The 113687-nt window shown below is 41.7% G+C and overlaps 1 protein-coding gene across 3 annotated transcripts; it reads right to left on the reverse strand.

Annotated features, from left to right (window-relative positions):
* Positions 1-7085: 7085 nt before the first annotated feature.
* On the reverse strand, positions 7086-77973 carry bin2b (bridging integrator 2b). 3 transcript variants are annotated; one of them, XM_047024919.1, is made up of 13 exons: positions 77885-77973; positions 77430-77641; positions 76580-76660; positions 57919-57973; positions 54779-54873; positions 53126-53221; positions 52848-52955; positions 52657-52742; positions 52366-52441; positions 52163-52245; positions 49366-50077; positions 43281-43367; positions 41541-42881 (listed from the first exon to the last, which is right to left on the reverse strand). In XM_047024919.1, exons 2-13 carry the CDS (start codon positions 77520-77522, stop codon positions 42777-42779), a joined length of 1677 nt encoding a protein of 558 aa, XP_046880875.1. In that variant the 5' UTR covers positions 77523-77641; positions 77885-77973; the 3' UTR covers positions 41541-42776. The 3 variants fall into 3 exon arrangements, with proteins under 3 accessions (XP_046880877.1, XP_046880875.1, XP_046880876.1); XM_047024920.1 differs by lacking the exon at positions 77885-77973 and having other exon boundaries at positions 41541-42878; positions 77430-77792; XM_047024921.1 differs by lacking the exons at positions 41541-42881; positions 43281-43367; positions 77885-77973 and adding an exon at positions 7086-7156 and having other exon boundaries at positions 77430-77793.
* Positions 77974-113687: the final 35714 nt, after the last annotated feature.

Genomic DNA, 113687 nt, shown 5'->3' on the forward strand with positions numbered 1-113687 from the left:
TAATGCCTTCTGCATATGGGTTTCATAAAAAGTGTTACATTTTATAAAATAAATTGGCAGTGGCTGAACAATGTAACAGATGTTGACATAATTGCTGCATCTTGACAACTCCTGAATGGTCCTAAACACGTTTGCTACACCTGCAAAAGATTAGGGAAAATGTATGACAGTGTAACCAATGAGTTATATTTGTACAACATAAAAAATAAATATGTATACAAGTGTATATATTAATTTAGGAACCGATTCCAGAACTGATTTTATGAAACAATTTCAGAACTGATTTTATGAAATGATTTCAGAACTGATTTTATGAAATGATTTCAGAACTGATTTTATGAAATGATTTCAGAACTGATTGACAAACTATATAACATATATGATATACACAGCTATATACAAAACAACTCCACAACATACAAACCTACTCTATGTCCTCGAAAATACTTAAAAAACAACTTTACAGCGAGAACATACAAACTCTTTTAGATTATTTACAACAGGCAGGCATGATGAATGAAAACACTTGCCACACCTCCTGCAAGAAACCAGGGGCTCGACTCCCTTCCGGATGGTCCTCCTGCAGATGCAGTGCACGCTAACCTCCATAGCGTACACTGGCTTGGCCGTGGGACACCGTGTGGAGCTGGAGAATGGTGTCAGGTGCCCAGCCTGAAAGCAGGAAAAGAGGTGGTGACGCATAGCGGACTGTTCATACTCCACGCATGCTGGGTCCTCACCTCTGCAGAGAGTGAGACTGTTTGCGATTGCAAACAGCCCACAATCTGAGCTGCCTCTCTGCTGCTGGACATCAGGCCACTGCAGTCGGACCTGGGAAAGACAGAAGACCAGTTATTAGAGAAATTAACTCCTCGGTTTTGCTGTGACCAGAGGAGTCATAGACATTAACTGTACCTACCTTGCAGTTGATGTCACTTACCGTTACCCAGTGATTGGCACAAACATTTAAAATTTGAACAAACCCCTGGGTTGATGCAGGCACAGAGGAGAGGAAGGCGAGGGATGCTGTGGCGTAGAGGCCCTACATGGGGATGTTGTGCCTGTAAGAGAGCCTGAGAGTGGTCAATGGAAACATCATCCAGCCAACAACATGGCGAGAGAACTGTGGCCCTTAGTACCTCCACCCTGCTCAGTGAAGCTGGACAGGCCAACCCCCGCTGAACACCTGTGATGATGACATCACAGTCCTGGACATCCTGAGAGAAGACAAATTGATTAATAACAAGATAGGCATCAACAAATTCATGTTTGAATAATAAAATGAATAGTGATATAAAGCAACACAGCTAGTTTACCTGAAGACAGTCCTGCTCCAACTCTGAGCACAGTGGTTCAGGCCCATCCAAACACACTGTCTCAGATGGATGGGACACAGGCTCCTGGAGTCCAATGCATGTAACCTAAAAAACATAACAATGTTAGATTATAGGGACTGGCAAAAAGGAGTAGATGCTGTCTTGTGACTGTATTCAGCCACTATAATATACAATTTTTTAAATTATTGCTGAATGCTTTTTTTATGTACCTGAAGTGAGTCCCCCTCCGGCTCAGAGCTTAGCAGTTCAGGGTCATCAGAACCCACTGGCTCGGGTGGATGGGACACAGATTCCTCTGTGGGGGGGCTAGCTCGGAATCCTTATTTCAATCACATAGTAACAAAGAAAGGTAATCTATCAAATGTGGTGACATAATGATTTTTTGTTTTGAGAACTGTGCTATAAGTTACACTCACTCTTCAACAGAGGCTTCACTGAGGCATAGGGTGTCCTGGTCTTCAGTTGTTGGCCGTCCAAGGTCTCCAACTGCACCAAGTTGTTGTCTCCAACATCAGTCACCCTAAAGAAGACATGCTATAATGGCAAAACTGGCTTCAAATCAGTACCTTCTCATTCTGACTACTGTTAAGTCTATTTACCGGTACTTTGTTGGCCAGTCTGGATCCATTGTGCGTCCAGGTCTCCCACGCTTCCTCTCGTCCTTCTTCAACACCTCCATGCCTGGGAGGACTTTAAAGCGTTTGGTCCCCTTCTTGGTCCTCCTCCGGTAGGCCTCCTTTTGTTTCTCCTGGGCTTTATCCACGTTGAGTCGCACCTTGACCGTTCAAGAGAAAGGAAAGCAACTAAGTTATATTGTCTAGTGTTTTATAACTTTGTGTCAGTGATGCATTGTTATTAAGTTAACAATTACTTAGCATTTGTGAAAGCTACAGTGCACAGTTGTGTAATATGTCTTGTAACGTTAGGTCATTTCTCTCACCTTGTCGAAAACCTCCTCATCATTGTTAGCCCTGGTCTGGAGGTAGTCTTCGAAGGCGCCCTCACCAGGTCCGTCAACTTCAACCTCATGAGGAAGGTCACCTGTTATCTGAAATTACATGATAATACAGAACATGCAGCAGATAATTGCATGAAGTTAGAGTTTTTTTTTAATTCTGTTGCAAATATATTGTTTATATATAAATAATATATAAGAATAAAATATCAAAAGTTAACATACCTCGGTTGACAGCCGTGGCTCCCGACCGTACATCAGTCGGTAGGGTGAATACCTGGTGGAATCCTGAACACTGGTGTTATGTGCAAACAAGATTACCCTCAGGTTATCCTCCCACCGTTCTTGATGCCCATCCAGAGTCTTCCCGATGGCCCTCTTCAGCGTCTGGTTGGTCCTCTCATCCAGCCCGTTGGTCTGGGGATGGTAGGCGGATGTAATACGATGCTTTGCCCCCCACTTCTCGAACAAGATCTGGTTAACCTAAATAAGTACAAATGTAATCATTAGTTTGGTTTATGTGTGTAGTATATCCTCAACACTCAAATCCAATGTTTTATTTATCATCTACTTGACCTTGTTCCAGAACTCTCTGCCCTGGTCCGTCAGGATGACCTCTGGTGCGCCATGGGTGTGGAAGATGTCCATCAGGGCCTGGGATGTTGCCATGGCAGTCTTGTCCTAGCAGTACATAGAACACAAGAAAATACATGGAGCGATAATATAGTTGTTATATTAAAATATTAATTTTTTCAAGGAGAAAATTGAGATACATGTGTCTACTAAATGCACAGATGTAACTCACCTGGATGGGAATGGCCTCCACCCACTTGGTGAAGAAATCCGTCGCTGTGAGGCAGTAGCGATTCCCATTCCTGGATGCCTTGAACGGTCCGATGAGGTCTACACCTGGCATACAGTCAAATACATGTTTTGGCGTTAAGTAATCGTGGGAAACTTTCATTTAAATGTGGAATTAGTAGAACTCACCAATCATGTACCAAGGTGAAACAGGCTTGATGCTTTTCAACTCCGGTGCCTCTGTCTTCACCTTCTCAAATTTCTGACAAGGCACACAGGTGCGGACCTTGAAACAAACGATCAAGAGCAAGTTGAGACAATGTGTGCTTCTTAGCAGTGTGTCAACAACAATATTGTTACAGTTTGTAATTTATATAGGTTTTTTTCTTACCCAGTCTTCCACATCCTTGACAATGCCAATCCAGTAGAAGCGCTGGTTGATCTTCCCCAACATGCGCTTTACTCCGAAATGGCCGGCGTGAACCTCGGTCAGCACTGCCTCCCTTTCCTCGTCAGACATGATGACCCTCCTTGGTGGCTGACCATCCTTGCCCCTCAAATACATGCAACCATCTAGAATATAAAACAGTTAAAGACTGAGAAAAAAATTCTTAAAATACTTAAGGTAAAATAAAGGAAAACAAATTAGTAGTTGTTAATATTATTTATATCGTATGGTTACTTAACAAATCTCACCCTGGAGCATGAATTTATCAGACGATCTCCGGAGGGAGCGCTTGTACCCAGGAGAGGCATCCTCCTTGTACTTCCCTGCTGAGAGATAATTAAAAATGTCACTGAAGGATGACATATTTAAGTAGCTACTTACAAAATGTTAAGTATTAATTAAGTAAGTATAAATGTCTGTCTATTTCTTTTGTATCTAGATCCTATATGTATGCCTTATATTATTCTGTAAGACTAGGCCTATCTAAATGTAAATCACTTGCTAGATTTCAACTAACGCTAGTTAATTAAATTTTAATACTTGATACAATATATACAATCGGTAGGCTATTACAAAATGTTATACTGTACTGATATGTTATTCTGTAAAACTCTAGTGTAAAGCTAGCTAACTTGCTAGTTGCAAAAGTCTAAATTACTATAACTTAAACTATAAATCAATTAGAGCAAACAAAACAATACACTGTATAACTATGACTAGAACTAAATGTAAAGGAATGATTTAAGGGTTATCTGATGTAGATCGTCTCCGGGTGGATGTCTTGATGCGTCAGCAGATAAATAACAACTCGAGCCGATGACGGTCCAAAACTGTGTGAGAGCGAGCCTGAGGTAAATTGCAATTTAGAAGCGACTACCTAGCAACCAGAATAGCAACCAGGATAGTTTCCCGCTGCTGGCACGCGCAGCCATCTCAGGAATGTCAGGAATTTAAGGTCGGCATAGCGACGGACGCGTCCTTGCTTCGGAACGGCATTGTGACGTCAGGTAGGACACTATTTGGCCCTAGGACACTATTTGGCGTGACAGAACCATACAAAAACATACAGGATAAAAACTGTTAAGTCCGATACGCCCGGTACCAGGCCAAGTGTATTACAGGCATGAAAACGGGTCAGGGGTGAAAAAGGTGAGAAGGATATTACCCCTTTAAGAGGGTCCGGGTGCATGCTACCCCAAAAGGAACATTTGAATATTCCATATTTTAAAGCATCAATCTGATGCATTTTGAGATTGTTTTTGCCAACCTGGGGAGAACTGGAGGAATGTAACTTAAGCCATGAGTCAAAAATTATTATGGCCTCCTTACTAAGTATTATGGAAGCCATTTCATGCCAGCCTATCACTGGGTCTAACATTTACAGTATATGAGGCACAATGTGGTAAGGGCACCACAAATGGCTTAATGCATAACGCCCCAAAAGATGGTGGACATGCTGTAACTTAACTTGTCTACTCTTCCATCATGATTGACAGCCAATACAAGTACCAGCGTATTTTGCAGTCAAAATGCATATCTGCTACACAAATTGCGTACAGGTTGGTAGGTATGCTTATTGATAGAACGGCAGGGACGGACTGGAAGTAAAAATAGGCGCTGGACTTTGATCCAGACCGGCCCACAAGAACCGGTCCCGTATATGCCACCACACTGAGCGCCTTGCTAATACATGCAAATTCCGTCTGATGTGATGCTAGTTAGGGACTTCCATGGTTATTGCGAGCGCGCATTGCGCGCGAGCGAATTTTTTTGCCAGATTTGAGCGAAAAATCGTTTTTGGAGCTTTTGGAGCTAGCCGTTTGTCCAATTGGTAAACCGTTGTCTAGTGAAGGTAATTACGTTTACGTTTCTTAGCCTGGCTTTCCATCTTTATATTGTCTCAAATTAGCTTTTCTGTCAGTGTCACTGTTGTGTGTAAGCGGCATCAAGGGCTGCATACGTTCATTTGGAATTTTCCACTGGAGCTTTAGCTAGCTGGCTAACGTTGCGTTCTCTTCTGCTCTGTGTTAGCTAAGTCTATGTCAACAGAGCTCCTGGGTAACTAAACTTAAATATACCCGAAAATATAAAAATGATTGAAACATTCACCAAATTCAGTCAAGTAAATCGCCGAGGCCAGGAGTGCTTTCAGCTTCTGATGGTGGTCTGCACTGGTGATGCAAAACAAATTTTGATTTCAAAACGGCGATTTTCGCCGAAAGGTGAGGGATTTTCATGTCTGGTATTAGTTTGGTCTGTTTTAAAGGTTTCTTAAGGACAAGGCTTTAATGCAACATCAGTCCAGATCCAAGTCTTTCTCTTTCACTTTTGATAACAATATAACTACTTCATTTGGAGACTATTTAACTTACTAACATTGTAACTGTTACTGACAATAGATAATATGAGGTTTAACCAAAAAGACCAAGATTAGTTTTGAAGCTCTCTCTCTCTTTTAGGTTAGCCACAGCTCCCAGACCCCATAGGGTTTAAGAGGTATGACATTATTGTTAGATGAACTCATTTAAAGAGATGGTATTCTCCATTGTTAACAGTAAACGTTGCATTAATAACAAAACACAATCTTAATATGTGTTCTTACCATCCACCTGTTCAGCCTCCAGGGAACTGCATCTTGGTCTTTCCAAGATCAAAATTGAAGCAGTGGACTCATCAGTGTCATCAGTAAATGTCTCCTGACTGCTGCTCTCAAAGCTAAGGGCCCGACGCCTCTTTCTCAAAGGAGTCGCTCCCTGCTTTTTTTGGGGGGTTGTCACATTCTGGACCCTCTTCAAAAGCTGCTTTTTCACAGATTCCTGACAAAAACACAACACACATTAATAAAAATAGATGTGGAAATTAGGCCATACAAGCACTGATCTGAATTAACTGAGTATTGACATACCCACTCAGCTCCACCGGCTGGAGATTTGTCCTGCAACATTGGGTAGTACTCTATGAGACGCTTAGCCATTACAGATAGTTCACGGGTGCATGGATACTGGAAGTCATCCCTTGCAGCTCTCTTGATGGCAATCATGCTTGTTACCGTATTCCTTATTAGGCGACAACGAAGATCTTTGGAGAGTGTATAGTTTCCTTCTTGTCCAGCCCGCTGTTTCTCAAAAAATACACTTCTTGACTGCTCCAGCTCGGTGTCTGTGTATACAACATACTGTGGGCTTACAAGTTGTACGGTTCTGCTGTTACCATGTTGGTTTCTTGGGTTAGAAGAGAGGAGAGGGGTGGAGGAGGATGAGGAGGACAATGGGGTTGAGGGAACAGGGCTGGCATCACAGGTTCCAGAGGAGGTGCCTGGTCTAAGCTGACCTGACTCTTCACCCTAAAAAAGGGCAAACATGTATTTCATTATCATTTCAAGTGAAGAGCATTGAACCACAACAGGGCCAGGAAATGCTACGTTGATATCAGATTGATATCACAGTATGATTATCTAACGCTACTCCACAATGTTTAAATTGAACATTACCTCATTTTCATCATGTGAAATTCTCCAAATGTCTTTCCTTCTGAAGAACTGCTCAGGCCCCGGAAAGAGATCACGCAAGTCCTTCTTGGAGAGACTAGGAAGCATGTCTGCGCTTATACTAGCAGCTGGAAAACACATTCAACCACACTGTAAATATATAATCTGATTACATAAACATAAAACTAATTATTAAGCCGTTAAGAAGTAGCGTCGCACAAATGTGGTCGTTTGAATGCGGGTCTCACAGCACGTCGCACGTGTGCGATTTAGAACATTGCAATTGACTATTTTCCATAGACAAAAACTATATGACAAACGCTATACTATGACTTCAAAATGTACAATTAGGAGGCTAACAAGTAACACTAGCAGGTAGTAGCATTGCTACGAGTATTATGCTTGGTTGCTAGGTAACGGAAGCTAACTTAAGGTAGCTAGAGTCCGTTTTGAAACTCACGCATCTAGTAAAGGCCTACTGTCTTCCTGCCCTTTCACCTAACTAAGTTCATGAATCGTTTTTTGAAAACACCAACTATTCTGACATTAACCCCCCAAAATAGGCTATGAGAAGGCTGTTGACTGATAACCAGGCCCAAACGTAATTCCCAATTCCGCGGGTTTTCGTTGGAATTCAGCGCTTGCTAGTTAGCTACGTTTGGGCCTGCTGATAACGTCAAGTCACAAATGAAAGGGCGCCAACTACAGTAGGGAGGACAATAGAACGCGTCATTTTTGGCCTAGGCTAACCAACTGTCAAATACTGTGGAACGCCGGTAGCAAATGCATTAAATTGAATGCTAAGTTAGCCTGAATGTAGCTAAGAACGCCACTGAGAATTCTGGCACCGGAATTTTAAGGTCCACGTCCTTTTCTTAGCTCTATAACTAGCGACTACTATCGAGATATTAAAAACAAACATGCCAGTTAACATGTAGACACTTACCCCTTAATGCTATCAAATGTTGGTTGCAATACATATTGAGGAAGTGTGTGAAAATAATGTTTATAGTTTTTGCTGCTTTGGCTACCTTTCATAGAAGGTCGGCACCACCGGGAGACATATCTTACATTTACATTTACATTTAGTCATTTAGCAGTCGCTCTTATCCAGAGCGACTTACAGTAAGTACAGGGACATTCCCCCCCGAGGCAAGTAGGGTGAAGTGCCTTGCCCAAGGACACAACGTCATTTGGCATGGCGGGGAATCGATCCAGCAACCTTCTGATTACTAGCCCGACTCCCTCACCGCTCAGCCATCTGACTCCCTGACTCTTAAATGACAGAGTAGGTTGTTTTCTTCAAAATAAGGTATATTTAGTCAATTTTAAAACATATACATTTTGAGAAAAATCAAGTTGAAGACATGTTGCTGAAAATCCCATAGGAATGCATTGAAATCTGAACGTTCTATCGAGAAAAAGGTTGGTTTTTCCCTTGTAACTTTTTCCCACATGTCGGCACCACCCTGATACTTCCTGGAAAGCAAGGTTACGTAGAAAGACGTCATCAGTCAAATTTTTAAGAAAATCGAAAGACATACATTTTGTGTTTTGGCTCCCTGAATGAGAATGTGAGCAACCTGTGACGTCAGACATAGTGTGCCTCTGCAACTCCCGCGCTCAGTGCATGTCAGGCTGCTTCCAATGCTCTCACCGATTGATTGTCATTGTCTATTTACTTGCTAGCCGTTATATATATACCCGTATGTGGATGCAAGTATCAATCATGGTTACTGGTTTTAAAATATATATATATTTTAGACACTTTACATGTATCTTTTCAGTGTGCAGAACAAAAAACAAACATTGATGATATAAAACCCACTCTCTTGGTGACTTAAAAAAAAAATTGTATCGAAATGATTCATGGTAGTGATATGCAAATGTTGTTGTCACGTAGCACCAATCGGAACCAATCATTACCTTTTTTGTCTGTCAGGAAGTGCAAATCTATTTTTAAAAAAGCGCAAATATTCTTTCTTTCTTTGCAGCAATCCATTTTTGCAAGAAAAGAAATTCTATGGCAGATAAAAAGACAAGAACTACTGAAATTGCATTCACAGGTGAGGGGGAGCAACACATGGCCACTTGCAAAAGTTTAGGTATCATTTTAGATCCAAATAGTCTTAGGGTTTGTGGAAAATTACCATTAGAAACATTAACAAATGGGATCATGATTGAGATTATTACGCGTAGTAACAAATTAGCATTTAAAATGCCGGCGCACCTTGTAACGTTTAATATAGTTAAAAATAACTTTAAACTCCACGACTGTGACTTCGATGATAACATATGGAAGAGAGTACATACTGTTGTAAGTAAACTGATAAAACGATTTAATAATTTAGTCAGAGTTAGTGATAAAGACTCATGTCTAGGTGAGGTGTTTGAGCTGCCGCCTCCATATGGGCGTGAAGTAGAAACTCCATCCTGCGCGTCTCATGATGCCGGTGAGACCACTCAAAATGACATTTTAGATGTTAGAGAAGCTAATGATTTAGTGATTGGTTTACATGAACAAGTTAGCATAGTTAACAAAACTAAAATAGAGTACCAAAAAGTAGAAGTAGATATAGATAAATTAACTAAGGAACGTAAAGATATGGGGCTTAAAATATACCAGGCTGAGAAAGAAATAAAATCGCTTAGAGCTAAATTAATCAAATCGACGGAAAGACAAAGTCTGGTCAACGTACGTAACATAAATAGAAAAATTAAGAGGAAAGACGATCAAATAGATCACCTTAAAGCTCAATGTAAAGGGAATTTGCAAGTAGCGCATGAGTTCGAGCAGGTAAATGCGGAGCTCAAAACAGAGAGAGAGAGACTAGAGCAGAACATTAACAACTTGCAATTCCAAATGCAAGGTCTTAGGCTAAAAGATAAAAGCAAAAACCTCAAGAGGAAAGATGTAGCTTTACCGGACAAAATGACCGATTTAAATGACCAAATACTGTACTGGCAAGATCGAAGTGATAAAGCTGAAGATCAGACCAGAAGCGGGTTAGTCTCAACGTTAGATGGTCGTGTATATAATGATAAAACTAGACAAACCGTAATGGAGCTGACTTCGGTATTAGGGGTAAGTATGAATAAAGCACCGGAGGTAATCGATTGCGTTTTAAAAAACATGTCAGGATTAGAAACAGAGCGTTTACCTAGCGTGTCAACGTGTAAAAATGTAACACTAGAGGCCAGACATGTATCCTTGCAGCAGATTAAAAGTAGGTTGATAGAGGAAGACAACCTCACCCTTACAACAGATGGTACAAGTAAACTGGGCCACAAATTCGGAACCGCTGGGGTTTGTTTTTCTGATGGGACTAGGCTACATATACAGTGCCCTCCAAAAGTATTGGAACAGTGAGGCCAATTCCTTTATTTTTGCTGTAGACTGAAAACATTTGGGCTTGACATCAAACGATGAATGTGAAACCAGAGATCAACGTTTCAGCTTTTATTTCCAGGTATTTACATCAGGATCTGATGCACAAATTAGAAAATATCACCTTTTTGTTCAAACCCACCCATTTGTCACGTGAGCAAAAGTATTGGAACATATGACTGACAGGTGTGTTTTGTTGCCCAGGTGTGTCCTATTACATACATTATTCAATCAATAAATACCACTGAATGTCTACACTCAGGTTCAGATTGGGTAAGATAGGTTTTGTCTATGCAGACTGTATTCAGAGGTGAAAACAACATGAAAACCGGAGCGCTGTCTTTGGGTGAAAAACAAGCAATTGTGAGTCTTAGAGAAGATGGAAAATCAATCAGAGCCATTGCAGAAACATTGGCCATAGCCAGTACAACCATTTGGAATGTCCTGAAGAAGAAGAAAACTACTGGTGTACTAAGTAACAGACGTCGAACAGGTAGACCAAGGAAAACATCAGCAGTTGATGACAGAAACATTGTGAGAGCTGTAAAGAAAGACCCTAAAACAACTGTTAGTGAGATCAGCAACAACCTCCAGATGGCAGGAGTGAAGGTATCACTATCTACTGTTCGCAGAAGACTTCATGAACAAAAGTACAAGGGCTACACCAGAAGATGCAAACCACTCATTAGCAAGAAGAATAGGAAGGCCAGGCTGGAATTTGCCAAAAAGTACAGAGATGAACCTCAAAAATTCTGGGACAAAGTTTTATGGACTGATGAGACAAAGATTAACTTTTACCAAAGTGATGGAAAGGCTAAAGTTTGGAGAAAGAAAGGAACTGCTCATGATCTTAAACACACAAGCTCATCTGTGAAACACGGTGGAGGTAATGTCATGGCTTGGGCTTGCATGGCTTCTTCTAGGACGGGCTCATTAATCTTCATTGAGGATGTAACACATGATGGCAGCAGCAAAATGAACTCGGAAGTCTACAGAAACATTTTGTCTGCCAATTTAAGGAAAGATGCAACCAAACTGATTGGCAGAGCCTTCATCATGCAGCAAGATAACGACCCAAAACACACTGCCAAAACAACAAAGGAGTTCATCAGGGGCAAGAAATGGAAGGTATTAGACTGGCCAAGTCAATCTCCAGACTTAAACCCTATAGAGCATGCATTTTACCTGCTTAAGAGGAGACTGAAGGGAGGAACCCCACAAAACAAACAACAACTGAAAGAGGCTACAGTGAAAGCCTGGGAAAGCATCAAAAAGGAAGAATGCAAAAGTTTGGTGACGTCAATGGGTCACAGACTTGCTGCAGTTATTGAAAGCAAAGGATTTGCAACTAAATATTAAGTCTTATTCACTTAAATATGTTTTAAGTATATCTGTTCCAATACTTTTGCTCACATGACAAATGGGTGGATTCAAACAAAATGTGATATTTTCTTAGTTGTGCATCAGATCCTGATGTAAATACCTGGAAATAAAAGCTGAAACGTTGATCTCTGGTCTCACGTTCATTATTTGATGTCAAGCCCAAATGTTTTCAGTCTACAGCAAAAATAAAGGAATTCGCCCCACTGTTCCAATACTTTTGGAGGGCACTGTAGGTCTTAGAGAGCAAGCATCCGGCTCTGCCCAATGCACTTTCGACACAATTGTTGAAATGGTGCATGATGTAGTCAACACGGTGCATGTAGAGGACGATAGGGGTGGGCTCTCAGACAGGATCTTTACAAAAATTACTAATTTGGTAGGCGATAGAGCAAGTACTGAGAAGAACTTTAATGAAATACTCTCTCAGTACCGTATGCAAATATTGCCAGAAATAGTCGATGGTTATACTCAGTTACCTGACTCAGAAAAGTCTAAACTTGCTGTAGTCAATGAATTGTTTTGTGGGATGCATGTCATTGATGGACTGGCACATCAAACAGGTGTTACTTTAGATATGTGGGAGACACTAGTTTTTAAGGGAGATAAGGTAGGTTGCGAAAAGTTAGATTCAACCCTTAAATCAGGTGGGGAGAGCGGTACCGTGAGGCTCATCCGTTCTGTTTGTAAGACCGTGCAGGAGCGCGGCTGTGAGAAGAGTGGCAAACCCGTCCAGTTCAGAACCTTCTTGTTTAATAAGCACGGTTCTGATCATGTTCCATTGGTTCCATTCAAAGGTAACCGTATTAATGTAACGTTCCATAATGCAGCAGGAGTTTACTATCTTTACCCTGACTTGTTGGAATTTACACGGTTATCTCAAAATGAGAACAGGTTAGTTCAGGCTGTCCATGCTGACCTTAATATTAGTCAGTTTATAGCAGGTTGTAGGGCATTAGGGCTCATCTCCAAACAGGTTACAGAACCATTCTGGAGAGTTCTTTCCAAGAAAGAACATGTATTAGCAATGAATGATAGGTATAGAACGCTTGTTATAAAGCTTAGAGAGTGGCAGGCAGACAGCAGGCAGTTTATGAAGGGTGAGGTCACTCTGTTTGAGGATGTAGACATCCACAGAGGACCCATCTTAGATAAGTTATTGGAGTCAACGTCAGAAGAGTTTGATGCTATGACTCAACAAGCTCTAGAACTTGTATTTGCTAGTTTAGTGAAAGTTTGCTGTAGGTTGGTAGCGGACCACTTGGAACATGGACGGTATGATGATGTGTCTGAAGATCAGTATCATGTCCTCAGATCAGTGCCCAAAACAAATGTTTCGTGCGAAAGGGATTTTGGGATATTTGATTATTTGATTAGATCAAAGTTCAGGGCAAGTAAAATAGCATTAGAGGGTATGGTCATGTTTAAGCAGAATAGGTCCTGGGAATGGTTGTCAGGGTTAGATCCAGATAGAAGAGCTGAAGTTCTCGCCTCAGCTCGGACATCTGTGAAAGGGCAGAGGGCACTGTTCTGTGAAAGAATGCATAGAATTAGAGAGGATAGATTGCATGTGCTTAGAAACCAACAGGATAGGCAGGTAGTTAGAGAGGTTCAAGCAGTGCGCAGGAAACAACAGCTCACTCTTGAACTTGGTAAGTATAGTGGACTATGGACAAGCGAGGTAGAGGTTAATGAACAGGTAAGTAATTTAGGGAGAGATTCAATACTAGCAGTAGTTGCACAGTTAAAGTTCCGTCGTTTTGTGTTGGGGCAGAAAAATGATAGTGGGATTTTAAATATATCAAAATATGGCAAGAGGCTCCCTGTAGATCAGCTCATCAGTAATCTGAAGAGTGTTGTTGTTAATGCCATCGAGCCTGTAGACACTAGTTTAGATGAAGGGTGTGGAGCTGCACCGGCTGATCTTGTTGCTGATAGGAAGGTAGAGTTTTTGAGGGATGCTGCTGAACAGCACCTTAAGGCACAAGATCTGGGGCGGAGGAGGGGAGGGTTGAGTATAGTCAGACTTCCAAGTATTGAAATGCCACAGCAGTTACTTGGTAAGAGAGTTAAACATTTGTATGTAGAGCGTGGGTTAGATAGGTGGTTTAATGGGACAGTTATAGATTGTAAAAGAACAAAAGATGACATTTTGTTCAAAATAAAATACGATGGCTATAGAAAAATGTACTGGTTGCCCTTATGGACCGAATACCAGGAAAATAAACTAGTATTAATACCGGTTAGTGCAGAGGATCTTGTAGGGAAAAGAATAGCGCACATGTTTATTAACAGTGAGGACGGTAGTGTATGTTGGTGGCCAGGCAGAGTAGTTCGTTTTAATGGGAAAGATGGGTTCTTAATAGATTATGAAGAGGAGGAAGATGATAGAGTAGCCAGCTCAGTGGTAGAATACCCATTACTCACAGATTATTACGAGAATGAGGTTAGGATTTATAAATAGGTTTGTAGTCTTGCAATGGGTATGCAATATTCAGGCTGTATTGGGTAAGTAGTCATTTGTTTGGTTTTAGCATTGGGTTGTCTGATCAAGTGGGCCTGTGCGGCACTGACAGACTTAGCTTTGTAGTGTGTCATTTAGCTATCGGTATGTAATATTCAGGCTTTGTGGTAGCTTGAGGATATTCATGATGGACCATTTGGTGATATGAGACAGGGGGCCCCAGTAGGGGGTGACTCCCTGTTAAGCCAAATGGTCTGCCATAACATCTGATAGCTGCATTGGGTAAGTAGTAGTAGTATTTGTTTGGTTTTAGCATTGGGTTGTCTGATCAAGTGGGCCTGTGCGGCACTGACAGACTTAGTTTTGCAATATTAAAACGGACTATGTCTATAAAAGTAGATACAGGTAGGATTAAAAGTAGTACAGTTTGGTGATATGAGACAGGGGGCCCTGTAATGGGGTGACTCCCTGTTAAGCCAAACTGTCTACGTAAAAATAGATACAGGTAGGATTAAAAGTAGTACAGTTTGGTGATATGAGACAGGGGGCCCTGTAATGGGGTGACTCCCTGTTAAACCAAACTGTCTACATAAAAATAGATACAGGTAGGATTAAAAGTAGTACAGTTTGGTGATGAGACAGGGGGCCCTGTAATGGGGTGACTCCCTGTTAAGCCAAACTGTCATAGCTAATATAGAAGTAATAGATAAAAGTTGCTCCCCTGAACCTTCACCATGGATGCAGAGGTGCCCAATTGTCCTCTGAGAGCTATCAACCTGTAGGTTTCCAAACTAGATACCTACAAGATAGTAGCTCTAGAGGCCAACTGGGCATCCCTGCATTACAACAGTCACCATTCACACACACACCCCAACCCCCCACACCCCAACCCCCCCCCCCCACACACACACCCCAACCCCCCCCCCCCCCCACACACACACACACACCCCACACACCCCAACCCCCCCACACACACCCCCCCCCCAAAAAAAAAAAACGTTTACTGTTTGTTTTGTGTTGTTAAATAGTTCATCAAATATATCAAGTCCCTTAACAGTTGCATGTAATTCCCCCCACAGGTCCAAATGTCACAGGAAAATCACATCCTTGTAAAGTAAAGTGCTGCAATTCTCTTCTTTCTTGTGATTCAATTCACAAAGAATATGAGATAGTTGCTACAAGGGCCTTGAAGATAATGTATAGACACTGTATTTGATTAACAGGGATATATATGCGAGAGACTATCACTTCACTGTTTCCATTCATTTTTGAAACCATAAGTGCTGCTCAGGAGTCTTATTCAACCAAGTGAATATCTTAATTGTTTATCTCTATTTAAGGCTATTTTGCTCATGTTTGGTTGAATTGCGCATTAGGCCATTTTGTCACTGCCTTTCAAGGCTGCAATTCGCTTTTCCATCAGTAGGTGTGGCAAGGTGTAATTGTTTGTTATGATTAGCATCCAACATCTGCCTGTTATTTAATAGGGTTTCCCGCTTCTTCTTTTTCAAACAATGCAAGGCAAACATCTGCCTGTTTATTTGCCGCCTGTTTCTGTGTTGTTTTTATTCAAAATATTGCCAAACAAACTCTCATTGGTTGTTTTTTTCTAAATAAAATTATCATGAAACGCCCCTTATAGTAATTGGTTGTCCAAGATGTTAATCATTAATTTGATCCAATTGCGACAATATTTGCATACAGTAAAACCATTCACACCTCGTTTACTGGACCATTCTGACTTCGTTTTACAATGACTTCAAAACAAGTGAATGTTCCTACTTCAATGTACAGGCCGCATGTCCCTCGACCCTTCAGGGTATGCTGGCAGGATCGTGTCACCTCATTTGGCGCAGGTATGTTTTTTTTTTTACTTCTATCTCTACATTGTACATGGGTATTTTGTCTTATTGTTTTTACCAAGACAAAATACCCATGTACAATGTAGAGATATTCTATCCTTTTTTTTCTGCCTTAAACGAAATCCAGGAGTCTGCAGCACATATAACTATTCATTTTAATGTAGCCTATTCCTAAATACATTTCATGCATTGAAAATATGTTTTTAATTATTCATCACATTAAAGCATATATTATAGCAGCACAACCTGAAAACGATAGTACTGTTAAAAAATCTATTATCTTTTGTTCAAGGTCGCACTGTTGCCATCTGGGGGGACAGCATAATGCGCAATCCCGGAGGCTTTGGCGTGGGTACACCCGGGAACCACACTCCAGAGGTCAGCTCACCAACAGCTGCACCACCTCACCACCGTTAGTGGCCCGCTGCAAATATTTATAAATATCGGAACTAACAACGTAGCGCAGGGGGATTCTCCTTATGATATCCTCAGGGGAATGCGGGAACTGATGGACAAAGTTAGGGAGCGGTACCGGTATGAAGTAAGTTTTGCCGTGTGCTCCATTCTCCCCCGGCCGGTGGATGATGCTACCACCAAACACATAGTTAGGGAAACAAATCTTCTCCTGGAGCATCTGTCCTTTGAAAACGAGGGTGTCATTTACCTTAGGACAAATAGATTATTTCTGAGGCACTCGCGTCCTGTTTTGGAATTTTACAGCCCTGACCGGCTTCATTTGAGTAATGAGGGCAAGCGTAGGCTTTTTGATTATTTAAAAAACGTTTTGTTTCATTATGCTAGATAGGGTAGTTAGGGAAGGATTTAGCAGTTTTGATTATTATATTATTTTATTTATACTTTGATTTCAGAGTGACCGCAATATTTTGTTTTTTTCTTTTTCATTACATTTTCTTTTAGGCCTTAGTATAATGTCCAGTGATTATGCTCCTTGTTGTTGACCAAAGATTAATTGGCACTAAGGCTCTTGACGTTCGTGTGCATTCCATCACTAGAATATGAGAGCTTGTGCCAACATACTGTACCATTTTTACATGTAGGTAAATCAGTCCGTTTGTTGTCTCGACGTTTGTTAAGTTATCATGTTGATTGGTTGACGGTCAAAATTAATAGGCTTAGCTCTCCTCGTTCTTGTGCATCCCGTCACTTGAACAAAGGGGCTTGTGTGTATGTGCATTCTCGGTTTTAACACATTACTAATCGTTTTCTCTTTTTTCACAGGCAATGACTACATTTTGGACCATAAGTTTCATATCCCTATAAATAAAGTATATTATTTATAATACAATTTGTGTATACTTTTTGTCCATCATAAACAAACAAACGTGTTCAAATCAAGGTATTTGAAAATAATTGGCAATGTCACAACAAGCACACACAAACACCCTGTTCAACGTTAAATACACCCCCAAGTGGCCAAAAATTAACATTACTGCAAGTAACGCTAAACGTGGAAAACATTTGCATATGTGGTACTGGACACCGCATTAGCTCGCAATGTACAAATAATTTAAGTCATATTTCCCGCGCTGGCTAGAAGCAGAGCTCTGTGACGTAGAACAATGGCGTTCTTAAAGGGAGCTAGACAGCTTCTCGGTGCCACAAAACTCAAGGTTTAAAGCGGTGGAACGTTTCAAAAAATTACCTAAAATCACGCCTAAAAACTGGATTTGTGAGAAAACTAATAGAGGTAACTGAAATCTGACTTCGGATTAGTTTAAGTTACGTTAGGTTACATACGGAATTGAAAGAAAAACGGAGCAAAACTGATAGAAAATGTTTGGTCTGTCCTCCCTAACTACAGTAGCTAGCGTTAGGCCAACCTAAAACAAAGCTAAAATTAAGGTAGCTCTAACTACTTTGTTAGCGAACTGACTAACTTAAAGTTAAGGTGCAGGTGCAGCAATAAAGTACTATTAATACATTTTCAAGACATGGCTTTTCGTGTGGTTAGCTTATAGCCAAAATTAACACGATTCTAAAATTAGCATGGTATGACCGGTTAGCCAGCCTCACAATTAGCTGTTAGAGCTAGATTAGTTTGATAAAACAGGCCTAAACAAATCAATAACGTTAGATAAAATAAAAACAATTACCTTTTAATACTGAAATTGTTGTAGGATCCATACCCGGATAAGCCCTTCCATCTTCAGCCATAGTTTAAAGTGTTCAGACGATTTGCAAAGGCTCGAGAGTATAACTGCACAGCAGAGAAAAGCTAACGTACGGTGATGGCTGCAAGTGCAACTGACCACCACCCGGTCTTGACAATTTTACCGCGTTACCGTTTGGAATGTACCATGTCATAAAATGGGGGTGACTTTAATACTAGAAGCGTTGTACAAACGGAGAATGTGGTTAATTAACTGTCATTATTTACAATTTGTATAATATGTGTAAAGATTCATCACACGCCACGTTACTTCCATTGAATATTATTATAAATATAAATAAATAAAACTTAATTCACAGATGTCCCCTATGCTGCTAGATAATGGAATACAATTACATAAGAAACATCCTTTCAGTTACTTTCCGGCTGATGTTTTTCATGGATTGCAGAGGAAACGTTTCGCTCGTTCTGTAAAGTATTTTGTTTACTTCAAGATGCTTTGGCGCTGCGCTATCTGCCTCGTTTTCCTCAGTTTTTCACTAAAACTGTTATTGAGCCAGGAAGCTCATCAGGACACCTTCAAAAAGAAGTAATGGGCATATTTGACAATTTTATTGACCCTTTTGCAAGTGTTGCAACAACATTTCGACAGAACAGTGTTATTAAGAAGCAATTCAGTATTGTGGATGCTGAAGAAATTCCAATTGCTCGAACCATATGCTGGACGAAACGTGGAGGATCTAAAGACTTCTTCATCAAAGACAAAGTGTTTCATTATGTACCATTAGTCAAAAGTCTAGGACAGTTCTTATCACACCAAAGGATATGGTCTGTGATTGACAAGGGACCACAGAGGTGCAGAGAAGGTTTTTTTATAGACATTGTCGATGGCGCCCTTCTAAAATCTAAAATCAGAGAAACCAAATGCATTACAGATTGTTGTATACACGTATGAAATAGAGACCTGTAATCCACTAGGATCATTTGCATCAAAAAACAACAATTATTAATGGTGTATTACACCCTAGCAAACATAAATCCGAAATACGGGTCTAAACTTGCTGCTATTAGGGTACTTGCCCTGGCTAGGTCAGTAGACCTCCGTCAATGTGGTGTAGATGCAATATTGAATAGAATCAAAGAAGATATGGATGCATTGTACAATGGTGTTAAAATGCAAACTATTAATGGACAGAAAACGGTTTATGGTGCCATGGTCTCTATTTGTGGCGACACTCTGGCGCAGCATTAACTTGCAGGGTTCAAAGAGGGTGTGGGCTTTGCCTATAGTAAATGCAGACACTGTGAGTGTACTTTTGAGGACATGCAGTCATACTTCAACGAGGATTCATTTACCAAAAGGACCTTAAAGAAGCATATCAGACAAACTAATGAAATAGAAAATGCAAACACAGACTTGCTTCGCAACAGCCTAAGAACAACATATGGGATCAATCGCAGGAGCAAATTAGTTGATATCCCTGCCTTTGATATTATTCAACAGACTTCGCAAGATAATATGCATGTAATTCTGGAAGGAATAGCTCCTTTGGAAATAAAGCATGTTTTGAATCATCTTGTTCAGTCAGGGCAGATAGATGTAGACTCTGTGAATTCTGCTATTCTTGGTTTCCCTTATTCCCCTCTGGATGTTAGAGATCGGCCATCCCCAATATCAGTTAGTACGTTAATGTCAAATGATGGTAAATTAAAACAGTCGTCTGGTCAAATGCTTGTCCTGATAAGGATATTGCCATTTGTTTCGGAAAGCTTGAAAACCAATGCATATGTGCATCTGATCATTGTGCTAATAGAGATTGTGCAAATAGTGTTTGCACCTGTTCTTATCATTGCAACAGTTTCTCGATTGAAGTCACTAATTGAAAATCATTTGAAAAAATGGAAGGAACTTTTTCCAGAGAACAATATCACGCCTAAGCAGCATTATATGCTACATTTGCCCTCACAGATTAAGTCACTGGGTCCAATGATTAGACATATGTGTATGCGGTTTGAGTCTAAACATTGTTTCTTTAAACAATGGGCGTCTAAGCTCAATTTGAAAAATATTAGCAAGTCTTTGATTAATCAGAACCAAATGTATGAAGGCTGCCAAAATGCTGACCCTTCAATGCACCCAATCTTTTCAAATAAAAGAGAGATGGGACCTGTATCTGAGGTTAAAGATCTGCAATATTTACGTGGAAAATTAAGAGACTTTCTAGGTTATGATGAAATAAACAATGCTGTATCAGTCAAATGGCTTGTGATTTATGGCAATAAATACATAACTCAAAAGTCAATGATCCTTGCCAAAGTAGTAAATGATAATATGCCAGAATTTGGATTGGTCAAAAACATATTTCTTGTTGATTCTACACTTTATTGTTTAGAATACCAACCATTTCAAACCATACACTTTGATAGAAATATGATGGCATATCAAGTTGAGGTCCCGCATCTTGCACAGGCCACTGAGTTAGTGAATGCTGAAAAGCTGGTTGACTTCACCTCTTATTACACAATCAGCAGCAAGAGCCAAACCTTTGTACAGGTCAAATACCATCTTGGGGATGTAATAGAATTGTACAACGCTGAAAAATGAGTCATTGTGTGTTTCCCAAATATGATATGACTTTTGCTTTTAACGTAGCTTTGTAATTTGACTTTTAAATATCTACTTAAGGACGGTCCATAGCAGATGAAAACATACCTGCTGCAGTCCACAAAATGATGTGAATGTTTGTAAAAAGATAAGCTATTTCTGTTAAGAAGCTAAATGTTTAAAATTTTACGTATGACATTTTGAAACATTAGATCAGATGTGCCATGTGCCAATTTCCAGTACTGTACCTACTATATTTTTATGAGTACATCATTTATATTGTCTGTTTGACAATAAAACTAAGATTACACTTGGATGTTCTGTTTTTAATATGGGAAGAGTTAAAATTATAACAAAGTCATAATTTCTTATTTCTTGATTAAAATAAGAAATTGTGACTTAACAAAAAGCAGTTTGTACTTTTCAGTGAGGATTATAATATGGACATTCTAGTTTTAAGCATGAAGTCACACAAAACAAGTCATAAAATCTCACTACCAAGTTAGAATATCTTATTAAGATAATGTAGGACCTTAACACTTAAAAGAAGTAAAATACTCTAACATAACATTTGCCTGGTAAGTAAACATTTCTTATCAGAAAAAAATAAGCATGTATTAACTTGATTTAAGATATTTAATCTTACTTAGATTTCAGTTTTTGCAGTGTAGACTATAATGTTTTGAGTTTTCGTCGACGAAAACTAGACTAAAACTAAGAAGGATTAAAATGAAAAAAAAAAAAAACGAATAAACATTTTCGTCTAAAGACTAAATCAAAAATAGCCGCCAAAATGAACACTGCTTGGTTGGCAGAAAAACGACACATTGATCCGAAGACACTGTCGGGAGGTGAACGATTCATTGATCCGAAGACTCGGTCGGGGGGTGAACGATTTGTTCCTTCTTTCGGGTACCAGTCTTTGGATCACATTAGTAAAATGTGTAAAATATTAATTTTTTGTGGGACTATAATTATCTACTTGGACTGGGACTAGCACTTACAGAGATTCTGACAACAGGGGAAACAACTTCAGTTTGTTACCTTTCAAACGAGACCACAAACATGCATGTACTCAAAATTATTCAAGAACATCACCCTATGTTCCCCAATCCCTATGTTCCCACAGACCTATGTTCCCACAGACTTATGTTCCCAGATTTATTTAGGGTTAGGGTCAAGAGAGTTTGAAGCTAGCTAGCTCCTTCAAATCGCCAGCTACGGAATAATGAACCGTTAATTTTGAAAAAGCTCTTAGAAATGTGGGAACATAGGGCTGTGGGAACATAGGGCTGTGGGAACATTAGGCTGTGGGAACATAGGCACACTCCCAACAGACCTGCTGCGCGCAAGAGGGCCTCAGCACCTGCAGTATCATTGGAGGATAGGCTACTGGCTATGGTCTAGGAGCCTCCACAACCAATGTTTCATCGTGTGCCACAGGAAGAGGATGAGATGTTACATTTTGCCCTCAGTCTGGTGCCATTACTGAACAAATTAAGTGGCTTGGCTAAATTAAGGGCAACAATTGCCCTGTTAGAAGGTCTCCACACTGGTTTGGGGCACTATTCGTTCTACCCAAATGTTTTTTGTAAAAATAACACAAATATATTTATTTTGCCATCAAAACACTACTGTATTGCCTTTAATTAACTTGAGTTGTGTAATGTTCCACTATACTTAATTATCAAGCGTTAAACCAACGTAAGTGGTTTGATTGCGCGATTCAAATAAACGGATGTGATGATTTCCAACGTGTTGGATTAAGATGGCGAACGAAGGAGAAGCATAGACTTATATATTGGCTGTTTATCAATCCACGTTTTTTTCCGTTCTTGTGTTCTTGCAAACTCGTTTGACGTAATCTTTTATTGCCCAAGTACGGTTCCAATACAAAGAACACAAGTCACCAAGAACGCCAAAAATACCCGGAACTTTTCCTGATCCGCCCCTTTTATCGAGGATGCATCGGATGGTGACTTGACCAGCGAGAACGCTTCTGATTTCCCAGAAGTCATTGCAAGATGTCAAACGAGGCGGACAAACCTCACAACTGTAATTGTTTACTTTTCATATTTCAGCTAAATTGTACGTGTAAATCAGCATCTGAATTAAAATGTGACGAGAAATAGGCAGTTCAGTCGCTGAAAATGTTCTTATTTTATTGATGAAACGGCTAATTTGTAAATTTGCTGCGACTTGTCGATAACCTAGCTCAATGCAGTGCAGACACTAGTTAACAGGTACTGTAAATTAGCAAGGGCTACAGAAAACGTAAAATTACAGGTAGACGGACCATTTTTTAGCTTTGTTATCTAGTTTTTGTAGTTAGTCAGTGTTATCATAATGCTGCGAGTCCAGGAAAACCCTAACCATCTCAATTCATTCTCCGTCCTTGCAAGACCATTCCCACAAGGAGGCTTGCCAGAACGTTCTTCAAAAGAATGTACTTGCGTTCTCAGCGTTCTTCGGATTGATAAATAGCCATTGATAGAGACAGCTAGATTTTTCTTCCAAGATCAGAAGAATCAGAAAGGGATTTATTCGCCATGAAAGTTTGCTCATTTACATTTAGTCATTTAGCAGACGCTCTTATCCAGAGCGACTTACAGTAAGTACAGGGACATTCTCCCCGAGGCAAGTAGGGTGAAGTGCCTTGCCCAAGGACACAACCTAATGTGCACCGACTGGGAATCGAACTGGCAACCTTCAGATTACTAGCCCGATGCTCTACCCGCTCAGCCACCTGACTCCTGACTCCTCAGCCACCTGACTCCTTGCACAGACAAGGAATTTGCTTTGGCAGGAAGGTGCATACAATAAACATATAGGAATCTAGATATATGGTCTAACTATACTAAGGATACCGAAACTAGCAATACTAAGTGGAATACAATTTAAAATAAAATATACAATAAAGTAAAATATAAGTTGCCATAAAATAAAATATAAGTTGCCAATTTACAGTATAAAATACAATATCAAATACAAACATTACACAAATTGTGAGTAGTGCAAATGCAATTGTTTAAAGACATGAAGTCATTAAAGTCAGTGTGAACTCTTGGCCTTGTTGAGGAGGCCAACAGCGGAAGGGAAGAAACTGTTTGTGTGGCGTGAGGTTTTGGTCCTGATGGACCGCAGCCTTCTGCCGGAGGGGAGTGACTGAAACAGGGAGTGTCCAGGGTGGGAGGAGTTGGCCACAATTTTCTTCACTCACCTCAGGGTCCTCGAGGTGTGCAGGTCCTCGAGGGAAGGCAGATTGCAGCCAATCACTTTCTCCGCAGAGTGGATGATACGCTGCAGCCTGCTCTTGTCCTTGGCAGTGGCAGCAGCGTACCAGATGGTGATGGAGGAGGTGAGGATGGACTCAATGATGGCTGTGTAGAAGTGCACCATCATCGACTTTGGCAGGTTGAATTTCTTCAGCTGCCGCAGGAAGTACATCCTCTGTTGTGCTTTCTTGGTGAGGGAGCTGATGTTCAGTTCCCACTTGAGGTCCTGGGAGAGGATAGTGCCCAGGAAGCGGAAGGACTCCACAGTGTTGACTGGGGAGTCACACAGGGGCAACCCCTTTCATTTCTATGAAAAGTGCTCAGTGGCGCAGTCACCATGGGGACATGGATTCGAATTACTGGCTGATTTGGACTGAAATAGAATTATCCCTTTCTTGTAAACACCTTTGTTCAAATAATTGCGGTCCAACTACAATCCGATCGACACCCCGAGATAACTCGATCCGAGTCGGTTGATAATTCGGACATCGCATGCTTGTAAACGGTGAATTGGACTATGAACTGGACTCTGCGTCTTTGAGCATGGTTGAGATCCCGCCGCCCTCCCTCCCAGGTCGTGACCTGGAAGTCGAAAAAGACGATACATTGTCGCTGCCAGGAGCCGGCCCGGCAGAAACAAACAACGCGAGCCAATAGCGCCATTTGCATTCACAGTACTCCTATTGTCATCATGCACGAAATGTAGAGGGACGTAGCTTCACCTTGCTCTCTGTTCGCCGTTGTCAGTGTTAGGGTAGTTACTTACTAGTTACAAGTTACAAGTTACTTCTGAAAATTGTAACTAAATTACTTTACTAGTTACTGCATTTGAAAAGTAACTTCACTACTAGTTACTTTACTTTCAAATTTTTTAAGTAAATGTCCAAATTTACCGCAAAGATATATGGACAAACATCATGGCCTTTTCATCACTTTATTTTTCAATTTTCAATAAAGGGTATTTCTTTGCCTTTCCACATAGTGTATTGTAATTGTAAACATGTAAAACAAAATGGCATATAAAACTCAGCCATTCACTTGAACGAATATTAAGCTTGTCCACACTATCTAACCAAAGAAATATGCCTCACTTTCCGAATTTTTACTTTTGTAAAATTTTACTTTGGTGTGTATTTATATACGATATTTGTGAGTAATTGTGATTGTGATTACTGGTTTTGTATGTACTTTTTGGACCCCAGGAAGACTAGCTGTCGTTTCAGCGTCAGCTAATGGGGATCCTTTCAAATACACAAATAAACAAATATGAAGGGGCTTATTTTCCCGTTAATGACAACGGCGTTCTATACATTATCCCGCTTATTACACGGTTACTTGCCAACAAAATTACTTAACACAGTGTGTCTTTACAATGTATTTGTTACCACTCGTAGTGTTGATCAGCAGAGAAATAGTTAGCCAAAGAGGTTGATCTTCATAAACTGAACATTCTTTAGGCTTCAAATCAGCTGACGTCGCTAAGCAACGGAGTACGCTGGGGTTGAAAAGTTACCGGACTACTTGCGGAGTGTTACAAAAGACGTGAATCAGAAGCAAAAAGGCCACTTTCCTTGACAGCGGTCTGTTACTCATAGCAACGGTCTGTTATCAGAAGAACGTTGGGAAGCCCCATTCAAGTGAATGGAGCTTTCTACAGCGTTAAGAACAGCCGTGTAATAACATGTGATACTGGGTTGTCAATAGATGTGTTCGACTTCATGCAGCGCAGGCGTCTGTAATCCGTTACTTTGTAACTCGTTACCTCCAACAATGGCCGTTGCAGGGGGTTAAATATTGTCCAAACAACCAAACGAATTCCCCTGTGGTTTAAAGGAAGATGGGAAATGGAACAGCGTATTAGCATGAACCAAATAATGCCAACACCAATAGAATTCCAGGTATTTGACTCTATGGGTTAAATCAGAGCAAGAATGGTCAAAGTACGGTTAAATGAAATACGCATTTAATAACTTTGCAAATGAATTAAATCAATTACAAGGCAAACATGTTACAATATAAAAGCTTTAAATCTTACCTACTCTACCATGATCTTTGTAAATCAAAGAGAAAGCAAGAGATGAGCAAGGAGTAGGACAAGGGAGAACTGAGGAGAAGGTCCCAGGAGATCAAGAATCCACAGAACAATGCATTACAATTCCCTTTATACACAAGAACAACCAATCAGACCTCCAGACTTTAGCATATGAAAGGTGGGGGCAGGTTTGACACCCAGCCTTCCTGCCAAAGCAAATTCCTTGTCTGTGCAAACATTCATGGCGATTAAAACCCTTTCCGATTCTGATCAGTTTTCCAGGTCATCTTGAAACACAAAGAATTGAGAAAACTTTTTATTCAACAACAAATATTTTCATTGTTTAAAGTAGCATGCATGCTGATAAGCCTCTGTATCCCCAATGTTATAGGTGCAATAGACAGTCCCAGTGTGCATATCCAGGCCCACTGGAAGACTCAGGGGGTGACTGCCCCCTGTGGAAATATGCTTGAGTGCATATTTAGGGTTCCTCCGGTAGGAGGAAACCTATTGTTTTTGTTAGTATTATTGGGTGTGCCTTGCCTTCGCAAGGGCACAACCTTTGTTATCTCACATATATATTAATTTGTATTTATTTTCCCACCCCTAAAACTTTGTCAATATTTGGACTACATAGACAACCTAGGTGTCAAAAATTTCGTCTTGGTAGCGATTGAGTTGCTTGTATTGGGATTTACGTTCCGTTGCACAGTTTAGGAGGTTACAACGTTTTTGTGGCGTCAAGGTGCCTTTAGTCGACGAAGGGTAATCTGGCTAGCTACGTCACCACGTCAACACACGTTAGCAACGACGCATGGATACAACATGATAGAGACGTTCTAGCACGCAAATTGGAGCTTGGATTACGAGTGAAAAATCCCACCCTCAAAAAATCCCAACCATTTGGCTTTGTTGAGAAAGCGATTCCAAGTGGAACTGCAATCTCGGATGTTTGATTTAGGTCGTCAAAGTCTTTGTAACTTGAGCACTTGAGCGAATGCGGGTTGCCCGTGAGACCGCCTAGTCTTTTAGGCGGCAGCCATGCTAGAAAGCGTCATAGTAGTATTTTCGTTGCTAATTTTATAGAAAGAGGGACATTTTATGACGATATGACTATTGTGAAGACAGCCAGGTGGTGAGATTTGAATGTAGGTTGCTGTAAAAACTTTGATTTGTATGCTACGTGAGAGCCCCGTCAGCCTCCATATACGATTGCGGCAGCAACATGTTGTCAACAAATGTTGACACTCGTCGACAACAGTGTTGTCGATCTCTGATGAGTATTTTCTTAATTTCGTACCAGGGTCAATTCTACATCCAAATGGAGAGGAGTGTATTAAAGATATGGCGATTGTGAAGACAGCCAGCGGGTCAGCATATTTTTGTTATTTGTGTAAAACTAAAAATTTGAGTGAGACCACGTCTTGTTTTGACGTTAGCCTCTGAGTCACAGACTCGGCTCGCCCAATGGCAGTGTGTAGTAGTAGGTTACAGTACTGTCTTCAATGCCACAGCTATGGCTATACTTTATTGGCTCTATGTCTTATTACACGGCTGTTCTTAATGCTGTAGAATGCTCCATTCACTTGAATGGGGCTTCCCAACGTCCTGCGGTGAACAATTTTCTAATATTTGACCGTTGCTATGCATATTTGACCGCTGTCAAGGGAACTGGCCTTTTTGCCTCGGATTCACGTCTTTCGTAGCACTCCGCAAGTAGTCCGGTAACTTTTCAACCCCAGCGTACTCTGTTGCTTAGCGACGTCAGCTGATTTGAAGCCTAAACAATGTTCAAAGTCTATGAAGTTCAACATCTTTGGCAAACAATTTCTCTGCTGATCAACAATACGAATGGTAACAAATACATTGTAAAAAGACACACTGTGTTAAGTTACTTTTGTGGGCAAGTAGCCGTGTAATAAGCGGGATACTGTATAGAACGCCGGTCATTATCGGGAAAATAAGCCCCTACAGGGCGAACAGCACCCCGACGCAGCAAATTAAGAAAACATCTTCATTAATTTGACAACACATGTGCAGCATTCAGCAAACACGCTGCAAATATACACAACACAACCAAATACATAAACACGCTGCAAATACGCGTTGCAAAAACGAAAGCACGCAAACCAAAAATGCTGCATCCAGTTTTCACAACGGAAGTTTCCAGGCCTCTAGGGGGAGAGCCAAGTGGAACATCTTGATTTTCGGCCCCATGGAGCGAGAGAGAAAGAGAGAGCATATGAAAAGTTTGGACCAACATCGAAGTTAGTCTTTTGAAAAACTGTCAAAGAGGAGGGGCACATGAAAAAATGAATAGGCTACTAATCTTTTTATGTTGCCTCTTTACTTCGATTTTGGTCCTATTCAAAAAAAACTTCTCATCTGCCCTCTCTGGTTCTAAAATCACGCTCTTCTACTTAGCGCTCCCACTGGCCTGGAGCACTTCCGTTGTGTTATCTGGATGCAGCGTTTTTCTGTTTGCATTTGTTTTCGGGGTTTGCGTGTTTTCCTTTTTGCAGCGCATTTCTATATTTGCAGTGTGTGTATTTATTTGGTTGTGTTGTGTGTATTTGCAGTAGAGCTGCAACGAATAGTCGACAAAATCGACAACGTCGATTGTGAAACATTTTTGACGTGGATTTTTATCGTCGACGCGTCATATATTATATATATATTATAAAAAGATTCAGAGCTGCCGGTAATTTTCATTCAGCATTGCAATGCCCTAACGGAAGTGCAGGGGGCAGTATCGCTTACACTGTTGCACCAAAGCACAGACGTACATACGTCAAGGCAAAGAAGAAGAACTTTTTTGAATCATGGCGGAACAGAGTGTGGGAGAGCCGAAACAAGTTAGACCGAGAGCTTCAAAAGTCTGGGAATATTTTACCAGCAAACCAAATAAAAAAGTACAATGCAACATCTGCTAAATGGTATAAGCATTTCATTCCAGCACCACGGCACTGCATGAACATTTGAAACGGAGGCATCCTGGAGCCATCATGTCTTCTCCTGCTAATAGTTAAGTTTAAGTTAAATGTCCAAGTTAAAAGTAACGTTAGCCTTGTTAACTTATCGTAAGATTTATGCTTACATGTTGGAAAACAGAACGTCTCATGGAGGATGCTTGCTAACACTATTTCAGTTATTTTACGTGCAATGTAGTTAATCAGTGAATTATCAGAGTAGCCTGTCTTTTCGTTCGTTCTGAATAGTTAACCTCTTCCACTTAGCATTCGTCAAACTAAATATTGTGGAAAATAATAATTTCATATCAACACCATTACGAGAGATCTACTCTAGCATTATACAAAAATATGATACTATAGCCTACATTAATTAAAACTTTGTTTGCGCCTCACTTTTAAAAGCATTTTTGCACTTTAATTTGTATTACTATTTTGAATATTTATAATGATGTTTACATGTTTACACAACTTGTAACTCAAATACATTTGATTTCAACTTTCAAAATGTTGTCATTCTTTTTTTAGGGGGGGAAATAATCATTAGATTAGTCGATTAATCGAAAAAATAGTCGATAGATTAGTCGATTACCAAAATAATCGTTAGTTGCAGCCCTAATTTTCAGCGCGTTTCTATATTTGCAGCGCGTTTGCTGAATGCTGCTCATGTGTGGTCAAATACACGTTTTCTTAATTTGCTTGTGTACTGTCAATTTGCTTGTGCTTTGTCTATTTGTAGCGTGTTTGCACATGTCGGCCACCGTAATTATCCCTTTTCCCCATTTCCGGCGCTTTCAAACAATCAGTGAAGTGTGGATAGCAACAGCAGCTAGCTTGCCTCTAGCAAACTGCTTTTGAATTAGCCATGTCCCCCTAAATTAACATCAAACTTATTTACATTTGGGGGGGCTTATTTCAGTTAGCAGACGGTACTATTTGAATCGCAATTCCATCTGAAATACTGCCAGTGACAACGTTGTTACAGTAGCTTGTTTCAAGGGGGCTTCTTGTTTCAAAGGGTGTTCTTAATGAATTATGCAATATGAGTAGGCTAAATGCTTGAAAATATCACTAGATGGGAAAACGGACCCACCTGCAACCAACACAAGCAAGCAAGCACACCCTACAATTTCCCCAGAAATTGTACCCTCCCTAGTTATTATAATTTTTCTTCTCCTTGCACCCCAATATCTCAAAAAGTCCCAGGTCATAATTTTTTGGGGGGGAACATTGATACTACATCCAAGTGGGTACCCCCACACCAAATATGGGACACATTCGACTGTAGGGGGCGCCACAGGCCATGCCCCTAAACTCTGATTTTGAAAGTGATGGCATTTCCACCCCATTGCTCTAATTCTTCTCAAACTTGGTGTACATGCCTCATTTTTCATGAGGAACAGAAAAGCCTCAAGGACCCATAAGGTCCGCCATGATGGATTTTCTTGTACAGTGATAATTTGGGAAAACATTCAAAATTCTTCTCTTGAACCAAAGGTCAAATTGACTTGACATTTTTACAGATATGTATAATTTATGTATTTAAAAACTTTACTTAAGACAATTGAATCAAATACAAACTGGATGAAAGGGCTGCATTTATGTAAATGTACACATTGCCTCAATATGTTTGTGTCACTAAATCAAATGTATTTTTGAATGATGGTTTTTCAAACCTAATAGACTTTAAGGTGACACCTGAATGAAGTACCATGCAAAGTTTCACCTTGATATGTCAATTTATGACTGAATTACAGCTGTTTGAACTTGGACCAAATCTGACAATGCTCGCCATTGGAGAACCGGCTTATTTTATTTTCCAGTTACTAAACTTTGCATGATCCATGTCTGGGAATGGCTCTATTGGCTGAGGTGTTGTGCTGGTAAGCAAAGGGTTGTAGGTACAAAACTAGTCAGAGGCATAGATCTTTTTTTTATTCTGACAAAATGGTTTCTAGTCTTCCTCTGGTTGTAAAACAGCAATGCGTGTTTATTTGAGCCCATCACAACACTCTGATCATCTGTTTAGCGAGACTGTGTAAACCACTGCAAAACAAGCCAGGTTCACCACAGTAGCGAGCTACTTGTAGTCTATGCATGGAAGTGTCCGATTCACAACCGAGTAATCTCTAATGAAGTAAATGGATTGTTCAGATGGATCCCTTGCTTGTTGCGCAAATGTATTTCAGTAACCTAAGCCAAGACACATCGCCACTGATGCTAGGCATGATTTGAAATGTTCTTCCAAACAACCTTTTTAAAGCACTACGAGTAAGCTATTCTTTACAGCAGCAACCCATTCATCCCGTTGTCCCGTTTTTATAGGAAATCTACAAGACAATATGTCCATTCATAAACTCAACAGTTGATGTGTAGAAGAGGAATGACTGGCAACCTCTCACGCTCTTGAGTTTGAATCTCCATTCAGCCTGTTGTTGTTGGTCAAACATTAAGTAATTTTGCTCTCTTGTTGTCCAACTCTTGATCTTCTACAATGTGCATTTTTATAATATTTTGCCATTTTGCGGAGGAACCCGCATCGCTGCTTGCAGTTATACTTATTATTATTTGGGTTCCTCTGGTAGGAGGGAACCTATTGTTTTTGTTAGTATTCTTATTATTAGGGTTTCTCCGGTAGGATGGAACCTATTGTTTTTGTTAGTATTCTTATTCTTATTTTTCTTCTCCTTGCGCCCCAATATCTCAAAAAGCCGCAATGTTTTTGGGGCTATCTTGTTATTATTATCAGTGACTTATGCACTTTGTAAAGCTCTCTCTTGGAAGTCGCTTGGATGAAAGCGTCTGCTAAATGAATAAATGTAAATTCAGAATGCGGCGGCCCGTCTGGCCTTCAATCTACCCAGACGCTCCCATGTTACCCTGCTCCTCATCTCTCTCCACTGGCTACCCATCACGGCCCCTATCAGATTCAAGACTCTGGTACTGACCTTCCAAGCAGTGAACGGGACTGCACCCGACTACATTAAGTCTCTCCTCCAGCCTTACACCTCCACCCTCGACCTACAGTCTTGTTATGACATCCGTCTGGTGGTCCCACCACTCAAGAGCGCCCGGTCCCAACACGTAAGGGATAATGCCCGACGAGGTGTCCAATATCACCTGATAATGGGCGATGCAGAGGCGTGAACCGTCCGACGCGCAGCGTTGCTTCCGTGGAGTCCATTATCAGGTGATATTTGACACCTCGAAGGGCATTATCCCGCTTATACCATGGTCACTTGCCAACTATTTTACAAACATTAATTTATGTTTAAAGGCGTTTTGCAATAGAAATTTAAAGTTTTTCAACTTTAGCCAACTCTGATATTTCTAGTCCGCTCAACTCATAGAACCAACATCGGCTTTTCCTTGGTTGAGCTATTAGCCCAAAATCAAACGTTATGCTAGCAGGATTCAAAGGCAATAACATTGTGTATGGTTGACAAACAGTAAATATAATTTTACAGTATGTTTGACAATAAGATTTGCTAGCTAACCAGCCATGTCACTGTCCCAAAATCAATATCAAGATTTTCACAAACAATATCGGCCATATACTAGTAGCCTACTAGGCTACAGTATGGCCGCAGCCTGTGGAGCGAGTTGAATAGCAAATGGATGTGAGATGATCGCATGAAAGTTGACATTTTCTCCAAACAGTGATTATAATTTGACAGTATGTTTAACAACAAGACTAGCCAGCTATCGAGCCATGTCATTGTCCCCAAATAAAATCAAGATTTTTAGGAAGAAAATAATCGGCCATGTGTAGAGTTGCTGCTACTGTCGTGTTGGCCGCAGCCTGTCTGAAGTAGATTGACTAGCGAACTGAATAGCGAATGGGATGTGAGATGAGCGGTTACGTGATACTGACACACCACATTCAGAAAATATTTTTTTTTCAAATAGGTTAAAATAAATATTGAAGTCACTCATTGTTGCAGAGCTGCCAACTCTCACGGTTTCGCCGTGTGACACAAGCATTTCACCCATTTCTCAAGCTCTCACGCCACACCTTGTATATCTCATGCTGAAAAGGCAACGCCAAACAAGTAGCCAAGCTAACGTTGTAAACATTAACGGACGACGCGCAGGTTAACCGAGAGAAGCGACATTGACGCGCAAACAGCCGTGCATGGCCGCGGGAACTAGGGGTGCTGAGGGTGCTATAAAATGATATGACTTAAAAATCCACCACCGTGGCACAGCTCCGCAGTAGCGGACTGGCAATCGGGAGCACCGGGAGAAGAATAACTATGGAAAACCAGGGTAAGAAACGTAGGGTGGGGCTGAAAAATTAAGAGACAAATAAATCCCTTTCACTAGACAAGGTTTTACCAATTGAAAAACGGCTGTTTATTTTACATGAAGCTCAACTATTTTGCGCTCAAATAAAGGCCACATTTTTTCGGCTTGCGCTCTATGCGCGCTCGCTTTAGGGATTGAACTCCCTAACTCGCATCACATTGAACACAGACTATGCTTGCATTAGCAGGGCAGCTGTGGTGGCGTATGTGGGGGCCAGTTCTGTTGGGCCAATTTTTACTACCAGTTCCTCCCTGCCGCCCCGCAACATTAAGCCCCCGCCAGCACCCCCTTGATAAAATATGGTCCCGCGGCTATGCAGCCGTGTAAACTCGCCTTTGGGGGGAGTGAAGCTCGCTACCAAATCTCACGCCAAGGTTTTTGGAAAAGTTGGCAGCCCTGTTGTTGTAAATACAAGTTAGCTTGTCAAAGTATTTCACAATTGTAAATGGAGGATTTGACTACGTCACTGTTGTTATGGTTACTTATTTAATATATTTTGTACAGGCTCCTGTGTAGCCAGCGGAATAATTTAGAACGGTGAAAAGACAGTTTTTCTGCAATGAAGTAGGTGTCCGTTATCACCCTATAATGTACACCCCTGCAGCCAATCAGAATTTAGTATTCACCCAGACCATGGTATATCAGCTCTTATCCTGTCTGGCCCCCCAATTGTGGAATCAACTCCCCACTTCCATCAGGGATACTGACTGTCTCCCCACCTTCAAGAAAAGGTTCAGGACGCACTTGTTCCAGGAGTACAACGGCACTTAGGAATGGATGTCAGTTTTCTGGATGTTAGTTTTCCCCAGGATCACAATGACTCTTATTGAGAGACTTGTTGCTCTTGTTGGTTTGTTGTAACTATTTTAAAATTATTGTACTCGCTGTGAAATATATTATTGTTGCTTGCTTTTTCCACAGGTACACACTTGCACTTTTGAAGTTTTTGCTGTTTAATTGTAACTTGTTTAACTACATGCTCTTATTGTTCTTCCCTTTGGGACTTATATGGTTTCACAATGTATGCTACATGTTTGGCTACCCGCAATGTTTGGGGCTATTTTGTTGTTATGATCAGTGACCTATGCACTTTTTTTAACTCACTCTTGGAAGTCGCTTTGTATAAAAGCGTCTGCTAAATACATAAATGTAAATGTAAACTTTGGCTGAATCTAACAACGCTTACCACAGGAGAAACAGCTTACTTTTTTAAACAGTAACTGAACATGACAATATTCAACACTAAGAATAGCTCAATGGGCTGGGATGGTGACCTGTAAACAGTGGTGTAGTGGTAAAAATTGAGGTGGGTAAACTATGCATTTTATTATTTATTTATTTACAGGGTCGTCAAGCGCCCCCCCCCCCCTCCCCTCCGTAGGCTAAGGTCGCCGAAAAACTACATGCATTGACATTTCAGCCCCTTCACAGAGGCTTGAGAACCCTGTTTATTTATTCCTCATGAAGTTTCATTAGGCCTAATTGGATGGAACCAGTAAAGTTGGCTTGTATCTGCATCATCGTATTTAAAAGAACGTTAATAATAGTAGGCTATAGCCGTTTGTCCCATGTCTTAATGCGATGTTGTGCAAACCAAAACGTTTACAAACGTGAATTGATCTTACTCTGTACTTGAGGCCTTTTGCGGGCATTTGTGGGAGTGGGAGCACTCGATGGTCTCTTCAAAAAAAGCCTGATATCCATGGCTAATTAATCCATTCCGAACAGGTAGACTAATCCACAACGTGTCTGTGTGGACATACTTCGTGGATCCTGATTGGTGTCTCCGCCGCAACGCATTGATTGGAGGGTCACAGACCATACAGCGCAGATGAAATGATTCAGACTACAGCGTTGATATATTAAACAATATGAAATACATTTATTTCGGATTATTCCAACGGCAGAATACGAGGCGCAGGGAACTTAGATGGGCGTAAAAGCGCATAAACGCTATTTAGAGGTGGATAAACGCAATTTCCGCAATTTTTAGGTGGATAAACGCTATTTCCGAATTTCGGGAGGTGCGTAAACGGCGTCCAGCAGCCCCCCCCCCCCCCCCCCCCCCCCCACTACATCCCTGCCTGTAAAGTATAAGGTAGTAGGTTGGAATCCAGCCATTATCTTTTGACCTGTCATCATTTTGATTTTCTGTTTAGTTTAACAGGGTGACATCATTCTGAAATACCATTCACAATTTCATGCAATTTCACCTTGAAATGTCAACCGTTTCTTAACCTTTGTTCCAAAGCTAATACTCTGCCCTTTTTTATTCACACAATCTCAATAGTTGGTGTGTAGCAGACAGGCAAGAGAGACTGACTTATAACCTTATGCTCATGAGTTCAAATCCCCATTCAGCCTGTTGTTGGCCAAACATGAAGTAGTTTTGCTCTTTTATTATCCAACTTTCGATCTTTTACTGTGTACATGTTTATAATATTTTACCATTTAGCAGGGAACCCGCATCGCTGCTTGCAGCTATACTTTCTTAATGAGTGCCCTTCTAATTTTATTTTCTTAATGAGTGCCCTTCTAATGGAGAACATATGATGCAGTGCCCTCACAATAGTTTAAACTTGACTGTTACGGTGCCCTGTCTTCCAATGGAAAAAGGGTGCCGTTATGAAGTGCCCTTTATGCTGCCACTCCACGACAGTTTCCCAAACTATCAGTGTCTCTTTCCAAAAGAGAAAAGTAGATGCTGTGCCCCTAGTTTCCTCTACAATGTCAGAATCAGAATCAGAATCAGAATGGGATTTATTCGCCATGAAAGTTTGCACAGACAAGGAATTTGCTTTGGCAGGAAGGTGCATACAATAAACATATAGGAATCTTAAATTTAAATATGTGGTCTAACTATACTAAGGATACATAAACTAGCAATAATAAGTGGAATACAATGAAAAAAATGTATACAATAAGTAAAATATAAGTTGCAATTTAACAATATAAAATACAATATAATATACAAATATTACAGGAATTGAGTGTAGTGCAAAATGTAAATAGTATTTAAAGACATTCAATCAGTGTGAGCTTTGGCCTTGTTGAGGAGGCCAACAGCGGAAGGGAAGAAACTGTTTGTATGGCGTGAGGTTTTGGTCCTGATGGACCGCAGCCTTCTGCCAGAGGGGAGTGACTGAAACAGGGAATGTCCAGGGTGGGAGGAGTCAGCCACAATCTTCTTCGCCCGTCTCAGGGTCCTCGAGGTGAGCAGGTCCTCGAGGGAAGGCAGATTGCAGCCGATCACCTTCTCAGCAGTGCGGATAATACACTGCAGTCTGGTCTTGTCCTTGGCAGTGGCAGCAGCGTACCAGGTGGTGATGGAGGAGGTGAAGATGGACTCAATGATGGCTGTGTAGAAGTGCACCATCATTGTCTTTGGCAGGTTGATTTCTTCAGCTGCCGCAGGAAGTACATCCTCTGTTGTGCTTTCTTGGTGAGGGAGCTAATGTTCAGTTCCCACTTGAGGTCCTGGGAGAGGATAGTGCCCAGGAAGCGGAAGGACTCCACAGTGTTGACTGGGGAGTCACACAGGGTGATGGGGGTGAGTGGGGCTGTGTTCTTCCTGAAGTCCACAACCATTTCCACTGTCTTGAGAGCATTGAGCTCTAGGTTGTTCCGGCTGCACCAGTTCACCAGGTTGTCTGCTTCCCACCTATAATCAGACTCGTCTCCACCAGAGATGAGCCCAATGAGGGTGGTGTCGTCTGCAAACTTAAGGAGTTTCACGGACGGATGACTGGAGGTGCAGCTGTTGGTGTACAGGGAGAAGAGTAGAGGAGAAAGGATGCAGCCCTGGGGAGATCCAGTGCTGATGGACCGGGAATCAGAGACTTGTGTTCCCAGCTTAACGCACTGCTTCCTGTCAGACAGGAAGTCTGTGATCCACCTGCAGGTGGAATCAGGCACGTTCAGCTGGGAGAGCTTGTCCTGAAGCAGAGCGGGGATGATGGTATTAAAGGCAGAGCTGAAGTCCACAAACAGGATCCTGGTGTAGGATGCTGGGGAGTCCAGGTGCTGTAGGGTGAAGTGGAGGGCCATATTAACTGCATCGTCCACAAACCTGTTGGCTCTGTAGGCAAACTGCAGGGGGTCCAGTAGAGGGTCTGTGATGGCTTTAAGGTGTGCCAGCACCAGGCGCTCAAAAGACTTCATTACCACAAAAGTCAGGGCGACGGGTCTGTAGTCATTATGTCCAGTTGGCCTGGGCTTTTTGGGCACAGGGATGATGGTGGAGGACTTGAGACAGGCTGGCACATGGCATGTCTCCAGGGAGGTGTTGAAGATGTAGGTAAACACCGGAGACAGCTGGTCAGCGCAGTTCTTGAGGGTGGCTGGAGAGACAGAGTCCGGCCCAGCTGCTTTGCGGGGGTTCTGTCTCTTGAACAGTTTGTTCACTTCTCTCTCCTGAATGGAGAGGGTCGTCACTGTAGAGGGGGGGAGGGGGGAGGCCTCAAGGGTGGAAAGGAGTTGTACAGGACTGTCCAATTGTCTTTCAAAACGACAGTAGAACTCGTTCAGGTCGTTGGACAGACGAGAGTCGTTAGTGGAGTGGGGGGCTCTGGGCTTGAAGTTGGTGATCTGCCTGAGCCCACTCCAGACAGAAGCAGAGTCATTAGCAGAGAACTGGCGCTTCAGCCTCTCTGAGTACAGTCGTTTAGCCTCTCTCACCGCCTTGCTAAACCTGTTCTTCGACTCATTGAAACTGTCCCTGTCCCCACTCCTAAACGCGGCCACTTTATCCAGCCTCAGCCTTCTGAGTTTAGCTGTAAACCAGGGTTTGTCGTTGTTGTAGCTCACCCTGGTGCGTGTTGGTATACAGCAGTCCTCACAGAAGCTGATGTATGATGTCACAGCCTCTGTGAGCTCATCCAGACTATTGGAGGCAGTCATGAACATATCCCAGTCAGTAGAGTCCAAGCACAACCGTAGTTCCTCCATAGCCTCACTGGTCCACTGTTTCGATGTCCTCACAGCAGGCTTGCAGCGCTTAAGCTTCTGCCTGTATGCAGGAATCAGGTGAACCATGGCGTGGTCTGAGTGACCCATGTGCCCACTTGGGCATGCTTTCCCAAAGTGAGGCCAGGACGACACTAGGGGAGATGTCCCATTCCCATTGTTACGCTGGTGGGAACCCATGTCATGCAGGAGCAGTCCTTTTCAATTTTCAGCCCCTGGCCTTCAAACAACTAGAGTCTGCCACTGTCCAGGTCCTATCTTGACCTCTGGAGGCAGGCTATGTTAATTGGAAATCTATGTCCATACACTCTCAGGCAGAATAGTAATAATTGGATTTGGATTAAATGTACATGTATAATAGATCAAATTATATTCTGAGTCATGCTAAGCGATTTTAAATGAATGTTCTGCTAACCTTCTGATCTGCAATGGAAGTCTGTGCTGAATCTCTAGTCAAAACGCACCTTTTTAGATCTGCTTTTAATGTGTAATTAATGCTTTGATTTTATATGATGTACTTGTTTAATGTTATTTTAACCATGTACAGTGACTGAGTACTTTGAGAAGCGCTATACAAATAAAATGTATTATTATTAATCTGTGCTAAAATACATATTTCAGTTAATCCCCATTTTAGTCATGGTCACCTTTCCCTTTTATTTTATACCTCTGCATTTAGCCTATCAGTTAAGAAATGTGCGTGCCGAAGTTGTTTTGAAATAATGTATTAATAAAACAACAAAAACGTTACTAGCCTACATCAAGTCCAAACAATGACCATCTGAAGTTTTTTGAATTCATACATACAAACATACATTCATACAAATGTAGTTTTCACTTGCTGACACGTTTTTTGGGGGGCTATTATTCTCAACCTCCTGTTGATAATATAGGCCAGTGATTACTGTCAGGACGATTTCAGACACCTCATCAAATTACGCTAATTAAGTTGCCTAGGTAGGCCTACAATTTACAAATGTTAACAGTCAACAATGTTTTGCCACAGTCGCCTCATTTGACAAAGGCGTCTCCCTTGCCTAGTTAATTGCGGCAATAATGTCTTTTTGGTGGAATAACAAAAAAAAAATCTAAGCTTGAATGATTATGTCGAGAACGGGGCACTCTGCAAAGTTCATATTTTGCAGGTGTCCTTTTCATAATCCAGTGGAGTTTGACGTAGTTTGGATAAGCATTTAGATATTTACAAAAAATAATTTGCCGCAAGTTTCGCAATGGATCTTTTTCAGCCATGTTGAGGTCGCACTATACACTTCAGTAAGCACTTGGACTGATGGGCACTAGAGGTAGGAGGTAATAAGAAAATGTAGAAACTAGATGGAATGCAGGAACCCATCCATCTTCTTTTTATACATCACTAATTGCCGGTGACCATGTGTGAAATAAATAACGTGAAAGACAGCAATGAACTCATTGCACCACTCATGCAAATTCTCACATTGCAACATTGGAATAGTGTCCACAATGTCAAAGTATGTATGTTTAACCTTGGGAAAACAGACGTTGCGAATAACCTAGGAACAGTTTTGAGGGGGTAAACTGTTTGTTTCCAATTATGCAATATACACCACAGCTTTCCTACGAATATAGAGAAAACATGTCAGTCCACGTCTTCAGGACTATATTCAAGACTGCACAAGATATTGTGATGACTTCATCCAAATTTCATAAATTTTTGAACAAAATCTGCCTAGTAATGTTTAGTTTATCAACAGGGATTTGTTTGTTTTTAATCTACCAACTACCTTACAAAAGAGCAGTGGTTCTCAATCCTGGTCCTCGGGACCCCCTGCCCTGCACGTTTTAGATGTTTCCCTCCTCAAACACACCTGATTCAAATTAATGGTTCGTTATCAGGCCCATTTATTTGAATCAGGTGTGTAGGAGCAGGGAAATATCTAAAACATTTGGCGCTCTAGGCGAGCTTCACTCATCTTTTCTTCTTAACTCCACTAAAGTGCCCGGGGCAATTCACGCATTCATTAATGTTTTCTTATCTGGAATTCATTATAGGCTAAGACCAGAATCTAAGGATATAATTATCGCCTTTGCACATTTCTCTTACTCTTCCTTTCTTTTCTTCTTAAATTTCGCCCCGGATAGCTTTTGCCTCTTCATTATTTCGTTCTTCAAAGTTCTTGAACACACACACTCTAACCAAACGCCTCACTGTGCTAGCATGTTCTGATAACACCAAGGAGGTACATACCCCTTCCTTTTTTAAGGGGTAAGGGGTTCCGGCTTTAACTTATGGATATTCGGCAGCGTTGCCACAACCACAGAATAGCTTCGCCCGTATCTTTCTCCGCCGCCATTACTGAACTACTCAAACTAGTGCACGACATTGCTGATTTGACCTACAAAAAATGTGTTGCTGATTTGACCTACAAAAAATGTGTTTCTGAAAACTGACTTCAAAGTCAAACTCCCAGACCTAGTACAGAAGCTAAATCCAAATTGAGCGGAAGTACACATTTACATTTAGTCATTTAGCAGACGCTCTTATCCAGAGCGACTTACAGTAAGTACAGGGACATTCCCCCCGAGGCAAGTAGGGTGAAGTGCCTTGCCCAGGGACACAACGTCATTTGGCACTGCGGGGAATCAATCCGGCAACCTTCTGATTACTAGCCCGACTCCCTCACCGCTCAGCCATCTGTCTCCCCTACGTACGAGGGCAGAGCCAGCCTAGACCGCCTATACCGCCTGTCGGAAAGACCGACCCTGTCCCAGCCACCTCACTCTGACTGGGCAGAACTGGGCACTGGGCACAGTGCAGTAACCGGATTGAACTAATGAGATTAACAAAGGCATTCGCAATTAAATGAAACTAAGCAAGAAAATGGGGAAATTATTTTCGTTATTTAGAAGCAAATAAAAAAATAAATATATATATAGCTAACAGAATGCAAATAAAAAAAGGTGATAAACTTTCAGTATAGTTAAGTGAATTTTGTTACATAAATTAATGTGTTTACTGATGTCTGCACATTGCAAATGTACAAGTGCTCTATGGTGAATTAGGCTCAACCGTTGTGCATGTTATTACTTCTGTTATGAACTAAATGTTTAGATGTTTGTGGTGGTAAGACAATTGAACAAAGAACCAATATAGTACATTTTGATCAACATAACCAAAGCAATTTATTACATAGAAAACAGACAAACAAAGGCTACATAATCATTTGCATGAATGTAGGCTACGTGTGGAGGTTTAACAAGTACTTCAGAGATGACAGAGAATTTCAATTGTTATCTGAGAAATATAGGTACCAAAACCACTGAGAAGAACTGTCATCACCAGTTGCAACATGGGCAATGGACTATCTATAATTCCAGAAATCTGTGTGTCAACAAACCTCATCGTGGGCACTGTGCCCTATCTATAATTCCAGGAATCTGTGTGTGCAAATGTTATACAATCTCCCGGAAATCTGAGATTTTGTATTTAGAGCGAGCGAGAGACTGTCCAATGGTCATTTCTGGTCGAGACAGGTGCATATCGCACATCCTGATTGCGTCCCGGGGGCGTCCCCGAAATGAGTCTCTGCAGGTTGGGATGTCTGTGATGTGCTCATGTGGTGCAATAGACTTGTAGAAAATCAGCCTTTGGTGTTGTAAAATAACTTTAAATAAACCCTAAATGAGTAATTTTTTATTGAATTGGTCTAGCTTTTATTTAGCATCACAGCGTCTGAGACAGAAATATACTGTTTTACTTCAATAATCAATGGCACAATTTACCCCAATGTATTCTCTCTAAAGGCACAACTTACCCCGCACCGGGGGCAAGTTGTTCCACGAGACCAGACCAGAAATCTATATTTCTTAAATACTATATTTCAGATCCAAAGTGATTGTTCCCAGGGATGCACCACATACTAAAATATATGTACATATTTTAGTTGGAAGCATTACTGTCATGGCCTCGCTTTAAAGTCAAGTAAAAACTGGCACAACTCACCCCACTTTCCCCTATATTAAATTGTGTGAGGTAGTAATAATCAGTGATAATATCCAGCTTTTTCCATTTGGATAACTTTATTAATCAAATCTTTTCCGTTTTCAAATCGAGTCAACGTATAGCACTTTTTAATTTATATACCATTACAAATACTGCAAGTCACATGGTCTCTGAGAGATTTGTTCAAACTGAAAAGAAATATGTAACATCTTTCACTACCCCCCCCCCCCACCCCACCCCCCCCCCCCCACAAACACACACACACACACACTCCCATACCACTGGAGGGGTATTTCTCTCTTCTCAGCCCTTAACGTCAAGGTTGACTGCCAACGTTTGTGTCACACAAAGTCCTTCCCCAAGAAGCTTCTGTTGATTCACTCAAGACTAGATTGGTTGGATTAGATTGTTGGAAACAGCACCCGAGTGGTCTACTAGATCCCTGTATTGCATCCAGCTCTCCTCTCTCACTCCCTTCACCATTCCCTTCTGCTGTAGAAGTAAAGGGATAAACAAGACGGCAAAAGTTAAGTTGTCACATTCAACGAGACATCTGCTAAACTTTTATGCTAAAAGGAAAAAGGTTTTTAAATTCTTTATAAATAAACATGAAATCAATCCAGACTTTCCAATATTTGCAACTCCATTGGTGTCATCATAGCTTGCTCCCTCCAAGGAAGTGTCAATATTTTAATTTAAAACATTTTAGCTAAATTACTTATTTTGTGTCAATCCGTTTATAACTGATCTTATCTCATCTGTACCAGCTGAAAAACACATTTTACCAGATGACTTTGTACACAGGTAAAAGTAACTTGAATGGAGCAGTTATCGATGGCACACTGTAGGGACACAGGTAGAGGGTCTGTAAATACAATTGAGTATGCAAACCTTTTCCTCTGTGTCAGCCAGGACCAGAATGATGTCTCCCTTACTGAACTGCAACTGTCCTTCTCCAGAACCCTCTAATGCCAATACCTGTTGTCAATTAGACACACATTACATAGAATTTTGTATAGCATTTTACAAAGTGGTTTTCATTAATCAAATCAAAGTAAAATATAGCTGCAAGCAGCAATGGGGTGGCCAAGCAGGTCAGATGACCCAGAAGAAACTTTCGACATCCTCAGAAGAGGGTTCCGAGTAGCCTACGCAGCAAGTTTGGCGTGAATCCATCAAAGATTTGTTGCGATACGACACAACTTTCTGTTTGGCGGCTCAGTTGCCGATTTCGATTGGATGTACCAGACAAACGGTTTCGAAAATCTGAAATCATTTTGATCGTTTGTGTGAGGATTGCATTGACAATACAGCTTGACTACAGGTAGGTAGCATCTGTGGTGTATCTAGCCTCCTTTGCAGTGGCTTACAGTCTCGCTAAACAGAGACATGACAAGCTCATCGGCTTTGGCTGGATTCGAACCTCTGATATTGCCGTTGCCTGGACACCAACTTATCTTAGTGAGCTATTCTCAGTGCTGGAAATCACAGTTCAGTTACTGGGTAAAAATATAAGCAGTTTTTCCTGTGGCAAGCGGTTGTCCGATTTGGCCCAAGTTAAAACAGCTCTTATTCAGTCCTATTTTGACATGTCAAGGTGATTGTGGTCTGAAGATAATCTGTGCCAAATTTGCTGAATATTTGATACAGATTGTAGGAGGAGTAGGACAAAAACTTTGTATTAATTCATTCAAAATGGCGGAATCAATTCAGCTGGTATCACAAGTTAACATGTGTCAGACACGGGAAATCTGACACTTCTTGAGTATAGATCCCCGAAAATGAAACATTATCATTACCATTAAACTGTTAGACAGCCTCTGTGGCATACCTGGCTTCACTAAACAGATAAACCAGTACCATGACATGCTTGATGACTGTGGCTGGATTCAAACCTATGACCTTGCACTTCAGAGGAACCCGTCTTATCCCAGTGAGATATTCTCAGTGCTGGGAATTACTGTATTCAGTTATTGTGTATAAAAAGTAAGCCATTTCTCCTGTGGGAAGCGTTGTCAGATTTGACCCAAGTATAAAAAACAGTAATTCAGTCATATTTTGACATATCAAGGTGATTGTGGTCTGAACATGATTTGATTACATGTCCGTGAAAATTGGAGCAAAGGCGAATGTGGAGTTTGTTTTTATGAAAATTCCAAATGGCCGACGCCCAAAATGGCGGACATGGGACAGTGTGATATATTTCAACTTGGTATGCCACGTAGAATCAGAAGAGACCAATCTTGTGATTACAAATTATGATGAAGTTATGATGCAAGAAATCCAATGCACTGGCTAGATGTAGCATCACTATATATACACAGCACAATAAATCTGACTCTTCTTGAGTGTAAATCCCCTGAGAATGAGACATTATCATGACCATTATGATAATACTGCTCGACAGATACTGTCACATACCTGGCTTCACTGAACAGATAAACCAGTATCATGACATGCTTGAGACTGTGGCTGGATTCGAACCTACAACCTTGCACTTCAAACGGGTGAGATTTAAATAAAAAAGATTGTACTCAATGTGATATATTGTTTTATTGTTGCTTGTTTTTCTACAGGTACACTTGCACTTATAGCGGTTAGTGTTGTATAATTGTAACTAGTAAAAAAAAAAAAAAAAAAAAAAAAAAAAAAAAAACGTTTTTTAAACGTACAAACATTTTCGCGATCTGACTCAATGTCTACTGGACATTGCAGATTCAGCCGCTAATAGCCTAATAATACTAATAAGACTCGTATCACCAGTCCTGTTGTAACCGAATGCCGATGGTATTTTGTATCTTTTACAATGTAGTACAAATAAAAAATATTGCTTGTTTAACATACAGATCATCAGAGTGCGCTTATCACTGCCTGAAAACTTGCAGCATGCGAACTTACGTAGAAGCTGAGTGGGGAACGTTGCAACAGAAACATATTTTGTTGTCTTGGCCGGAGAATATAATGTCATTCGATTTGGATGTGATTCTTATAATAGGCATATTCATTTTTCAACCCAGCGCGTTAGCATGAGCGAAGTATGGCTAGACCAACTTACATTTTACAGGTGGTAGGCTACATCATATTCAACGTTGAACTATGAAAAATAAACCGTTGTTGGCAGAGTTTGTATTCAACGTTTTTCGTGTCACCCAGTACTTTTTAAATGTACTTTAATGAAATGCTGCCATACCACAGATTTCTTTGCCATTTTGACTAATAACATCGACAAAGTAGGCTATGGCAGAGTTTGTAGTTCTGCAGCCAATTGTGCTTGTGCCGTGTGCAAAATACCAAACCAAAACAAAGCGCAGATAAACAAAAGGGAAAACAGTAACACCTTTTCTTTAAAATTATATATTTTTAGAGTTGGTTAATTTGTCTTAAATAATATAATCAACAATTTATGTTGAACATTCCGTTAATTCAGCAATGAGGACACAAGCGGGAATCAGATCTCACGCTGCCATATGGCAGCTCGACTAAAAAATCTTAATCGACCAAGAGCATTTCGACCAGAAAATCAACTAGTCGACTTAGTGGGGACAGCCCTACTGCATATACCTACAGCAACCAATGTAAGGACACCCCACAATTTCCTCCGAAATTGTACCCTCTGTAGTTCATACAAGGCGTGTGAAGAGGATAAGACACTAACACAAAATACTGAATAAAATGTTACTCTGTTATTCAGTAATCTCTATGCATTGTGGTACAGAATAATAGGATGGAATAGGTTTCTCTTTTCGGGGACTAGTGATACTAGTGAGACTATGGGGTCCTATCCTCATACTATCATGCTTCTGCCCTGAATGAAAATGCCAAGTGAGAAAAAATAAATCAAGCAAGCATCTCAATCCAACATATTTACTATCTTATTTTCTAGTGTTAACTCTATCTACAATCTTGCAATAATAGGCCAACAGCTTTCCAAGACCATGTTTGTAATCTCATGATTCTCACATATTGGCCACAAATGACATTATGTCAAACACAAAGTGTTTCTTTTTTTTTTTTTGCAGTGGGGGCAAGTCTGTCCGCTAGCAGGGGAAGAATAGCCTACAAACAACGAAAATCACGAGTTAACTTAATTCAAATTAGCAAGAACTATAGACTAATACAATAACAGCCTTAAATTAAATGACAACATAAGTTATACAACTTAGCTCTACAGTTCTCAAGGACGCACATACGCAATCTCAACTGCGCTGTGAGCCGTGCTATCCTCCGATACGCTTTCTAACAATCACTGCTGATGATTGTTAGACGGCCTAACAATTTAGTACAGCCCTATTTCTGATACCGTGGCGGCCGAAATGTAGCCGTGGCGGGCCGAAACACTGCATAAGTAATGAATACCCCATGTCTTCAACATGGAATCATTGCTTTTGACATGAATAATAAACTCTACTTTAATTGATGGTTGATCAATAATACTCATTATGAGTGCAAGATATGTCAGATGAGATCATGATATCATGATGCTCCTGAACCACATAGAAGCCGACCTGCAGAGGCTAACAAGTAGGTTCTTTGCACTGACCCCTGCAACCCAACTACTGGCAGTGTTAAGTTTCTATGCCACTGGCAGTTTTCTGGAGGTTCTTGGAGATGGACATGGGCTCTCCAAGGCCTCAGTGTCAAGATATGTGCAGGCTTCTTTCAAAAGAAGAGTTTTCATTTCAGGCGCATTCAAACAATCCCCTCAGCAATGTTTGGCTAGCAACAGCAGCTTGGCTAGCTTGCTCGTAGCACAATTTACCGGGGTCAGCTTCTCCACGCCGGGCTCTAAACTAAGACCAAATGGTTGCATTTGGCTTTGTTACTGACAATTATCGCTTCCAGCAAACTTGTTTTCAATTAGCCATTTCCCCCTAAATAAATGTCAAGCTTATTTACGTTTTTGGGGGCATATTTTCAGTTAGCACATGGTACTGTTTGAATTGCAATTCCATCTGAAATACTGCTGGTGACAACGTTGTTAGAATAGCTTGTTTCAAAGGGGGTTCAGCTTGTTTCAAAGGGATTTCTTAATGAATGAATGCAATATGAGTAGGCTAAGGCCGAATCCCAATACTCCCCCTTACCCCTTCCCCTTCCCCCTTCCCCTTAGTTTTGCGCGTTCCCGTGAGAGCTAGTGGTGTCCCAATACTCTTTTGGAGCTAGGGGAAGGGCTAAGACTAAGGGGTATACACCCCTTAAAATCAAATAAGATCGGGAGCTTACTTGAAACCTAGGGCTATGTGAAAACTGCGCAACCGGCAACAATGGCGACCAAATCATCCAGAGAGTCCGATAAATGTTATATTTTCGGCTTAATTAATTGATAAAAAAATTATGACAGTCTTGTTTTGTGTTATATACAGTCATGAACATCTAAAAATCGCTAGTTTGGTACGCTAATGTTACAGTTCTGAATTGCACAACAGTCCCGCATTTCTTTGACTAGCATGTCTACAATTCTAAGTAAACTCCATTAGCAGCGAATTTCGTTTAATATCAGTGCATAACACTACTTGCTTTGGAGATATCGATACGTGCTAGATGACGTACCTGTAACCAAGTGGTGTCCCATTTCCTAGGGCTATGTAGCCCTTACCCCTTACTTTCGAGGGCCAAGGGCTTGGGGTAAATTAAGGGGAAGGGGGAAGGGGTAAGGGGGAGCATTGGGATTCGGCCTAAATGCTTGAAAATATCACTACAAGGGAAAAATGTAAGGTGACGTTTAAATCATAGAGGTTAAGACCGTTTTTACACTGGATTGTCCAATATCTTCGTTTGATCCAACTTTTCAACTCAGGCTGCTATAGCTTATCACTATTCCCTCTTGCAGGGGAAATGAGAAGACAACCGTTTCATTCTACACTTTTGTATTTTGAATTGTAAATGTGCAGCAACAATTGTATGCTTTTAAATCTATGGAATCTTCTTAAATAATAAGTAAACATTTTTATATAAAATATACAAAAATATTAGTTGTAGAAATTAGTTAATAGACAGACCCACCTGCAACAGAGGCAAGCAAGCACACCCTACAATTTCCCCAGAAATTGTACCCTCTCTAGTTGCACTCGTTATTTCATTCCACTTCTTGCTCTTTTTGTCATAGGAAATACCAGTAACAAATGATGCTTTGATGGGTCTGGCTTGTGGACATTTTGGGAATTGGTCTGCTGCTCAGGGTATTTGTTAAATGCATTCTGGTAGATATTCGTGCACATGCATGGCCTTCAGGTGGTGAAAAAGATTGCTAGTGTTTCCACTTTTGGCTAGCACAATTCAACAACACAACTTACAGAGTAATGTTTGTTGGTCAATGTCGGATAACTTGAAACCAAACCATTTCCAAACGACAAAAGAGGCCCCCCTTTTTCAACCAATTCTTCTTCGTCTGGCAAATCAACCCCGATGGCGTTATTTCCAGACATCCAACGCTTGTTTACACTTGCCAACAAAAGCAGTTTACTCCAATGATTGTTTGCTTCCTCTGGAGTTACTTTCATTGGCTGGCACAATGCGTACAGCGTCCATGCTTAAATGTTTTTTTGCTGTTTCACTTGACATATATGTTGTACCAAACAGAAATACTTTTCTTTATACATTTATTAATATATCGTGATATCCATGATATGGCAAAATCCATATCGTGGCACAACGCCATTCCGGTATTCGCGTTCATACCGGTATACCGCCCACCCCTAGGTGATATGTATATATATATTATAAGTGTTGTCCTTTTCACTGTGTAGTGTCTTCCTTAAACAATGATGCACTATTGATGGGCAATTTGAATAGTAGTCTATTTTTTGTTAATTAAGGGACAGCTGCCTTCTGTTACTTCCACCTCATAACACTGCTTTGGCTATCAGACCATTTTCACACCAAACAATGCTGACACAAATTATGACTTATCAATGCATTGCTCATTATTTTTTACTCTTCTACATTCCCTTAAATGTGTGTAAAAAAGATGCTTTACCTTGTAAAGGAAGCCAGGTGGATTTAGGTAAATGTCATGACCAGTGCTTTTGATGTCTATGGGGAGTTGCTGAGAAACCCCATCTCCCTTATCCTCCTTCTTCTGTTCCCCCACTTGGCTGTCCTCCACAGGAGGGAAGGAGTGTCTGTTTGAGGAAATGGGAGGAGCAGGTATGGGTGGCAGTTTGGCAATCTGCCTAGGTTCAGCCACATTTGCGTTCTCTGGTTTGGGCTGTGAAGCTGGCATATCACTCTCCATAAACTTAGATGGAGTCACATTTGGATCTGTGGTCTCCTCAGATTGGCTATACACCTGCTCCAAGCCCTCAGATTGGCTATAAACCTGGTCTTCCTCCTGTGCCATACTCTCTGGGTGGCTGAGACCTTCACTGGTGCCATCACTTGGGGTGGAATTCTCACTGTCGCACATGGACTGGCGTTTGGGCATCCCAGGACCCATGTAGCTCAGCTCCTCCAAGTCTGACATTTCAGAAATGCCCATGGTGAGTTGAGGAGAGCTTCCCCGGCTGCTGCCATTGACTTCCTGAGAGAACTCCTCCAAGATACTTTGTGGATGGGCAAATGGGTCAGAATCTTTGCCACTGGGAGCCAAGGAGGTATGGAGAGAAGTGTGGTCTGCTGGGAAGGCTGTGTTGCAAGGAATGGGGGCAGATATAACCAGGGACTTCCTCTTCTTGCTTAATTTAGTCCCACTTAAAAGTACAAAGACAAAGACAAAGACACATTTACGTCTAAGTGAAAGACAAACTTTACACAAAGTATTCCACAAAATTTTAAAAGGTTTTAGAATAACATGTACTTGTTTTGAAACTGCTTACAGGGCTCCAGACTAACCTTTTTTACTAGGAACATTGTAGCCCGTAACGGAATATTATAAGGGCATAAGCAGAATATTTAGGGGGGCACAAGTTAAAACGACTTGCCATGCAATTTTTCATATTTGCCCTATTTTAAATGCATTACTGATAAAGTGCTGCTTTGAGTTCACAGTAGGGTGGTTCTATATGACTGAAATCTCATCTTCATATAGATCCTTTCATATCTGATAAGGATGTTACTCTGAAGAAGGCAGGCCGGGAGGAGTCATGACAAAGGAAAGGAGTTTGACTTTGGTTTATTAGTCGAGCGCCCGGATCAAACAATCAGTTCAAGACAAACTGATGGCATGAGTGAAAACTCTGTCTCTCAGCCATGCTTAAATACATGAGTTGGACAGTACAGATATAAAATGCACAGAATTACTTCCTTAACGGGTCTTCAGTGGTTAGTACACTGATACACTAGAGCATTCAGCAGCTGAAGTGGTCATTAATTACATTCAAGTCCCAGTTGGTACATGATTTGCCTCACAGTCTCCAACTGTCTGGGCTGTGTGCTATATTCTGCTCAGAGAGGCCTCGCTGCAGGACCTCTTGACCTTACAGATACTCAGGCTGTACATGTACACAGAAAATCTGCCTTACAATATCCTAATAACAATTAATATCATGATATGGCACATTTTCTTTAAATTCAATGAAAATATAGTTTATATAAAATGACCATATGGAGAGGCTTACTCTTATTCATATTTGATTTCAAATTTGTTAAGGCTTAAAAATTGCAGCCCTTTTGGTCGCATATGCTCCTGAAATGTAATCTGTGCAATCTCAAAATATATTTGGGAGTGTAGCAGACATGTACATAATTCACTGGACACGTTCAAGGGCGCAGTGACATTTGGGCTACATTGTGCAGGGCTCGACATTAAGGCTTGTCCGCTTGTCCGGGACAGGTGGATTTTTTTGTAGGGCAAAAAAAAGTCAGCTCAGGAGGGCCCAGGGCATTTTTACAGGGGCACTGGCCCCTGTAGGCCCCCGTGTAGAAACGCCCCTGGTGTCATCTCAGTTACACTATCAGGGCATTGGAAAACTGTGCCTTGCTCAAGTAGGCTAATGGATAGTAGAACACATCTAAAATAAGATAAATAGCCCCGAGACGAGCTTTCACAGGTTGCTTCCCTCCGTGTGCCTGCGCCTCATCCATTACTGTTTACAGGACTACTTGGTTGGCGTTGCCTTCTCAGCATGAGAAATACAAGGCTTGGTGTGAGAGCGTATGAACTGGTTGAAATGCGAATGTTTCACGGCCAATGCGTGAGAGTTGGCAGCCCTGTTAAAAGGTGTATAGTCTACTTTATAGTTGAATATTGGCTGATATATAACTACGTACATTTAACCGATAAAAATGCTGCTAATGCTTGCTAAGTTCACAGCTGCCGATGCTAGCTAGCTAGAAACGTCAACACAAAAAATCTAATGATAAATCTTTACCCGGACAATTGAAACATTAATGTACTTGTCCAAAGGACAAGTGCCTCAAAAGGTAATGTCGAGCCCTGTTGTGGGTAGCCAGCCACGTTTTCTGTTCAAATTTTTTTGATTTTGAAGGCCTACTTGAATAAACGACGCACAAAGCTGTGTGCGAAAATTTAAACATTTGCCAACTTTCCCTCTTTCCAACTCCTTACAGGAGCATTTGTGCGAGTGCAAATAACTTGTGGCCCGACATGTTTTCATTTCTCCCCAAAAAACTAACGCTAATTGCAGAGTAGTATGTGAGTTGATACAGTGACTGGTCCACCGTTCTATCCAACATTACATAACCAATTAAACTTCACCTTTAGATTCTAAACTTTTATGAAGATTTTAGATGGTTAACCAGAAGAAACCTTCGGTCCTAACGCTTAACCATTTATGAAGTACCCACAAGGTGGTGTGTGAACTTGGCAGACCTACCTGTTGAGGCCTTTGATGATAAAGGCTTTCCCTGAATGCTGAGAATCAAGTTTCTTTATCACATTGTATAGCTCATGGTTCAGCTGAAAAGAGAAACATGCTGCATCACCTTTTCTGTTATAGGCTTATTTTATAGAAATATCTTGATCTTGCTTATCTTGAGATGATCCATGTTCATAAAATTGTAATGGTGGTTTTCTTACCACGCTCATCTCCTTGTAGAAGACGTCCCTCAGGTTGGAGATGTTTTGAAATACGGTCACATAGCATCCAATCCGGCTAATGTTTCACACAAAAATATATTTAGATCAACTTAAATTCATAGCACTGCTATTTAGATGGATACAAACCTTGCACAGGTGTGTTTTGTAACATCTTTTCATTCTAGGTGATGATGGGGTAGGGATGATGGGCATCATGTTACACAAGGTGACCTGGATCTTGATGGAATGTAGCCTTTCTGACTATTAGCTTTCAAACCAGCATACTTTTACCTCTGATAGAGAACCGGAAGCTCCTCTCTTAGTTCTTTGTTGATTTCCTCAAAGACTCTCTGCACTTTGTTGAACTCCTCCTCTGCCTGATCACACAGAAAAGCAATATAAAATAACTTTATTTACTGACACTTTCTAGAAAGAATTTCTATTTAGGTATGTAAGTACTAAAAACCCTGGAGTTACAATACCTTGGCTATTTTCCCGTCGTCTTTTTTTTTTGCACTCTGGAGCGCTTCCAAGTGGTGGCGCGAGGAGTCGTAATCCACCAGCTTGCGACCCCGTTTGGCCATGCGCTCCTGAGAGACAAAGGTATAAAAAGAAGGAGTCTATGCAAAAAATTATAATTCCTATAGAAAAGTATTGTTATCTTAGTGGTCAATCAGGGGACATACAGTAATCAACATATGTAATAATATTGAGTAATATAGATATTAGAGGAGTGTAGAATAGTAGAGTATAAACCTACCTTGACCTCAGGAAACTGGCTGTTATAATTCTCCATGGTGTGCAGTATCTGGTCAGCTAGTTTCTCTTCAAAGTCGTTCCAAAGAAGATCTTCATTCTTAACAGAATGATGATCAGGTGTTACCAGAATGCTTTACTCATGATATCACCAGAGACACTTTTTTAGGATGCAAACGTAATTTGTAGGGCTGCAACAACGAATCGATACAATTGATCAAATTTGATTATTAAAGCGTTGGCAACAAATGTTATTATCTATTTGTTTTGTCGCGCGACTAGTACGCCCCTCAATAAGTCGCGGAGATGAGTATTATTTATTTTTGGGGAGTTGAGCGCAGAGCAAAAAAAAAAAGAGCGGAGGTAGAGGAAAGACCATCGGAGAGACCCGTAACGTTGTTCTGAAACACATGGCGAAAGCTGAGAAATCAGTACGACCTAAGTCATCCAAGGTGTGGGAGCATTTCCTATTAAACTAGAGAGGGTACAATTTCTGGGGAAATTGTGGGGTGTGCTGCTGTATTTTTGTACGCCCTTCGACTGTTAGCTGCTGCGATTCCCACACAACCGAAGTGTAGTAGGGAGTTAGCTCTACAATTTACCGGGGCTAGGTCTGAATCTAGGAGCAAAATGGAACACAGCTGCCAGCTGTAGGTATATGCAGGTAGCAATGCTAGTGCTAAATAAGTATTTAGCTGGTCGGCTCCAAGACGCCGAACTTTCCTAGACTTTTAACTACGGTATGTCTCGCTGATATAGCTGAGACATACCGTCTTAGTCTGTCTTACTAGAACAGCATATCTATATGTTGTTGCTAACGTGTACTGACATTGTGTTAGGCTAGCACTGAGGTCCCTTCTGCCACACAAGGCACTTTTCGCCACAAAGAAACGTAAATCCTGATACAAGCAACACAAATCGGGACCAAGACGAACATTTTGACACTGACGTTGTCTACGTAGTCCAAATATTGAGGGATCCTTAAGGCCGAATTATACTACTCCGACTCTTATACAGACAAACAGACGGACGAAGTCGGACGGATTCGTTGAATTTATAGTACTCAGAAGGCTGTGGGTGCTGAAAACAATTCACTGCCAGAAGAGTATGTGGCGCTGCACTGCGATGCTAGCTAGGTTATCGAAAAGTCAGAGCAAATTTCAGCAAATAAGCACATTTTCAGCAACTACACTGCCCATTTCTCGTCACATTTGAATTCAGATGCTGATTTACATGTACTGTTTAGCTGAAATATGAATTATAAACTTAAAGTCATGGCGGTCAAAGGATTCTGTTCGTCTTGTTTGTCACGGCAACCCCGCCCCTGATGCAAGCGGTTCTTAATACGGACCAATCACAGCCAAGGGGTATCCGTAAAATGACGGACGGTCAGGAAAATCAGTAGGTGCACGTAGAGCTCTCCGAGTGGCTCGGAAAGGGCATTTCACATCGGAGAGGGCGTGTCCGTGAAAACGGAGTAGTATAAGTCGGCCTTAAGGCTGTAAAAACTTCAAAGACAACAATTCTAGTTCCAGGTTCCGCCTATATTTATGCCTTTCTCCCCAAATGCCTGTGTCTTGGTTTGCATTTGGCTTTTCAAACCGTATAAGAATGAACGGTGAAGCAGAAAACAAGGGAGAAGAGATCCACAGCTTACATCCATAATGATGGGTAGGTCTTCTCCTCCTTGCCACTCTGGTTCGTACACATCCTTTAACGTCTGGGACAGACGCTTGGATGATTCGTGCATTGCTGTGGAAAAGAAATTAAAAGAAAATGGCTGATTAAAGACTTTCATGGAATTATTTTTGCTTTGGGATAGCACATGATGACTGTTGCTACAAGAAAATGTTTGCTACAGGTATACAGTGCATCCGGAAAGTATTCACAGCACGTCACTTATTCCATGTTATGTTACGGCCGTATTCCCAAATGAATTAAATTCATTTTTTTCCTCAAAATTCAACACAAAATACCCAATAATGATAAGGTGAAAAAATGTGTTGGGGAATTTCAGCAAATCTATTAAAAATAAAAAAAATCACATGCAAATAAATATTCACAGCCTTTAGCATGACACTCAAAATTGAGCCCTGGTGCTTCCTGTTTCCACTGATCATCCTTGATATTTCTACAACTTTATTGAGTCCACCCGTGGTAAATTCAGTGGACATCATTTGGAAAGACACACACCTGTCTATATACGGTTTCACAGTTGACAGTGCATGTCAGAGCATAAACCAAGCCATGAAGTCCAACAAATTGTCTGTAGACCTCCGAGACAGGATTGTATCGAGGCACAGATCTGGGGAAAGGTACAGAAAAATGTATGCAGCATTGAAGGTCCCAATGAGCACAGTGGCCTCCATCATCCATAAATGGATGATGATTGATTGATGTTTGATTCTTCCTAGAGTTGGCCGCCCGGCCAAACTGAGTGATCAGGGGAGAAGGGCCTTAGTCAGGAAGGTGACCAAGAACCCAATGGTCACCAACAGAGCTCCAGCATTGCTCTGTGAAGAAAGGAGAACCTTCAAGAAGGAAAACCATCTCTGCAGCACTCCACCAATTAGGCCTGTATGGTGGAGTGGCCAGAAGGAAACCACTCCTCAGTAAAAGGCACCTGAAGGACTCTCAGACAATGAGAAACAACAGTCTCTGGTCTGATGAAACAAAGACGTAACTCTTTGGCCTACTTTCCAGATGCACTGTAATACAGGTGCACATTTAGCTCGCACAGAGGAAATACTGGTACTTAATAATACTTAATCTGGCTTTAAGTGAATCAGCATCTGAAACCTCAAACCATTTTTGTCTTGTTATTTTGGGATTTTGTTTTGTTTGATGAATACATATTTAGTTACACTTACAAGGTCAAAACAACTCTAGCTTCCAAAGGTGTCAGCCTATTCATATCAGTTGTCAACCACAGCTGACAAACCAGCTACATCCAGGAACAGGCAAAATAATTACAACTCTGTTCTTAGCCCTGTCTGCCGTTTTTGAAAGAGATTAGGCCACTTTTTGGATATAGACAGAATTGCAAATGAAAAGGGAAGTTGTGTAAATATAGTTGGGATTTCCTTCTGTTAGACCCACAAACGTAACATCCTACAAATCCACAAATGTTATACAAATCTGCAGCTGTTGATGTAATAATCCCACAAATGTATTATGATTCCCGTAAACACAATAGCAGTTTCCTACAACAAACATAGGTAATTTTCTAAAAACTACAACGTTTGCCGGACTTTGTTATGTTTGTGGGAAAGCTATCCAATTAAAATATGCCCAAGTAAAGAATGCTAAGTATCGATTGTTAGTAAAAGCTGGTTTTGTTTCTGTTCCTAGCAAAATATAAATTTATTCTGATTTTTGTTTCCTTCCTTGAACCGGTTAAAAGCCTTGCCTGAACGTCAGTAGCAGCCTGGTGCTGTGGATCAAGGAGTTCCTAAGAGAGAGAACTATTCTCCATATTGACAAATGGGTCAAATAGAGCTCTCACTAATAAAGTGTGCTGATGACATGGCCCTGGTTGCCTGCCTGCAGGATGTCACCAGTCTTTCCTAATTTCAGCACACCGACCACCTTGCCACTTGGTTAGATGGCAGCTTCTTGACCTTTATGTCATTAAGATCAGGCAACTGTGTCTGGGAGGTAGGATGGGAGCAGGCAGCATAGGGCCTGTCTTAGGGCAAGTCAGTCACTTTACATATTTCGAAACAAATCATTGACAAGCTCACCTTTCAGACCACATGAAAAAAAGGCAAGGCAGCGTCTCTCTATCCCTAGGAAACTGAGGAGCTGCAATGCCAGCAAACATAACCTGACCATGGTCTACAGGTCACTCACTGAGAGTGTTCTCACCTTTTAACACTTTCTGCTGGTATGGGAACCTCCAAGTTACACACAGGAACAAGCTGACCTAGGCGTTCATCCAGGGCAGCAAGACAAGCAACTGCAACTCCAGAACCTCATACTTGGTCCATTACCAAGAAGGCAACCAGGGCTACAAATATCCCACCCACCCCTTAACTCATCATTTTAGATGTTGCCATCTAGCAGGAGACTCAAGGTTCCTAGCAAAATAATGGGTGGCCAATCTGAACAAGGATACAATAAAATAACCCCGCAGCCCATGAACACTGCTGCCGAAAATGTATTTTATGTATTTTAGGTGTGTAATTAGGTGTGTCCATTTTAAGTAAATGTAATTGACAATAAAGTTCTCATCTTAATCTCCCAACATGTAAAGTGAGTGGAACCCTCCTACAGGCCAAACTCATAACACACTTTCTTTGTTTATAGTCGTTCCATAGTTTCTGTATTTTTCAATCAGAGGTTGTTAGGGTTTCAAATTTCCCACTGTCACATACTGGGTGCTACGTCTCCGATTGTTGGACAGACTGGCTTCTAGTGAAACATTATGCACATACAGGGTTTATTTCCATCCAGAGCCTGCAGTGATTAGATGTCTTTCCTTCTCATTCACCTGGCCCTTTTTTATATTCATCATTTGTGTTGTAATATGATAATTGTTCCTTATGGAAGATAGGGGTAAACTTCGGGGTGCATTACCTTACCTTAGTTATACAGTATATTTGAATTAGGTTGCTAGTTGGATTATTGATACATTTGAACATGAGAACATAACATGAATATGAGAAATTAGAAATAGGTAGCCAGTTAGTGTAAAATAACATGATGCCGTGGATTGGTTTTCCTTCTTCCCTCCCCAATTTTTGGTGTCAGTAGCCACCACTGCTTTGGAGCGATAAAGAGGTCGTCAGGTCCTACCTTTCACAGCTGTGAAGTATGCCCGTACATCTTTTAGCAGCCTGCCCCCATCAGTCTGTTGGTAGGAAAGAAAATATAAACAAAGTTGTTTATATATAGTTGTTTGAACATTGGTATCAATCGAAGATTTATTACACAGTTTTCCCATTAAAAAGACTAGCGCAATGCCCATGATGCAGCCGGTGATTAAGATGTGGGTTAGTTGATTTGGTGACAGACACACACACACAAATTCATGGAATTATAGATGGGTACCGTATTTTTGGGAAAAGAAGACGCATTTTTTATAAACCGCACCCCACCAGAATGGGATTGTTTGTTTGTAAATCTGAGGATAAACCGCACTAGAATATATGCCGCACTTGATACGGGAACAATGATACAAAGCAATGCACGAGTATAGGCAATCGTACAGTATGCCGTTGCAACACATTTAGAAAACGAAAGTAACTGCGTAATGTATGTTTTCTATTGCCCGGGAATTAACTTATATTTACCTTTAGACGCGTGAGTTCTAAATATTTCCAACGGTCCCCAAGCGCAAGTTATTTTTCCAAAACAGTAGCTAGCTAGCTTTAGTTAGCGTCCAGGCTAAGTTAGCTAGCATTATACTCGTAGGCGGCAATGATACTACAATGCTAGTGTTACTTGTTAGCCTTCTCATTAGTATATTTTGAAGCCTGTTTTGTTACTGTAAACGTTATGCACGTTTTTGAATCAGTAGAGTGGACAGACCAAAAATATCTTAACAGTTTTGCTCCGTTTGCTTACGTTTGAATATGTATGCAACCCAATGTGACTTAAACTAATCCAACGTCAGATTTTAGTTACCTCTAGCCGTATACTCACAAAACCAGTTTTTGGACGTTCCACCGCTTTAAGCCTATCATATCAAACAATGGAAACCCGAAGAAATCCCCACGTCTGGATCGTTGGCAACTCGTTGGTGTACTGGCTTGCGCAGCACCTCGGACTGTACCACGACCTTGCACTGGAGTGCCATATTGACAGGGTAGGAGTGAGAGGCATGAGGTGGGCAGACATTATGTCTGGTGGCCCAGATGGGCGTAACTATAGGGGGTGCAGCAAGTGCGGCTGCACCTGGGCCCGTGGGGTGGCGGAGCCGTAGCCGGGCCCAAAGACACGCGTCACTCGACAGGTCCCCTCCCAAGTCCCGTCGCACGACGTGCCCTCCCTCAGTACAGCGCTGTACTCCCTGGACATACTTATGTTTAAATACGCGCTGTTAATAAAAAAACGGTTGCTTCTATTTATACACCTAAAAAGGCAAACTTATCTCAGTCATGGATGTTATTCTTTTTTGGGGGAAAGTAACAATTTATACCAAAATCATATGCTTATCCTACATGTACTATAGAAACTATCAAAAACAATACAACATACCACAATACAAAGGCGCACAGAAAATGTAGGGACCTATGTTATGCTACCGTTGTGGTTCGGCTGATCACAAAGCTAACGATAAATCCTGCCCTGCTAAAGTCTGTACATGTAACTCATGTGGGAAGGTTGGGCACTCTTCTCATGTCTGTAAACCATCTCAACAGCCAGTTAAGGCTCCGTCACACCATTACGTTGTGGTTAATGTTCTCTGAAAGTTCTTATCGTTCAATTTCGAGCGTTCTAGGGGGCAAGGTGGACACATCTGGCGTGTGACTAACGTAGGACTATGGAGTTAGATTAGTTTCAAATTCACAAACAAACGCAACATGATTCACAATTAAATGTAACGCGATTCATAAATGTATTTTGTGATTCACAAATGTAAACGCGATTCACAAATAAATGACCCCATTACATTTGTTCACAACCTGACAAACACGAGTTACAAATCGGCCAAACATGACTTACAAATCCCTGCAATTGTGTGTGGATTTTTGGAACTTCCCTGACATGCTTGGATTCACAAATGCATTTTTTTTCAAGTATATTCTCTGCAGCCTGTCAGATTGTCTCTTCCAATTTTAGCCAATCACATTAACGTGTCTGTGGACTTCAATAACCTGCCATAATAACGGACATCGTCTCCTTCAGATCACGAGCAATGTCGTCTGGTAGCATGTAGGTGAAATATTGCTTGTTAATCTTATTAAACCGATGATCATACGTGATCGAATATTCTTGAGACTGGATGTCAGGATGTTTAGTCATGTTAAGTGTTTCCTAGGCTAACGCAGAGCCCGTCTACCCATATTAGAAATTTTCTGACCAACGTTTAGCAGGCTAGATGTGATTGGCTAAAATTGGAAGAGACATCTGATAGGCTATAGAGGATATCTTTTAGAAAAAATGCATTTGTGAATCTAAACACGTCAGGAAAGTTCCCAAAATCCACACATAAAAGCAGGGATTCGTAACTCGCGTTTGTACGATTTGTAACTCGTGTTCTCCGATTTGTAACTCGTGTTCTCCGATTTGTAACTCGTGTTCGTCAGGTTGCAAACATGTAATGGGGTCATTTATTTATGAATCGCGTTCCATTTGTGAATCACAAAATACATTTATGAATCGAGTTGCATGTATTTGTGAATCATGAAATACATTTGTGAATTGTGTTACATTTATTTGTGAATCATGTTACGTTTGTTTGTGAATTATGAAACTCCATAGGGGACTGACGCACGAGGAGCGTGTAACAGCAACCAAGTAATACACCCCTGAAAACTACTAGCGTGAGGACGTGTCACTGGGTGGTGACAACGTGTAACGAAAGCAAACAATGAAAAAAACGTTTGCTTTCGCAAACGATGAATAACAACCAAGTAACGCTAGGGTAACAACTGACTAACAATAGCCAAACGCGTGCAATTAGTCAAACGTTCAACAAACGTTCATCAGCGTTCTCCATGAGAACTTTTGTGCATGTTCAAAACTTTATTTTTGGACCAGCGTTCTCCGACAATCACCGACGATTACCAGCGTCACCAGCGTCCACACAGCTCTTCTGGCGCTATACCAGCGCTATACCAGCGACCATGGACATTACCAACGTTTCCTCTCACGTCATAGAACTTTGACCAGAACATTATGGTGTGACAGAGCCTTTAATGAAGTGACTGTGCCTGAACTCTCTGTTTTAAATGTTGGACATTGTTGCTCTGTTGACACTGTTGCTACTGTAACTGTCCCAGACACTGAACAAACATGTACTGTTAGATTGTTAGTAGATACAGGCTCTAGTGTTTCTATACTGCCAGATAATATTTACAGTGCACATTTCAGCACAGTTAAACTAAAGGAGCCTGAAGTGCAGCTGGTGACACTCGAGAGAGAAACTGAATGTATTAGGCTGCCTTAGAGCTAGCACTACTTATCATGGCAAGAGTGGTGTGACAGACTTCTTTGTTGTGAAAACAGGGACACCTATACTGGGCATGGACCTGGTGACTGCCCTCCAGTTACACTTTAAAGGTGACAAGGTTATATCTGAGATTGAGACTGTCAAGATGTGTGCAACATTTCGCCAACCCGACTCCCACTTCAAACAGGAATGAAACAGGAGCCTCCAATAGCATTCGGGTGTGCAAAGGGCTTCGTACACAAGGTGAAGGTCCGACCAGAAGTGAAGCTGGTACAGCAAAAACGTAGACGTCTACATCTCTAAGTTTGTGATGCTGTCTCCCAGGAACTCAGGACCCTGGAGCAACATGGAATCATTGAGAAAATTGATGCATCGGAGTGGGTCTCTCCGATTGTAGTCACAAAAAAAATCTGATATACGCATGTGCGTGGATTTGAGAGAGCCAAACAAAGCTGTAATCACTGACAGCCACCCATTGCCGCTGATCAAGGACATACTGTCAGAACTGCATGGGGCTGTTATGTTCTCTACCCTGGACCTCAAATCTGCTTACCATAAGTTGACATTACATGAAGAGAGCAGGGGACTAACTACTTTCATTACACATGAAGGTCTGTATCAGTACTGCAGCTACATTTCAAAAGATGATGACAAACATTCTTAGTGGCCTAAAAGGGGTGCAGTGCTATCTTGATGATGTCATTATACAGTGCCCTCCAAAAGTATTGGAACAGTGAGGCGAATTCCTTTATTTTTGCTGTAGACTGAAAACATTTGGGCTTGACATCAAATAATGAACGTGAGACCAGAGATCAACGTTTCAGCTTTTATTTCCAGGTATTTACATCAGGATCTGATGCACAACTAAGAAAATATCACATTTTGTTTGAATCCACCCATTTGTCATGTGATCAAAAGTATTGGAACAGATATACTTAAAACATATTTAAGTGAATAAGACTTCATATTTAGTTGCAAATCCTTTGCTTTCAATAACTGCAGCAAGTCTGTGACCCATTGACGTCACCAAACTTTTGCATTCTTCCTTTTTGATGCTTTCCCAGGCTTTCACTGCAGCCTCTTTCAGTTGTTGTTTGTTTTGTGGGGTTCCTCCCTTCAGTCTCCTCTTAAGCAGGTAAAATGCATGCTCTATAGGGTTTAAGTCTGGAGATTGACTTGGCCAGTCTAATACCTTCCATTTCTTGCCCCTGATGAACTCCTTTGTTGTTTTGGCAGTGTGTTTTGGGTCGTTATCTTGCTGCATGATGAAGGCTCTGCCAATCAGTTTGGTTGCATCTTTCCTTAAATTGGCAGACAAAATGTTTCTGTAGACTTCCGAGTTCATTTTGCTGCTGCCATCATGTGTTACATCCTCAATGAAGATTAATGAGCCCGTCCCAGAAGAAGCCATGCAAGCCCAAGCCATGACATTACCTCCACCGTGTTTCACAGATGAGCTTGTGTGTTTGGGATCATGAGCAGTTCCTTTCTTTCTCCAAACTTTAGCCTTTCCATCACTTTGGTAAAAGTTAATCTTTGTCTCATCAGTCCATAAAACTTTGTCCCAGAATTTTTGAGGTTCATCTCTGTACTTTTTGGCAAATTCCAGCCTGGCCTTCCTATTCTTCTTGCTAATGAGTGGTTTGCATCTTCTGGTGTAGCCCTTGTACTTTTGTTCATGAAGTCTTCTGCGAACAGTAGATAGTGATACCTTCACTCCTGCCATCTGGAGGTTGTTGCTGATCTCACTAACAGTTGTTTTAGGGTCTTTCTTTACAGCTCTCACAATGTTTCTGTCATCAACTGCTGATGTTTTCCTTGGTCTACCTGTTCGACGTCTGTTACTTAGTACACCAGTAGTTTTCTTCTTCTTCAGGACATTCCAAATGGTTGTACTGGCTATGGCCAATGTTTCTGCAATGGCTCTGATTGATTTTCCATCTTCTCTAAGACTCACAATTGCTTGTTTTTCACCCAAAGACAGCGCTCTGGTTTTCATGTTGTTTTCACCTCTGAATACAGTCTGCATAGACAAAACCTATCTTACCCAATCTGAACCTGAGTGTAGACATTCAGTGGTATTTATTGATTGAATAATGTATGTAATAGGACACACCTGGGCAACAAAACACACCTGTCAGTCACATGTTCCAATACTTTTGCTCACGTGACAAATGGGTGGGTTCGAACAAAAAGGTGATATTTTCTAATTTGTGCATCAGATCCTGATGTAAATACCTGGAAATAAAAGCTGAAACGTTGATCTCTGGTTTCACATTCATCGTTTGATGTCAAGCCCAAATGTTTTCAGTCTACAGCAAAAATAAAGGAATTGGCCTCACTGTTCCAATACTTTTGGAGGGCACTGTATATCCACTGAACCCAACGATGCAACGGCAATCAATTCCATTACCAGCTGCCTGTTGGCAATAAACAAATGGATGAATGATAACTTTCTTAAATTAAATGAAGACAAAACTGAAATCCTACTATGTGGCCCCAAATCCAAAAGAGAGATGCTTACTAGTAATCTGGGAAGTTTAACCCCCTGGTTTAAACCAGAGGTGACAAGTCTTGGTGTAATCCTGGACTCAGATTTGAATTTCAACTCCCACATTAATAAAGTGACCAAAACTGCTTTCACCTGAGGAATATAGCAAAGGTACGACCATTCATAAACCAAAATGATGCAGAGAAGTTAATTCATGCTTTTATATCCAGCCGGCTGGATATAAAACACTTTTTTTACACTTTTCGCTGGTCTTCCCAAAAAAAACACTGAAAGACTACAGCTCATTCAAAATTCTGCAGCTAGATTATTAACCAAAACTAAAAGGAGAGAACACATTAGTCCTGTCCTTGCTACTTTACACTGGCTCCCTGTTACCTTCAGAATTGACTTTAAGGTCCTTTTCCTCACATACAAAGCTCTACACGGACAGGGACCTAGCTACATTGCTAACTCTCTTATAAACTACACACCAGCTAGAACACTGCGATCATCAAATGCAGGCCTATTAGAGGTCGCCGGAAGCAGCCATAAGAAGATTGGTGATGCTGCCTTTGCCAATTGTGCCCCAAAACTATGGAACAAATTACCCATAAATATCAGAGAAGCAAATACGCTAGACATTTTTAAAAGACAGCTTAAAACCTACCTTTTTACCAAAGCATTTAACTAATTTTTATCTCAGAAGGGCCTTACAACTGGTAGTAGTTATATTATTGTTTTTATAGATTTGCTCTGTATTCCCGCAAAGATTGCGGCTTGTGTTTGACTTGCACTATTATGTGTTAAATTTTATCAATTTTGTTGAGTTATTGTATTTTGTTATTCTGTAACTTTTATTATTATTATTATTATAAATTTTACTTTATTTTAGTTTTTAATTTTTTAATTGAGAAACCACAAAGACTGTGCGTGAGTGCATGTTTTTTTTGTTATATGGTTGGAAACTGCAAGTGCAGCTCGGATCTAAGACGGATTCGAGAGACCGCAGATAGAGTGCGGCTTGTCTGGTTTGTTATGTGTGTGGAAACTGCAAGTGGCAGCTCAGATCTAAGATGGATTCGAGAGACCGCAGATAAAGTGCGGCTTGTCTGGTTTGTTATTTGTTTGGAAACTGCACGAGGCAGCTCGGATCCAAGACGGATTCGAGAGACCGCAGATAGAGTGCGGCTTGTCTGGGTTGTTATATGTTTGGAAACTGCACGAGGCAGCTCGAATCCAAGACGGATTCGAGAGACCGCAGATAGAGTGTGGCTTGTCTGGGTTGTTATGTGTGTGGAAACTGCAAGTGGCAGCTCGGGTCTATGACAGATTTGAGAGACCGCAGATAGAGTGCTGCTTGTCTGGTTTGTTATATGTTTGGAAACTGCACGAGGCAGCTCGGATCCAAGACGGATTTGAGAGACCGCAGATAGAGTGCGGCTAGTCTGGTTTGTTATATGTTTGAGATCTATTACTTTTATCACTTGTATTATTGTTTTTGTTGATTTTATATAAAGCACCTTGAGCTGCAATTCCTGTATGAAATGTGCTATATAAATAAAGTCTTACTTACTTACTTTAGTGCAATACTTTAAATTTAATTAGTAGGTTAAAGTCAGTCGCACCTCGACTTTCTTCCAAAAAACGCACATTTCATTCATAATATTATAAATATAGGCTTAAAGTGAACACATTTTTGTTCTTCTGAATTGTGTGAAATGGCAACTAAAATTATGTAACCCAAAACAATGGGACGTTGGTAACCCAAGGTGAATTGGTTTGGTTTTGACCTCTGGTCGTGAGTGTCAGTGTTGGGGGGGAATGGGAAATCTGTTGATCTGTTGAGTGCCAAAGAAGATGGACAGGAAAAGGTCAAATAAGCCATCAGGTGACCAATTTTGAAAAAAAAGAGAAACGAGAAAGAGATAAAAAGGTATGCAATTATGTTCTCTCTGTATGATTATTACGGTCGTGAATGAAGGGCTTATGTTAATTTGTGGGTATACGCTAACTCTTACGTTTGTTAGCCTTTTTGCTATAATGCTTGATATGCTTATGAAACAATAATTCAGTTTTAACTCAACATTTACCATAATATTGTGCTTTGCAACAAAACTTTTACAAGTTCAGTTATTATTTATTTCCATAATTTGGGTTAGGCCCTGTAATAGCCAACTGAATTTTCAAATCTGCAGGTAGTTTCAAAGATGAACATTTGCTATTTGCTACAACTCTATTTTGTGACAAAGTATAGTTTAACTTTTAAGTCAATTTAAGTCATAACTAAAAGTGTGCCAATGCCATGCATAGAATTCAAGGCAGTAACCAAGGAGCTAATGGTTCCTCCCTAAAAGTTAGATTAATATAGTGTGTAATGACAGACATTTAGCGTGTAAGGGCATGTTTATGTAACCCTCCTATTATGTTTGGTGTCAATTTGACCCCAGACTGTTTTAGCTGTATAGAACATAATCGGTCTTACCATAATGTTTTTTTTTATTTCAATTGCAATTTCAGGGGCAATTAAAAAATATTTTGGAGCATTCTCTGCCACTGGTCAGGATGAGCCACCCACCTCCCCCGCTACACAGGACTCTGCTGGAATAATCTCAGTGCCTCAGGATGAGCTACCATCTATGTCCTCAGCTACACAAATATCTCCACAAATATTGGATATTGAGAATGAAGACCTCTTTGCCTCTACTTCTCCCCAGCATGAGCCTTCAGGTGGGTTTTTGCATACGTCTGCATGTGTGTGTGTTTGTGGGGAGGTTACAAGACAACTGGACAACTGCAATTTAATGTAATTTTAATATTTCTTCTAATTTCTGAGAAGGCCTATGTGTTATGTTCCACTGCTATATGCTAACGTGCTAATATGCTGTCTGATAGAAATGCCTGGAGTTGAACCCCAACTGAGCCCCACTGCTGAGGATGAGCCTCTGTCAACAGACCCTGCTAACTGGCCCTCACATCTGACTGACAGGATGGTGACTGAGCTGGTTCGCAGAGGACCAAGTAAGGTGCCATCTGGCTTTATTTTCTGTAGGAATGAGAGTGATGGGAGAAGTTGCCACCACCAATATTTTAAGAAGACATTAATAAGCGGTGAAAAGATTGCAAAAGTTGGATGATTTATTCATCGAAGAACAACAGCCTATTTTGCTTCTGCTGCAAATTGTTTTCCAAGAGGCACATTAATTTAACAAGTGCAGGAATGGCAAATTGGAAACATGCGAGCGCATACCTCACATCACACGAAAACAGTCAAGAACACCTCAATTCCATGAAAGATTGGAAGGAACTGTCAGTGAGGTTAAAAAGTGGGGAAACTATTGATAAGCTGGAGATGGCAATTCTGGAGGCTGAGAGGGTGAGATGGAGAGCAGTCCTGACACGTCTCACTGCTATCGTGCAGTCACTGGTAGTTCAAAATGTGGCTTTAAGGGGACACACAGAAGCACTGTTCACACCCTCAAATGGGATTTTTCTCAAAGAGGTCGAACTTATGGCCAGGTTTGATCCCATTGTGGGAGATCACCTTAACCGTGTCAAAAGAGGAACAGCAAGTCACAACAGCTACCTAGGCCATCATGTGCAGAATGAGCTGATTGATTCGTTAAGCAGCAAAATCATATCTGCTATAGTGGATAACATCAAGCAGGCAAAGTTTTTTTCTGTAATTCTGGACTGCACTCCAGATTTAAGCCACACAGAAGACTCTACAGGCCCGCACTTGGCATCCATGATCCTGACGAGACTTGAGGAGTTGGGAATTCCTTTTGAAGACTGCAGAGGACAGTCTTATGACAACGGGGGCAAACATGAAAGGCAAAAATAAGGGAGTTCAAGCCAGGCTCTTAGATAATGTGTATGATGCTGCTAAGGGATCTGTTGATGCAATTAGTTACTTTGTTGTCCTGCAACAAAGTAACTAAGAGTCACTGAGAGATGTCGTCTCCATGCGGGTTGAAAGTGATGCGCGTGCATCATGTGTATGTCAATAAGCAGTGCCTCGCACATTAAGTTAGCACAGGGCCTGGCACTCCACCTGCGACAGCTCTGTGTGGTTTGTTTAAGTCTTAAACAATGATGTGATACGCGATATGAAATGCGAATGTGTTTTTCAACACCACGGCATATGTACGTTCCATTTCTTTTCCTACTCAAACTAACATTTTAACCTTGGTCGCGGGGGCGGTAAACGTCGCCATGTTAACCACGAGTTCGACCAATCAGAGATATCAGTCAGTGTTGTTTTGCGTAGTATTGTGGGTAGTGTAGTTTTTCAACAAAAGATCGCAAATAACAAGGTTGATTTACGGACTTGTGGCTTGAGCAGAAACTTTCGTTTCACAACCTCGTAGCTCGTGGTCAGTCTACCTTGGATGGTTTAGAATAGACATTATGGCAGACAATCAATATCTTACTGAGAGAATGAATGGGATTTTTGCTGGTCTGTTGGGGGCCCCCTTGGAGGGCGGGGCCCGTTTCAATTGAAACGGATGAAACATAGGTAAGGCCGCATCTGGATATGGCCATTATGAATGGATGGATGTTGAGGATTAGAGCATAGCTGTTGTCATGAGATTTTTTGACAAATGGGAATTTCATTTTAGAGCACATCGAGTCAAGAACAGGAATAAAAAAATATTGAAAGTGCAACACATTTTTGTGATTGCAAACCAGGCAGGAGCGAGGCTCCCAGTGACGCAAGGCGTATAAAAACTGTTATTCTTTGTATTTTGACTGTAATTAGATCTGTAAGCCGCTGTTGTAGTGCGGGCGTGCATGTGTGGCTCTTTCTTATGGTGCGTTTTTATTTGGCTCTTTATGCTGGACTGGTTAGCCATCCCTTGGCTACATTAATAACTTCTCAGCAAGTTATTTAAGCAATAAGCCCCAAGAGGCGTGTTTTGCGCTGATTTCAGAACAGGTAAGGGGAGTTGTTAGGCACGACGCGAAGCAGAGTGCCGAAAACCCCCTTACCTGTTCTAAAATCAGCGCAAAACACGGATTCGCGGGGCTTGTTGTTTTCTAAAACGGTTACTACAAATATTTGATATGGTTTCATAAATAAAAACAATTAGAAACATAATTGTTTAATAATAAAACAGGTGAGACCGCCTAGTCTTTTGGGCGGCAGCCATGCTAGAAAGGATGTCTCAAGATATCATGAGACAAAGGAATCACTTAATAAAAGCAAAGCGACAACAGTGTTGTCGATCTGCGTCTGATGAGCATTTTATATATACTGTATTGTAGCCTAACCGTGGCACACCAGCCAAAACAATATCTAGAAGAAATCGAGTTTCACCTAGTATGCCACAAATGATAAGGCAATTTATCTGTCTATTTCTACAGCCATGACATCAAAAGTGTCAAAGAGGAGGAGGACCTACACCCCTCAGGGGATGGAGGTAAGGGTGGAAGAGGTGAGTGGGGGGAGGAGTGTGAGGGAAGTGGCCAAGGAATGTGGCATGCCTGCCTCAACCCTCCAGGATTGGGTGACTGGTAAGTACACCCATGGGCCCCACACCAACCTGGCCATCACTCCGGATGAGGAGGAGGAGCTAATCAGGTACTTCCTGTGGATGGCAGACCATGGGTGGCCATTGAGCCAGGCCATCATAAAGGTCTACGCGCTGGAGATGGTAAGAGCCTCAGGGAGGGCATCTCTGGTCAATATGGAGCGGGGCCTGAGTGACAACTGGTGGTCACGGTTCCGGGCTCGCCACCCGGAGCTGTCTACCAGGATCCCCAGCCACATCGACAGGGCCAGGGTGTTTGCGTCCACTGTGGTGGAAATTTTGGTCATATGCATAGATGTATGTGTTTGAAATCTATAATCTTCTATGTTCATTGGTAAGAGACAGGAAGGGAAGATAATTAAGTTGAGTTCAAAGGAATGTGAGGTGCTGATAGCTCTGTGGGCAGCTTGCCCTGGGGGATGGGTGAAGCATTTTATATGGCCTTCTGTCCTCTGGTTACTGTAAGGGGTCAATGAGACAGTTGCTCTGAACTTTGGCTAGAAGGACTGTGTCCTGTTTCATTGTTTGTGTTAAAGGTATTGTTTGAAGATGGTCACACAAAGAACAGTTGACCATTTGACTGGTCAACTCCTGTGGCTTTATTATCTACTGCTCTGGAGAGAGCTGTGACATCAAAGAACTTTGGGACACACTGGACTCTTGGTATTGTTTCAAGCTGTCACTAAGTTGAGTTAGCCAATCACAGAGTTTGCTTGGAATGCCATTTGATCTTAAGTTTATATAAGACAGTGCATGTGTGATGGTTCGCCATCACTCCTGCGAACGACCTGTGTGGATGGCACCTCCTTCGTTGAGACTGATAAGCAAAGCTTTGTTTATGTAATTGTATAGTCTAATAAATTGTATTAAAACCATATCCCTTGACTATTCAGATCTACACAGTGCCACTCGAATTCTTCCTTAGCACCACCGAGGAAGCCATTGATGGTTTTTTTGAGCTGTATGAGCCGATCTTCCACCAGCAAGGCTTCCACACGACACCTCATCTGGTTTTTAATGCCGATGAGACAGGGTTTGGGGACAAACCCAAGTCGAGAGAGTGGGTGCTGGCGCCTAAGGGCAAGAAGCACGTCTACCGGCAGCAAGTGACAACCCGGGAGCACATCCCTGTGCACTGCTGCATCAGTGCTGCAGGGGCAGACATCCACCCCTTCGTCATCTTCACTGGCTGCCTCCCGAGTGCTCCATATGCCCTGGAAGGTCCCCCTGGTGCCATCTATGGAAGGTCAGAGACGGGGTACATGGACAGTGGCCTGTGGCTGAAGTGGCTAGGCCACTTCATCAAACATGCCCCGCCAGAGAGGCCTCTGCTCCTTGTGGTCGACCAGGCGGAGCCACATACAAACAGGGAAGCCATCCGGTTCTGCAGGGAGAACATGGTGGTGGTTGTGTGCCTCTCTGCGCACACCACTCACATCATGCAGCCACTGGATGTGGGGGTGTTTGGTCCTCTAAAGAGGATTTTTGACCGGGATGCTGCCCGCCTTGACCTGGTGAGGGGGGATGTTTTTTTTGGGGAAAAAAACTTTTTCCCCCTCCTTAAGGAGTCTTGGACTAAGGCTGCCAAGCCTGAAAACATCAGGGCAGCCTTCAGGAGGACAGGTCTCTTCCCTTGCAACAGGGGAGGCTACGACAAAACCCAGCTGACCAAAGTCAGACCGGCCTCAGGCTCGGGCCACGGTTCTGCCGGCTCTACTGCTTTACTAGTCACTCCTCCCGACAGGACTCGGGGGGAGGGGACAGAAGTGACAGAAGGAAACAAGACACCTTTGGCGTCGCGCACTCTGTTTGTCCGCCTATCTTTGGCATTTCAACTGTTTAATCTTTAATCAGTTTAATCTTTTAAAATCAACTTTAATGTTAATAGTTTTTTGGGGAGGCATATGGATCAGCGTTCTCGTCGCGCCTCCTGTCAGTACCTGTTCTTATGCAGGGAAGCTAATGATCCTAATATATTTCTAAACACAACATCTCACAGTTCTCTGTTGAAGGCAGGGCTCCAATTGATTTACAATTCTATATCTTTGTGTAGGATATGTAGTTGTGCTAGTTTGAAACCACAATAGCTATGGAAATAAAAATTGTATGTGGCTTTGTCCACATACAATTTGTCAATTTCACAACACCTTGTATTTCTAACACTGAGAAGTAGTCTAGCCAAAGGAATAACTTGTCCCTGTGAGAACCCTGTGACGGACGCCAACTTTCCACCAGCTTTCATTTTGACACGCATATTCAAGGTAAGGGGTAACCTCTAGAATCACAGGAGCTTCCACTGTATTCCCATAAAGCATCCCTGAAAACCCGTGTGCTAGCGAATAACTGATACAACCACACAAATACAAGCTCCTATTCCAACTTTCTTGCGATGAAAGAAAGTGTAATGTGTTGCCTTTCAGAAGCAAATCTTAGTGACTTATTTGGTTATTAAAATAATGGGCAATTAAAATAGTCCGTAATATACATACTTAAGGTAATTTATATGGATAGTATAGACTAATAATGTATATTAGGTTATTATACATATTATTATCATCCATAGTATTCATATTATACATATGCATATTATATTATGAGTATAAACACATATAAGGTTCTTATATGTGTCTCACAAGTGTCTTTAAATGTTTTATCGTTGTGGTTGTTAGTTAAACATGTTTCCATCTGTTGGACCCCTGGTGGGAACAAGCAAACGTTACACCATGAGTTAAATAATACAGTGCACGGAACACCGTGAGCTACTCATGATGTGCCGAACAATGCCGGATGTCAAGAGTTTTTTTATATTTTTACCTATATTATTGGTTCAACATCATGTCAATCATAGCTCAGAAAGTTGCCAAGCATTTTCCGGCAACAACGATGCTATCAGATTAGCTGTAGCCTTATGTTTGACCGTTGCAGCCTCATTTAAAGTTGCTCTACGTCCGAGTTTGCACGGAACACCGTGAGTCTACAGTAGCCTCTGAGTCAAGAGCTGTGTCTACTACCGCGCACTTGTGCACTTCGAGCACTGACTTTCAGTGCTTAGGGCGCTTCACTCACAAAACCAGAAGAATTCAGTGCACTGAAAGTACCCGGATGGCACACTGCAAACGGTCCAAAAAAATGATGGACACTACTCGCCCTAAACAGGCGCCATCTTGGCTACGTAGCGGAAAAGGAGGAGCCCTTTCGGAAGCTTTTTCCACTTGAATGAGAACCGCGTTCATTTTGGCAGGTTTTGCGGGTGTGGCAAGCTGATTTGCGTCCGTCACTTCCACCAAGTGTTCCATTTGAGACAGCACTTATCAGCGACGGATTGCACTGAATATGTAAGTGCACTGTTTTGCAGGGCACTGTATTGCAGTGTACTTCATAAAGTGCGCGGTAGTAGACACAGCCACAGACTCGGCTCGCCCACTGGCAGTGTGTAGTAGTAGGCTACAGTACTGTCTTCAATGCCACAGCTATGGCTAAACTTTATTATGTCTTATTACACAGCTGTTCTTAATACTGTAGAATGCCCCATTCACTTGAATGGGGCTTCCCAACATTCTGCGCTGAAAAACTCTCATATATTTGACCGTTGCTAGGCATATTTGACAGCTGTCAAGGGAACTGGCCTTTTTGCCTCGGATTCACGTCTTTCGTAGCACTCCGCAAGTAGTCCGGTAACTTTTCAACCCCAGCGTACTCTGTTGCTTAGCGACGTCAGCTGATTTGAAGCCTAAAGAATGTTCAAAGTCTATGAAGTTCAACGTCTGTGGCGAACTATTTCTCTGCTGATCAACAATACGAATGGTAACAAATACATTGTAAAACGACACACTGTGTTAAGTTATTTTTGTCGGCTAGCGTCTAAGCTAGTTAGCGATGTGTTCATTTTAGATAACTGATAACTTATACCGTCATATTTTGTGCAGAATTGTGTTCATTGTCTTTTGGCGATGTTGGAGGTAGAGCACCTTAAAAAGACTTTTTCCTGTTGTAATTGCAATAGTTCCATGACTGGATTCTGTAAGTGTTTTTTACAAACGTTCTAATGAAGGATTTGTGCAATTGAGAAATGTTCTCTTTCACTTATGTTCTTCAAATAAAATTAAACTTTTTCTAGATTTTTCTCTCGATAATTCAATGTAGAACCGCGACTAGGTGAGTGAGTGAAAGAGAACATGAGCGGGGCAAGAAGGAGCTGGATGAATCAATGCGCTGTACGCAGCTCTACAAATATATATATATATTTTTTTTAATCCTCTACACTACATAACAATAAAAAGCGTCCACAGTATATATTTGTCAAATTATGAGATGGAAATAAATGCGAGGGAAGGGTAGCGTAACCTAAATTTTCTATATCTAGCAAAATTGTTAAGTTCACTTGCGAGTCACCCCATTTGTGCATAATGACTGTGCTGCCATCAAGTACAAAATTAACGTGAATACTACTGATACAGCTCTGCACCTAGCTAGCTAATCTACTATCGGAATACACACAGCTAGCTAACTCCTACGTTCATCAAGACTGATTTCTGATATCTGTCAAAAGCATGACTGCGTCACAAAAGCATCACAGCTGGAGTCACCAGAAGATTATGACAACAGCTACGCTCTAATCCTCAACATCCATCCATTCATAATGGCCATATCCAGACGCGGCCTTACCTATGTTTCATCCGTTTCAATTGAAACGGTCTGCCCCCAACAGACCAGCAAAAATCTCATTCATTCTCTCAGTAAGATATTGATTGTCTGCCATAATGTCTACTGTAAACCATCCAAGGTAGACTGACCACGAGCTACGAGGTTGTGAAACGAAAGTTTCTGCTCAAGCCACAAGTCCGTAAATCAACCTTGTTATTTGCGATCTTTTGTTGAAATACTACACTACCCACAATCCTACGCAAAACAACACTGACTGATACCTCTGATTGGTCGAACTCGCGGTTACCATGGCAACGTTTAACGCCCCCCGCGACCAAGGTTAAAATGTTAGTTTGAGCAGGAAAATAAATGGAACGTACATATGCCAGTGGTGCTGAAAAACGAACAATATCGGACAACAAAAGAAAAGCTATATTCAATTCACAAAAAGTGACCTCTTTCTTTGGTCCAGCATCTGTAGAGCTAACTACCGGCGACAGCAGCGGTGCCCCCTGTGAGTGCATCGTTGTAGAGCTAGAGCTGGTTTATGATAAGTTCGGTTTAGTGTCACGTCAGAATTTTACTTCTTTGATTTTGTTAAATAATTCAAGTTGACGGGATGTTTGAGCCGTTTTTATTTTAAAGTCAGACCAGACAGCTGAACATATACTGCACTAGTCAATTAGCAGTGAAATTCCCATGCGTTAAAGGGCGAGGCTTATTCCAACTTAAAACGCTGTATAATTATATATTGTTTTAATCAAATAAGGTTGGATTATTTCTATGTTGAGCTGCCCTGTTCATGAAGCTGAAAATGCACGTAATAAAATAATATACCATTGATGGAAACCAACAGGAATCCTTGCCTTTTCTGCTCTATTATGTTTATGTTTTGGTAGGGCCCCAATTAGTTTTTGAAACAAGCCCCCAGATGCTTAAGGCCGCCCCTGGCCATATCTCGTCAAAAATTATCTCAGAGCTCTCCGACTAATTAGTTTGAGCAATTTTGTTGCCCCACTATCATTTTCGTTAGATTTTGTCGAGCGATCATTTAATGGAGAGGCAGTAGATTTGAAACAGTTTGGCTTCATATTTCAGCTGTAAAGTCAACCCATTAGCCTGTAGCTATGCAAAAGGCTCAACCGGGGCAGTACCATCGGACGTGCGAAAGAAACCTTTTATAAATAAGTAACTTTATCAACAGAAAAATACCATCAAGGGATGGTAGGCCTAATACCCTCCGTAATAATATGGAGTTAGATTAGTTTCATAATTCAAACAAACAAACGCAACACGATTCAAACAAATTTAACACGATCCAAACAAACGTAACACGATTCATACAAACATAACACGATTCAAACAAACGTAACACGATTCAAACAAACGTAACACGATTCACAAATGTAACGCGATTCACAAATAAATGACCCTATTACATTCGTTTGCAACCTGACAAACACAAGTTACAAATCCCTGCATTCGTTGGTGTGAATCCTTGCATTCGTTCGTGTGGATTTTTGGAACTTTCCTGACGCGCTTTGATCCACAAATGCATTTTTTCTAAAAGATATCCTCTGCAGCCTATCAGATGTCTCCAATTTTAGCCAATCACCGGAGAATGTCTAATATGGGTAAACGGGCTCTGCGCTAGCCTAGGAAACACGGAAAATGACTAAACATGAATCCTGCCATTCTCAACAATATTTAATCAGGTATGATCATCGGTTTAATAAGATTAACAAGCAATATTTCACCTACATGCTACCAGGCGACATTGCTCGTGATCTGAAGGAGACGATGTCCGTTATTATGGCAGGTTGTTGAAGTCCACATAGACACGTTAATGTGATTGGCTAAAATTGGAAGAGACGATCTGATAGGCTGCTGAGGATATCTTTTAGAAAAAATGCATTTGTGGATCAAAGCGCGTCAGGAAAGTTCCAAAAATCCACACGAACGAATGCAAGGATTCACACCAACGAATGCAGGGATTTGTAACTTGTGTTTGTCAAGTTGCAAACGAATGTAATAGGGTCATTTATTTGTGAATCGCGTTATATTTGTGAATCACGAAATACATTTGTGAATCCTGGCAAGTATTTTTTGAAAGCGTCTGCCCTTCCAAAGTTTCCAAGCACTACTTCCCAGATGGTTATGTGTACCAAACTTTTGGCAGTGCCTACTTTTCACTTTAGGCAATCTTTCAGTGTCCACTTGTCTTTAATGAGTTCGTCATACAAAGCTGTGCACTGTAGGCCTATTTAGTTTTCGTGAATGCAAACCGCTAATCTGAGCAATACACCTACCACATATCTACATTCAAGCATGAATGTTTGGATGACCGGTTTGCGTATATTATACGCCCTCAATGCATATAATAACTATACGCAAGCTGAGTGGTTCACAAGATCCATGGCTGTGTCTCTTGGTGCAACGCGGTTATATTTATAGGTCTATTTATTTTTGCCAAAACAAACAGCATCACTTGTGGAACTGCACATCCTTGGGTCCTGTGCAATACATCAAACAATATTCAACCTCAACACCCCCAATCTGATATTTATTTTCATCAAAGCTGCTTTTTCCTCTCACTATTTTGCCTTACCTTAATTCAAGGACTGAATATAGTGAAAACAGAACATTACCAAAGCTAATCAAGACCAACTATACCTGTTGCTTGATAAGATTAAGGGAGCACTGCTCAAACTGCTCATCTCTGGTCTCCATGGTTTTCCCCAGTTTTTGTAGTACCTGTGAAAGGATGACAACATATGGGATGCATCCAATTAAATGCTACTCCTAGAGAGGTAAACAAAAAACTCATGACTATAGTGTCCTACTGAGATTGATAATGGGGCAAACAACCACTAGTACTGTTAGTGTACTCTAAACTTACTTTTTGGGGTTTTGTCAAATTGCCTACCACTCTCTATGGTTATGCCAAAAAGACAGAATCATCACTGGTCTGGCCACAGTTATAAATTTCACCCAGTCTCCCACAGTGAAATGTTGCCACAGTCTACTTATTGGAAATGCACCAAAATGCTGTTAACATAGGGTGCAACTGAAAAATAGGGTGCAACTGCTGTCATCTTTTTGACCTATCACACTTAACTGCAACTCATTTGTGATGGAAAACAAGCAATTCAGAACAGGCAAGAGGACCCAGCCCATGACAGAGAACCACAGGCCAACAGAGATACAGCGTGCAAAAAAGAAAGTGAGGAAGCCAGCACAGGGGCAGGAAGTGGAAGCCTTTGTGTCCACACACAGCTGTACTATCAAGTTCATAACATTTCAAGAACGGTAGAAAGAAAATCTATGACATAACTGGCTAGAGAAAAATCCAACAACAACAAAAAAAAACCCAATCAACGCAAAAACTGTAATTTATTAAAGCTCAAAATGCAAACGGATGGAGGATTTGTTTGTTTGTTTGTTCAACACAAAGCCAAAAGTGAAAGATGTTTAGAATGAAACGTCTATGCATTACTGTAAAAACAACACTTAAGTTGCTTACCTTTTCCTGAGCTCGGTTCAATGACTTTTGTACCCGTTTAGCAAAAATTCCAGCCCCAGCACCAATATTCGGCCCAATCTTGTTCTCTGCCATTGTGCCTTCTTTACGGCTCTGACGGTCTAGTTCACAGGCGCTTCCTCTTAGAACAACCGCTGCTCGGATGTTACAATCATAGACATGTATGTCTATGGTTACAATGTTCCTTGAAACGCCTAGGGGCGGAGAGTAAGGAAGACATTAGGCAGGCAGGACAACGCGCCCAAGCGCACATGCACACATTACTGAAAGTTTAAGTCGGATCGGCAAACGATCGCGTATCTAACTTGCTGAGACTTGTAAGAGAGTAGACAGGCTACTTTCTAAGGCACAGCCCTAACCTGTTTCGTCACCAATCATTTTAATTTGCGCAACAACAACAAAGTAAGTAGGCCTACAACAAGTTACGTTTTTGTCACCTATAAATATGTTTAGAAAACGAAAGGTTTCTTCTGGCAGTTGTTTTGCAGGGACATCCAGGTGCACTAGAAGGCTACGATACTTTGAGAGGGTGGGGTAACTGTCAATCAATACTTTATTTTGCCAATCAGAGGATAACAATATTATGGAGGACGAAACCTGCCATATTTAGAAATGAATGAATGAACAAATGCCCACTCCACATCCATGCATTTAGACAGAAATGAATAAATGCACAAATTCCAGTGTCTCAAGCAGTCTAGCGCCACCAACGGAGCAAAGTTGGAGGTGAGTTAACTTTTGAATTGTATGTCCTATTATCACAAATGAGGTACCTTTGGATTCCCTGGATCAACACGAGTTCAACGCACTCCATGGCGTAATTTCCGGTTATTTGGATTTCCGTTCGGTTTTATCAAAAAGCTTAGAAATGTTTCACAGGTCACAAAGTTTGTCCAATCATCCCCAGATTTTGCGCACATGATCTTCAGACCAAGCCTCACAAATATAATGAATGGTTTTGATTCTTCAAATCGTTTGTCTGTTACAGCAAATCAAAGTTGGCAACAAAGCCGCCAAAAAGGAACTGAGCAGGGGCGGATCTAGAAAAATATTCATGGGGTGGCAAGAGGGTGGCAGGAGATTTTGAGGGGTGGCACCCCCATGGCAGAAGTATATATGCTGATTTAATTGCAGTCATATTAATCAATGTTTATTTGGAATCAATGTTTATTTGGAATGCCCCCAAATGAAGATATTTTAACTCAAAAACATAAGGCTACATTATTATGGCACATTATTAAAGCCTTAAATCAAAGATATTGAGGAAACATTGAACAAAAATTTCAAAAGTGTTTTAATTGATTTATTGGCTAATCCATAATAAACTGTATCATCAAACCAAAGTTTGGACAATTTGGCTGACTAGTGTTAGAAGAATGTGCCACAAGTTTGAAGTTTGTATGGTCCATTTTGACAACATTTTTGAAGAAACACTGAAAATGGTGTGTATTCAAATGGCTGCTGGATTCTTTCGGCATTCAGGCTATGTACTCTTTTACCCCAGTCCCGAAATATGACACGGAGCCTGAACAGAGGTACAAATATGAATGTCTGTTGAAACTCGAATATAAAAGCTCAGCATCTGGACTCCCCAGCATCCTACGCCAGGATCCTGTTTGTGGACTTCAGCTCTGCCTTCAACACCATCATCCTCGCCCTGCTCCAGGACAAGCTCTCCCAGCTGAACGTGCCCGACTCCACCTGCAGGTGGATCACAGACTTCCTGTCTGACAGGAAGCAGTGCGTTAAGCTGGCAACACAAGTCTCTGACTCCCGGTCCATCAGCACCGGATCTCCTCAGGGCTGCGTCCTTTCTCCTCTGGTCTTCTCCCTGTACACCAACAGCTGCACCTTGAGTCATCCGTCTGTCAAACTCTTGAAGTTTGCGGACGACACCACCCTTATTGGGCTCATCTCTGATGGGGACGAGTCTGACTACAGGTGGGAAGCTGACAACCTGGTGACCTGGTGTAGCCAGAACAACTTCGAGCTCAATGCTCTTAAGACAGTGGAGATGGTTGTGGACTTCAGGAAGAACACAGCCCCACTCACCCCCATCACCCTGAGTGACTCCCCAGTCAGCACTGTGGAGTCCTTCCGCTTCCTGGGCGCCATCCTCTCCCAGGACCTTAAGTAGGAACTGAACATCAGCTCCCTCACCAAAAAAGCACAACAGAGGATGTACTTCCTACGGCAGCTGAAGAAATTCAACCTGCCAAAGACAATGATGGTGCACTTCTACACAGCCATCATTGAGTCCATCCTCACTTCTTCAATCACCATCTGGTACGCTGCAGCCACTGCCAAGGCCAAGAGCAGACTGCAGTGTATCATCCGCACTGCTGAGAAGGTGATCGGCTGCAATCTGCCTTCCCTCGAGGATCTGCACACCTCGAGGTCCCGAGGCGAGCGAGGAAGATTGTGGCCGACCCCTCCCACCCTGGACACTCCCTGTTCCAGCTACTCCCCTCCGGCAGAAGGCTGCGGTCCATCAAGACCAAAACCTCACGCCACAAGAACAGTTTCTTCCCATCCGCTGTTGGCCTCTTTAACAAGGCCAAGGACTCACACTGACTTTAAATCACAATCTGCACAATGTAACATTTACGTTTGACTATAGCCAATATTAAAACGTTAGACAAAAATGCTCAGATTCAGCCCTGAAGAATTGACACGGAAAAACTTATCAACCAAAATTACAGGAATAGACAGGGACAGTGAGTGTTCAGGCGATCTTTATGAGGATGGATCAATACTTTTCTGCAAAGTCTGTCAACATTCAATCGACCATAGCCTATTCCGCGTCAAACTGTTGTGTAACATCTTCGGTCGCTCCGGCAAAAGAACAGGAAGGCTATCGTAATTCCGCAGTTTTTTTGTCTGAATAACCGCAGAAAATGTAAAACAATCTGCTGAATTATTTGTGCTTGTGTAGAAATTCGCTCTCGCAAATGTACGAGTGGGTAGGGGGGTTTGAGTCATCTCATGATGCATTCGCTTGCAGTCGGATATTAGAAATTCGCTCTCGCAAATGTCAGATGAGCTATAACTTTTCTTTTTTTTCAAAGCTGCCAACTGGGGTTGCAGCTGGGGTGGCAAGGCTGTTTTTATGGTGGCAGTTGCCACCCCATGCCACCCCGGTAGATCCGTCCCTGGAACTGAGGTCATATCTCTAGGAATCTTTGCTGCATTGACATCAAACTTGGTACAGGGACTTGGGACTCTCTTCTGAGGATGTCCAAACAATGTGGTGTCATGTGACCACTGGGAGGGGCCGCAGAAAACAAAAATGCGTTTTGACCAATAACTGTTGATTTGTTTACTTTAAATAAGGGATTCCTGTGTCTTGTGATAACTTGGGAGATCCCATGTCTGACACATGTTAACTTGTGATACCAGCCAAATTGATGCGGCCGCCATTTTGAAGTATTTGATTTGACAGTATTTGACAGAGATTATCTTCAGCAAGTCACAGCACTGACAATAGTTCACTGGGATAAGACGGTCTCCTGTGGAGTGCAAAGTAATATGTTCAAATCCAGCCACAGCCTTAAAGTCTGTCATGATACTGATTATCAGTTTAGTGAAACGGGACCCTGCTAACCCTGACTAGGAAAGTGTGGCATGCCTGAAACTTACTGTGCTTATTCATACTAGTGCCCTCAGTGTACAGTAAGAATCCTTTGATGCTGGGATATACAGAACAGACAATAGAGGGGGGGTGCATTTCACGACAGGCTTGTTGTATTCCTTCTTGTCACGAAATGCACCCCCCGCTAACTCTGACTAGGAAAGTGTCAAATGCCTGAAACTTACTGTGGTTACTCATACTAGTGCCCTCAGTGTACAGTAAGAATCCTTTGTTGCTGGGATATACAGAACAGACAATAGAGGGGGGGGGGTGTTTTTCGCGACAGGCTTGTTGTATTCCTTATTGTCACGAAATGCACCCCCCGCTAACCCTGACTAGGAACGTGTCACATGCCTGAAACTTACTGTGGTTACTCATACTAGTGCCCTCAGTGTACAGTAAGAATCATTTGATGCTGGGATATACAGGACAGACAATAGAGGGGGGGTGCATCTCACAACAGGCTTAATGCACCCCCTGCTAACCCTGACTAGGAAAGTGTGACATGTCTGAAACTTACTGTGATTACTCATACTAGTGCCCTCAGTGTACAGTAAGAATCATTTGATGCTGGGATATACAGGACAGACAATAGAGGGGGGGTGCATCTCAGGACAGGCTTAATGCACCCCCTGCTAACCTTGACTAGGAAAGTGTTACATGCCTGAAACTTACTGTGGTTACTCATACTAGCCCCATCTTGTGCAATGCACACACTCTGTGAATAACAGACACAATTACAATGAAAGATATTGAATACAATTAAATAATATAAACCTTTTATTATTTGCAATGCAGTTGCAGTCCCATATTACCTGCTGGCAGGTATTTTGATTTTGGGAAACAGTACAAATGAGCTGACAGGACAACCACTGTCCTGTTGTAGTTATATGCATAACCAATACAATCTAGTGTATGATAAATAAGTGACTCCTTTTTGTGTTATTTTCTTTGTTACTAATGTTTATTGAAGTACATCTTCACAAAGTACTTCTTTATGTCAAGGCAGTTCTGTATATCCCAGCATCAAATGATTCTTACTGTACACTGAGGGCACTAGTATGAGTAACCACAGTAAGTTTCAGGCATGTAACACTTTCCTAGTCAAGGTTAGCAGGGGGTGCATTAAGCCTGTCGTAAGATGCACCCCCCCTCTATTGTCTGTTCTGTATATCCCAGCATCAAATGATTCTTACTGTACACTGAGGGCACTAGTATGAGTAACCACAGTAAGTTTCAGGCATTTGACACTTTCCTAGTCAGAGTTAGCGGGGGGTGCATTTCGTGACAATAAGGAATACAACAAGCCTGTCGCGAAAAGCACCCCCCCCCCTCTATTGTCTGTTCTGTATATCCCAGCAACAAAGGATTCTTACTGTACACTGAGGGCACTAGTATGAGTAACCACAGTAAGTTTCAGGCATTTGACACTTTCCTAGTCAGAGTTAGCGGGGGGTGCATTTCGTGACAAGAAGGAATACAACAAGCCTGTCGTGAAATGCACCCCCCCTCTATTGTCTGTTCTGTATATCCCAGCATCAAAGGATTCTTACTGTACACTGAGGGCACTAGTATGAATAAGCACAGTAAGTTTCAGGCATGTCACACCTTCGTAGTCAGGGTTAGCAGGGAGTGCATTGCACTTACAGGAAATGGAAAACAAGGCCTGCATGAAATGCTCTCCCCCTGCATACGTTTCTTCCCTTCTACTCGAGCAGCATTGTGTACATTTAATAGCATAAATATAATACCAATACATGTGTATGTATAGGGTGGACAGGTCTGAAATCAGAATAGTCCATGGTGGGTGTGGGATTACTATGTTTTATTTTTCATGTATTTAATTGACTTAAACAATAAGAGTAATATTTCCTATCATAAAAAAGGATTTGATGGTGAGAACACTTCTTTTGATGTTGACACATAGCTCATAAATCTTTTTTAGTACTTGTCTTTTGTAGGATTTCGGCATGATGTGAACCTTTGGTCCCTTTTCAGGACAGCTGATAACCTATTCTGGATCAGAAAGCTGTTGTTTTCGGCCTGTCTGAGTAACCCACCCTACGCGCAGGCTAACAGCATTAAAATCGCATGCCTTTGAACCTATACATTAGTATGAAGAGCCATACCATGGGAAATACTTTGAACCTGCTTCACAAAATACATTTTGTGTAGCAGTTGTAGCAGAGAGTCAACAGACAAAGCTTGGTACCATCCACACCCTTCTCCTACCCCCGAAAAGGGGGAAGGGTCCTTCCCCCTTTGTCCTTATCTCCCAGAAGATGCTTCAAAGCCCTGACCCAGCATGGGGTCAGGAACAGAGACCACATGGTCACACAGTATCAGACAATGGAGTATAAGGGAGAACTTTCTTTCGTGGATTTACAAACATATTTCTCAAGGACTACATGGCTCATGGACACTAATTCAATGACAGTAGTCGATGTGTTATAATGTGTGTTTTCTCATTTACCTAGAACGTGTTTAATTGATGTTTGATTATAACTCCCCTTCAGATATAGTAAATCAGTCAATCTTGATATCAAAATAATTGTATCATACTAACACAACCAGTTATGAACGTTGTATTGCTCTATTCTGAAGTTTAAGCATTTCATGGACATTTGAGATAATGGAATTTAAACTATCAGCCACTTCACACCTCTGGGCAGATCTCAAGACGACGCCCAGGTGGAAGTAACTGACCAATGAGAGAGGTCACCTTCACACGGATGACCCCCTGTTCTTTGGAGTATAAAATCGCCAAACGTACAATCACCCCCGCTTGTTCGTAGGATTAACTTGGGGTGAACGCGTCACTCTCTAACCTTTACCTCATAACCTGCATATTCACTTTGCGCCCGGAACTTTGACGAGAGATTCCGTTTCCTATTGTTGGATATAACGAACCATTGACTCCGTTCTTCAAACCGACAAAAGTAACTGCGATTTGCAATATTTCTTACTTGGGACATATTGGCATGTTGTGATTGAATTGTCGATGTTTGATTGTATTTTACAAATGATTTAACTTGACCATCGTTAAGTCAGTTGCTATTGATCGTCCATTGTTACTATAGAAGCCTCTTCCTCTGTACCTCTTCCTCACTCTCTCTCTCTCCTCCCCCTCCACACGTGCTCTACGCAGCCATTGTGTAGTGCGCTCTCATTAGAATTTAGGCCTACTGTACTGCTTTAGCCCAACTAACCCATAACTTATCTGGTATGTGTTCACTATAATTACATTCTCTTAAATAAATCATTGTGTATAATACTCGCGTATCTCTCACGTTATATGATCTGCTCTACTTTCATAGAATTCCCTACTTAAGATTAGACTGATTATTACGAGTGCTATTATTCAATATTATTAAACAAGTTTTCCTCTGTCCCTTTCACGAATCAGAGGTGGTGCCCCCAAGAACTACTATACTTTATTATAAACTAAGTATTGCTAATCTTAACCGTGCAAACCACACTACATAGTAATCATGATCATACTGGAGTATATTTCCTCAGAATGCGATGTCGTGGAGCAAGAATGTTGGTTCGCGTTCGTTACTATACCGTTTGAATTACGAATTTTTAGGATTTTGTGTTGAAAATAGCATCTGATATTTACACAGATAACCGACATCCTTCTCTTGAATTCAACAACTAAGAAAGTATAATGTGAGACTCCTGTCTCCCCTTCTTTTGATTGCGATATCAAGACGAAATCCTTCACTCTTTGAATCGCGCGCGCTCCCGCGAGGGGGTGCCAATCCAGAAATTCATGAATCGGGTGATACAACACCTGTTAAGCGACATCGGTGACGGAAAATACATGAAGTTTGTCTTTTTTTTACAAAAAAGTCATGTCGTTTTCAGCACCAAAGGCCTCACAAATATGAATCAGTTTCTGCAGAGCCTTTACCGACGGCATACAATAAATGATTGACAGGGAGTTATGGTTATAAAACTGTGCGTATACACACCTGTAAGCAATGTTACCTTTATAAATCACAGATTACCCACAAGTGTGTGTACGTGAATCAGCATTTTACCCCGCCCTGAACACGCCCATTTTTAATCATAAATGGTCAATGCAAAACCCCTCATGAATGTTAATCCAGTATATCAATTACCCTGGTATGCGATTGTTCTTTACGGTAAATCATGGCGACCGGTGGAAGAAGAAAAAAACGCTACTTCTCAGAAATTTAGCTTGGCTGCATTTCACAGATTAGTTAAGAAGCTCTTAAGCGCTAAGAGCTTCTTAAACGAATCTGCGAAACGCGGCCCTTATTGGTGGAGACCCGAAAACAACATGATTTGGTGGCCGGTGTATCACTAATAAATAAGAAAAACAGTGTGAGTGGCGTCAGCTGTGCCAGTGATACCCCGAGTCGAGATCAAATTTTCAAATAAAAGCGTTTTTGTTATGAACAGTTTATTGGAGTTTGGACTGATAACAAGGAGTGTAGCGATTGCGCGGGGGCTTAACGACTGTATTTCCAGTTTTTGACATATTATGATATATGCACAGTATTAGAGAAATATATTTAGTTATACACTGTGTTCTGCAGTTATCTAAAGGTAGGATATGTGATGTTATCCTGTATTCCAGTGGTTCTCAACCCTGTCCTCAGGGACCCCCTGTCCTGCATGTTTTAGATGTTTCCCTGCACCAACACACCTGATTCGAATAAAAGGGTCGTATCTAGCTCTGTAGAAGCCTGGTAACGAACATGCATTTGAATCAGGTGTGTTGGAGCAGGGAAACATCTAAAACAAGCAGGACAGGGGGTCCCTGAGGACAGGGTTGAGAACCACTGCTGTATTCCATGCAGTCGCGGCATCTCCCCCTCCTGCACTCCCGTAGTGGACAATCTGATGGTGAGACATTGCTGAATTTGATAACAAATTTGAGTTGGATCGTACAAGATGTTTATGGAACAATTATCAATCAGTACAAGCGCAAATAACACTGCTGGATTTAATCTTCATGATAATGATGAAATGGAGTGAAAAAAACGTGTGCAAGGAAAACTAAACATAAATATTACGAGTAGCCTAATCGTTCTTCCCACATTTACTTTCTGCAGTCTGACGACAGTACAGTCATCTGCGTCGCCAATTCCAAATGTGCGTAGGCCTACGCATGGGTCAGAGTTTGCGTGCAGGACTGCACATTTCACCGTCAAGTTTGTTTTTTATAAATCACAATCTTTGCGTGGGAAGTGGCGTACGCACATTTTCTGCCCCGTTTTGTGCGTACGCAAAGTTTATAAATGAGACCCCTGGGGCCCGATTTCCGTACGTCGCTTATTACATCCGAGATCAAATGACACATCCATGATGACATTATCTTGCTAATCATGATCTGGCTAATTCGGTTCTTCCTACACCCTTGTTGTTTATGATTAGTATAGCTGGATTGAGTTATGCATTGGTCTCGTAGCCCGTCTGCAATGATGGACGCCGCTATGCCAAGCGTCTGCAACGCTGGACGCCGCTACGCCAAGCGTCCGCAACGATGGTAGCCGCTACGCCAAACATCTGCAACGATGGACGCCGCTACGCTAAACGTCTGCAACGATGGACGCCGCTACGCCAAGCGTCTGCAACGATGGACGCCGCTACGCCAAGCGTCTGCCATTATGTGGTAAGTTAACTATAACCGGTCTCAGGTTGGCAACTGTAGGCTAGCCAGCTAACTATCGGAGATAAAAAAATTAAGAAGCCCACATGATCAACTGTGGCTATTTCAGCTAGGTAGTGTTAGGCTGTATTGGCAGACCTTTATTAGACTCCGAAATTTGTGTTGTGTGTAAATATAGTTTTAAGTACATTTTCATGTCATGTTTGATATGTATTCATTTCATATTTTATGCATCACATTCATTAACATAACGTCGTATCATAACCAACCAGGGACGTTCCTGGGACGTTCCTGGAACGTCCCGAATGTCCCCGAATTTTTTTAACATAACGTCGTATCATAACCAACCAGGGCCGTTCCTGGAACGTCCCCTGAAAGTTAAAAAATAAATGTCTAAATTGTGACCTTTTAGGAACTTTAATAACGTCCTAAGGACGTCCTAGGGAGATATTTGTAGTGTTGTTGCACTGGCTATTGGCTTTAAATGTGCGCCCCTACCCAGCTGACACATTTACGTTCGCCCTTACGTTGTCGCAACGTCACGCGATGACCAAGCATACGTTGCCGCAACGTCTTTGGCGAAGTTGCCGCAACGTCTTTGGCGAAGTTGCGGGACCGTGCATCTGTGGGGCGCCAGTTTTTTTTTTTTTTTATTAGAATTCAGTTTAAAACTATTCATTTTTACATTTTGCAACATAAAAAATAAGACAAAGAAAATAAAATATGTTACAAGGTGACAGACTTGCAAACTTCCTTAAAGACAATGACAGCAATAATTCTTAATTGAATAGTTTTGAGTAGATATCCATTGTTATATTACCTTTCTTATTTTTTTTACCAATTTAAGAGACTCAAAGTACATATCAGTTTCAATTAGGAACATATTAAAACATGGGGTCGATTTGGAGAACTTTGCCTTATGAATATGGAACTTACCTAATAAAATAAATAGGTTAACAATATTACAATATCACTGGGAAGAGGCCCCGGGGAAGACCCAGGACACGCTGGAGGGACTATGTCTCTCGGCTGGCCTGGGAACGCCTTGGGGTCCCCCAGGAAGAGCTGGCGGAAGTGGCCGGGGGGAGGGAAGTCTGGGCCTCCCTGCTTAGGTCGCTGCCCCCGCGACCCGATCCCCGGACAAGCGGCAGATGACGACGACGACAATATTACCCAAAGTGCTATCTATACATTCAAAATAAGTAATAATATGTTTCCCTTCCAGTGAGACTGTATGTGTCGTTTTAAATAAAACGTAATCTTCAAGACTTTTCCAGAATGTAATACAGAATGAACATCCATAAAAAAGATCAACGAAATCAAAAAAGGGTCAACGATTATTTTTCTGTTATGATTATTTTTCTGTTTTACAAAAGCTACAGTAATTATCAACAGGCATGAATTTTGAGATAAACAAGTTTGTAGGGTATATATTATGCAGTATTTTCAAATGTAATTCCCTAACTTTGTTTGTGATACAATATAAATATATAGATATCTAAAAGGAACAAGCCACGCCCTATGCTATTTAATATCAGTAAAATGAGAATTCCAGAAAAACTTTCCCCGAGGTGTTACATTTACATTTAGTCATTTAGCAGACGCTCTTATCCAGAGCGACTTACAGTAAGTACAGGGACATTCCCCCGAGGCAAGTAGGGTGAAGTGCCTTGCCCAAGGACACAACGTCATTTGGCACAACGGGGAATCAATCCGGCGACCTTCTGATTACTAGCCCGACTCCTTCACCGCTCAGCCATCTGACTCCCATCTGCCATCTGTTATAGGAACTAGCGTTAAAGAAAAAACACTCTGAGATAGAAAATAACAGAGATTAGCTTACCGCCAAGTAGAACGTTCTGAACACGAGTACCTAAATTAACTCCTGAAACTCTTATTTGAGCTATTGGAGTGAACATATTGCTATTAGTTTCATACAGGGAGAGCAAATTAACCCACTAAGTTTGGGTATATTGAACTTAAAAAGTTTGCCTAACGTTAAGGTAATTTTAACAAGTCATGCCGTGTGTCTCACACCGTTAATGATGACAACAGGACCCTGCCATTTAGTTTTCTTCCCATCGGCGCGTGTTTGCTGCACAAGAGGCCACAGTTTATTTCTGCACTGTCTCTCCTGTTGGGTTAAATCCTCAGCTATCCGGAGGTTCTTCTTCTTGATGACGTCAGCGTTTAAAGAAGCTCTCCATATTTTGAATCTATAGTTGCGCATAGTGAACTGAATGATGATGGGAGGACTGCTTTTATTTTCTCTTGGGCGTCCAACCCTGTGCACGGTGTCCACCATAAATCCAAGCTTGCTCTTTTCCTCTGGGATGATTTTAGATATAATCTCCAGCACCTCCTTCCTCACATCCTCGTTGCTGCTTTCTGGAAGATTCAGAAGACGAAGATTCCATCTCCTACTGTACCGCTCCGACTCTTCTTGTTTCTCCCACAGGGTTGTCATCTGGTCACTCATCTTCTTCCCTGTGTCATCAGTCCCTTTCCACTGGATTTCCGGCCCTTTCACTTTTTCCTGCACTCTGGCAATCTCGGCTGTATTCTTCATTACGATTTCTTCAAACTTCAAAAAACGGTCATTCAAACCATTAATGGCCTTTAGGATGTCGGCATTTGATACTGTTAAATCTTCTTTCGTGCAGATCTTCTTGGAATTTGGGCTTTTCAATGGAGTATGAGGCAGAGGAGTACATAAACCGGGAAACGAACTTTCATCAGTTATATCCATCATCAAACCTCCCTTTCTCACATTCTTGGCATCTCTCTTTGACATCTTATCGCACGTGTCTTGGTATTAGCAAAACTTTGGCTAACAGCAACTAGTTAGCTAGCTAGTTGTCAATTCACTCAATATGACCAACTAAAGTCTCCTCATTCGTGCAAATTAATTTACTGGAAGCAAGAGCAACCATTCACTCCTTCATTTCTCAAGAATAATCTTAATTTTTCATTTTAAACAACTGGTACTCGGTCAGAATCTCGGAGCTCAGAGCAGAACGTCTGCACAGGTCGCTATCTTGGACCAACCCCCTCTGTGGGGCGCCAGTAGGTTGCAGCAACGTAAACTTGTGACGTTGCCAGTCCGTAACCGCGACGTCGTGGCAACGTTATTTTCCGACGTTGCCAGTCCGTAACCGCAAACTCCTAGCAATGTAATTTTCTGACATTGCCTGTCCGTAACTGCGACGTCTGGCAACGTTATTTTCCGACGTTGCCAGTCCGTAACCGCAACCTCCTAGCAACGTAATTTTCTGACGTTGCCAGTCCGTAACCGCGACGTTGTGGCAACGTTATTTTCCGACGTTGCCAGTCCGTAACCGCAACCTCCTAGCAACGTAATTTTCCGACGTTGCCTGTCCGTAACTGCGACGTTAATTACTAACCTATAGACCAATTATCACCCTACGTCACACAACTGTCAAGCAGGCTCAACTGCGCATGTGGGTTGCAAAAGACGAACTTCTCCCCGTTCTATTACTCTTGGAGTGTCGTTCAGGTCATCATATATCTCTGGCCACTGGATTGCAGGGCTTGATATTAACTTTTTGAGGCTCTTGGCCTTTGGACAAATACATTTACGTTCACTTGTCTATGCACAAAAGTCACTTGACCCCGATACCGTTAAATAACCTGTCCAAGTGATCGGGCAAAACTAGCCTGGCTAACGGAGGTCGCTTTCTCAGGCAAATGACGAATGAAACAGACAGGTTAAAGAAATCCGAGATTCTGGCTATCTTCACCAGACTCGTATCTACATTAGGCAGTCCTCTCTGACGTTTCTGGTGTAGAATGGAGTGAAATAAAACATTGTGCACACTGCCAGTGAGTGAGTCTGACTGAGGCAAACATCAAAACAGTGTAACTGGGATGTAGTCTCACTCAGATTGCCAGTTTAAACAAATCAGAAAAATAATCGGACCAGCTGACTATAAAAGCAGAATTCCCATATCTCTTGAAAGCTGCCCTGCTCGACTTTTTAAATGTAGAATTGACTGTAAAAGTGTAAAATTATGAACTTTGTGACATGACATGAAGACGTGGTTGCCGCTCGACTATGCGGTCTGTACCGGGCGACATTCTCATTCAAATTTCAAGACTTTCGTGACCCAAATCAAAATTCTGATGCGACAGATCATTGGGTAATCGCTTTCTCTCCTAATGGCATGTCCTCCTCGACACTTTTGGTCTTTTTAAATCTAACTATTTGTATTGTCCGTGTGGTCCTTTTGCCATTTAAAATGCTATCCTTTCCCGGTTTTCTGCAGCCACAGTGCGCGCGCATCCCGATAGTTTACAAACAAATAATTGGTCTATATTTCTCAATTCTATTGCTTATATTTGGGCGGTTCATATGCAGACCTCATTTGCCCCAAATGCTACTTGTTCTTGTATAATAGGCTACATAGCCAACTTCCGGAGGACTATGTTTGTGTGGTGTGTATCATAACATGTAACATTCAGTCATTTTATTTCAAACAAGTGCCAAACAGTGAATGAACATCTTCTGCCAGTCCCCGCTACAGGTCCTGTCTGTTGGCCTTGACAATGAAGCACAAAATAAGTTAGTGTCCTATCACCATAATTGCACGTATGAAATGGGCTATACAAGTCATAAAAAATTCACATCTAGAATAATATACATCATCAAAAATTTTTTATGGGATTCTAGTTTTTGGTTACATAGCCATGTGAAAGGTTGGATTGGGAAGCTGCAATCATGATTCATTCACCTGGCTTGTTTTGAATGGACTGCCGGGGCGTGTTTGAGTGTCTGCGCTATGAGGAGCTCCACAGCTTTCTCTCCCAGTCTTGTCTTCCACTTCATCACAGCATCTGCAATTAGAAGTCATAAACTTATTGTTGGCACCAATTTGAACGTTGAACGCTGCGTGTAAGCCATAGTTCACGGCATCTCAAAACACCTACCACTTTTTCGGAACTCCAGCACCTTAAGGCGCTCCTCAAGGTCTTGGAGTTCAGCCTGTGTTTGGGCCACCTGTAGGTCCATCACTGGCACCACTTCAGTGTGTCTGCCCTGTCGTCACCTGAATAGGAGAGCCTCTCGCTGGTTCTCCTCCAATGTCTCCATCTCCTGGAACATAACCTGTAATGTGTCTGTCAGTAAAAACAAGTTTACAAGAGTTAACATGATTGGCATACACTGTGGTTCTTCTAGATTAGCTGTAAAATTGATGTAAATAACACGTTACCTCGAATGGTTGTATACAAAGCATTAGTAAGACAACATTTTTTGTTTTGACAAATATGTATCCCCCTGCCACGATCAGAACAACGTAAGTATGCCTTACAATGAGTTGGCAATGCTATTGAGAAGCTTTGAGTGTCTTATATTTGCACTTGCCTGGATGCCAGCTGTTTTCCTGGACCCCATATGGGTTCTCCTCCACCAGACCAGAGTTGACACCTAGGGGTCTGGTGATGCAAAAGTTATAAGTCATGCTTTTGCTTCAAAACATAGCCTTTAGGGTTGCCATGGTTCATACAATTTGTCAGTTATAAACGGTCATTCATTACTTTATCATAACTTCCCAGGGACACAGTGCTAGGCCGTGTGACGGTGGTAGGATACTCTGTACAGAAATGAAAGTGGAATGTAGTTTAAGTACATAGTATTAGCTTTTTGATATTGATATAAAAGAGTAGCATCGCACATGTGTGATCGTTCGAAAGCAGGGCCCCACAGCGTAGCGTCGCACATGTGTGATTCTGAACATTACAACCGACTATTTTCCGATAGACAAACTATGTCACAAACGCTATAGTATGGCTTCAAAATTTACAATTAGTAGGCTAACAAGTAACACTAGCAAGTAGGAGCATTGCTACGAGTATTATGCTAGGTAACGGAAGCTAATTAAAGCTACCTAGCTGCCGTTTTGGAAAAAACTCACTCATGGAAGCGTCGGAAATATTTAGAACTCACGCATCTTAAGGTTAAAACAAATAAACTTATCCAAAAACAGATGTCATGTTCAAATTGGAAGAATTGGAGACATGATACTTTTATAGACCCCATTGCTGTGCATGCCATGACCGACTGATCAAAACGTGATCAGCCACGCTCTAGCTCCACAGTCTTTGAAAATCCAGGGCTAAATAAACTATTTTCGGACAAGGTTTTTTCTAACAGTTCTGAACGTTTATTTTCACTGATTCTTTTGTGGGTGAATTGTGAGACGCTAAACATTGATGTATTTTCAGTATTTAAACATAACTTTCTGGAGGGTTTAGCCTTAGTGCTACCCTACCCCTACAGTATATTATACTAGCTCTACTAGTAGTAGCTAGCGAAATCCTAACGTAAACTATGTGAATCTGAAACAGATAGTGCTAAATAGCCTACATTTCAAACCTATACGTAATAGCATGCTCCATCCAATGTCAGAAAATATGTTTATATATTTAAATCTATTTCTGTAAAGAAACTCACCTCTGAAGTAGCTAATTTCCAATTGAAATCCATGCATTCAAGACGTTTGATCAGTGTTGCCAGATTAGATTGACAGTTTTCCGCCCAATAACAATTTAAAACCCGCCCACTTCTATAAAAAACCGCCAAAATCCTTACTTTTCCAGAAAGCCGTGCAAAACCATGACATGTTCAATAGAAAATACGCCACAAACATTCAAAGCTTTAATCTGCAAAAACGGAGATTAAATTTACAGATCACTAAGAGCAGAATGAGAAAAAACATTACACCTGAAGTTTTTAGCTCAACACAATAAAGTAATGACATTCTGCCATGACATGTAACGCTAGATTAAGCCACAATTAAACTCCAAAATCCAACCTATTTAAAATGTATATAGCTCTCTATTTTTTTTTTCAACAAGCACAGAAACACTACTAGGCCTCCTGTATTTGTTCCGATTGTTCTCTCCCCTTCGCGATTGTTCCTCTCTATCCCTTATACACAAACACAAAAATGAATTGCTAGAATTTACAGTATTGTTGATATCGCAGTATCCATGGATTCCAAAGCCCCACTCCAAATGATTGTCCCTACAGTCACTGAACAAGCCAATTAGCTTACTGGCTAATAGATGGAAGAATCAAATCTCCCCAACATTTGCCGGGGAGGTTTGAAAGTAGCGGATGTAACACATGCCAATCAAATAGTTTGTTTGAATGTTTTCAGTCTTTAAAAAAAGCGCCCAATTGTAACGAAACCCGCCCAAATTTGATCAACCCGCCCAAGGCTATTTTGCCCCGCCCAGCATTATCAAAAGCAGCCCAATTGGGCGGGAACCCGCCCAATGTGGCAACACTGCGTTTGATTCCTGCAAACTCGTTTCTGAAAACCCAGTTTCAGACATGCGTTCAAATGGGCATGCGCAAAGTTGTTGCTCAGGGGCAGACTGAGGAGCAGGCATAGAGTTAATATAGACAAGTTCATGAGCCGTTTCTGCTCTACTTCCTGAACTGCTCCCCTGTAATCCACTTCCGCTCTGGCGGGCTGGGTTTGTTTTGCTAGCTAGATCCGTTGTGCCGACAAAGCACTGATATCGCAGTGACATTTACATTTATTCATTTAGCAGACGCTTTTATCCAAAGCGACTTCCAAGAGAGAGCTTACAAAAGAGCATAGGTCACTGATCATAACAACGAGATAGTCCCAAACATTGCAAGTAGCCAAAACATGAAGCATACATTGTGAAAAGCTAAACAAGTGTCAAAGGGAAGACCCATAAGAGCATGCAGTTCTACAAGTTACAAATTAAACAACATGAACCACAAAAAGGAGACAGTCAGTGTCCCTGATGGAGGTGGGGAGCTGGTTCCACCATTGGGGGGCCAGGCAGGAGAAGAGCTTGTGTTGGGACCGGGCAGTCTTGAGCGGTGGGACCACCAGGCGGTTGTCTGAAGAAGACCGTAGGTGACGGGTGGGAGTGTAAGGTTGCAGGAGAGACTTGATGTAGACGGGTGCAGTCCCGTTCACTGCTCGGAAGGTCAGTACCAGGGTCTTGAATCTGATACGGGCGTTGATGGGTAGCCAGTGGAGAGATGAGGAGCGGGGTAACATGGGAGCGTCTGGGTAGATTGTAGACCAGGCGGGCCGCTGCGTTCTGAATCCTCTGAAGAGGGCGGGTTGCACATGCTGGGAGACCAGCAAGCAGCGAGTTGCAGTAGTCCAACTTGGAGAGGACCAGTGCTTGGACTAGCAGCTGGGTGGGCTCAGACAGGTATCTTCTGATCTTCCGGATGTTGTGACAAAGAGGATATAACATTTACAACATGAAGAAAAGTGGTTCGGGAACGACGTGTGCGGTAGTTGGTTGCAAACACTCGAGAAAGCACCTGAACGAGTGGTTGGATAGAGTGCTACGACCAGTTTTAAAACCTAGAATCGCCTCTAGAATCGCCTCTATCCTGTTACTGTTAGGCTATACTACAGTATTGTTTGTAGGATATTCACATTTTGTTGGTGTTCCTTTGTCCTATTGTTGCAGTGGATTTAATAATTATACATTGATATGTGGATATAATAATTCAAACCTTTCAAAGTGCCAATACACACATCTATATAAGCCCGGCATGAGGTGTATAGGTTCATAGGAAGAATAGATACGTTGGCACTTCTCTTCAGGCAGTGACAATTGCCACATAAATAAGGATAACAGTGTACTGCCTGTCTTGTCCTTCTGAAATTGAATAGGCTGAACATCAACATGTAACATCAAGTATAGCCTAGAAATTCCAAACGAATTAGCGTTAGCTTTCAATTTTACGTATGCCTAGGCTAGCCTACTTGTACCGTGTCCTGGCAATAAATAAAGAACATCATGCTACATGTTTTGCCAGGACAACTGGTACGACCATTTGAATGTTCATGATGTTCCTGTGTCTTTATTCCTTTGATTGGGTACAACAACGCAATCAGTCAACCGACCATAAATGGTTTTAATGTCGGGCTACGAATTTATTGAACAACTTCTGTCTGAAACGTGTGGCATCCTTTAGCCAAATAATTAGCCTACATTTTGCTGAGAGATTGAAGAGCTAGACAACAAATGTTCTAAAGAATCACCGACTAAAAGTCATCTTCTGACATTTCCTTTGCTCCATGTTAAAAGCTACAAAATGATGGACTGGCAAAAGCTTTAAAACTATAAATCTACTCTAATGTACTTAGAAGTATGGCGACGACGTTATCCGCAAGTACATGCCACAACGTTGGCAACTTATCCAGTAGTAAATGTCGAACGACAAGTATGTCAAAGTAGTAGAACCGTGATCCAAAGCTAGCATAGACAAATCGCTGTGTTTACACCGGCAGACGCTGTGAAAAACACTTCCGGCGGAAATGAATTGCATATTTGTAGAGTTATGGCAGCCCCCTAGTTTTGGTGCGTAAAGTTGTCTATAACTAGAGTAAGCTACTATTGTCTTCCAAGATGGCGTCCCCATTCATTTCTATGAAAAGTGCTCAGTGGCGCAGTGAGGCAAGCGAGAGCGCGAGACTGGTCGCGGCCATATTTCCACTTCCGTGTCTTCCGGTCTAGTTTTAAACAGTGGCTCTTTTTTCCCCCAGCTCCGAGACCTCGTGCAGGCTTGCAACTAGCTGTACAAGTCATACTTTGCGACAACCGGTCTCGAGCATTGATTTATATGGTTACCAGCGTGTGAGCTAATCTAGGCAGTATCTATGGGCAGAAAGTCCGATAAGAATCAGAGACATGATGCAAATTTAACGGAAATGTATTCTGTCACTGTATAGTATTCCTTCTACTTGTTTTTTAGAAATAGGCTATATGGCTAAATATAGGGCTATCCCTAACACATGACGTTGCGGCAACGTTAAGGTAACCCGCGACGTTACCTTCTGGCAACGTCGTGGCAACGTCGTAGCAACGTTATAAAGGAAACGTTGCCAGTTGGTCCCATGGGCAACGTTGCCACGACGTCGTTCCTTGGTCGGCTGGTTACGTTATTTTTAGACCCGTGGGCAACGTTGCTGCGACGTCGTACCTTGGTCGGCTGGTAACGTCATTTTTAGGTCCATGGGCAACGTTGCCGCGACGTCGTACCTTGGTCAGCTGGTAACGTCATCTTTAGGTCCGTGGGCAACGTTGCCGCAACGTTGTACCATGGTCGGCTGCTTACGTTAATTCTGGTCCCGTGGACAACGTTGCCGCGACGTTGTACCTTGGTCGGCTGGTTACCTTTTTTTAGACCCGTGGACAACGTTGCTGCGACGTCGTCCCTTGGTCGGCTGGTTACGTTATTTTTGTCGCAGGACAACGGATCTTGAGTGCAATATAGTGGTTTATATATATATATAAATGTAGACAATGCATGTAATTCATGTGCTGCTCAGCCCCAGCATGTCATTGGTCATCAATTTTCTCATATGCAGACACATAGCTTTAATTTAAAAAAAGACAGAATGTGGAACATAATTTAGTCTTTCATTCTTTACTATAAACATGTACAAAAGCAATCAATGTGTGATGAGTAACATGATTAAGCAAACATTATTTGTATAGCACACCAAAGCCAAACAATGCAAATTTGTGCTCCAATAGTTTTGTAATACAAAATTGTTAAATGTGACCAAAAGGTAAGCGACTCTTAAGAGTTTCATTTTCAAAGACAAGTCATCACAGAATATTACAATTCTTCCTTAGCAAACCTGCCCCTCAGTCTGCCCCTGAGCAACAACTTTGCGCATGCCCATTTCAACGCATAGCTGAAAATGGGATTCCTTAACAGATTTTGCCGGGCCCCACCGTCTTTCACACAATGGATTTTACCTGGAAATAAGTTACTTCAAAGGTGAGTTTCTTTACAGACATACTTTTTAATATATAAGCATATTTTCAGAAATTGGATGGGGCATATAGGTTTGAAATTGAGTTGTTTATAGCGTTATATCAGATTCACATTGTTTACGTTAGGATTTCGCTAGCTAGGTTAAACCCTCCAGAAAGTTATTTTGAAATACTGAAAATGCATACATGTTATCAAAGTTTAGCGTCTTACAAATCACCCTCAAAAGAATCAGTGAAAATAAACGTTCAGAACTGTTAGAAAACCTTGTCCCAAAATAGTTTATTTAGCTAGCCCTGAATTTTCAAAGACGCTAACGCGTGGCTGATTACGTTCACAGTCGGTCATGGCATGCACAGCAATGGCGTCTGTAAAAGTATCATGTCACTAATTCTTCCAATTTGTACATGACATCTGTTTTTGGATAAGTGTATTCGTTTTAACCTTTAGATGAGTGAGTTCTAAATATTTCAGACACTTTACCAGAGTACGTGAGTTATTTTTCCAAAACGGAAGCTATGTAGCTTTAATTAGCTTCCGTTACCTAGCAACCTAAGATAATACTCGTCCCAATGTTACTACTTGCTAGTGTTACTTGTTAGCCTACTAATTGTACATTTTGAAACCACACTGTAGTGTTTATCATATCGTTTTTGCCCATCAGAAAATAGTTGGTTGGAATGTTCAGAATCACACATGTGCGACGCTACGCTGTGGGGCCCTGCTTTCGAACGACCACATATGTGCGATGCTACTCCATTATCAATATACTAATACTATGTACGTAAACTACATTCCACTTTCATTTCTGTACAGGTGATCCGACCACCATCACAAGCACTGTGTCCCTTGGAAATTATGGTAAAGTAATGAATGACCGTTTATAACAATAATTGTATGAGCCATGGCAACCCTAAAGGCTATGCTTTGAAGCAAAAGTATGACTTAAAACGTTTGCATCACCAGATGCCATACCTCTAGGTGTCAACTCTGGTCTGGTGGAGGAGAACCCATAGGGGGCCCCGGAAAACAGCTGGCAGCCAGGCAAGTGCAAATATAAGACACTCAAAAAACCAACAATACCAAACAATACTCAAACCATTGCCATTGTAAGGCATACCTAATTGTAAGGCATACTTAAGTTGTTCTGATCGTGGGGGAAACATATTTGTCAAAACAACAAATGTTGTCTTACTAATGCTTTGTATACCCCATTCAGCTGTACCATCTTGGGCAAAGACCAATCAAGGTAACATTTGTTATGTACATCAATGTTGCAGCAAATCTAGAAGAACCACGGTGTATGCCAATCATGCAAACTCTTGTAAACTTGTTTTACTTGTCTTTAATTACAGACACATTACAGGTTATGCTTCGGAAGATGGAGACATTTGAAGAGAACCAGCGAGAGGCTCTCCTGTTCAGGCGACCACAGGGCAGACACACTGAAGAGGTGCCAGTGATGGACCTACAGGTGGCCCAAACACAGGCTGAACTCCAAGACCTTGAGGAGCGCCTTAAGGTGCTGGAGTTGCGAGAGTGGTAAGTGTTTGGAGATCCCATAAACTATGGCTTACACGCATTCAACGTTCACATTGGTGCTGACAATAAGTTCATGACTTCTAATTCCAGACGCTGTGATGAAGTAGAAGACGGGACTAGGAGAGAAAGCTGTGGAGCTCCGCATAGAGGAAACACTCAAACACACCCCGGCAGCCCATTCAAAACAAGCCAGGTGAATGAATCATGATTGCAGCTTCCATATCCAATCTTTCACATGGCTATGACACAAATTAGAATCACATAACATTTTAATTGATGATGTATATTATTTTAGATGTGATTTTTTTAATGACTTGTATAGCCCCTTTTCACACGTGCGATAATGTTAATCGAACACTAACTTATTTTGTGCTTCCTTGTCAGGGCCAACAGACAGGACTCGTAGCGGGGACTGGAAGAAGATTTTAATTCATTTTTTGCACTTTGTTTGGCACTTTTGTTTTGCAGTGTTTGTTTTGCAGTGTTTTTTTCTTTGCAGTGTTTGTTTTGCAGTGGCACTTTATATCACGTATGTATATATTTTGGCCATTTTTGTTTTTATTTTAAATGTTACATGCATACTTTGTGCATTGTCATTTTAGCAGACGCTCTTATCCAGAGCAACTTACAGTAAGTACAGGGAGATTCCCTGTAGTAAAGTAAGGTGAAGTGCCTTGCCCAAGGACACATCATTTGGCAACCTTCTGATTTAATAGCCTGATTCCCTAACCGATCAGCCATCTGACTCCCCTTTAGTATAGGTAGACCACATATTTAGGATTCCTATATGTTGAATGTATATACCTTCCTGCCAAAGTAAATTCCTTGTCTGTGCAAACTTTCATGGCGATTAAAACACTTTCTGATTCTGAAATGCTGCCTCGTTTATGATTTAGCTTGAGTCAGGCTACACATCACACAAACATATTCCCCCTAACGTTGGCTATCTATTATACCAAAACAAGTAGCCTTCTGGGCAAATGAGGTCTGCATATGAAATATAGGTTACTTCATAATTAAGTAAATTATTAACGTCGCAGTTACGGACTAGCAACGTCACAAAATTACGTTGCTAGGAGGTCGCGGTTACCGACTGGCAACGTCGGAAAATAACGTTGCCACGACGTCGCGGTTACGGATTGGCAACGTCCCAAAACAACGTTGCTAGGAGGTCGCGGTAACCGACTGGCAACGTCGGAAAATAACGTTGCAACGACGTCGCGGTTACGGACTGGCAACTTCAGAAAATTACGTTGCTAGGAGGTTGCGGTTACGGACTGGCAACGTCGGAATATAACGTTGCCACGACGTCGCGGTTACGGACTGGCAACGTCGGAAAATTAACGTTGCCACGACGTCGCGGTTACGGACTGGCGCTCCACAGATGCACGGTCCCAAAAAAGGCAACGTAAGGGCAACGCAAATAGCAAAACACAACGGCGAATAGGAAAACACAACGGGGAATAGGAAAACGCAACGGCGAATAGGAAAACGCAACAGCAATAAGAAAACACAACGGCAAATAGGAAAACACAACGACATTAACTTCTGATGGAAAAGGTAGGGCCTATCTAGCAGAAGATGGACCCTCCTGATTGGACAGACGAACTGTATGTCTTAACAGGAAGGAGAACGCCTATTTTGAAAACATGAATCCCTTGAAAATACTTTCGCTATTTTTAAGAATGATTTTGATGCAAGGCATAGGCTACATACGAAGTGATAATTGATATGTTGTCAACTAATCACAACATCAGGATGAGTATAAGCACTTGAAGTCACGTTTGTCAAATTAGTTCTAGTTATCGGTGTTCGTTGGCATACAAAGTTAGTCTTTTCTTATTAGCGTAGTTAGTGATTAGAGCTAGCAACAATTAATTGCAGATCAAGGGTTCCTATCATCCAGCTAGCTCTCAATGCTCGGCAGAAATGTCAGGTCTACTCACTAAAAACAATGACCCTCTCACTGGACATTTTGTATAATAAAATGTTTTAATGAATGCAATTGGTTGCCTTGTATATTCTGTTCTATTTACCAAACTCCATGTTTTAAATTGAGCAGTTGCTGGTGTGATTGCTATCTAGATTAGATTCAACTTGCATCAAGTAGGATACTACAAATATAAATGTTCAAGTTCAAGTCTTTTATTGTCAGGTGCACAGAACAACGCAGGGTCCGACTGGGCACGGAAAGTCTTAGTAGAAGAAGCAAAGCAACCTGACATAACATATAAGCAGTGATGGGCAGTAGCTTCGCTACTTGTAGCAATAAATGCTGTCTGACCCGTCAAAAACCATTCAAACGTGTTTTTCACGTGCCCTACCTTTTCCGTCAGAAGTTAATGTCGTTGTGTTTTCTTATTTGCCGTTGCGATTTCCTATTTGCCGTTGCGTTTTCCTATTTGCCTTTGTGTTTCCTTATTCGCCGTTGGGTTTTCCTGTTCGCCGTTGTGTTTTCCTATTCGCCGTTGTGTTTTACTATTTGCCGTTGTGTTTTTCTATTTGCCGTTGTGTTTTGCTATTTGCCGTTGTGTTTTGCTATTTGCCGTTGTGTGTTGCATTTCAGGGCCACCGTACAATGCTGCTCAGAAGTGTCAAGTTTGGGCTTTGTCATAATGTACGTGAGTGGATTGTTATCTATCCACACAGTAAAAGGGTGCCCTTTAAGCCAATGGCTGAATTTTTCTCACACACACTCGATTTTAAAGCCAAAAACTCGAGTCTGTGGGCAGGGTACTTCTCCTGGTACTTGCTCAGTGTGTTGCTTGCAAAAGCAATGGGCTTTGCCTTCTCTTCACCTGCTGGTATCTGAGATAATACAGCACCAAGTCCGTCTAGCGAGGCATCAATTGACAAGATTAGAGGATGTGTTAAGTCAGGATGGGCAAGGACTACACAATCTTAACAAATTCCTCTTCAGACTGAGGAGAGCGTGGTCACATTCTGGGGTCCAGTAGGTTTTAGTTTCCAGTAAGCTCCTGCATTCCCCTTAAGTCAACATTTTCCTCTCCTCTTCTGGCCAGCTGTGAGGTCAAAAAGTGGCCCCACAATAGCAGAGCAGTTTGGGATGAAATGTTTTTCCTGGCTCAAAATGGGTCTTCAGTGCTCTTACCGTGTCCCCTTATTAGCAGACATATATTAATTTGTTTTTACCATTTCATAAAAAATGGAGGCTATGCTTGAGGAAATCCTTTTGCTTCCACTTTAGCTAAAAATAGATAGGCTAATAGATTGACAATAGTCCAAGCCCCATGGTTCTGTCATGTATGGTTCAAAGATGATCAAGGTTTACTTCTTTACATATATATTCAAACTACTGAAATGTATATCAATCGAATCTAGAACTAACCAGTCGTTAGAAATGGGACACACAAATTATGAAATTCAAGTTTATCTATTATTACTATTAATTTGTATTATACAAACTTCAGGGATAGGAATGTAGTTTGTTCAAATTACTGCCAGGCTGAAGTAGGCGTTGTTTTAAAAGTTACACTTTTAAAAGTTACACTTCACCAAAACTGCATCTAGGTACACTTTGTATATATTTTATGTATATATGTTTTAGATAGAAAGCAAGTTGAATTTAATAGAAATAACTCACCACACTCAGTTTTCTATCAGTAAAAAGTAGGGGGAGACTGGGGATGGTTGTAACACTTTTTGTTTGAGCATCGGTAACTCAGTGGTTGTTTGTGCTAGCTCTCTCAAACTTTGATACATACAACCCATATCTGTCTTCTACACATATAACTCTCTTGGACATCTACTACACAATCATAGATTAGGTGAATTAGTGTCAAATACAAAGAGTTCCGTTGTTACAACCTACCCCACAACTGGGGTGAGTTGTAACACTAGCTCGGGATGGATGTAACATGGAGAGGTAATTTGCTAAAATAAGATCCACACAATACAATTTGTAATATAACTTTATTGATGAACAAAGCACACATTGTTTTGAATAAGATGAACTATTAAGTGACAAAAACACTTATTCATTAACTGAAAACTATTTCTGTGTGTGTTTGTTTGAGTGTGCGTTTGTGTTCGTGTGTGGACTGTAATTCTGTATGTGCATTTGTCACAGGTTTAATCACTGTCACAATGGTGGCAAATGTAGACGGCTGCCCCTGGAGTGCAGGCTGTGTGGGCCCAGAACAGACAGCTCACACATTTAACCCACATTTCTTTTGGCCTCGAGTTTGCAAAGGATTCCATGCACACAATGCAGAAATTCTCATCATCTGAGGTTTCAGAATCCTCTTGAACTTTGGGCTTGGGCCTTTTGCTTCTTTGCTTTGCTTTCTTCTTTTGCACCTTTCCAGGTGGCAGGGTTATTCTTTTTTTAAAGGTCTTCTTCCTTGCTTCCTCTTCAAGTGCCTGTTTCACAGGTGTATCTGTCAAGATTTCTGATTGCCTCCTCTTTCTATTACCACTGGCATTCTTCCTTGGACCTGCTTTGGGAAATGGACGGAGAGCAGATGGACTGAAACCGTTTTGAGCAGCTTGACTTAAGTCCAGAGGCTGATCCAGAGAAAAAGCTTGACCTGCCTGGTCAACTGGAAAAGAGGCTTGGGCTGGCTCAGCTGAGCCGGAGGCTTAGACTGGCTCGGCTGAGCTGGAGGCTTGGGCCGGCTCGGCTGAGCTGGAGGTTTGGACCGGCTCGGCTGAGCTGGAGGCTCGGGCTGGCTCGGCAAAGCTGGAGGCTTGGGCTGGCTCCACTGAGCTGGAGGCTCGGACTGGCTCGGCTGAGCTGGAGGCCAGAGAGGCAGATGGTTCAGGGCGGTCTGTGACCTGTGATGGTACATAGTCACAGTCCTGGAAAATGTCTGGATTGAAAGGCCAGATGCCTGTACATCTAAAACCAGCTTGTACATTGTTTGGTGTAGCAGCATTGGGGAATGCAATCCTGACCAGGTTTGGGATGTTATAGATTGTCATCGGTTTTGCAGGATTCATTCTCATCCATGCATCACTGGCTGTGTTTATCAGCTTCTTGAATGGACCATAGACGCTACGATCAAGAGGCTGTAGCTTGTGCGAACAGTGGGGTGGCAAAGAAAGGAGAACTATCCCATTTTCTTTGCAGTAAGTGATTGCCTTCACTGAAAGATGGGAACTGTGGTTGTCCAACAACAGTAACACCTTCTTGTCAGGACTGACTTTTGTCTGCTTTACAAAATGATTCAGAAGGATTAAGAAATCTTCCTCCTGCATCCATCCGGAGCCATTACCACACCCAACACTGCCTGGTGGTCCATCGTTTAAGAAGTGGTCTTTGTATCTTTTACGTGGGAAGACAAAGGCTGGAGGAATGACATTTCCCAGTGCATTCACAGCACAAGCTACAGATACCAGGACACCCCTTTCTCCTGAGGTCATTGCACCAACTTGCTTGACACCGCGCCGTGCGATTACACGGTCAGGATTCTGGACAGTTGTGATACCCGTCTCATCCACATTCCAAATATCGTTTCCAGTAAAGCTGTGCTTCTCTATCACATCTCCAAGCTTTTTGAAAAATATCTCCACATTTGGACGGTTGAAACTTGTGGCCCGTGACAAACTAGTTGGCTGTGCAGCTCTGATGGACAGATTTGGATGGCGTTTCATGAAGCCGGAAAACCAGTCAGTTCCTGCCATGGCTTTCTGCTTCCATGAATGGGGATGTTTACATTTATTCTCTTCTGCCAACTGGTATGCAAACTTCCTGACCTAAAAACAAGTGATCAGTAAACTTGTTATCCCCATGAATGATGTATGAGCCCTTGGGGCAATAAGTAATAAACAAGCCACAACAATTGTTGCTGAAAAGCTGTAAATAATCTCTACCTCTTCATAATGGGGGTAATAATTGTGAAGTGAAATAATTTTTTTTACTATGCCTTTTTTTTTTACTATCTCATTGTTACCTCTCGAGGGGTTAACCCATAGAACAGACCAGCTGCTTCTGTTAAATACTCTGTCAAGAGTTCCTCCTGTGCCTCACTGAAGACCTTCTGACTACTACGGTAGCCTACATGGGGCCTCTCACTTGAACCCTCCTCTCTGAGCTTCTTTGCAGCTTTAACATATCTGTATAGTGTAACGTGACAGATTGAATAGGCCTTGGCCACTGATCTCAGAGAATCTCCCTTCCTGACTTCAATTGCAGCCTTTCTCAGAATTTCTGCAGGGACACCCCTGTTTGTTTTGCGCTTCCACTGCCTAGGCATGCTAGAAAAAAGGTGAAAAGTACAAAAACCATATTGAGTCATCATAAGGGGATGGTTGTAACATTTTTTATGAACTGTTACAACCATCCCCACAACGACCAGCCATTACATAGCTAACTGTTTAAGGTATGTGGGTTTGAAGTTAGCATGAATGCTAAGCATCAAATTAAACTACAGAAACGGCTCCATTAGGTGATATAAATTGCAACATTGCATCTACAATACAATAAACGCTAGGCAAATAACAATCTTGATTTAAAAAAATACTTTCTTACCTGAAAATCAGTTTTTTGGTTTGTAATTTTTTCGTGTTGCTAACAAAGAACTGCCACTTCTCATTTCCTGCTTGGAAAGGAAGTGGGAGTCTACGATATTGATGACATCACTGTAGTTCCTTTCTAATTGGTCAAACTGACAGTGTTACAACTAACCCCGTGTTACTTTCATCCCCGGTCTCCCCCCACAAGTACCGCCAACTGATGAAGTCAAGGCCGATTTATACTTCTGCGTTTTTACGCACACGCACACGGGGAACGCCCTCACTGTCAAGAAACGCCCTCTGCGTGTCCTCGCAGAGCCCTTGCAGAGCTCTGCGTGCGCCTCCTGATTTTCCTGACTATCCGTCTGTCCGTGCGTCTTTTTACGGATACACCTTGGCTATGATTAGTCCGTATTAAGAACCGCTTGCGTCAGGGGTGGGGGCAGGGTTGCCGTGACCAACAAGAGAACAGAATCCTTTGACCGCCATTGTTGTAAGCAACTCTTATTTCAGCTAAACAGTTCATGTAAATCAGCATCTGAATTAAAATGTGACGAGAAATGGGCAGTGTAGTTGCTGAAAATGTGATAACCTTTTATCTTTTCGATAACCTAGCTAGCATCGCAGTGCAGTGCCATCTACTCTTCTGGCTGTGAATTGCTTTCAGCACGCAGAGCCGTCGGAGTAGTATAAATTCAACCAATCCGTCCGACTCTGTGCGTGCGTCTGTCGATAATTTGATAAAAGTTGATAATTGGGTGCGTGCTTGCTTAGAAGCAAGCTATTGTTCGCACACATCACAGTTGCGTCTTGATCAGACAAGAAGACACACTCTATCTTTCTATCAACGCGATTAGGTTACTATTGATCAAAACAGAACGAGGGTTCGGCAGTAGGCCTACTTGAAAAATACTATTAAACATATTCGCGGACATGCACTGCACGAGTGAATAATTGTGATGACGGCTCCAATAGAAGTTATAGAACTTTATATATATTTTCTAATCAGTGTATTTATTCCCAGGTGTTTTGCAATTTCCTTATATTTTCTTCGTGCCTACACTATATATTATCATTTCAGGTTAAGAATACCAATGGAGGCTGCGTTGGAAATTGTTAATCAAACAATGTCAGCAATTTGAGTGGTAATGTCATTTGCATTTGTACAGGTGTATTCATGCACGTCGGGCTGACCCTCGCAGCGTAACGAAAGTTTAGTGGCCGTTCGGTCCATTCGCGCACCTCACAGTTGCATACTGATCAGACAAGGAGACACGCTTATCAACTCGATTACTAATGATGAAAACAGAACGAGGGTTTGGCTGTAGCCTAATTGAAACATACTTTTGAGAACATATTTGCTGACATACATTGCACGCGTTTTTCTTTTCTTCATCGCTGACTTTTTTTTCCCTTAGGCGCTCGGGATTTGTCATAAGCGCTCGGGAAAACAGCTTAGGTGCACGTAAACATTTTCTCTATTCAGTAAAATCCCTGGTAGTAGAAAACCATTCCTAGAAAGGACCTGATTCTTTGCACCGAGGGGGTGCATCCGTCATCGTCCATGAGATCAGCTTTTGACATCTTTGATATGACTTCCACTTTTTCTGGATACATGCCAACACCGTTGCCATCAATGATATGGCCCAAGAACTTGACAGATGCTCGCAATAGGTGGTATTTCTTTGGTCGCTGCTTGAGATTGTGGAGCCTCAATTGCTGAAAAATGACCTCAAGCCTCTCCATGGCCTCCATCTCCGTAAATGCAAATACAAGCAAGTCATCCAGATAACACAGTACATTTACATTTAGTAGACTGCACAGTACACAGTAGACTGCTGAAGTTGAGATCACCAAAAACGCTATATCCGCATCAATGAGGTTGGGCTATTGCTCAGCCCCTGTGGCATCCTGTTGTACTCGTGCAAGCCCAGCGGGGTTTTAAATGCTGTGTACTTCTTGAGCTCTTCAGCCATGGGGATGTTGTAGCAAACCGGATGTCAAGTTCATTGTACTGAAGTACATGTTTCCACCCAAGGCTGCCAAGCAGTCAGACTGATGGGGAAGTGGATGAGCATCCTTTTGCGTTCTTGGATTCAGCCACCGAAATTCGGTGCAAATCCTTTAACTCTCATCCTTCTTACATTGACACATTTACATGTATTCATTTAGCAGACGCTTTTATCCAAAGCGACTTCCAAGAGAGAGCTTTACAAAGTGCATAGGTCACCGATAATAACAACAAGATAGCCCCAAAAACATTGCGGGTAGCCAAAACATGAAGCACATATTGTGAACAACCTAAATAAGTGCCAAAGGGAAGAACCATAAGAGCATGTAGTTAAACAAGTTACTATTAAACAACATGAATAGTTATAAGTGTAAGTGTACCTGTAGAAAAGCAAGCAACAGTAAAAAAAAAAAAAAAAATCACAGCGAGTACAACAATTTAAATCAGTTACCACTAACCAACAAGAGCAACAAGTCTCTAAGCAAGAGTCATTGTGATCCTTGAGGAAACTAACATTGGGACCAGCAAACCATTCCTAAGTACCCTTGGAATCCTGGTCTTTGTTTTTTTTCTGACAACAGGTGGGGAAACAGTCAGGGCCTCATGTACATACATTCGCAAACGTAGCGTAAATAACGCCATGGCCAACCCGCAGATTGCGCACGCTGTGATACTTCAGTTTACGTAGTATTTACGAAACCTGCAGGTCATTGGGTAATCAGCGCCTTTCTCCGCCCTCTGTAGCATACATTGCGAGCATTTGAACACGCAATTGAATGGGCCTCCTTCTCTTTTTCTACAAGGATCAGCCACCAAAGTCAAAACAGCGATGACTGTTTGAAATGATCCTGATGCCAATATTTGTAATGTAGCGCAGAGTTTAACAACTGCTGGAATGGAATATGAATGCTGTGTCAGAGATTTGATGTAATCTTTGATTTCTTCCAGTATCTGTACTATTGCATGGCTGCTTAATCTGTAACTTGTAATGATTTCGTGTTCACTCAACTCAAAAAGTGTGGCAAAAATCCTTTGCCCTATGTCTTCGTCTTGCTCGGGTTACGGCTGCCATTTCACCAGGAGGCATATGCGCATCCTGGTGCGCTTTCACAGGCGTTTTTTGTACATACTGCCAAATACATAATTAGGTGCACTGTGCGCATCCCATCCCATATCTTTATGGGAAACTCCCACTTTACCCTGACCCTCCTGTGAATGCATATGCATGACACGGAAAAGCGAAACAAATACGCCTGAAGTGGGCGCAAAAGCGGCCCTCAGTGTCTCTGATGGAGGAGCAGAGTTGATTCCACCACTGGGGGGGCAGACAGGAGAAAAGCTTGTGTTGGGACCGGGCGGTCTTGAGTGGTGGGACCACCAGGCGGTTGTCTGAAGAAGACCGTAGGTGGCGGGTGGGGGTGTAAAGATGCAGGAGAGACTTGATGAAGTTGGGTGCAGTCCCGTTCACTGCTCGGAAGGTCAGTACCAGGGTCTTGAATCTGATGCGGGCCATGATGGGTAGCCAGTGGAGAGAGATGAGGAGCGGGGTAACATGGGAGCGTCTGGGTAGATTGTAGACCAGACGGGCCGCTGCGTTCTGAATCCTCTGAAGAGGGCGGGTTGCGCATGCTGGGAGTCCGGCGAGCAGCACCTTCTTCCACACCAACACCAGTGGTGAGGAATACTCGCCCACAGACTCCCTGATAATCCCCTGTTCCTCCATTTATATAAGACAGAGGTCTTCCACCCTGGTCCTCAGGGACCCCCTGTCCTGCACGTGTTAGATGTTTCCCTGCTCCAACACACCTGATTCAAATGAATGGTTGTTAATAGGCTTCTGCATAACTAGATAACGACCCATTCATCAACGCAATGTATTTGCCGTGAGATCTAAGAACTGTTCACATTCTGGGGACGACTGTACACTGCCATTGGAAATGAGACGACAGTAATCATCACTGTTTTTTAACTGATGTATGAGGAACTTAATCACATTTGTGTCAATGATAAGGTCATCTCTTTGATCAGGCACTACAAAAATGGGGACAATACATTTCTCCCCATACACTTTCAACTCGACTTCATATATGCACTTCGCTTTGTCAGTTTTCCTCCACATCCTACCAGCACAATTTCCTGAGTCATGGGTTTTGGTTCTGAGAGTATGTTTTCTTCTAGCATCTTCTGCTCAGCTTCCTCACTGAAAGTACAAGCCATTAAACCTGAGTCCAACATTCCCTGTGTTTGGAAAACATTGTTTACATTGACCGGAGCGTAAACAACTTATCATATGGTTCAACTCTCTGTGTATTCTGCGCTATCACTTTTAAACCAGCTGGTGCTACTGCACATGCTTCCACATAACACTGCTCAAGAACGTTGTCACATTTGAGGTTTTGCTTGTCTTTGCCCACACGTACCCTCTCCCCGTGTGGGCCAGCTAGTTTAACGGCTGTGGCCCCTGATGTGAATGTGTGGGCAGTTGCCATTGCCTGGATTGGGAGTTTGGACAATGGCCCTTAAAGGGGCGATTGACTGGGTTTTTGGGGTATTTCACACTGTTTCTTAAGGTCTCCGAATAGGGTATGTAACATTGGTTGCTTTGAAAATGGCCCGGGTGCTGTTCTATGCCCCCTGATAGATCCTCTGAAATGTTCCCAGGAAAAAATACTAGCTTTTCTCCGTTGATGGTATGCTCATTAATATTTAGATGAGGTGCGCTGATTGGTTGTGAAGCTAGGGAGTGAAGCTGGGGAGCAAAAACGCAACACGGCCAACTGCAGCACTCACTGAAATACTGAAGGTGGAGACTTGAAATAAAGACGCACAAATACATTTATTGTGTCTACACAACACTGTTTTCAACAGATTGACTACATATCATTTGAAACGATAACGTTACTTGTTTCCACTTCTGTTGTCGAAGCAAACTGGATTGAACGTTAGGCTACAGCTTAGCAGCCAAACTATACAGTATCGTGATTCAACTCAGCTTCAGTTAGCTAGGTATAGATATCTTGCTGAAAAATAACGCGACAAAGATCTCGACAAACATGCATCGTGAATTGTAGATTTACATAACACGGGTTATTTATTTGAATGAAACAGTCAGGAACATGAAACAACATTAGCCCCATTGCCAATACACTAGGCTAAATCATCACACATTCTACCTATGCTCTTGCGTTAGCAAGCTTAACTACTTTACATGCCTACAGTCTAGGTGTTTTCGCTGCCTAGCTGTTCTTGTATTCCTTGCAAATCAGCGTTGACAAAAAGCAGATGAGCTACAGTCTAGCTAACATTGACGGGCATGGCTGATGTTTGTCTATACCGTAGCGTAGATGATCCCTGTGCAGTTCGACCCTCGATACATTTGCGCGAACCATTTCATCAAGGATGGTTTTGAAAACCTGGGACAATGTAAAGCAGGATTTGCTATGAAGCTGTTGCTGAAAAGAGGTACGTTCCGACCTTACGTTCATCACAACCGCAAACTGTAGTATGATTTTGTCGTTAACAGTTATTATGAATGCTAGCGTATCCTGTATCTAGCACCTGCCTTTTTCCAGTTCTTTCAAATAGATAATCTAGACAGGTATTAGCAATAGGCCAGACTGCTATTCGTTTTCTGTCTATTTTTTCGGAAGCTTCCCTTCTTATGCCGACTACAGCTAGTCTAGCTAGAGTCATTTGATGTGTTTAGAAACGTATTTAGCATTCTACCTGTGCTAGATACAGGAGACGTTGGCCACATTATCGTCCACTCTAAATCTCCAATGTTCGGGGCCCCATTATCGTCCACAACCGTTTCTTCCGTTAATTTCTTAAAGAAGATATGCAGCAGCAACGAAATAAAGTAACTCATTGATATGTACATATCTTATATTGCTGCACACTAAATTACAGCTTCTTACTTTGAGATTTGAATATGTAAATACGCTCTCAAACAGTATGTGTAGCATCTGCCTTCCGCAGCGTCAAACTGACATTTCTCCATTGAAAGTGGTTGGGTGGACGATAACGGGCCCTCATGGCTAACTGCTAAAATCAGGAAAGTAAAATTTCTTGGCATTTCCTGATTGGATTTCAAAACCGGAATGTTATAATATAGGTGTGTATCTATATAATAAAGTACAATGCTGTGACATATCGTTTTTAATTTGTATTATAACGACATTTTGGTAAAATTTCTAACGAGCGTCGAGAGCTAGGTGGACGATAATGGGACCCCTTACGCTAACTGTTAGCGACAAAATCATACTGTACTTACAGCTTGCAGTTGCAATGAGCATACGGTTGGAACAGCACCTCTTTTCAGGTTTAGCTTCTGAGCAAATCCTGCTCGAAATTGTCCAAGGTTGTCAAAACTGTCTTGGGTGAAATGTTCAGAGCAAATGAATAATTGAGTGTCGAACTTCGCCGGGATCTTCTCATAGACAAACAGCAGCCATGCCTGTCGAATGTTTGGCTCCTTGGAAAGCAGGAACGTGCACAGGAACCCCCCCCCCCCCCCCACAAAAGAAAGAAAATAGCCTGCCTACTAATGATAATAATTCATGTAATGCATTACTTCCATCATTTAATCTTCTTGTTAAAACAAAATGTTATAAACTAACCATCAGCAGACATCTAGCTTAGTTTTCCTACCAAAAAATGTGCATGTGTTAATGGGCTGGTTGTCTGGTAGGCAAGCTAGCCGTCTGATTATTTAGGCTAAACGTGGCAAACTGAGCCTTGATTTATGAAGATTTTAATTGATTTCATAAAACTTGATGATGATTGTTTGTTTGTTATACATTTCTACAACTTAAAACTCACCTTTTCTGACAACGTCAAAGCAGTTTTTATCGACACAGAATAAAACAACCGTGACCGTCTTTTAAGTGCAAGAAAATGCAGACTCAGGTGGCGGTCGCGTGCACTACCGCAGAGTAAACAGAGTAGGGGGCATACCCCCCTCCCCCTTGTGACTTCCACTCTCGTTGCCCATAGGCTTATCGATTGGAAGTGAATAAGGCTACTTTATGAAATGTTTTGGGTGGCGATTTAAAAATTCTAGGTCCATGCAATTCTGCAGCTGTTTAAATTCAAAATTATTTCCTTGGAGGGGCACTTTGACTCGAGGAGGGCAAACGGGCAGTTGCCCGGGCAACCTACATTTACATTTACATCATCATTGGCATCATTTACACCACGTCATTTGGCACGGCCGGGACTCAAACTGGCAACCTTATGATTACTAGCCCGATTCCCTAACCACTCAGCCATCTGACCCCCCATTACGGGGGGATTGGGGGGGGGTGTTGACCCCCCTAATTAAGACCCCCCCCCAAAAGAGGTCAAAACAACAGGTAGGGGGGGGGGGGTCGATACACGCCCTGGAGAAGAAGAAGTTGACCCCCCGATTGTCATTGTATAACTTTCCGAGGGGCTCAAGATATCCAGGTACCCATACTTGACTCGGCACAGGTCTTAGGCCGAATCCCAATACTCCCCCTTACCCCTTCCCCCTTCCCCTTAGTTTTGCGCGTTCCCGTGAGAGCTAGTGGTGTCCCAATACTCTTTTGGAGCTAGGGGAAGGGCTAAGGCCGAATCCCAATACTCCCCCTTACCCCTTCCCCTTCCCCTTAGTTTTGCGCGTTCCCGTGAGAATTAGTGGTGTCCCAATACTCTTTTTGAGCTAGGGGAAGGGCTAAGACTAAGGGGTATACACCCCTTAAAACCAAGTAAGATCGGGAGCTTACTTGAAACCTAGGGCTATGTGAAAACTGCGCGACCGGCAACAATGGCGACCAAATCATCCAGAGAGTCCGATAAATGTTATATTATCGGCTTAATGAATTGATAAAAAAATTATGACAGTCTTGTCTTGTGTTATATACAGTCATGAACATATATTTGCAACCATTTTCCTAATTGAAACGTTTCTAAAAATCGCTAGTTTGGTGCGTTAATGTTACAGTTCTGAATTGCACAACAGTCCCGCATTTCTTTGACTAGCATGTCTACAGTTCTAATTAAACTCCATTAGCAGCGAATTTCGTTTAATATCAGTGCATAACGCTACTTGCTTTGGAGATATGGATACGTGCTAGATGACGTACCTGTAACCAAGTGGC

This window comes from Hypomesus transpacificus, chromosome 9, assembly GCF_021917145.1.
Source record: "Hypomesus transpacificus isolate Combined female chromosome 9, fHypTra1, whole genome shotgun sequence".
In the NCBI taxonomy this organism is placed as follows: Eukaryota; Metazoa; Chordata; class Actinopteri; order Osmeriformes; family Osmeridae; genus Hypomesus; species Hypomesus transpacificus.

Bases quoted from the DNA above. Each gene is read 5' to 3' on its own strand.
- bin2b (XM_047024919.1), bottom strand. From the start codon at position 77,522: ATGGCAGAGAACAAGATTGGGCCGAATATTGGTGCTGGGGCTGGAATT. The intron at 53,222-54,778 runs GTAAGCTGTGGA...CATTCTGTTAAG, and splicing joins ACCTACCCATCATTATGGAT to AATGAAGATCTTCTTTGGAA. The intron at 52,743-52,847 runs GTATTGTAACTC...CTGTGTGATCAG, and splicing joins ACGACGGGAAAATAGCCAAG to GCAGAGGAGGAGTTCAACAA.